The sequence below is a fragment of the Ooceraea biroi genome, chromosome 14 (genome assembly GCF_003672135.1).
Source record: "Ooceraea biroi isolate clonal line C1 chromosome 14, Obir_v5.4, whole genome shotgun sequence".
Classification (NCBI taxonomy): Eukaryota; Metazoa; Arthropoda; class Insecta; order Hymenoptera; family Formicidae; genus Ooceraea; species Ooceraea biroi.
Genome location: NC_039519.1, coordinates 623,108 through 767,286, shown reverse-complemented (window position 1 = coordinate 767,286; position 144,179 = coordinate 623,108).

Below are 144,179 nucleotides of genomic sequence, written 5' to 3'. Positions count from 1 at the left end.
AAATTTATGTTAATTGATAATTCATAACAGGAGAAAATTTAATGTTGCTGACCCTAAAGTTCGAGCTATATTAATTTATTTTAATTAATTTTATTTTATGCTAGGATAAGATATAGAATCGTCCTATCAATTTTCAAAAGCACATGCATAATACCTATTATAGTTTTGTTATAATCGTTGTTTTCATATGCGTAAAAAATATTTTCTGAAAAGTTCCAAAAAGGCCTCTAAAAACGTAATTAACTCACACATGTTTGATGTTTCTAAATTTTTGGTAAAAGTAGATAAATGTTGAATTTGCATGGGGCCCATTCAAATAGGGATAAAACTACTCTGAACAAGCGTTGCAATGAACAGCGCGTATTTGTGTGAACATATGTGATATTAATTAATTCGCGTAGCACGGGAGCGGGAAATGAAAATATAAAATTGGATAATTAAATTTTTTTAAAGTATTTGGCTCAAATATTAGATAAAACGTGCTCAGACGGGAGATTTCATTATAATTCGTATTAATAGGCAGGCATGGAGGATGTTATGTATGCCTCGAAGACGTATTTGGAATTGCATAAGATTCATAAATAGATCCAGGAGATTTTATTTAAGAAAATATGAGAATTATTAGATATACATGATTACAAGAGAGAGGGGGGGGGGGAGGGAAGAGATTAAATCTTTCTTAAACGTATGCTATATCTTCCTGTGCTCATTTAATTATTCAACTTTAGCAGATGTTCTAAATCAATTACGATTACAAGTATATCCATTTCGATAAACGCTTTTACTATAAAAATTTTCAAGTTAAAAATTAAAAAATGTAAGATTTTGAGCTCCTCAAAGTCATTCGTTGAATAAATTTAAAGCTCTAATTATTTAAAATTCAGTTGCATCTAAATTCAGTTATATGTCTACTATTACTTATCAATTAGTATCGATTAACAAATGAGTATCGATTAATAAATCTTACTTAGAACGGAAGAGAACCAATTTCAGTATAACCAGTACGTTAAGACTTTGCGAAGTATTGTACAGCCGCACACAAGCGCAAACGAATTGTGAAAGACATTGGTCGAAGGAGTCTCTCAGTTCCCGTTTCCAATCGTGTGCCGTCGGCAAGTTCGATTTCGACTCCGTGGGATCCACGATGCGTCGCACCGTGTGCGACATTCGCATCCTCGTAATCGTCCGTCCTCCGCCGCGGTTATTGCGTTCCCCCGTCGTTTCGCCCGGGATCCTTCAGCATCGGCGATCCCCCGGCTGCTCCTCTCTGCATCCTCTTCACCAGCATCAGCGGCGCGAGAGCCACCCTCTTCCATCCCGCTGCCTACCTTCGTCCCACCTCCTTTCTCTCGCGATTCCATTTCTGCGTTGTTGAACTATAACTCTCTCTAGGAAGGCAGTGGCAGCTATTACGCCGGCTCCTAAGCTATTACGGCATCTGGGAGCCTCGTTGGTGCCGCTCCGTAGACGGGGACCAGAGGTGGGCAAGAGAGGAGGAGAGCCGGAGAAAGAGAAAGAGGGAGAGAGAGAAAGAGAAAACCGAGGAGAGAGACGGGAGTCGGGTTAGGTGAAGTGATGTATTGAGATCCCATTGTATCCACGGAATCCCCTAAGATTGCCAAACGACGCCCTCTCCTACCACCCCCGCCACCTCTTCCCGTACCCGCTTGCATAATACGTCACCGTAGAAGGCGAATCTCCGACCTACCTCGACGCCAAGGAGGAAGGAGGCGTATATTTCTCCTCTGCATTCTTTTTTCTTGCTCGTTTTCCTTCCCTATTCTTTCCGTCTTTCTCTCTCTCTCTTTCTTCCTCGATGCTCCTCTCAGATTTCTTCGCGAATGCGTGAAGTATTTATGTGAAGAAAGAAAAAATGGCTGATGTAGAGTCGGGAAAAGTTCGCTTCTTCTTGCACGTTGAACTTGCCATTATCTTGTTTTACTTGCGACATATACAGGGTGTCCCGGATTTTAACCGACAAACTGCGGGAGCATATTCTACTAGTGGAAATAAGAAAAAATTCTTATATCGAGTTTGCTTAGAAATGCTTCATTACAAAGTTATAAACCAATATTGAAAAGAAATATGAGATAAGTAACAACGGATTTTTTCGCAAAAATAAAAATTATCTACGCAATGATTTAGTGACGCATTTCAAAATGTTGTCCTTGCACATCGATACAAGCTAGACACCGACGTAGTACAGAATTTGTTACAGTACGACGTTCCTGAAAATTTTGTTGCATCTCAGTGACTGAATTAGTAATTCGTTGCTTTAAATCTATCTGGTACTCTCCTGTTAGGAAATCTGCGTTGATACTCTCGTACGGCAGCTCGTGCATTTCCGTCACAGAATCCGTACACGAAATGAATATCGGTGTATTCCTCATTTGAAAACACTTTTGGCATTCTGATAGTAATTGCTAGTTGACACGACGATTGAAATCTAACAGCTACTGTTGTGAAAGTAACAATCATACTGAATCGTTTCACCATAGTGAACATGAATGCATGTGAATACACGTAACATAAACATCTTCGACCTTGCAAATTCTACACTATGTTCCGTTGTTACTTATCTCATATTTCTTTTCAATATTGGTTTATAATATTCATATTAATTAATCATTATGTATATATATACAGGGTGTCCCGGGTTTTAACCGACAAACTGCGGGAGCATATTCTACTAGTGGAAATAAGAAAAAATTCTTATATCGAGTTTGCTTAGAAATGCTTCATTACAAAGTTATAAACCAATATTGAAAAGAAATATGAGATAAGTAACAACGGATTTTTTCGCAAAAATAAAAATTATCTACGCAATGATTTAGTGACGCATTTCAAAATGTTGTCCTTGCACATCGATACAAGCTAGACACCGACGTAGTACAGAATTTGTTACGGTACGACATTCCTGAAAATTTTGTTGCATCTCGGTAACTGAATTAGTAATTCATTGCTTTAAATCTATCTGGTACTCTCCTGTTAGGAAATCTGCGTTGATACTCTCGTACGGCAGCTCGTGCATTTCCGTCACAGAATCCGTACACGAAATGAATATCGGTGTATTCCTCATTTGAAAACACTTTTGGCATTCTGATAGTAATTGCTAGTTGACACGACGATTGAAATCTAACAGCTACTGTTGTGAAAGTAACAATCATACTGAATCGTTTCACCATAGTGAACATGAATGCATGTGAATACACGTAACATAAACATCTTCGACCTTGCAAATTCTACACTATGTTCCGTTGTTACTTATCTCATATTTCTTTTCAATATTGGTTTATAATATTCATATTAATTAATCATTATGTATATATATACAGGGTGTCCCGGGTTTTAACCGACAAACTGCGGGAGCATATTCTACTAGTGGAAATAAGAAAAAATTCTTATATCGAGTTTGCTTAGAAATGCTTCATTACAAAGTTATAAACCAATATTGAAAAGAAATATGAGATAAGTAACAACGGATTTTTTCGCAAAAATAAAAATTATCTACGCAATGATTTAGTGACGCATTTCAAAATGTTGTCCTTGCACATCGATACAAGCTAGACACCGACGTAGTACAGAATTTGTTACAGTACGACGTTCCTGAAAATTTTGTTGCATCTCAGTGACTGAATTAGTAATTCGTTGCTTTAAATCTATCTGGTACTCTCCTGTTAGGAAATCTGCGTTGATACTCTCGTACGGCAGCTCGTGCATTTCCCTCACAGAATCCGTACACGAAATGAATATCGGTGTATTCCTCATTTGAAAACACTTTTGGCATTCTGATAGTAATTGCTAGTTGACACGACGATTGAAATCTAACAGCTACTGTTGTGAAAGTAACAATCATACTGAATCGTTTCAACATAGTGAACATGAATACACGTGAATACACGTAACATAAACATCTTCGACCTTGCAAATTCTACACTATGTTCCGTTGTTACTTATCTCATATTTCTTTTCAATATTGGTTTATAATATTCATATTAATTAATCATTATGTATATATATACAGGGTGTCCCGGGTTTTAACCGACAAACCGCGGGAGCATATTCTACTAGTGGAAATAAGACAAAATTCTTATATCGAGTTTGCTTAGAAATGCTTCATTACAAAGTTATAAACCAATATTGAAAAGAAATATGAGATAAGTAACAACGAATTTTTTCACAAAAATAAAAATTATCTACGCAATGATTTAGTGACGCATTTCAAAATGTTGTCCTTGCACATCGATACAAGCTAGACACCGACGTAGTACAGAATTTGTTACAGTACGACGTTCCTGAAAATTTTGTTGCATCTCAGTGACTGAATTAGTAATTCGTTGCTTTAAATCTTCAAGCGAGATTACTTCTGTACTGTAAACTTATTTTTTAAAGTTGCCCATAAATAAAAATCAAGAGGCGTTAAATCGGGCGATCTTGGAGGCCAGAAAACCGGTGCTCCTCGACCAATCCACCTATGAGCGTAATGTTCGTCTAACCAGTTTCTAACTTGTCTAGCATAGTGCGATGGACAACCGTCTAACTGTATCCAGCTGTTTTGGCAGAACTGCTTGGCGGACCAATAAGCCGGTCATGAAGCATACCCATCCAAACATTACATCGAAATTCGTGTTGAAAGTTTCTTTGTCCGGTAGTATGTGGATTATTATGAGCCCATACATGGCTATTATGAGAATTGAATATGCCTCGTCTTGTAAAGGTCGCTTCATCTGTCCATAATATCATTGATGAGAAAAGATTGTCCCTTTCTACTGCATTCACATACCAGTTACAAAATTCGACTCGTTTCTGATAATCGATTGGAAGTAATTCTTGTAGAGGTGTGTAATGATATGCGAATCTGTCATCAGCACGCAATGTTCTCCAAATAGTGTTTCGTGATATCTGCAGTTGAGCTGAAGCACGTCAAACACTGTGTAGGAGTATTATCAAAAAGATTTAAGATTCTTTCCGAGCGTCGTCGGTGTCTTAGAGCTGAACGAGCATCATCATATTCATTCATAGGTCGAAATGAACCCAAATTACGTAATTGCAAATGGGCACATAACATAAACATCTTGGACCTTGCAAATTCTACACTATGTTCCGTTGTTACTTATCTCATATTTCTTTTCAATATTGGTTTATAACTTTGTAATAAAACATTTCTAAGCAAACTCGATATAAGAATTTTTTCTTATTTCCACTAGTAGAATATGCTCCCGCAGTTTGTCGGTTAAAACCCGGGACACCCTGTATAATAACGAGGCGGCAAAGATTGGTTAAGCCGAGAAGATAATATCACAGACGGATTAAGCTCTTACGTTTCTCTGTACGTTTTAATAAACAATGTTAGAAGCAGAGCGAACGCGTTATCCGACGGTCTAATTGTAAGTGAATTCTTCGAATACCGCACGTCGCGAAAGATTAAATGCGAAACGAGTTGCCCTTCTCGTTCGTCAGAAACATTTCCACGCGTACCGCGATATCATTAACAAAATGAGTGTGACGTGTAACATCCAGGGTCTTTTTGTATTTTTTCCACTTCGTTTCACGGCGAGTCCGATAGTTTTTCTTGCCTCCTGTGTCCCTCTTCTCTATGCAATTAGAACTCCGTGGAATATTCATACGGAAATGGAGGGCGAAAAAACAACGTCGCTACGTCAAAATCATCGGCCTCTCTTCGCCGCCGTTTCCGCCGTCTCTTTTCCCTTCTCTTTCCCTCGTTGCCCCGGCCACTCTCCCAGTCTATTCGATGCCTTTAATAATACGGTGCTACCGCGGCCGCAGCCGCGTACAGTATTGAGAATGGCATAATATCGGAACGCCCTCTGATATTGCCAAGGTTCGCGGCGGTGGCGTCGGTGGATAAGAGGAAAGAGGGATGAACAGGGAGAGAGAGCCGAGAGATGAGACGCAAAGCGCGAGACCGACAGATGCCAAGCGGGAGAAATTCAAATTTTTGCGCGGATGCCTGACGGTTCAGCAGCGACGCCGTTCAATAACAACCTTTATTATTTTAACGACCTACGTCCGCGGCCTCCGCCACCTTTGTTCGGCGACCTCGTGCTGCGTGTGAGGCTGAGGAGAGCCACCTTCGCGAGCGCGGGATCGCGTGTCTTCCGATCGATGATGACGGTCACCAGTCTCCCCCGCGGGGTGATTACATTTCCGTGTTTTCTGATCGAATCGCGGCTGAATTTTTTGAGCCGCGAGAGAGAGCGGGTACCCAGTGTGCTGATATCCATTATATTATCGAATGCGCGCAAGATAAAATTAAGCGCTGCCGGTGATGAAGCAAAGAAGAATGACGGCTGCTTCTTTTTCATGTCAAATAGTTTTACTTTGTTTCGGTAATTTTTAATTCAAAATTTATGGAGATCTCTGCACGTTGAAGGGAGCTCTCAGCGTATCACTATCATTTTCTGGTTCTTTTTATAATATTGAAAGATTTCTATCTCTTTTTACATTAATTCTGAATACCGAAATGGAGAAATGAATTGCATAGATATATTATATTTTTTTATATTTTAAATGTAATGACCAGGTTGTATATTAACTATTGCTTTAGCTATAATTGTTTTTCAAAATTTTATCCACAGTTTTAGATATTTGAAAAATTTATAGTTATTGTCAATTAATTCCGGAAACCATGTAGGACACAATTTATGAATGATCAGGGCAGAAAAATATTTGAACGACGATTATTATGCAATGGTCAAATGCACATAGCAAGTGTCCACGGTATTTCCGACGCGCGTAGATCAATAAGACTCGCTCCTCGCGAACACTGGTAGCAGCTAACATTTCCTGACCTATGGTACTTGGCAATTTAGTTAAAAATAAAACGCTTCTTTCCTAGGGATCACTATGTTTCGAAAGTTTGCGTGACCAATTCTTTTTTTCGCGAAACTATGCACTTTTACCATCTATAACCGTCATATGTGCATTTCTGTAATATATTAGATATATTATTGTATAAGAACATGATACATTGTTTTTTGTAAAACTTAAAATTTAGTCCATTCATATAACACATGTTGATTAAGTACAATTGTTACTTACGTGTAACAGTTCCAGTCTCTTTGCACTCATTGTCTTTGTTAAGTAACATAGAAATACTTTTAATCACTTCTGTTAAGCGCGTTTAAGAGAATAGAATTGATTCGGCGTCATGATTTCGTGCGAAAAACTTTACCGCTCTACTATATGAATTGTGCAGATATATCTATGGAAACAAAGTAGTCGAATGCTCTCATAATTGCATATGTGGTCATCATTATTACATGATGATTACATGAGTATTCTTGCATCAAGTGCGCGAGGGAGTGAACGCGGCTTTTAATTGGCAAACGGCCAATCTGCTACTCGATGTACAAACGAATACAAATATATCGACGTCGCGGATGACCTGCAAATGCAATTTGCCCATCATTGTGACCACGACACGACACACGGAGGGCGTTCGGGTTTGTACGGGGGGTGAGATCGATATTTGGTAAATATTTGTGACGAATCGAAACAACGCTGATCGAAAGGTCCGAATGTGGAATATCCGCGTCAGAGGTGCGGATTTCATTGGAAGCGACCAAAATATCATGTCAAATCGATTGATTGCCGGGGAGTTTTAATTGACTCTGGCATCTGAATAGTTACACATGGTGATCCCGGATTCCGCAAAAACTCGGCGGCAGTATGCATAAGTAGCATATATTGTCGAAATTAACCATTTAATGAATCTGCGTTAATGCGATTTCGTAAACTACTCAAAAATATTTCTTTGCGATTTAGATGATATTATAATATTGAATTTTCTGCCAGCATTTCTTTGCCTATATCCGTCGAATTAGGTAGGTATTTAATTAAACACCGCAAACTTTATCAATATCATCGCGACAGTATGAACGAAAAGTTTCGCCATATTTTCACTGTGAAACCGGAAACAAAATAAAACTTGCGACAAAATTTTCCGGCAGGAATTTCTGCAGGGACATATTCCGGGGCATCGGGACCGAATGTTCGCTACGTGAAACGACTTCTGCAGGAAGTGCTTGGAAAATAGCATTTTCCGGATGTGATATTTCGCAATACACGCTTACGTAATAATTTATACCTTAAAATTCCTCAATAAAAACATATAAAATTAGTTTACATTTCGCTTCTAGAATATCAATAATGTACAGTAACTATTTTGCGATACCATTTATTGCGATATGTACTAATTAATATCTAATATATGTGAGAGATGTTAAATAAATTGTTCTTTCTAAAAATAAGTACAAAAACTTTCAAAGTGCTCGATAAATATCGCATTGTTCGACTTGCATCAGACTGATAAAAGCATGCGTGGGTATATTGACGTCACCAAAGCTCCATGAGAACACGCAATGTATTCAACGATGTTGATCACGATGTGATAGTCGTAGGCTATATAAAATATGGTTACGTACGTCATCGACTCTATAGACGTCTTGATATAGGCAAATGTCGAACGGTTTTATGACTTCTTCAACTCATCAATCGATTTCACAATTAGTTTGTATAATAATAAAATACTTAACATACTATGTAAAATATTGACGAAAGGTCTTTATTGTTTTGTCAAAAAGTATAATATTGAAGAGAATAATTGTCACGAATAAATAACACGTGATGAACTCTGCAACATTTTTTATATTTTATATAAAAAATAAATAATAAGAAAATAAAATTAGTTACTATTCATCTTTTATTACTGCGGAATTGTTATCCATCTTATCGATTCGTAATACAAACTATAGGAAGGACAGATATTGTTACTATGTATTGTAAATTTTACATGACGGATTAAGGCTCGTCGTAAAGGTCTTAAAGCCTTACGATAGAGTTGCTATGTATACAGCGATATCCGACAACACATCGAACAAACATGGCCGGTGGGAATTTATTTTCCTGCCGGATTGTGATACGGACTAAGGTTTAGCGAGATACGTGGATAAACAACTCTAACATATGTTCTGTGTCACTTGTCATGCGGTTTCGCGGGTAACCGACTGCGTCGGCTGATTGCAAAACCGGCAGCCATATGATTTTACATTTCTGCAGAATCACGGAATTATCATTTTATTACCACCTTCAGCGTCAATTTTTCCAGAATTCGTTTACTGAATCTTCGATTATTGCAAAATGCTGTAATTTGAAATCTCTATCTCACCGCTTTCTTATGCAGTGTCCATAAATCATATATATTTCATGCAAAACAGCGTTAACTCGAAAAAGAATGTTTGCGTTTTGTGACAAATACATAATACTTTACTTCCACGCGCTTGCATAAGCGGGAACAGTGAAAAATATGATGTATAATCAATCACATCTTCATGTTTTTATATAATTGCAAATCACTTTGCAGCCCAGGCTGCATCCATTCCACTGACTATCGTGTCGAGGAATATTGTGGATTGGTGGTGCGACGGTAGAACCTAGAGTTCTTCTGCAGGATATGAAGCCAGGCGGGCGAAAGCGCAACTCCTTGGAAAGTTCGCGCTCACGGAAGCGGCACGATAAAGCCGTCAATTTTCACCCTCAATACCGTTTGTCTCCGGGAACGAAAGAAAAGTGAGCGCAAGGGACGCAGGAGGGCCAAGAGAAAGAGAGAGGAGCTCGTCGGAAGGCGGGAGACATTTATTACGACTTTAACTGGACTTTGTGTTTATTCAGCGACTGTTGCTCTCGCTTACCACCGCTCCCGTCGGCCCTTCGAAGTTCCGCAACACCGAAGCCGAGTTCGGTGTACTCTCCACAGCCTCTCGCCGACGTGGAATTCCCGGCACGTAGAGTGACCGTCCGACTCCGTTGCTTCAACCAACCCCTGTCACGCGAGCCACCCTCCGCGAGAGAATCTTTCACTTTATACCCCGTGGACAGCGATCACGTTCCCTTCGATCCGTCCCATCCTAGCCCCGTGTCCTCCCTTCTGAATATCATTTCGTAGCCGTTCTACTTGCATCGCTCTTTGCTCGCGTCAGTGACTCTTTTCCATGCACAACTTCTTTGATTCGCCTCGAGTCGTGGTTCGAGGAGCGACCTGCGCGACTTCAATGTTGTACATTGTTCCGTAATTGTATCTATTGGGTTGGCCAAAAAGTAATTGCGTTTTTTTATATAAATAAAAGGCGAATTTTTCATGGGAAACAAAAACTTTATTAAACAATATATTGTCCATTTTGTTTGATTATCTTTTGCCATTTTCAGGCAACTTCATGATTCCGCGCTCAAAAACGTTCTTATCTTTTTCAGCAAAAAACAATTCCAACAACGATTTGATATCCTCATCAGCAGTCAAGGTTTTACCATTCAGGGCGTTTTGCAAAGAACGAAACGAATGGTAATCTGATGGTGCCAGGTCCGGCGAATATGGTGGATGTGGTAACATCATGGTAACACATCCCATCCAAGCTGCAACAATTTTTGACGAGTCACCAAACTTGTACGTGGTCTAGCGTTATCATGGTGAAACACAACACCTTTGCGATTCACCAATTCTCGACGTTTCTGTTTGATGGCAATCCAGTTGACGACAGTATACGTCTGAATTAATGGTTTGATTCCTTGCAAGCAGCTCGAAATACACGATACCTTTAAAGTCCCACCAGACTGACAGCATAATCTTTCTTTGGTGAATATCTGCTTTTCAAGTGCTTTCAGCAGGTTCATCACGCTTGCTCCACGATCTTTTTCGTTTGACGTTGTTGTAGACGATCGATTTTTCGTCGCCTGTTATCATACGTCTCAAAAATCGATCATTTTCCTTCTCGTTTCAAAAGAGAATCGCACATGTCAATACGCTTAGTGAGATGAATTTCTTTGAGCTCACGTGGTACCCAAATATCGAGCTTACTAATGTATCCAAGTCGTTTTAAATGGTTTCAACACTCGATTTCGATACGTTAAGATTCTCAGCAATCTCTCGTGTCGTTAAACGCCGATTCGAATCGATCAGTGCCTTTATTTTGTCATCATCAATTTCGATTGGCCTTCCTGAGCGTGGTGCATCTTTCACATTAAAATCTGCAGATCGAAATTTAGTAAACGAATTTTGACACTGCCGCAGTTTTAAAGCATCTTCGCCATATACATCAGATAACTTTTTATGAGCTTGCACGGCGTTTTTCCCTTTTCGGAAGTAATAAAACAAAATATGAGGAAAATGTTCTTTTTGATTTTCCATTTTGAAATGGACGGCAAACAAACAATTGTTAACGAAATCGTGTATTTTCTTTTTGTAAAACAAGCTTGAACTGTGAGTTGTTAACCTACATAATGAATTTGCGGTTTAGAATGAAGTTAGTTACATTTGAAGACATGTATGTCCATCTATTGGAAAAAACGCAATTACTTTTTGGCCAATCCAATAGATACAGAGAGAGAGAGAGAGAGAGAGAGAATAAATTTATGTACTGAATCATTTTATTCAAATGCACTTATTTTATAATCTTCTTGCACCACAGTTAAGCTTGCATAGAAGCGTGCATCGTCCTCAATCGAAGCAGCTATCAAGCTGCACTTTTCATGATGTTTAGATTAATAGGATTGAACGGGTGTTGTAATTCTCGATCTAGTAAATGCTGGCTTCCCTTACACGCGCAACAAAGTCGTCGCATTCTGTTTTCTTCGCGATACCAACGCCGAAGCGACGCGGAGAGCACATCGAGCGGAAGAAACGGGCGCAACTTCGGAAACTCCTCGTCCCGCGACGTCGAGGCACGCGGGAAGCAAAGTAAAGACAATCGCGTACAATTGGCACATGAAATTTAAAGAAGGGGTGGCTCTCGCTGTGCGGGTGGAAAGGCCGGCGGCTCACTCAATATACCCGCGGTGTTCGAGCCCTTATTCTTTTCTCGTCCTTCCGCCTCGCTGGAAATTTACATTTCCTCCCTGCTGCTGGAACTGTCTGTTTATCCCGCTTTCTTTTAAAGAGCTGCCTGGTGGCTATGCTCCCTCTCCCCTGCCGTCACCCCCGTGCTCCCATAAATTCCTCTCTCGCGCCACCGACCCCCTTCGGTACCATCCCTCGAAGAGCCCGCAGCACCTCATCTTGCGCTACACAGGGACAATCCTCCATTTACGGCGCAGATTACGCTTCGTTGGCCGATAATCGAAAATATGCCATCGAATAACGCCCCGGAATTATTTGTAGCCTTCTTCGACCGCCCCTTTCGCGATGAGAGACAATCGGTCTCGGAAGGAGGGTCGGAAGATCGCGAAGGGTCGAGCTAGTTGACAGGCCGGATTTTTTAAAAATATTTTTAGTCACGCGACGATTCAAATGAGAAGGAACTCTTGCCCCGCTTTTGTCTAGGAGATTACTGAGCTGCTATGACGTTAGTACGAACACCGTATTGTTACTTAATCTCGAAATTATTACAGAGATGAAGATACTTTAATGTAAGCGAGCATTGTTTTAATAAAATTCCGTGTGTGCTAAATTCTAGCTAGTTATTACACATTAAATTATAAAATTCATGCAGTAAGTGACTAAATATAAACGTTATTTACAATTGGGATAGTAAATTATTAATACAAGTCTTAATTTATTGATAGAGTCTCAAATGTGAAACAATACAGCTTGACGTCATCGCATAAAACTGCGCAAGTTCGCCATATCACCTCGCACGTATCATCGTACGAGCGGAAGTGGAAATTTATTTAAGCCAAACTTTATATTCGTCCCGCCTCATTGTACACATTATCATTTAATTCTCCTTTACGTTGCGTCGCGGTGCGCCCGACATCCGCGCACGTAAAGGGCTAGAATTCGTTTAATTCAAACTGCGGGTAATATATTTCCCTTATAAATATTACCGTCCCATTACGAAAAGCCGCTCGCGTTTCTCGCGCGCGCGGGCGGGCGGCCGCTTCGTTGCGCCCACTCCGGTGGTTTATTAAAACATCCAATTTCGTATATTACTCGCTGGCTCTTATCTCTCGCGACGGAAGCGCGCTTTCCGCGCGTGAAAGGCGGCGGCGGATCTCCTCTCCCGCGCTCCCGTATTCGTTGTGCCCTTTCGGAAAACGTCGCTCAATAAACGAGAGAGGGATCAGCATTCGCGGCGGGGCGTAATCCGCGCGGATCAGATGCCGAAATCAGCGGGTAATTGACGCAATTTCTCCCACTTTCCTCCCTCCTGTGTCGTTTTGCGATTCACCCTCGCAGGAATCTCGCGAGCCGTTAGACCGGAAGCTCGACGAAGACGCCGTCTTCGGGCGCGCGAAAAATAGAGATAAGAAATATAAGGGAAAGCGGGGGATGTCGTCGTTCAGAGAGACCACAATCCCTTTTTCTCGAGTCACAGAGCGCTCTCCGGGCGCTTCGGCCCGTAGCCGCGCGACTCTCAGAAGAAGCGAACCTTTAATAAAGAGCTTAAGCGAGCTAAATAGAAACATTTTTCCGTCGGCTTGGCTCCGCTCGCTTCCCGGCTCCTGGCTCCGTTGCAATGAAATGAGTCCCGGCTGCTCGTGCATAAGTAATCCGCAGACGAAGGTATCCCGACCTCCATCCAGTCGTGCCTCCCTCCGCTTTCTTCCAGGAAAGTTAGTACGATACCGACGTGTATCGTCTCGGCAGCTCTCTAAAAATCCTCCGTCCACGGGGTGACACGCACTGCTGGATTCGCTGACATTGTTTCGAAAGGAGCATTGTGCGAGAATGTGTGCCTTCCTATGTAACGTGGATTTCACGTAATCCCAGACCCGGAGCGTAATGTAACCGAGTAGCGATTGCAGTGACTACCAGAAAATTATTAAAAGGGAGTACAAAACAATGTCGGTATTTGGCATAGAAATTCCCGAATCGAATTTCCGAGTTTGTCAAAAAAAGAAAAAGACGGAAGGAAGTAGATTTTCAGTTTTCAGTTTTCGGAGAATTTCGGTTACATAAATTTTCAGATAAAATTTCTAGATATATAATTACAATGAAGAAATTCGAGCACCGCGAAATCCCAAACAATCCATGTATCTTTTTGAGCTCCGTTGCAAAAAAGGAGATCGGAGGAGGGTGCAGGACCGTTAATCACGCCGGCAAATTCTTCGCACCACATTTTTCATTGACGTTCCGCAGAACGGAGCCCGCGTGTCGGTGGTGCGCCAAGGAGGCAAAAGTGGCAAACGCCAACCGTTGGTTGGCGCTCGAAGCCGCCTGTCGAGGGAAGGATTCGGTAATTATTCGCCGTAGGCTTGAAAATTGCTGCCTAATCCTGGAATCGATAGTCTTGCCGTAGCACGTGAGAGCGTAAGGAATAGTCGCACCCTTCTTCGCTCGCCGCGGCGTTCCCTTTTTTTCCACGATGAGCGAGGGTGGAAGATAGAGGAAGACATTGCGCGGTATTATCGTATATAACGAGAATGCGATACTCTTAATGCCTACACTCTTCCATTCTTTATTCGTAAGCATGTTGGAGGAATTATTAATGGACTCATGAATTGCGTAACTCACAGTTGCGAATGTTAGCACAAGATTAATAATTAATTTTTTCCAATTTTACTTAAATAAAAGAATTTTTCAATTATATACATAACAGAGAGATATAATTATAGTAATAAATGCATAAAACGTAAATATGTACAAGGAGAAAAAGATTTGAAAATTTATAAAATAAAAACTTGAGCATAATAAAATCGGCTTAAGAAATTCGTTATTAATGAAAACTCCTAATTCCCTTTTTACGGAAATGTGTCTTTCCAGAACGTGGACAATGAAGGATCTTTATGTTAAATCGTAAGCTCCGACAACGAGAATTATACCAGCTTTCCTACATTAATCCCTTCAAAGAACCCTTTGACCTTAAACCCTCTTCCCAAGTAACGATGTATATAGAGCATATATCGCGGAAGAGTTAACGAAACATTTTTGAGAATCATCCGAGATCCTTGTACAAGGCTTATCCACTTTCGATTCTTCCATCTTTCGTTACGTCCGCAATGCTTCATTCAAAGCTACCCTCGCGTCGTTTCGAAGATATAGCGCAGACACCTCGCGAATATCCGTGCGTTATATGAATAATAGTCGGTAAGAAAACGAGGTGGTGTGAAAGGACGGAGGGGATGAAAATTTTAGGGTGTCGATAGATACGTACGCCTCAACGTATCCAATCATTCCCTTATTATGACATCGATATATTATTTTCGTAACGCGACACCTGGGGAGTTTCTGCCCCTGTACAACTTTCGTCTCCCTTTGCAGGTAAAGAGGATTCTTTAGATTTGCGAACGTTATCAATTTCGGGATGATCTCATCCTCTTTCTTTCTGATTAAAATTATATTGTAATATATCGATGCAACGTAGAGGAAAGTCCCCGATTATGAGATACCATATCGATTTTGCCGAATGTAAGGAAATCTATGGGCAGAATTTAAAAATGTAACACGTTATCTTGAAGAGAATTTAATAAGCTTTAGGTTGGTCAAATGAAAAATCTAATTAAATATTTCTTTTTTTGAAATTAAAAAAATTTGAAAAAAGAGCTTTACGCAGGATCGAGAAAGTGTGCTCCTAATATAAGATACCTCGAGAAATCGGTGTTAAAAGTGCAAAATACATCAGTATTGCAATTAAAAACTTTATTAGATAGTTTTATAAAAATACTTCACAGCCTTCGCCAAATCTTCACGATTCCACTGTCGACGCTTCCTCGTATCTCTAACCTCCATAGTCAGATTCTATAAAAATTAATATAAATTCGTATTAACTTTTCTTTAACCTTAAGTAGTATTTTCTTTCTTTTTATTACACTACATAATCTCATATTCGAGCAATAATTATCTCATATTAAGAGTACCCTGAATATCTCATTATACGAGCCACGCGCCTAGCGGTTCCGCGATCATGAAATCTAACCTCTACAATTAAGCAATTCAACAAATGCGTATTTCCTGTTACTACGATTCTACTCTATCATTGCATACTGAATTTATTGCCAACCATTTCTTTATTATGTAATAAACAAGGTTTAAAGACTACCTCAAGTTCCTTTGACATGTTCACAATTTCACAAACCTTTTCTTGCAAAGGCTAAACGCAATAACGAACAATGAATTTTTCACTAAATACATTTTACACCAAGAGTAATAAGTTTATGGTGGAATTAACAGATGGTGCTCACTAGTTTAGCAGACATTCTCAGACGTTACTGAGGACACGGAAAGTGGAGATAACAACGTGAGGCTGAAAGATTAAATATATGATGGAGGAAAGTCCCCGATTATGCGATACCATATCGATTTTGCCGAATGTAAGGAAATCTATAGGCAGAATTTTAAAATGTAATACGTTATCTTGAAGAGAATTTAATAAGCTTTAGGTTGGTCAAATGAAAAATCTAATTTAAATGTTATTTTTTCTGAAAATTAAAAAAATGTGAAAAAAGAGCTTTACGCAGGATCGAGAAAGTGTGCTCCTAATATAAGATACCTCGAGAAATCGGTGTTAAAAGTGCAAAATACATCAGTATTGCAATTAAAAAACTTTATTAGATAGTTTTATAAAAATACTGCTGCCACAGCCTTCGCCAAATCTTCACGATTCCACTGTCGACGCTTCCTCGTATCTCTAACCTCCATAGTCAGATTCTATAAAATTAATATAAATTCGTATTAACTTTTCTTTAACCTTAAGTAGTATTTTCTTTCTTTTTATTACACTACATAATCTTCATATTCGAGCAATAATTATCTCATATTAAGAGTACCCTGAATATCTCATTATACGAGCCACACGCCTAGCGGTTCCGCGATCATGAAATCTAACCTCTACAATTAAGCAATTCAACAAATTGCGTATTTTCCTGTTACTACGATTCTACTCTATCATTGCATACTGAATTTATTGCCAACCATTTCTTTATTATATAATAAACAAGGTTTAAAGACCTCAAGTTCCTTTGACATGTTCACAATTTCACAAACCTTTTCTTGCAAAGGCTAAACGCAATAACGAACAATGAATTTTTCACTAAATACATTTTACACCAAGAGTAATAAGTTCATGGTGGAACTAACAGATGGTGCTCACTAGTTTAGCAGAAACCCCATTATCTCATATTAGGAGCATATCTCATAATAGGGATTCTCCTCTATTGTTTAAGCGATTCGGTTATATTTATTTAAATGCAGCAAACTTTAGGTAGTCCAGACAAAAATGGAAGAATGTTGAGATTATCATAAAATAATTAACGACGTTAGCCTGAGAGCTATCACGCTGGAAGTGGCGAGTGCAAGTGGACGCTATCGAAGTATCTTCCACGTTAAGAACCCATCTATAAACGACTACACCGATCTCGACTCTACATCGCAGACGAACACCCCGACCTTACACTTACTTATCTCCCCCGCATCCACATACTACATTTAGTAGCGCCGATAAACGTCCGCGACGTCTGGCAAGTTCCGCATCAGGAATCCCCACCCGGAGCCTCTACTCTTCCCTGAAATTCTTCCTCGCCGTCACGCGTACACGTATCCACCCGACCTGTCGCGGTCGTACATAGGTACCCCGACGTGCACACATATATACCTCGAGACTGGATTAAATAGAGACGAAGGATCTACCACAGGCATTGTTGTGTGAAAATCAATTGGTTATTGGTAGATGGAAGATGGATATGAGATGTTTTCGTGTTTGTGCAGTATGGGGTAGTAGTGACGTGGTGTAGCTTGATTTAAGATATTGTGAATATTTATGGTAGAGTGCTGGGACTATTGATTTTAGATAAAGAGTTTGTGTTTTCAGTAGAACCACGGAGTGTAGAATATGTGTGTGTTTCGAATAGAGCAGAAGCCGGAGGGTCGAGCGAGCGAGATAGTGAGGAAAAGTAGATGGCGTGAATGGGGACACCCACGCTAGCTATCGACAAGGGGGCTAAGTGATAAGTTGGTCTACTCTTGTTCATGTCGAGCACATATTTTCCTCACAGTCGTCGTCGACTCGGCGCTTCTGCGTCCTTTATTCCGATAAAACGGCCAATATTTATGTGTTGCGATCGAAAATCGGGAAAGCGTTTCTGTTATTTACAATGAATAAGTGCGATACTCTACAAGAAATATTAAAAGATATGGAAATGTAAGTAAGTATATACAATATACTTGAGAAATAAGATTCGAGATAAGACATTTCCATATCTTTTGCACTTATTCATTGTAAATAACAGAAACACTTTCCCGATTTTCGATTGCAACACATAAATATTGGCCGTTTTGTGCAGATTCTACAAATTCTCTTAGAAGAATAGAATAAGATGTCTTTTAGATCTCACAATATTCTGAAATCAAGAATATTGTGAACTTGCTACAAATTTTTACCTAAATCCTTCTGAGAAAATGAATGAGACAGCACCAAGATTATTTGAATCTAGATTTTCGAATTTTCTATTCAAGATTAAAATATGCTTCTTTTCAATAATAAATATGATTGTCGCTATAGCGATTTTATTTTATGATAGATTAAAGAGTAATAGCATTAAGTCCAGAAATCTTTTCTGTGGGTGCACGTACGCATCCGCGCGAGTATGCGAGCCACATTTGCTGCTCGGCGCGGGCGAGTTCCATCGGTTGCATCAGCGAAGCGGATTGCAACCGCGTTCGTACGGTTTCGTCGCTTTTTGGCAGAGACACGTATATACTGACGTGTCTCTGGGAGAGTTGAGGCTTGTTGCATAAACGGTGCGTTAATGAGTGAATTTATGATTAATTGTGAACGTCACATGTCTTCTTCCCACGCGAGAATTCTTCGTTATCGATGTAGAGAGATAAAAATGTTGTTACGTATAATGCATGACAATACACCCTCAGAAAGGATTTCTGATAACAAGACGAAAAATATTCTTGACTAATTTAATCGTATTACAAGTATAAAAAATATAAAAATAAAACAATTTTTACTTTAAATCAGTAATTTCGATTCTTCTCTCTCGAATTAAATAAGATTGTCTTACTGTCTCGAGACAAGAGTAACATGTACAAATTTATGCTTATATATTCTCGTATGTAGAATAATTTGATATTAGCGCCACTTTATAGTAGGCTTTGTCCATGTCGACGCATCATTTTCTCACAGTCGCTCGTCGACTCGGCGCTTCTGCGTCCTTTATTCCGATAAAACGGCCAATATTTATGTGTTGCGATCGAAAATCGGGAAAGCGTTTCTGTTATTTACAATGAATAAGTGCGATACTCTACAAGAAATATTAAAAGATATGGAAATGTAAGTAAGTATATACAATATACTTGAGAAATAAGATTCGAGATAAGACATTTCCATATCTTTTGCACTTATTCATTGTAAATAACAGAAACACTTTCCCGATTTTCGACTGCAACACATAAATATTGGCCGTTTTGTGCAGATTCTACAAATTCTCTTAGAAGAATAGAATAAGATGTCTTTTAGATCTCACAATATTCTGAAATCAAGAATATTGTGAACTTGCTAGAAATTTGTATCTAAATCCTTCTGAGAAAATGAATGAGATAGCGCCAAGATTATTTAAATCTAGATTCTCGAATTTTCTATTCAAGATTAAAATATGCTTCTTTTCAATAATAAATATGATTGTCGCTATAGCGATCTTATTTTATGATAGATTAAAGAGTAATAGCATTAAGTCCAGAAATCGTTTCTGTAGGTGCGGGTTTGCGCGAAGCGTGCCGACGCTTCGACAAATTTAAATACCTACTATTTGCAATTGATGTTGCAATCGCGCAAATCTTATTCTTCCAGGCTTACTTACGCCTCGCTTAAGGGGCTACCAGCGATCGCGAGTTATCATCAAAGAGAGCATGCAGCCCTTCAAAGAGAACAGTTCGTTCTGATATCGCAATCGTGCGCATTTCTCAATAAACATAAACTAATAAATTAAAATAAATAAAAAGAACACGAGCTTCTCTCCCAGCAACGATTAGAACAACGGAAGATCTCGATGCCGAGCGGCGTTCATCCACCCGCGGCTCGCACATGCGAGGTGCATTAGCGTGTATTGTTTAAAGGGCCAAGTACGTGCGTACGCGAGTCGGTCATCCGGTATAAGAGAGGCGTGGTAAATATTAGGTACCGTCCTGCAGCAGCGTTAAGTGTATAAGGGTGAAATGGACGGATGGGGCGTCGGGGTGCAGAGGGAAAAGGGCGGGGGAAGGGATACCTTTCGTCCGTAGAACAGCTGAAGGTAGAGACGGAGGCGGCGACCAAATTGAATTTGGGTTCTGGCCTCTGTTTAGATTCCTCGTTGGTTGTTTAGTTTAGAGGAACAAAGAAAACATCTATGTGTTTATTCTAGCCGACGCTTCGCCCCCTCCCTCCCTCCCTCTCCCCTTTCGACTGTACCCCATCGTGCGGCTCCGTCGTGTCCTCTCTCTCTCTCTCTGGGGCGCGCGTGGATCCTACCCTCTCGTGGAGACTCTTTCTCTGTCCCTTTTTCTTCATTTACCTTCACCCCGTCGTTTCTTCCTCCGACCGGGGATTCCCTTCTGTCATACGTGTGCTCCCCTTTCTCCCTTTCTCTCTGTCTCTCTCTTCCTCTTCCACTCTTTCCAGTGGAGAACGATAACCCCTTCATCTCTTAAGCGTCTAACACGAGTGCCGCGGTGTTTTCGATTGCACATCGGCGGGCCTCCCTTCCTTCCCGTTATCGCGGCAATTTTGCTTACAAGCGTGCAAAATGATCTGGCTGGCATAATTAACTCTCATAATAAAGAAGCGGAAAAGAAGGATATTAAATAAACGGAAAATATTAAAAATAATAAGAAAAATTGATCTTATGTGTATAATTAATATATACAGTATGCAATAAAATAGGAATACACAGAGAAATCTTGCTAAAATTTCTTCAGAGATATATGTACTATGATAAGTTAGAAACTTGTATCTAAGGAGCTTTTTATCAAATTTACATAATCATCGTATTTTACGTACATAATCGTAAAAACCGTAAAACAATTAATTAGATTAATTGTTTGCATTTTATTATTAACAACCTTTTTCCCAGACTTGTTTGCACGGTATCGAGATTTTCAGAGAGCTCTTCAGCATTGCGCGTAGTTATATCGAAAAGGATTTCCAACTTGCTCGTGAGAAAGCGTCACCCAACCGACGCAATTTCCAAAATAAACGATGAACAGTGGCTGCGCAAATAATCATCGCGCGTGCTTTTAATTAAGTTTCACTGTCTGAGGCCGGGTGTTCTCGGGAAACTCTCAGTCCGAGACTCCTTTCTTCTAATCCGCGGTATGCAGAGACAGATACGTCTGTAACATGCGAAGGGAACCGTTGAAAAGAGATAGCTATCGATAAAGAGTTTCTGTTAACCAACAAGATTACCTACATGTACAGGTATAATAATTTATGAAGATTTAGTTATATTTTCTCATTACAGACATATAATCTAATTTAGCCTAAGTTTTAGAAATTTTAATTGCAAAATATATATATATATATAATATACATACATTTACTGTTAATAAAAAAGCTCTTGATAATAGGAAAAGTTAAGGTACCTAAAATGATAAATAATTATGGCAGTAGAATTATACAAAATTTGTTATAATGATATTATTTATAAAGACCCGATTAATCTTAGTTAAATCGATTAAATCCTAAAGTATTAATTTTCTAATTAAATTTTATTAAACGAAATCATATGACAACCAGCTTGAAAGCTAAGAATAAAATAAATTTTCCTATTATTATAAATTCATTACATTTTACTATTCAGGATATACGTATATATATAATCATAAAGTAAATGTACTATATGAGATTTTGTACAATAAACGCTCTTCTACAGATACCCATTTTAAAAATGAATGATTGCAATAATAATTAATTAATAATCACGAAAATATCGTAACAGTTAAATTTTAAGTGCTCGTTGTAGAACATTGAATAATCCAACTTTATCAAAATTATATTGAATTTAAGATGGAGTCTTTCTTACTGATGTATAAATCATCTCAATTTGATTAAAAAATAATGAAGCCTAGTTTTAATCAATAACAAGATATTTATTATTAGTAATAGCCTGAAATGGGTATAATTTTAAATGATATGATTATAAAAAACGCTCTATCATAAAAATTTATTTTCATTTCAGTTTTGCATCTAAGCAAGGAACTTTTTATCAAATTTACATAATCATCGTATTTTACATACATAATCGTAATTTTACTTACGAGAATAGAGAGATGTAGAATAGGATATTGACCTGCCAATCCCAATTTTAAGGACAAAAGTAAGCTTTTCCAGAAAGTAATCGAGGAACCAAATCTGAAGAACGTTATTACATATGAATGAAAGCGTCGGAAGTAAAGTATTCAAAGTAGAGCTTGGAAAGAAGCGGATACGTCGATTCTCATACCACTGACAACCAGAGACAAGACTGATAAGGAAGAACGATAGAACGCATGTGGCAATCGAGATAAAAATGAACAGATGGTGATATCAGGTACTAAGGCGGCACAGCACGTATTCTATTTGTCTATTTTTTTCGCTCTATTTCTGTCAGTTGCTTCTAATATACATCCCACTTAATTTAAAATAATACAACGTTGTTGGAGAAGTAGAATCAACACTTATATCTAGCACGTTACGTATATTTTTCTTATTTATACGCGTTAAGTAAAAAATATACTTACTTTGCAAAAAGTGAAATACAATATAAATACACGGAAAGTGGATCAGAGTGTTTTCTAGGCCACAATTATCAAGGACAAAAAAGTGGATAAGCTTTATTTGCTCGTGCGCAACTAAGCATCTTCATAAAATAATAAATAAAAAAGTAATTTACATTATCCGCAAGCCATTTTTGTTACTTTCCATAACATGACATGGTTTTTTAAAGTGTAAAAATATCTTAAGATATATTTACACAGACAGTAAGATATCTTCAAGGTACTTCGGATCTACGCATCCAACTGAATGTTTCGCTGTGTTTTTGCCGTAATTATGCGACGACGATCGTCAAGTCGATAATCGCGGAACGACGTGAGCCTCGCAAGATCATGAGCAACACAAGGAATCGGTTGTTTCAGGTGTGCTGAATGCACGCGGCATCCTCGCGAAGTGTTTGACATCTTGGCGAAAAACCGTCGTCGACAGTCGCCATGATTCCGCTATGTTGTTGCAATGCGATGGGAAATGTTTGGCCGCGATGCTGTCGCGAGTTGTTTCAGGTGGCGTATGGGGATCTTAGTTTTGTCAACTGACGTTAAGCTTGGTCATCCCAACTGTGGAAATTACGTCGATGTCGTCATCATCATCGTACGCAACTAAAATAATAATATTCCTTCGCTATGGTTGTGTATTCGATAATCCGAGCAGCTAGTGAGTCACTAACAAGATAACGCGTCGACAAATGCGTCGATTGTGATCGCTTGAAACGCAATAGACCAGCGAATTCATTTGGCTGATTTCCAGTTATCGAGAGAACGTGACTAATATCGGCAGCATCGAATACCAGAGAAGTATTTCGGCTTGTTGCCTGTTCATTGAAACATCCAGAGCAGGCAAACGGTGATACGAAAAGATTAGTTTGTGGAAAAATATCTCTAACATAACCAGAATCGCTAGTATAATAAAAATTAATTAGCGTTTGATAAGAAACAATCCAGATCTGGAAAGCGATTGTTTCAAAATACAGGGTGTCCCGGGTTTTAACCGACAAACTGCGGGAGCATATTCTACTAGTGGAAATAAGAAAAAATTCTTATATCGAGTTTGCTTAGAAATGCTTCATTACAAAGTTATAAACCAATATTGAAAAGAAATATGAGATAAGTAACAACGGATTTTTTCACAAAAATTAAAATTATCTACGCAATGATTTAGTGACGCATTTCAAAATGTTGTCCTTGCACATCGATACAAGCTAGACACCGACGTAGTACAGAATTTGTTACGGTACGACATTCCTGAAAATTTTGTTGCATCTCAGTAACTGAATTAGTAATTCGTTGCTTTAAATCTATCTGGTACTCTCCTGTTAGGAAATCTGCGTTGATACTCTCGTACGGCAGCTCGTGCATTTCCGTCACAGAATCCGTACACGAAATGAATATCGGTGTATTCCTCATTTGAAAACACTTTTGGCATTCTGATAGTAATTGCTAGTTGACACGACGATTGAAATCTAACAGCTACTGTTGTGAAAGTAACAATCATACTGAATCGTTTCAACATAGTGAACATGAATACATGTGAATACACGTAACATAAACATCTTCGACCTTGCAAATTCTACACTATGTTCCGTTGTTATTTATCTCATATTTCTTTTCAATATTGGTTTATAATATTCATATTAATTAATCATTATGTATATATATACAGGGTGTCCCGGGTTTTAACCGACAAACTGCGGGAGCATATTCTACTAGTGGAAATAAGAAAAAATTCTTATATCGAGTTTGCTTAGAAATGCTTCATTACAAAGTTATAAACCAATATTGAAAAGAAATATGAGATAAGTAACAACAGATTTTTTCACAAAAATATAAATTATCTACGCAATGATTTAGTGACGCATTTCAAAATGTTGTCCTTGCGCATCGATACAAGCTAGACACCGACGTAGTACAGAATTTGTTACGGTACGACATTCCTGAAAATTTGGTTGCATCTCAGTAACTGAATTAGTAATTCGTTGCTTTAAATCTTCAAGCGAGATTACTTCTGTACTGTAAACTTATTTTTTAAAGTTGCCCATAAATAAAAATCAAGAGGCGTTAAATCGGGCAATCTTGGAGGCCAGAAAACCGGTGCTCCTCGACCAATCCACCTATGAGCGTAATGTTCGTCTAACCAGTTTCTAACTTGTCTAGCATAGTGCGATGGACAACCGTCTAACTGTATCCAGCTGTTTTGGCGAAACTGCAGTGGCACATTTTCCATCAAAATTGGTACATGTGAATACACATAACATAAACATCTTCGACCTTGCAAATTCTACACTATGTTCCGTTGTTACTTATCTCATATTTCTTTTCAATATTGGTTTATAATATTCATATTAATTAATCATTATGTATATATATACAGGGTGTCCCGGGTTTTAACCGACAAACTGCGGGAGCATATTCTACTAGTGGAAATAAGAAAAAATTCTTATATCGAGTTTGCTTAGAAATGCTTCATTACAAAGTTATAAACCAATATTGAAAAGAAATATGAGACAAGTAACAACGGATTTTTTCACAAAAATAAAAATTATCTACGCAATGATTTAGTGACGCATTTCAAAATGTTGTCCTTGCACATCGATACAAGCTAGACACCGATGTAGTACAGAATTTGTTACGGTACGACATTCCTGAAAATTTGGTTGCATCTCAGTAACTGAATTAGTAATTCGTTGCTTTAAATCTATCTGGTACTCTCCTGTTAGGAAATCTGCGTTGATACTCTCGTACGGCAGCTCGTGCATTTCCGTCACAGAATCCGTACACGAAATGAATATCGGTGTATTCCTCATTTGAAAACACTTTTGGCATTCTGATAGTAATTGCTAGTTGACACGACGATTGAAATCTAACAGCTACTGTTGTGAAAGTAACAATCATACTGAATCGTTTCAACATAGTGAACATGAATACATGTGAATACACGTAACATAAACATCTTCGACCTTGCAAATTCTACACTATGTTCCGTTGTTATTTATCTCATATTTCTTTTCAATATTGGTTTATAATATTCATATTAATTAATCATTATGTATATATATACAGGGTGTCCCGGGTTTTAACCGACAAACTGCGGGAGCATATTCTACTAGTGGAAATAAGAAAAAATTCTTATATCGAGTTTGCTTAGAAATGCTTCATTACAAAGTTATAAACCAATATTGAAAAGAAATATGAGATAAGTAACAACGGATTTTTTCACAAAAATATAAATTATCTACGCAATGATTTAGTGACGCATTTCAAAATGTTGTCCTTGCGCATCGATACAAGCTAGACACCGACGTAGTACAGAATTTGTTACGGTACGACATTCCTGAAAATTTTGTTGCATCTCAGTAACTGAATTAGTAATTCGTTGCTTTAAATCTTCAAGCGAGATTACTTCTGTACTGTAAACTTATTTTTTAAAGTTGCCCATAAATAAAAATCAAGAGGCGTTAAATCGAGCGATCTTGGAGGCCAGAAAACCGGTGCTCCTCGACCAATCCACCTATGAGCGTAATGTTCGTCTAACCAGTTTCTAACTTGTCTAGCATAGTGCGATGGACAACCGTCTAACTGTATCCAGCTGTTTTGGCGAAACTGCAGTGGCACATTTTCCATCAAAATTGGTACATGTGAATACACATAACATAAACATCTTCGACCTTGCAAATTCTACACTATGTTCCGTTGTTACTTATCTCATATTTCTTTTCAATATTGGTTTATAATATTCATATTAATTAATCATTATGTATATATATACAGGGTGTCCCGGGTTTTAACCGACAAACTGCGGGAGCATATTCTACTAGTGGAAATAAGAAAAAATTCTTATATCGAGTTTGCTTAGAAATGCTTCATTACAAAGTTATAAACCAATATTGAAAAGAAATATGAGACAAGTAACAACGGATTTTTTCACAAAAATAAAAATTATCTACGCAATGATTTAGTGACGCATTTCAAAATGTTGTCCTTGCACATCGATACAAGCTAGACACCGATGTAGTACAGAATTTGTTACGGTACGACATTCCTGAAAATTTTGTTGCATCTCAGTAACTGAATTAGTAATTCGTTGCTTTAAATCTTCAAGCGAGATTACTTCTGTACTGTAAACTTATTTTTTAAAGTTGCCCATAAATAAAAATCAAGAGGCGTTAAATCGGGCGATCTTGGAGGCCAGAAAACCGGTGCTCCTCGACCAATCCACCTATGAGCGTAATGTTCGTCTAACCAGTTTCTAACTTGTCTAGCATAGTGCAATGGACAACCGTCTAACTGTATCCAGCTGTTTTGGCGAAGATTTAAGATTCTTTCCGAGCGTCGTCGGTGTCTTAGAGCTGAACGAACATCATCATATTCATTCATAGGTCGAAATGAACCCAAATTACGTAATTGCAAATGGGTATTACTAAACACAGAACTATCTGGTACTCTCCTGTTAGGAAATCTACGTTGATACTCTCGTACGGCAGCTCGTGCATTTCCGTCACAGAATCCGTACACGAAATGAATATCAGTGTATCCCTCATTTGAAAACACTTTTGGCATTCTGATAGTAATTGCTAGTTGACACGACGATTGAAATCTAACAGCTACTGTTGTGAAAGTAACAATCATACTGAATCGTTTCAACATAGTGAACACGAATACATGTGAATACACGTAACGTAAACATCTTCGACCTTGCAAATTCTACACTATGTTCCGTCGTTACTTATCTCATATTTCTTTTCAATATTGGTTTATAACTTTGTAACAAAGCATTTCTAAGCAAACTCGATATAAGAATTTTGTCTTATTTCCACTAGTAGAATATGCTCCCGCAGTTTGTCGGTTAAAACCCGGGACATCCTGTATAAGCGCTTTGTATCGTGCTGAGTGAAATAATCTGATGGTAACGTGATGCATCTTGGTATATCATTGAACAGTAGAAGGATGTTCGACAAGTTTCACTCAGGTATCACTCAACGGCAGGAACCGAGCGTGTGAATAATAGAGGGTAATCGCCCTTGCCAGTCTCCGTCGACCTTCGCTTTCTCCGAGGTGAGCGAAGTGGGAGACTGGAAGAGGGTGGGATTTCTAGATTGGATTTAAGTACACAGCCGTGAGGTTTCGACCGGTTAATAATGCAGATAAAACCGAGACTTGGAAGACTACACGAGACGTCGCAGTACGCCACGCCAATCCCGAGTTTCTGACTTCTGTCTTGCCGTCGACTTCCGGTCTCATTGTTACCATCGAGCATCGAACGATATCTTGAATTACTAGAAATCATCATTGCAACATTAAGAAAAATATTTTATTTTACAGCGCACAATAGCCGAATGCGTTTTAATTCTACTTCGGATTCTCTTTAGCGAATTGTTAGTTGTTGACTGAAAGAATTATCTTTCTAGGTGTCTATCAAGGTTCTACTTGCCTATATATAATTTTAATTAAATAGAATAGAACTCTTAATTAAGATTAATTAGAAATGTCATGTTATCTACAATATTATTATATTTTTATTGCATAATTAAGATAAAAATGTTTATTTACGGAATGCTTAAATTAAATATTTCACTTTGTGTCTCTGTGCGTTTTATCTTTCTAGTTATTACGACATTTATTTGTGTACGTATACCAATATAAATTTTCTTACTCATAACTCGTTTTTCCGAATTTGTCTAATAGTTATGTCTATAACCATATCAGTCACAACTAATGTAACAAAGTTCTTAATAAGTATTTATTAATTTATTACTTAACAATCGCGATATTATGCTGCGCATGTTTTCCTGCATTAATCAACCATTAGTCTATCATTTAATCGTTATTATATACACATAAAACCAGAGCAAACATATAATATGAAACGTTAATAACTACTTCCATTATCGATAACGACTTGTTACTTTGTAGAGAAACGAAGACATAATCATGATTTCTGTGGACATGGACTCCTGTGAATACGTTTCACAATAAAAGTTTGCTACGAGACAGCACAAAAAGAAATGGATATGATTGATTGATTTATCTATGTCTTGAACATCATCTTCTAAATAATTTACTAAATTCTGAACATTTACATCATCAGAATTTTTTACATAAAAAAATAATAAATTTTTATTATAAAATTGCTCAACACGTTTATTATTATTATACAACTACTGTCTAATTGTAACTTTTTTATTCCAACAAATCGTTAAAAGAATGTTAAAAGTTTTATCAATCATCTCTCTTATTGATAGGCAAATGTTATTAATCGCTTTCGTCAAATTGATTCACGTTCACGTAGTACATACTTCAGTAAAGTATGCTAGGAGGGGGCGAAACAATTCCCACTTCGAGAGCTCCCAGTAGCACCCGACGCAAACGAGCCTAATCAGGCCAGAAGCAAACCAGATCGCTACTCTCCGAAAGGAACTTTCATTCCCGACGATGCAATGCCCCTTCCCCTCTCGGAAAGAAGAATAAAGGCCACCCAAATCCACCCGTTTCGGTAATTTATTAAAATCCTCGTCGCTCACGTCGTACCGCGGAGTTCTACGTCGTGCACGAGAGCTACGGAGTGCCCCGATCCGAGACCTTTTATGCCCCGGCCAGCTGGCTCAGCACGACAAAAATTCTTTCAATTACAGAAAAGCGAGCGCTCCTTAACTCCGCCGGCATCGATATTCATAGCGAAGCGTGTTACGCAAAAGTTACGGCCTCGTCGAGAGAGAAAGAGAGCGAGAGAGGAGAGGATGCGAGCCGCTTACAGGCGACGGTGTAGGGCAGACGTAAGGGAGGCGGCAAAGAAATGGCACGAGGGAAAGAAGAATTGCTGGGCGAGGGGGGTGCCAAGCTGCCTGATTGGGAAGGACAGCCTATCCGCAATTTGCGATCCATAAAGCTGAGGTGGGAGGTGAGAACTCGCTTGTCTTCCATCGATGCTCGCTTCTTCTTCTTCTTTCATCGCCATCATCCTTTTTTAATCCCCGCTATAGGCGTCCGCCCTTCCTTGTTCGTTCAGCCGTCCTTCGCGCTCGTCTTTGCAACCCCTTTTTGCATTTCAAGGAACGCCGATACTCTCCCGCTGCTGAGGAGATCCTTTGGATTCTCCGGGCGTTTGGATATTAACCGGAGATAAACGGAGTGAGGAATCTAATGAAATATCGACGTCATTCACGGTGAAAGTTTGTTTAATCTTGAAATACCGTCCACGCGCGCGCGCGAAGTTGCTGAATGCACGGGCGAGCGACGTAGTAATTAGTATTCTCGGAATAATATTCGGAGAATTTTTATTATTCGGTGAGAGGCGAAGCTCTTTGCAACACGCCGCAAGATAATGTCGATCGCAAATGCCACACTGCTCTCATAATTCACTTTTTTGTGACATTAGAGAAGCGGGAGTATCATTATGCAATAGGAGAACTCGCTTAAAGCAACCGTAACGATCCGAATAATTTCTTTAATGCGCACATGTTACATTATTGCTAGATAAATAGCTGAAATTATCCCAATAGTGAGTAGTAACGCTCATCAGTGAGTAAATTGACAGCGAGTAAAAATAATAAGCGATGGGAAAGCGACATCATGTGGCCGTCACGAGCGGGCTAGAAAATTCTGGACACGCATGCATAAACGTACTGTATTGTACGCTGTGCGAAGGAGAATATTACATTAGTGTGCCTGATATGTACATACGTGTACACACGCGTACCAGAATTACACGTGCGACATCGTACATCTGCTCGTCCGTTGCTTATGTAAACGGAGATTCGCTTATCGCAGGCTAACACATACATAGAACGATATTTTGGGAGTATTCTATGTACGGGGTGTCCCATGGGAAGTCGCTGAAACTAATCGGCTGTCATTTTTAAACGTATGCAGTTATTAAAAAAACATAAATTGCGTCGGAAAGAGGAAAGTCTGCAGTTTTTAATGGGTATAAATAAAATTTAGCAAACTGTTTGTATATCAGTTTATTTTATTAATGAAAAATATGCTAATAATCAAGTAAGCTAATGATAAATATTTTCAAGTGTGCACCATCTGAATTTGTACAAAAATCAATTCTTTTACGAAAACTTGTGAAAACTTTTTCTAACATGTCGTCTTTAATGTTGCTGACGACCTTTTTAATAGCTACTACTAAATCTGACACTGTTTCTGGATTTCCGGCATAACAATGGTCCTTAACGTATCCCCAAAGAAAGAAGTCACATGGGTTTAAATCCGGCGAGTACGGTGGCCATTCTAGCCCCCCCTGGGCAAATTTGGGGTATCACAGACCGATGACTCGATTGCCATAAACTTTATGGATTGTTTCGAAGACCTCCTGGGTTCGATGTGGTGTCGCTCCATCCTGCATGAAATGAAATTCTCTGACCAGGCCTCTTTTTTTGCATGAGGGAAGAATTGTGTTTCGAGAAGCTGCTTGTAACTTTCACCAGTGACTGTTGATTCGAAGAATTGCAGATAAATTCCTTTTACCGAGATCGCAGCCCATGCTGTTATTTTTTGTCGATGTAAAGGTTTAGCCAGGGAAACGTTGGGATTTTCCGACCCCCAAAATCTATAATTTTGTTTATTAACATAACCATTTAGCCAGAAATGTGCTTCGTCCGTGTAAATTATCAATTTTGCATCAAGTTCTCCATCTTCAAACATTCCATTTATCGTCTTGCAGAATTCCACACGTTTCGTCATAGCGCGTTTGGTTAGCAATTGATGCGATGTTATTTTATAGGGATGCATTTTCAGGAAATGTTTTAAAATCCTGTGTAACGTTGTTTTGGATATTTCAAGAGCTTGAGCAGCTTTCCGAATGGAAGAATTTGGATTCTCTTCAAAATACTTCTTAATATCTTCAATGTTTTCTTCTGCAGCTACAGACACAGAAGGACCTGGCAGATCATGTCTGCGGTCTTGGATAGTTCCATACTGCATAAAATTATCGATAATTCTGATAAAAATAACACAAAACATTATTTTAATGCAGATTTATTGCCAAAAAAAATGGAGTGACGTAACGCATACGTTTAAAGAAATAATAAATTCTAACCTTTTCAGCGTGTTTTCGCTCTTAACTTTATGTGTTCCGTATTTAGTACGAAACCCCCTGTAAGCATTGCTATAAACTTTTCCGTCGACAGATTACTCATTTTGACGCGCACGGACTTGCATCTACCACAACCAGAATAAAACTGCGGACACTCAGATGAACGACCGTTAACCGTAAGACCCTTTCTGAAGTCATGGAGGGGAGAACCAATCGTTTACTTTCAGCAACTTCCCATGGGACACCCGTACTTGTTTTATTACGTGAAGAACAACGCTCCGCGAACGGCATTATTTAAGGTCTGCCGATTGGGAAAATGGTGCTGCCAATTGAACAATATTCCTATTTTCATGTGGATTTATCCATATTATTTATTTATGCTTGAATATGTAAAACAGTCTTGATAAATGCTCGATGGCGTTTGATGTGTGTACGCGTGCGTGGAAGTTTTTCCACCTCTTCCGAGCCATTTCGCTTTTATTCTAGACGTGGAGGATGGAGGCGTCGATTGAATCGAGCATCAAGGAACTTCGCGATCTTACGACTTTATGAAGTTCCCTTGATCGTTTCGGGATCGAGTTTTGGGCAAGCATTGACTTTGCTGACCGTCCTACCGATTCCACCGCTATTTTCTCGCTTCCATTGTGTCACACTTGAAACGATCTTGATGGACCTCCGTCTAACTCTCGCTGACTTTCCGAGTAGTGAGTTAATGCCGACAATTGTCCCGTTGAGTCAATTATTTGCAATCTCTATGCGGAACTTCAAGGCGATTCCGTAGTTAACTTATTAGCCTAACGGAAAGTTAAGCACAAGTTAAAATTCCATGCTGCCCCGAGCGAGACCGATTGCGTCAATGTATAACCGGGAAAACTAAATATCATTTTCATCATTTAGCATTTGTATCTTTTACTATTTAATGGAGCTTGGTAAAGTACATCTATAATGTATAAATATCGTGGCAAGATCAATTGTAATTAAATAAGCATCATTATGGCAGGAAGCTAGCTACATCATTTATTCCACATGCTATTCAAGCTTACTATACAGGGTGTCCCGGGTTTTAACCGACAAACTGCGGGAGCATATTCTACTAGTGGAAATAAGAAAAAATTCTTATATCGAGTTTGCTTAGGAATGCTTTATTACAAAGTTATAAACCAATATTGATTTCAATCGTCGTGTGAACTAGCAATTACTATCAGAATGCCAAAAGTGTTTTCAAATGAGGAATACACCGATATTCATTTCGTGTACGGATTCTGTGACGGAAATGCACGAGCTGCCGTACGAGAGTATCAACGTAGATTTCCTAACAGGAGAGTACCAGATAGATTTAAAGCAACGAATTACTAATTCAGTTACTGAGATGCAACAAAATTTTCAGGAATGTCGTACCGTAACAAATTCTGTACTACGTCGGTGTCTAGCTTGTATCGATGCGCAAGGACAACATTTTGAAATGCGTCACTAAATCATTGCGTAGATAATTTATATTTTTGTGAAAAAATCCGTTGTTACTTATCTCATATTTCTTTTCAATATTGGTTTATAACTTTGTAATAAAGAATTTCTAAGCAAACTCGATATAAGAACTTTTTCTTATTTCCACTAGTAGAATATGCTCCCGCAGTTTGTCGGTTAAAACCCGGGACACCCTGTATATATATACATAATGATTAATTAATATGAATATTATAAACCAATATTGAAAAGAAATATGAGATAAGTAACAACGGAACATAGTGTAGAATTTGGAAGGTCGAAGATGTTTATGTTATGTGTATTCACATGTACCAGTTTTGATGGAAAATGTGCCACTGCAGTTTCGCCAAAACAGCTGGATACAGTTAGACGGTTGTCCATCGCACTATGCTAGACAAGTTAGAAACTGGTTAGACGAACATTACGCTCATAGGTGGATTGGTCGAGGAGCACCGGTTTTCTGGCCTCCAAGATCGCCCGATTTAACGCCTCTTGATTTTTATTTATGGGCAACTTTAAAAAATAAGTTTACAGTACAGAAGTAATCTCGCTTGAAGATTTAAAGCAACGAATTACTAATTCAGTTACTGAGATGCAACAAAATTTTCAGGAATGTCGTACCGTAACAAATTCTGTACTACGTCGGTGTCTAGCTTGTATCGATGCGCAAGGACAACATTTTGAAATGCGTCACTAAATCATTGCGTAGATAATTTTTATTTTTGTGAAAAAATCCGTTGTTACTTATCTCATATTTCTTTTCAATATTGGTTTATAACTTTGTAATAAAGAATTTCTAAGCAAACTCGATATAAGAACTTTTTCTTATTTCCACTAGTAGAATATGCTCCCGCAGTTTGTCGGTTAAAACCCGGGACACCCTGTATATATATACATAATGATTAATTAATATGAATATTATAAACCAATATTGAAAAGAAATATGAGATAAGTAACAACGGAACATAGTGTAGAATTTGGAAGGTCGAAGATGTTTATGTTATGTGTATTCACATGTACCAGTTTTGATGGAAAATGTGCCACTGCAGTTTCGCCAAAACAGCTGGATACAGTTAGACGGTTGTCCATCGCACTATGCTAGACAAGTTAGAAACTGGTTAGACGAACATTACGCTCATAGGTGGATTGGTCGAGGAGCACCGGTTTTCTGGCCTCCAAGATCGCCCGATTTAACGCCTCTTGATTTTTATTTATGGGCAACTTTAAAAAATAAGTTTACAGTACAGAAGTAATCTCGCTTGAAGATTTAAAGCAACGAATTACTAATTCAGTTACTGAGATGCAACAAAATTTTCAGGAATGTCGTACCGTAACAAATTCTGTACTACGTCGGTGTCTAGCTTGTATCGATGCGCAAGGACAACATTTTGAAATGCGTCACTAAATCATTGCGTAGATAATTTATATTTTTGTGAAAAAATCCGTTGTTACTTATCTCATATTTCTTTTCAATATTGGTTTATAACTTTGTAATAAAGTATTTCTAAGCAAACTCGATATAAGAACTTTTTCTTATTTCCACTAGTAGAATATGCTCCCGCAGTTTGTCGGTTAAAACCCGGGACACCCTGTATATATCATATAATTATTAGATACGGTGAATAACAGATGAATTTTAATATAAAATACATTTGAGTTTCAAACTTTTGTTCGCCAATACTCTAACACGTCCATATGATACAATGGGCGCAAATAATTAGAAATGAGAAACAATCAAGGAAATGAAACACGAGAATAAAAACGGAAATTCTCGTGCGAGGAGGAATCTTACATATTCTACTCGAATAACACGCTTATTCAGTACAACTGGAAATGGACGTGCGGTACATAAGATATTCGCACAGTGTCTAATGGTACTCCGGCGAAGCTGTTCCGGGTACGAGCAGTCGGAAGGCAAGTTTGCGTGGTCGTGCCGGCCGCGATCGAAGTACCGGCGTTGCCTGACACTGTTTATAATTTAAGGGGTTCTTGAGAGTCGAGAGGCGGCTGTACAAGAGGGTTTGAGTGACGCGGGCGGTAGCCTAAGACGTCGTGAGAGGGACGATGTCGTTCCGCTGCGGTTATGGGTGTAAGGATCGGTAGGCAGGGAAAGACGTGGAGCAGCACGAAGTCGAAGTGTCGAGGTGTCTACGTGCTTAGCCACACGGGGCTCTGATACCTTCGTGACTTCGTTACGGGAAGACGTAATCGCGGTGACACATTTACACGCTGCTGCAGTTGGGAAATTGTTGCGCAAGCTTGCCGCGGCAAGTTAGGTGATATTAAAAACGGAGATATTTTACTTTCCGCTTTGTTTGCGCGAGAGTCTTAAATGTGGGATGCGGTACTTTTAATTATGACATTATTAAAAAGGCATTCATCCGTTTTAGTTTCTGACAGTTTCTGTCTTCGATCTTCTTCAAATAAAGTTCGGACTCGAACGTAGTTTATACATCTAACGAGTGGTCTATATATCTAACGAGAATAGCTTTGTACGGATAAATTATTATACGAGATAAATATAGTCTCGTATTAGAGAAATGTATTATTATCGACGTTTAAGTATCGCGATACACATATGCACACAGATGATATGTGCAGCGTAAAGTTAAGCTTATTCAGCGATTTGTTTCAGGATTAGAGTCGCGTTTCGAAATGAAGGCAACCGAAAGGGCATCATAAAAATATCGATTACAGTACAGAGTACATTAGCAATACATATTAAATAATTGGGTTTACATCGACACGGTATCTCTCAAAAATTCAGAATCTCCCAACAACGATGATACCCTTTCGATTTGACCTGGACGTAATAAAATGTCGCGACCTGTATTCATTTTGATATATCTCAGCTAAACTCGGCAGGATTAATACGGTACATGCATTTTAATATTAGCCCGATAGTCGATCCTTTGGATGGGGAAACACGATTTTGCTCCTTGGGTCATCGGGAATAGGGAAACCGAAAATAAAACTCGATAAACGGTTTCGTGTTACGCGGGTCTCTTGGTATTAAACCTGCTTATCCACATTTATAATTAATTATCTCGACTAATGTCGGACGCGTATAAGAGATTCGCTTCTTATGTGTGTGTGTGTGTGTGTGCTGTTCAAGATATAAAAATATGGGCAGAAGATTTCAAAAGATATGAATTGGAGCAGTTCGAAAAAATCGTTCAAAGATGAGCGATCGCGTTACGAAGATTAATATTTCTGAAACACTATCTATAATAAAAATGATGAGTCATTGCGTTTTCACTAAACATTCGGTTTGGTTTTATTCGATTCAGCTAATAATCGAAGATGGAAAAGGTTGTTTCATATGCGTTCGGGTAGTCATCTAGAACACATATACATAGATATACGTCGTGAACCATATTACACCTTCGCGGAAACGAGGCCGTGGAAAAAGGCCGCTTTAAGGGCCATAAAACATTTGTTTCCAACGCCACCACTTGCCGGAGTATATTGCGTTCAGCCGCGAGCGCAGGATTTTGAATTGAATTTGAAATCAGGGGGCCCGATTTTATGGCAGCCGGGTGTCAAATGTCGAAGTGTCGCGCCCGGTGCCGGCTTATCGTCGGAAAACGCCGGGATCCCGGGACGAAAGCTCCGAAAGGGCGTTATCGGTTTGCTCCTTCGTCCTTAGGTTGCGATACAGGATGCGGAAAAGATCGTTCAATTCCGTTTTCGATTTGGACTCCGTGTGAAGGAGCATAGCAGGGTACGAGAGGGCGCGGAAGTCACTGTTTCGCTTTATTAGCTCCACTCCTCCTCGATGATCACTCGAAACGATCGAGTTATACCTATAGACTCAGAGATTTGCGACTGTCTTCCTCCAACTTGTTGCGAATATATTTCTTGCGAGAAATTGCTCTTGCTATTGTTAGCAACATTCATTTACTACGGTCTTAAATTTTATTTATTTCTAAGATTTCGTGTTTAATATGGAGACATAAATCATACAGTTGTAGCAATGTAATTACATAGCTATAGGTGTTTGCAAATTTAATTTGCGTTGATATCAATTTCATGTCTAGCATTAATAATATACGGTACCATTGCAAAATATATAAAATAAGTTATATATAAAAAAGATTTCTAAACGATGTCCTTAGGTTTCGTGTAAGAGCAATGGCCATAAATAATGAGACAAACAATGTCAGGTTGCGAGAAACTATCACAATAGCGAATGTTTCTTCTGGCATTTTTCGCGATAATGCGCATCGCGTATTACACGTAGACAGCAATGTTGCTAAGAAAAAGTGATACCACAATGCCACAATTGTGATGTGGATTAACGTCTCGAACTTTATCGCGTATAAACAGTTGCGTTGCAGTTATATTTAGCGATGTTACATGGATCAATGTTATCATATCGCATTACCGTTTGATAAAAGCATGTTTCATTGTTTGATTTAGCACAAATTCATCCTAATCGTGTTATAATCGATTAATTCACGTAACTTGTGCTATCAATAATTTTATTTCGCCGAAAGCGAGTTTGAATGTTTCCAGATTATATCTTTTTCAAGGAAAGCATCTCAATATTACTTTATAATTATATTGTTATAACAATAACGAGAGACTAGACTTGACTAAACCAACTGTTGCAGGTATCCTCGTATAATTTCATTTCACCGTAGATTTATAATAATTATCGACAATAGTTTGCATCGCGTGACACCTCCCATTTTATGCAAAAATTAATAAACAGTGTAGACAAATAGGAAACAAATTTATGGTGTAATGATTCGATTTCGCGCGATTTCATCACGCGACGTCATGTTGATTTTAGATTAGGAGGATTCGATCATCCTGGCTGGCTCCATGTCCGAGGTGCGTCAGAGAGGCGATAAAAAATAAATACTGCATGCGGTAATAAATCGAGGTTGTTCCCAGAGATTAATTCCTTACCTGATCGTTGTCTTGTTGATCTTGGCCGTAAGTGGGAGTATCACCATTAGGGGTGGTGGCGGCGGAGGGTCGCTGTGACGTTGACAAGTTGATCGCGCCGTCTCCGTCTGTGTCATGATCCATTATGCCATCGTCCTGAAATCACGATCATCGTTACGTCAGTACCCTCGTGTGCATCGAACTGGATTATAAATGGCGCGCGCACTTTTGGAAGGCATTGACATTAGTGCTTCTACCGTTAGGACTTAATTAAAAAATTGCTCCCATTTAAATTATATATTATAATTATTAACATAGAGAGAGCTTATTATATCCTTGTTACATCGAATAAAAATTAATATAATATTCATTTAAATAAATTCCAAAAAGTTACGATTAAAATAAAATGTACATTATAATATCGCAATAGCAATAAATGTTTTAATTAGAGAGTAGTTTATTAAATATGAGCAGATTACATTATGCTGTCATACGAACATATTTATTAAAAAAAAAGAAATATTTATGTATAATTTATAGAAGGATTTATTTTGAATCTCGTTATGAGTGAGAAGCGCAATAACCGTGACGAGATCTCGAAACATCCGACATTGCTCTCGCACAAGCCACGATTTTAGATCGAATTCTGACGCACGTGATACCCACCCACTCCCGACGCAAGAGAAACAATATTTCGCGGTTGCGGAAAGCTAATAATATATACTTTCTCGGAAATGCGTAAAACCATGTAAATTCATGCTAAGATTCTGCTTTTCATCATAAGCGATGTGTAGTACACAATACCTTCGAGAGCTTGTAAATATTTCGGACCTACGCGTAACGCTTTAGCCACGTGTAAATAATTAGCGAATGCCGATCACATGCGTAACACATGCACAAAATTTGCGAATTGTGTGCACGCTTATTGGAAATCTAAGAATATACGTAACGCTATTCAACACAGATTTAAACGGGAAGCAGATTTGCATTGAAAAGTACACGAAATGGAAACGTCTTACTTACAAATTAGTGTACCGCACATTAATAATCGAAGAAAAATTAGTCACGCGGTATTTTTCGATACACCTCGCCGTCGGATTAAATCAGCGAGGCATCAATTTCCACAGAAAGGAATAATTATGCGACGTGTAGCCCGTTAATTAAACATCAGCCGATGATTTCGAATTCTGTAGATAGAAGAGGTGCGTTCGCAGGACCTAGTAAAAAATACATGATCAAGCGTCGCATAATTAACGTCTATTCACATCGTTAATTATTCGCGACATTGACGACTAATATTACGTCACGCCTGAAGTTGCCTAAGGCGATCGCTTAATTAATACTTAATTAATGTGCGCGCGTCGCGAATATCCGATTAAAATTCCTTACGTCGGGTGAGAAATCTGCTTCGATCCGCCGGCGGACGTGTCGTAGTCCATGAGAATTTAACGATACACTTCCCGGTCAGAGAGGGAGAGAGAGAGAGAGAAGAGAAGTTCACCGTTCCTACGTCACGACGAGAGACACTGCCGCGGAACTTCGCGTGGCGGGCGGCACTTCCGGTTTCGTGAGGGCGACGATGGCGACGCGTCCGCGTGCACTCGCGTCTACACCGTTCGCCGTAAACATCCGGTATGCGCCACGCGGAAGTCCTACGCACCGACGGCGGAAGTCGCGCGTCTTCCGAGCGTCTTCTCACGAGAGGCACCGAATTTGCACGTCGCTCGCACGCTGCACCCGGAGATCAAGCGGCACTTTTTGAATCCAGCTTCCGCGGGAACCGACTCACTCGCGACAGGGCCGCGGGAAGGGAGGGTGCGGGAGGGCGGAGGGAAAGTTGCGAACGCACCCTCGGCAAATGGAGCTCTATGGCAGCGACGATGAGGAGGAAAAAGAAGAAAGGAGGGGAAGGGGAAGAGAGGCGAGCGCGGCAGATTCGCGGAGAAGACGAAAGGCCAATGTTGGCGCGCGCCGACCGAGTAGAGCGAGGACTAAACACTAAAAGCGGCACGGGCATACCGAGCAGCCCGACCGGCGGGGCTGTTGCTTATTGTGTAAATATAAACAAATATAGTTGAAACCAACCAACAGGCCTGCTTTCAGCCCCCCCCTCCCCCACCCTGCCCGGTCGCCACAGTCCTCCGCTCAATGTGTGTACCCTGCCTTCTTCTCCTCTGCGTCCCCGTCCCACCCTTCCTCCACACACCAATACTCCCTCGACCCCTCTACGCGGCAACTCCAAAGACTTTCTCCCCTCGTCCCGCGTAGACACCCACCCTTTGCTGCGTCCCTGACCCCACTGCCGCCAGGCAAGCCGCTACATCATACGCGGCACATCGTTGCTGACTTGCCTTACCATATGTTCCGTCTCTTCTCGTCTCTTTCTCTCTCTCTCTGTGTATTTTTCTCTTTTTCTCTCTATCTTTCCTCTCTCTTTCCCGCTCTCTCTTTCTCCTCCTTTTTCCCTCTCTCTATCCCGCGCATCACACATCGCCGACTCGTCACACACTGTCGCCGAAGCCGGTGGGTTGCGTGCCAGCGGCATCCCGAGAGTCTTCGGTGTTCCTCTTTTTTTCCGTGGGACGCCTCCGCGGATCGTAGAGGAAGGAAGCGGCCGAGAGAAGTGCGGTTGTTTCGGGTACTCTTGGCGTGCGTGTGTGGAAGTAGCCGCAAAATTATTCGAGACCAGTTTACGTGCCAGTCTCACTGCCAATCGATCGGAAACAGTTTGCGCGAGGAGCAATGTAGGAGGATCTTTTGCGACTTTTGGGACGCAGATGTCGACCAATTTGTGTACTGCAGTTTCGATACTATCTTGTAGAAAAATATTAAAGAAAAGGAAAGAGCAGCATTGGAATTGTTGTTGAAGAAATTTCAAGAAACCAGACAAAAGTGTACATTCAAATTCCGTTTTTGGTGCGCAGTAGACAGGTATTAATGATTTTTTGGAGGAATTAAAGAATATATTATATATGAAACACATTTAAAGAAGTATTGCTCTTTTTGCAAGTTTGTTGCATTATTACAGTAGTTTCATGTATTTCGCCAAACACTACTCATTTATCTATCAAAACTCTCGTGTTTCAGCTGCTGGACGGATAAAACGTTTACAAATATTCTCTAATATCCTAAAAAATAGTTTAAAGCCACATAAATCCGCCCCATAATAAATTCCTGTTAAACAGAAATGAAATCTCTCTCTGCAGAATCCTACATCATCAGTTACTCGTTCGGGACAAATATATCTATTTCTACTTCGCGATATTTGTGTATTCCTCTTATGATGATATTTATCTACGTTATTAAGGATATAATCTGCGCAGTAAATTGTACAAGCCACATTTCGCGTGGTGACAGCTCTAGCGATATCATCTAAGACATAATAACGACGACGCATTTATGCAGCATTGAATAATAATCTCTTAATGCACGTCACGATAAGCACACCTCATGACTTCACTCCGCATTTCGCGAAAAGAAGCAAAGTGGACGGTACAGGTATGGAAATTCTGTTCTTTGGTTAGTTAAGCATATATACGCGCGCGAGAGGTGCGGTACACACGAGCGATAAATACGCGTGTACACACGTGTTGCCTGACGCAACCTAAACCCGAACCACCGGCTCGAGTTTGTACAGGCGAGCCGGAAATGGGGGACAAAATGTTCCCCGAAACGACGTGTCCTTAAATATTCCTTTCACTCGTGTCTCAGCTCCTCGACAATTACACGATGCAGAGCGATATGCACCCTCCCCGCTCTGGGAGACAAAAACACGTTCTTGGATCTCGATCGAATTATTAGACCACGCGTTTCCGCTTCGAGCGATTCTACGAGTATTATTACGGTTGCGGTCTAGTTGATTTTACATTAATGCTTCAGAACGCCGTCTATCCTTTTTCTTCCTGCGAATAAAAAGAAAGCATTTTGAAGTATTTGGCCTATATTGCATGTATACCCGAGTCGAAATTTTAGTTCTACATTGAACCTTGAATTCTTCATTTGAGGCGTTATTCAGCGTCTATTTAACTGCTACTTTCACGCTAAAATATGTCCGAAATTTCCTTTTTTGCCGCTAGAGCGTCAAAGCAGGTTACGATCAAGATTATAGCCGAATGTTGCAGGGTCAAAATAGCATCTTAACCTCTGTTTATAGGAGTTTGAGTTTCAGTGTAAGAGTTCTAGGTTCTATTTTCCTAAAAGTAGGTTCGTACGACTGCTAAAAGCATTAAAGTAGGCGCAAAATTTCGGACATATTTTAGTGTGAAAGTAGTAGCTAAATAGACGCTGAATAACGCCTCGAATTCTTCGTTTGAGGCGTTATTCAGCGTCTATTTAGCTGCTACTTTCACGCTAAAATATGTCCAAAATTTCCTTTTTTGCCGCTAGAGCGTCAAAGCAGGTTACGATCGAGATTATAGCCGAATGTTGCAGGGTCAAAATAGCATCTTAACCTCTGTTTATAGGAGTTTGAGTTTCAGTGTAAGAGTTCTAGGTTCTATTTTCCTAAAAGTAGGTTCGTACGACTGCTAAAAGCATTAAAGTAGGCGCAAAATTTCGGACATATTTTAGTGTTAAAGTAGTAGCTAAATAGACGCTGAATAACGCCTCAAATGAAGAATTCGAGGCGTTATTCAGCGTCTATTTAACTGCTACTTTCACGCTAAAATATGTCCGAAATTTCCTTTTTTGCCGCTAGAGCGTCAAAGCAGGTTACGATCAAGATTATAGCCGAATGTTGCAGGGTCAAAATAGCATCTTAACCTCTGTTTATAGGAGTTTGAGTTTCAATGTAAGAGTTCTAGGTTCTATTTTCCTAAAAGTAGGTTCGTACGACTGCTAAAAGCATTAAAGTAGGCGAAAAATTTCGGACATATTTTAGTGTTAAAGTAGTAGCTAAATAGACGCTGAATAACGCCTCAAATGAAGAATTCGAGGCATTATTCAGCGTCTATTTAGCTGCTACTTTCACGCTAAAATATGTCCAAAATTTCCTTTTTTGCCGCTAAAGCGTCAAAGCAGGTTACGATCAAGATTATAGCCGAATGTTGCAGGGTCAAAATAGCATCTTAACCTCTGTTTATAGGAGTTTGAGTTTCAATGTAAGAGTTCTAGGTTCTATTTTCCTAAAAATAGGTTCGTACGACTGCTAAAAGCATTAAAGTAGGCGAAAAATTTCGGACATATTTTAGTGTGAAAGTAGTAGCTAAATAGACGCTGAATAACGCCTCAAATGAAGAATTCGAGGCATTATTCAGCGTCTATTTAGCTGCTACTTTCACGCTAAAATATGTCCAAAATTTCCTTTTTTGCCGCTAAAGCGTCAAAGCAGGTTACGATCAAGATTATAGCCGAATGTTGCAGGGTCAAAATAGCATCTTAACCTCTGTTTATAGGAGTTTGAGTTTCAGTGTAAGAGTTCTAGGTTCTATTTTCCTAAAAGTAGGTTCGTACGACTGCTAAAAGCATTAAAGTAGGCGAAAAATTTCGGACATATTTTAGTGTGAAAGTAGTAGCTAAATAGACGCTGAATAACGCCTCAAATGAAGAATTCGAGGCATTATTCAGCGTCTATTTAGCTGCTACTTTCACGCTAAAATATGTCCAAAATTTCCTTTTTTGCCGCTAAAGCGTCAAAGCAGGTTACGATCAAGATTATAGCCGAATGTTGCAGGGTCAAAATAGCATCTTAACCTCTGTTTATAGGAGTTTGAGTTTCAGTGTAAGAGTTCTAGGTTCTATTTTCCTAAAAGTAGGTTCGTACGACTGCTAAAAGCATTAAAGTAGGCGCAAAATTTCGGACATATTTTAGTGTGAAAGTAGTAGCTAAATAGACGCTGAATAACGCCTCGAATTCTTCGTTTGAGGCGTTATTCAGCGTCTATTTAGCTACTACTTTCACGCTAAAATATGTCCGAAATTTCCTTTTTTGCCGCTAGAGCGTCAAAGCAGGTTACGATCAAGATTATAGCCGAATGTTGCAGGGTCAAAATAGCATCTTACCATCTGTTTGTAGGAGTTTGAGTTTCAATGTAAGAGTTCTAGGTTCTATTTTCCTAAAAGTAGGTTCGTACGACTGCTAAAAGCATTAAAGTAGGCGCAAAATTTCGACTCGGGTATCGCAGGAGACTGATCTCTTTGGAACTTAACTGCAATGACTTATTCTGAGTTAACGATGCGAATGAAAATGTTTACCGAAATTTCGATTGCGGGTAGAAGATTGACGCAACTGGTTTAGGTAGTTTGCGGTTCCCATGGTTTGCTCTTGAGATAGAAAAATATGTATACCCAAACCGCTGAAAATTTTTGACAATTAAATCCGGCATCACAAGGCGCTCTTTATTCGGCTCATCAATACCTCGCTGAACATTTTAACGGAAACCTATTTCACGGAGCACTTGAATAAATAACATAAAGCTGAAGTCGAAGTCGAGTCGGGACGACCAGTCTGAGTGAACTCCCGCGAAAATCCGGCGCTTGCCGTAATGCGAAATTTCCACCGCATTTCCCGCCGCAGCGTGCTTCGTGCCTTCGACTGGCACATTCTGCGCGTGTGGTTTTAGAGAGAGACCGCGGAATATAAAAATAAATTCTGCGAAATGTCAGGTGGGCGGTTAACCGCGCAAACGAACATAGCCGGGAATTACACGCCTCGGTACATAAAGTTCTTATTAAGCGGGCTGTACAAGGGTGAGCTTAACGAAAACGTTGCACAACCGCGCCTTTTTTCCGCGGGCAGGCCTCTCCTCGGAGCATCCGCGGAAGTTTGCGATGCGACTTTACCGACCGGATCATCAGGAGCATTCCAAGTAAATTCATGGCTTTAGTCATCCATTGTCGAGGATCTAGGTGCCCATGACGGTACCGCGAGGGGGAGAACCAAGTCCCATCGTCGGTCCTATGACAACAAAACTGAAGGCAAAAATAGGCGCAGCCGGCTCAGCCAACATATATGTACGTGTCGTATGTACTAAATATGTATTTATTAAGTAAACAAAACGGTTGGTCCGGGTTCCCGGGGTACGCCTCGTTTCCTATTTCAATGTGGGTAATGCGCCCGGGAATTTTAGGGGTCTGCTTGCGCCACTGTTCATAGGCGTGGCCGCGGATCGTGTTTCAAACGCGCTCCAAGTGTGAATATGTGCTTCTTGAGCTAAAAAATTGCATACGTGGTTAGTTTATTAGAACGTATGGAACGAATTGCAAGGAACCGTACGGAAAAGCTGATGAAGCGGTTTTAATTGTGACCATGAATCTTATTATAGTGACCGTAATCTCAATATTATATACATTATCCGAGTTTCTTTTTTAAACACTGGTTAATTAAAATAATCTAATAATGACAAAATCTTATTACATTTTAATAGAAATATATTGCGCAGAGAAAGGAAGAGGGAGGGAGAGTGAGTCTGCTTAACTGGCCGCAGCTGTACACGCATCACGTAAATTGCTAATTTGTGTTTCATCCAGCACAACAAATGAAACGAGACTAAACGGAGAATAATGTTACAACTCGTTATCGGGCATCGTAAAGCAGCGTAGAGACACACGAATGGCGGCAGGTAGGGATAATCGATTCACCAATTCAGCCATAAAGGAGGATAATCGTCGAGAGTCGAAGCAAGAAGAGATAACGAGAGCCCATATATCCCCATCAAACCGGAAAGGGCGACAAGGTAAACGCGCGTCTTCCCACGTGCGTACAGCCGTTTGAAGTTCTCCCGACACACATGACCGCGCGCACACACGTACGTACGTACGCACACGCGTCCACCGAGGGTCCGGTTCGCCCCTACTAAATAATAAACGAGAGGATTTACCCCCGTCAGGTTCGCGCGACGGTACATAAAAATACTTGAATCTGAGAAATTAGCGAGGTAACGGGCTGTCGTCCATTGTGGGTGGCAGGAGGGAGAGAAACAAGGGCGCGAAGTGAGTTGGAGGAGGAGAGACGGTGAAAGAGGAGACGCTGAAAAAGAGGGAAACGTGGAAGGGATCGGCCGGCGGAGGCGTTTCGGTCTCCGTGCGGAGTGGCCAGGAAAAAAGGGTACCTAAAAGGGTTGAATTAATGTCGCGATAAATATATGATTTAAGGTGGAAACGTTTGCAACTCCGGCTAATTTTTTATCTCAGAACCGCGGCGGTGCGCTCACCGTGGTGAGGGTTTTTACCCTAGAAAAGCGAGCGCGAAACGATCTATCCCGACTGAGCGCATGAGAGGGGGAGGACGGAACGAAGGGGTCGAGGAGGAGGAAGAAGAGGACGGCTGGGAGGGACTCGAATCCACCGCTTATTTCTTTTTTCGGGTAATTTACTGCCGGCGAGAATTTGAGCGGACGCGCGCTTTTTAATAGTTCGCGCCACTCGAAGGACCGACTGCCCTTTTCCCCTCGTTCCGTCGCGCCGTCACCCTCCTACGCCAGACTCCTACCCCTACGTGCGGACTCGTATCAGTCTTTCTGCCCGTGTCTTGTCCCTCGTTCCCGTATCGGAAGGACAACGAGGAAGCATCGTTCGCGGCGATTACGATGAAAATTACGAGACTATAAAGCGAGCATCTACGACGCACTTTATGTCGCCCAACTCGGTGTGGCGAATTTTACTACAGATTACTCATCGCTTTTTTTTAAGCATCGTTTAAGGGGGGAGCCTGCTTTAGAACGCTGAAAATAAGGTATGTTTTACGAATTGTTTTTGGAGAAACTATACAGCGGATCATTATAAAACTTTGATGCATTTATTAGTACATGTTTAAAGATCAAAAAAATTATTTTTTGATTTGAATATATCGCTTGTAGAGGTCGTCCTGGAGAAATCTTAGTGCAGCCGCGTCGCCGGCATTGCAAATTGCTGAGCATTCTCCTGCCTCCAAATTTCGTCTAAACTGAAAAATTGAAATACGTTCTCGTTATTTATGAATTCCCATCGTCGATGAACCAAAGAGAGAAGAAAAAAGTTGAAAGTGCCAAAATGGTGGAGCTTAGAACACAAAAGTACGATTTTTAGGCAAAGTTTTTGAACTTTTTCATGCAAAAATAATTGTTTAACTTAATGTTTTTATGAATATTAAAGGTTCATCGACGATGGGAATTCATAAATAACGAGAAAATATTTCAATTTTTCAGTTTGGATGAAATTTGGAGGCAGGAGAATGCTCACCAATTTACAATGCCGGCTGCACTAAGATGCCTCCAGGACGACCTCTACAGGCGATATATTCAAATCAAAAAATAATTTTTTTATCTTTAAACATGTACTAATAAATGCATCAAAGTTTTATAATGATCCGCTGTATAGTTTCTCCAAAACAATTCGTAAAATTATACCTTATTTTCAACGTTCTAAAGCAGGCTCCCCCCTTAACTCCGAGGATGGTGGTGCGTCTATGAGGCGCGAGCGCGAAGTCAATCAGCGCCCGAAACGATCGTTTTACGTGCTCGTACTGCGCTCGCCACGATTTCGTCGCGCGTATGTACACGGGAACTTGCTCGTAATGCAGTCAAACGGACGCCAAGAAGTGCGTAACAATCGCTCGGCAGACAATAAAAGTCATACGTATGAGTCACTTTTCATTCAGGAAGAGAGTTGCGTGTTTCTTATCTACTTAGGCGTCAATGAATTCTAAACGAGTGAATTTTCATTGTACTTTACTTGTTTTCCACTGGGAATAATCAATATTTGTATCGTACGTGGAAATCATAGTTCTCCACTCTATACAATTTATGCTAATTGTAGCATTTAGAATGTCATAAAATAATTACTATTTTCGAAATTCATAGAGAAATTTACGTAAAGAAATTTTATATTCTGAATATGACTTGAACAAAAAAATAGTAAAATTAATTTTTCTAAATAAGAAAATAAAATTAGTTAAGAACAACTTACAATTAACAAGTTTAGAAGATGAATATTACATTTCTTTACGTAAATTTATACTAACATCAATTTGCGATACATTTTACACATAAAATCTTAAAAATTGATTTTGAAATTTACGTTTTCGCAAAGTTCTCAAGGTATACCTTTTTCCAAGTGTAAATCTGTTCACGGAATTTTCTCGTGCTGCGAAAATCCTAAAACAAGAAGATTTCCTCAGCGCCGTCGTAAATAAATAGGAAACACCTGCGGGTTCAGGCAACGCATGCGTCGTCACGTCCGTTTAACGTTCACGCGGAAATATTTATCGCAATACTGTAGCACGATAAACATCGTCGTATACATTCTGTTTACCTTAACGCCACGTTACGGACGATAGCCAACCAAACATTTACATCTGTCTCGTATCGACGCGACACGATAAACAACGTTTCCTCGAATTCGAGGAGGAAAACGGCCACCGTCAGCGCTCAACGAAAGGAGTGGAGTTCTGTCACGAAAAGCGCAACATCCAACGTCCATCCCGCGCGTGTAACCGGAGCGGTCACCTCATACATACCTCCCTTAGACTGGAATATCCCGGCGGGACCGCAAACACGCGCTTCCCCAATTATCCACGTGGTCTGACGCTGGGTGGTCGGACGCTAAGCGTCGTTACCCACGCCGAATCTCGCGTGTATCAACGACATACGTGACACCGATACGTGTCTGCGAGCGATCGTGGGGAAAGGCAGAAGTTATCTGTACTTCCCGCAGCACCGTGAGAATAAAAGAAGTAAGGGTAAATCTACCGATTAGCGAACCCACCTCCTATCACCTTGTCCTTGACATATATTATAGAGGTCACCCTCCTGAGTGACCTTCAAAAGGTTTTAGCCGTCGGTCGTTGTTTACTAAAAAGTTATTAACAAAAGAAGTTTAATCATTTTGCACGAACTTTCAGCCGTCCACAACAAGCAAAAGGTTATATTTTCCGAAACTGGAGCCCCGGACACATACGCTCGGTTTCAGCCCGCTTCGCGGGAGGGCGGGGGGCGGGGGCTTCGCCCCCCGCCCCCCGCCAGAACCAGTGTAACAAATTTTACCGTACAGATTTTGATCACCCGTACACGGCATGGATTCCGGCGGGGGGGCGAAGCCCCTGCCCCCCGCCCTCCCGCGAAGCGGGCTGAAAACAAGCCGTCCGAGGCTCCAGTTTCGGAAAATATAACCTAACCAGGTTAGGTTAGGTTAGTTTAAGTTAGGTTAAAGCAGATAATACTTTGTATTTAACTGTTTATGCTTTTGGTTAAAGTGAAGAATACTTTGTACTTGTATTAAAAGAAGCTATTCTATATATTAACGATTCACTGCTTTAAATAACTTTCCTTCCTTCGTTCATATACATATTCGTCTTTTATATCTTTCAATATTCAAAATAACTACTATATTTGCAAAATTTCTTTTGTTAATAACTTATTCATAAACAACGATCGACGACTAAAACCTAGTGCGGGTTATTCGGGAAGGTGACCTTTGTAATATATGTCAATATTATGTTCTTGGTTCGCGTAGACAGCTGAAAATTCGTGCAAAATCATTAAACTTCTTTTGTTAATAACTTTTTAGTAAACAACGGCCGACGGTTAAAACTTGCACAATGTTACTTAGAAGGGTGACCTCTATAATATATGTCAAGGACAAGGTGATAGGAGGTGGGTTCGCTAGTCGGTGGATTTACCGAAGTAAGAGAAAATAGCAGGGGGAAAGAAACGCAATGAAAGTAGTACAACCAGGAAGTGGCGGATATAAATCAGAGAAGTGTCGGGCACGAAGAAGGCACGCAGGTAACACGGAAACTTTGAAGGAAAACGGGTAATCAAGAAAATAGCAGCGGGAGCGGGTTTACACCATAAAAAGAATACAAGAAATAAAAAGGAAAATGAGCGATGTGGGGTGATAGTGATGAAGGGAGGAGGACGAGGAAGAATGCAGATAAAGAGACGATAGGCAAGTGTAGACGGAACAGTAACATGGTACAGGTCAGTCGGAGATCATCTGAGAGTAACGGGGGAGCGAGGGAAAGGGTGTCTGAAGCGAGAAGCAGAAACATGGGGGTGAGCAGCTACCCTCCAGGAAGCGAGAGAAGCGGCGACCGCTTAGGTTTCCGCAGCGTCGACGCTTTTTGGATTAACCGCTCGGACATTAGAATACGGAATTGATATATTATGGTCGTGGAGCGTCGTTGGCGGACCGTTTCCTCGGCCACCCTCCTACTGCCGCCCCGTCTTTAGCCACGGAACCGCAGGAGACAGGCGGATCCGTGAAAGAAGGACGGCGGATGGTCCGGTTACACGTACTCTTTAGGCATGACTGCTCGCCGCTCGCATCTTTCATCGCATTATCTCGCCCTCGTAAAACATTCCTTTATAGGTTGCCGAAATGTCTAGAAGGGGGTGAGTAGGCTGACCACTGTACTGTGTCGCTGCGATGTCTTCGTCTCGGGCAATGTCGTTGTTCGGTCACGAATTGTGAATTTACTTCTTTATGAGAATAAATTCAATTCTTCAAAGTACGGAATAAGTTCGCGCACAAAAGAATTATTAATATAATACTTAAAAATAAATAATTTAATCTGCGAGTGAAACCTACCTTGAAATATGAAAATATAGTATTAAAACTTGAACGATGCAATTTGTACAGGAATAAAACAGATAAATACAGTTATACAATTTATTACATTTACTCTCAAGTAGAATAAATATTAGTAAATTACATGCATTATTATCCTTGCAAGTGTTTTCTTAAATTTTCTAAGAGCACTAATAATGTTTCATTATTGACAGCATCAGACATCTGCACTACATCATGCAGTGATGACATCATTAATACTCGAGTTCTAGAAGAGTCCGAAGAATACTATCCAAAGTGTCAAAATTAGCTGACACGTCACCTAGCATTTATTTAGTTAAACGTGGCTCAAAAATAATTTTCCAGTCGTATGCACAACATGCCAAAATATTACATTTGATAACGTAACATTAATATTTTTTAAACTAAATTGTTGCTTGTCCTCCTTAATTCTGTACGATATGCGTTCTTAAGAAACACCGAGCATAAATACACGGTATGGAGATCACTAGTATCGCGGTTTTTTTCCTATTTGATTTATCGCCCTAGCGATTAAGGAGACGGTCTGGAAGCCACCGTTCAGTTGGAGCGAGCGTCGATCGGCTCTCCCGAGTTGGGTTCGATCGGCTAATGGCCCCTGGTAGACATTAACATTGACGGGGAAGTCGACAGACGTTTATGTGAGCGTGGCGTTAATTCGGCTTTAAGGCCTCCCAGCCGCCCCCCTCTATATCCGTGCCGGTGGTTCTCTTGTTAGCATACTTATCATCCGTTCGTGGAATTAAGAGAGCCAGCGAGGTGTTTCTCGGGGTGGCGGTGGTGCGACGGCATGAAGAAGCGACGCGCGCGAGGGTAGAGAAAGACGTTAGGGGATGACTGTCGTACGGGAAGAAGAGGAGGGTGGAGCGGACTGTTGATAATATCAGCCCGAGCAGGATAGGACGGGTATTGGCTGGCGGACTATTGTCGGAGTAATGTTGATTGGATTCAAGACCGAAGGCATTAATCTGCCTTCTTTTATTATGGTACCGGGAGAGGGACGTTTTCTGGTTGTCTCTGACTGTCTTTCTTCTGCGAAGATTGTGTCGCCTGCTCCGCTAGATATCCACTTGCACGAAATACGAAGGCTTCCTCTGTTTCAACGTCCTCGCGTTTCCATGGGTTCCTTACGACGGATCCTGTGCCCATATCTGCAGTCGCCATCGATCCGAGGCACCCCGATTGGGGCTTAAAATATGAAGTGTATCTCGACGGCTTTAAAACCTCATTCGCGCTGGCGATCGCCCAAAATTCGCCGCTCAATTCATCGGATATTGCCTTCGCTCAGGGAGCGAACTTTGCTGCATTTTTAATTTCTATAAATATCTAATTGTTTTGGGGATAAAATTTGAATCGCTAGTTGTTTGAACAATTTATAGTCAATCTATTTTCGGCAAAGATTTGATAAGGCATTATTGCCGCTTAAACTCTCCAATTAGATCTCAACGGTAGCACCACAGATTGAGAATGATTTATCAGCGGTACAGTTGTATCGCGAAAAAACCCAACGAACAATAGCCGGCGCCGCTATCTCGCAGCTTCGGGCTTTTCGCTTTAGAAAAGAAGGAGATCCAGATGGATGATCGTAAGTGGTGGACAGTGTCCGATAAGGGCAGCCGTCGGAACGGAACGAGGCGAGGGAGGTCCGCGGCGGTTGCCGGTCCTGAAGAATGGACCTCTTTGTTTAGCCGTTTATGGTGGAAGAGATTTAGCCGGATTGCCGTCAACCGATAGCCACCGAGGGTGAACAGGCAAGGGGGTGAAGACTGGAATCCGTGGAAACTCGCACCAATACCCGAGCGCGCTTGACTCTTCCCGTCTTCCCTGCTTTTTACCAGCTTCTCGTCCTTTTTGCCGGCTCCTTTTTCCCGCGGGGCACTGGCAACACCTTCCGAGGAGATTCCGCACGCTTACGAGCGACCCCTCACAATGGCCGGGCATTAGCTGACAACAGAGGTGTGGACACCGGATAGCCCTAACGCCCTTAACACCCGCTCTCGCCTACCCTGCATGATTGGCCGGTCAGCCAGCCGGGCGAAACGTTTCGCATTTATAGCCAGCCGGCGGATCGCCGGGATCTAAATAAAATCTTGGCCCGCGCAGATAAGAACAGCGAGATTCGCCGAGGAGCAAATCCTCCTTCGCCAGTTGCCTGGAACGAAACGCCGAACGATGTACTCTGGCGATCCGTTGATCGTGCGTGGATCAAAATAAACCTATTGCTAAGATGGGCAGCGTAAATGTTATCCAACAGAGAATTAATCAGACGAGAAATATCGCTTTCAGACAAGACGCAGGTTTTGCTATTTAGAAGTTTGATCATGGAAACAAAGACTGAACAATAATATAATAACTACTAATATATTTTCGTCAAACTTGTATTCCCTTGATTCGACTGCGATAATTAAATAAATATATTATTGAAAAGTTAAACTATGAAAGAAATTATAATATAATAAAAAATTGTTAAATATATGTTATATACGTACATATTGTAAGTGAAATTGTAAATATATATCTATTAAAGACAAGTTCCTAAGAAAAAATCTTGAAAAGGGTATAGTATTAGTTTAAATAATCGTAAAATCGATCTTTACATTCTACAGACATCCGCGATTAAGTGGTTGATACGACCAGATACAGTTATGCAATAATGAGCTAATGTAGGTAATAGGATTATGTCGAAATCTCCTGTAATTGGCCGCTGAAAAGGTGAGCTCGGTTTTGCTAATCACCCACTAAAAGGTAACTTTGGACGCTTTATAGTTAAGCTTAAGAGGTTTACTGGGCTTTACACGCATACGGAGACTTTACGATTGTTTCCTTTTTCGGGATCATAAGATGCAAAGGCTGGTGATTATCATTTTAACGCAATAGGATTAGTTATACAATTTGCATATGCGCGGGAAAGATTTTTCCCGTGTATCTTGTATGTAAGTGATGCAATCGCATTATCTAAAAAGTTAAAAACCTAATAAAATGAATAACATTAAACTTGCTTTCGGTCTATTTTTTATAAAATTGCAATCATGATATTTATAACGCAGTTATCTTAGAATCTGACAGAACTTATACTTTTAAATAAATATTCTTTCATAGTGGATAATGTAAATGTACACTATATATACTATATGAGGAAGCAAATATTATAATATCTTACGTCATGACACGTTCGATAATACGCATATCGCGGAAATACCCTCATTCTGCCGAACATCCAAGGATCGAGGGCAAGGATAAAGCTGCCAGTCGAGTAAAACTCCATAAATCACTGCGGAAGCGGAGGAAACCCGAAGGAAACTGACACGCGTGGATCGCGCAACTGTGCGAACGTGCGTGTGCTACCGTCGAAGATATACACGTCCATATATGTACGAGGCGGATCCTTATTTACTCTAAAAGGTAAAGGGAAAAACCGACCACTTCCTCCCCTTCCCCCTCCCCCTCTCTCCGCTCCTCTTCCTCGGTCTGTCCATACCTAGACGGCCACTCGCGGAGCCTGACCGTTCTCACAGTAAATATATCGAAGTGAATTGCAACTTCGTCCCTAATCCAACCTGGATGCCCCATGCTCGAGGCTTGATCCATGGCACCGCAGTAAATTCGCGCTGAATTTATAAGGACCGCTCCGCCGTCTTCGGCGGAATATCGTTCTCAGCTCGTAAATAGATGATGTCCTGCCCCTGATCTAACAATTTTTGTTGTACACTGTTACCGTAAAATAAACCCGATAAGAAGATTCTAATTTATTTCTAACATGCGAATGCAACGAGTTTAGAATAATTTACACAAATTATCACGTTGACACGTTATCGGGACTAGCTGTAGGACATTATCAAATGCGATGCAGTGGGAGATGTCTAGAAATAATCCTGCGACCCTCTCTACAACCGATGTTAGAGATTCAAATTATGGCCGATTCTTTTACGCGGAAATATATTTACACGTCGAAACACACGTCGCTTTGGACGGCATGCAATTCTGAAGAGAGTTCCACTCCGGCAAGAATAATTCACCGCTCCTGAGACGAGACGCGATGAGGACGAACTTGCTTCAACCTCCGCCTTTTAGCCCGCGAGTTTCGAGGGTGCTCAGCCGTGTAGTGTCAATGAATAAAAATTTGCGGTGAGGGTGGCGTTTGATGCCGATTTTAGAGCTTACCCTCCGCCTCCCCCGCTCTCTCGTCCCCAGCGCGGCGGGAACATTACTTTATACTGCGGCACCAGGACCCCGCGAGTGTCATGGCCCACAATCAAGGGTGCCGGTGGAGAGGGTAGCCCGCGCACTTATTTTCGCCTGACTGCCCGCAGCCCCCTGAAGCCACCCCCTGAAGCCACCCCCTTGGCGAGCTTGGAATAAGACGGTTTTGCCTGGAGATCATTACGCCACGCCTTAAGTCGAGCTAATATGTCCTCCCTCGCCACGCCACCCCCGAATTCACCCTCCATCCGCTACCGTGCTCGTATATATCCCTCGAAGAAGCGGGCGTCGCGAACCAGAAGCCGCCGCCGCCGCCGTCGCCGTCGCCGTTGCGACATAGACAATTTAATGCCGTTTTATAAATTATACATCGCCTGCAAGCTCGCGAGACGAGCCGATTACCGGGGTAGATCCTTCGTCCTCTATTTAATCCAGTCTCGAGGTATATATGTGTGCACGTCGGGGTACCTATGTACGACCGCGACAGGTCGGGTGGATACGTGTACGCGTGACGGCGAGGAAGAATTTCAGGGAAGAGTAGAGGCTCCGGGTGGGGATTCCTGATGCGGAACTTGCCAGACGTCGCGGACGTTTATCGGCGCTACTAAATGTAGTATGTGGATGCGGGGGAGATAAGTAAGTGTAAGGTCGGGGTGTTCGTCTGCGATGTAGAGTCGAGATCGGTGTAGTCGTTTATAGATGGGTTCTTAACGTGGAAGATACTTCGATAGCGTCCACTTGCACTCGCCACTTCCAGCGTGATAGCTCTCAGGCTAACGTCGTTAATTATTTTATGATAATCTCAACATTCTTCCATTTTTGTCTGGACTACCTAAAGTTTGCTGCATTTAAATAAATATAACCGAATCGCTTAAACAATAGAGGAGAATCCCCTATTATGAGATATGCTCCTAATATGAGATAATGGGGTTTCCGCTAAACTAGTGAGCACCGTCTGTTAGTTCCACCATGAGCTTATTACTCTTGGTGTAAAATGTATTTAGCGAAAAATTCATTGTTCGTTATTGCGTTTAGCCTTTGCAAGAAAAGGTTTGTGAAATTGTGAACATGTCAAAGGAACTTGAGGTTAGTCTTTAAACCTTGTTTATTATATAATAAAGAAATGGTTGGCAATAAATTCAGTATGCAATGATAGAGTAGAATCGTAGTAACAGGAAATACGCAATTTGTTGAATTGCTTAATTGTAGAGGTTAGATTTCATGATCGCGGAACCGCTGGGCGCGTGGCTCGTATAATGAGACATTCAGGGTACTCTTAATATGAGATCATTATTGCTCGAATATGAGGATTATGTAGTGTAATAAAAAGAAAGAAAATACTACTTAAGGTTAAAGAAAAGTTAATACGAATTTATATTAATTTTTATAGAATCTGACTATGGAGGTTAGAGATACGAGGAAGCGTCGACAGTGGAATCGTGAAGATTTGGCGAAGGCTGTGGAAGTATTTTTATAAAACTATCTAATAAAGTTTTTGAATTGCAATACTGATGTATTTTGCACTTTTAACACCGATTTCTCGAGGTATCTTATATTAGGAGCACACTTTCTCGATCCTGCGTAAAGCTCTTTTTTCAAATTTTTTTAATTTTCAAAAAAAGAAATATTTAAATTAGATTTTTCATTTGACCAACCTAAAGCTTATTAAATTCTCTTCAAGATAACGTGTTACATTTTAAAATTCTGCCTATAGATTTCCTTACATTCGGCAAAATCGATATGGTATCGCATAATCGGGGACTTTCCTCCATCATATATTTAATCTTTCAGCCTCACGTTGTTATCTCCACTTTCCGTGTCCTCAGTAACGTCTGAGAATGTCTGCTAAACTAGTGAGCACCATCTGTTAATTCCACCATGAGCTTATTACTCTTGGTGTAAAATGTATTTAGCGAAAAATTCATTGTTCGTTATTGCGTTTAGCCTTTGCAAGAAAAGGTTTGTGAAATTGTGAACATGTCAAAGGAACTTGAGGTTAGTCTTTAAACCTTGTTTATTATATAATAAAGAAATGGTTGGCAATAAATTCAGTATGCAATGATAGAGTAGAATCGTAGTAACAGGAAATACGCAATTTGTTGAATTGCTTAATTGTAGAGGTTAGATTTCATGATCGCGGAACCGCTGGGCGCGTGGCTCGTATAATGAGACATTCAGGGTACTCTTAATATGAGATCATTATTGCTCGAATATGAGGATTATGTAGTGTAATAAAAAGAAAGAAAATACTACTTAAGGTTAAAGAAAAGTTAATACGAATTTATATTAATTTTTATAGAATCTGACTATGGAGGTTAGAGATACGAGGAAGCGTCGACAGTGGAATCGTGAAGATTTGGCGAAGGTTGTGAAAGTATTTTTATAAAACTATCTAATAAAGTTTTTGAATTGCAATACTGATGTATTTTGCACTTTTAACACCGATTTCTCGAGGTATCTTATATTAGGAGCACACTTTCTCGATCCTGCGTAAAGCTCTTTTTTCAAATTTTTTTAATTTTCAAAAAAAGAAATATTTAAATTAGATTTTTCATTTGACCAACCTAAAGCTTATTAAATTCTCTTCAAGATAACGTGTTACATTTTTAAATTCTGCCCATAGATTTCCTTACATTCGGCAAAATCGATATGGTATCTCATAATCGGGGACTTTCCTCTACGTTGCATCGATATATTACAAATATAATTTTAATCAGAAAGAAAGAGGATGAGATCATCCCGAAATTGATAACGTTCGCAAATCTAAAGAATCCTCTTTACCTGCAAAGGGAGACGAAAGTTGTACAGGGGCAGAAACTCCCCAGGTGTCGCGTTACGAAAATAATATATCGATGTCATAATAAGGGAATGATTGGATACGTTGAGGCGTACGTATCTATCGACACCCTAAAATTTTCATCCCCTCCGTCCTTTCACACCACCTCGTTTTCTTACCGACTATTATTCATATAACGCACGGATATTCGCGAGGTGTCTGCGCTATATCTTCGAAACGACGCGAGGGTAGCTTTGAATGAAGCATTGCGGACGTAACGAAAGATGGAAGAATCGAAAGTGGATAAGCCTTGTACAAGGATCTCGGATGATTCTCAAAAATGTTTCGTTAACTCTTCCGCGATATATGCTCTATATACATCGTTACTTGGGAAGAGGGTTTAAGGTCAAAGGGTTCTTTGAAGGGATTAATGTAGGAAAGCTGGTATAATTCTCGTTGTCGGAGCTTACGATTTAACATAAAGATCCTTCATTGTCCACGTTCTGGAAAGACACATTTCCGTAAAAAGGGAATTAGGAGTTTTCATTAATAACGAATTTCTTAAGCCGATTTTATTATGCTCAAGTTTTTATTTTATAAATTTTCAAATCTTTTTCTCCTTGTACATATTTACGTTTTATGCATTTATTACTATAATTATATCTCTCTGTTATGTATATAATTGAAAAATTCTTTTATTTAAGTAAAATTGGAAAAAATTAATTATTAATCTTGTGCTAACATTCGCAACTGTGAGTTACGCAATTCATGAGTCCATTAATAATTCCTCCAACATGCTTACGAATAAAGAATGGAAGAGTGTAGGCATTAAGAGTATCGCATTCTCGTTATATACGATAATACCGCGCAATGTCTTCCTCTATCTTCCACCCTCGCTCATCGTGGAAAAAAAGGGAACGCCGCGGCGAGCGAAGAAGGGTGCGACTATTCCTTACGCTCTCACGTGCTACGGCAAGACTATCGATTCCAGGATTAGGCAGCAATTTTTCAAGCCTACGGCGAATAATTACCGAATCCTTCCCTCGACAGGCGGCTTCGAGCGCCAACCAACGGTTGGCGTTTGCCACTTTTGCCTCCTTGGCGCACCACCGACACGCGGGCTCCGTTCTGCGGAACGTCAATGAAAAATGTGGTGCGAAGAATTTGCCGGCGTGATTAACGGTCCTGCACCCCTCCTCCGATCTCCTTTTTTGCAACGGAGCTCAAAAAGATACATGGATTGTTTGGGATTTCGCGGTGCTCGAATTTCTTCATTGTAATTATATATCTAGAAATTTTATCTGAAAATTTATGTAACCGAAATTCTCCGAAAACTGAAAACTGAAAATCTACTTCCTTCCGTCTTTTTCTTTTTTTGACAAACTCGGAAATTCGATTCGGGAATTTCTATGCCAAATACCGACATTGTTTTGTACTCCCTTTTAATAATTTTCTGGTAGTCACTGCAATCGCTACTCGGTTACATTACGCTCCGGGTCTGGGATTACGTGAAATCCACGTTACATAGGAAGGCACACATTCTCGCACAATGCTCCTTTCGAAACAATGTCAGCGAATCCAGCAGTGCGTGTCACCCCGTGGACGGAGGATTTTTAGAGAGCTGCCGAGACGATACACGTCGGTATCGTACTAACTTTCCTGGAAGAAAGCGGAGGGAGGCACGACTGGATGGAGGTCGGGATACCTTCGTCTGCGGATTACTTATGCACGAGCAGCCGGGACTCATTTCATTGCAACGGAGCCAGGAGCCGGGAAGCGAGCGGAGCCAAGCCGACGGAAAAATGTTTCTATTTAGCTCGCTTAAGCTCTTTATTAAAGGTTCGCTTCTTCTGAGAGTCGCGCGGCTACGGGCCGAAGCGCCCGGAGAGCGCTCTGTGACTCGAGAAAAAGGGATTGTGGTCTCTCTTAACGACGACATCCCCCGCTTTCCCTTATATTTCTTATCTCTATTTTTCGCGCGCCCGAAGACGGCGTCTTCGTCGAGCTTCCGGTCTAACGGCTCGCGAGATTCCTGCGAGGGTGAATCGCAAAACGACACAGGAGGGAGGAAAGTGGGAGAAATTGCGTCAATTACCCGCTGATTTCGGCATCTGATCCGCGCGGATTACGCCCCGCCGCGAATGCTGATCCCTCTCTCGTTTATTGAGCGACGTTTTCCGAAAGGGCACAACGAATACGGGAGCGCGGGAGAGGAGATCCGCCGCCGCCTTTCACGCGCGGAAAGCGCGCTTCCGTCGCGAGAGATAAGAGCCAGCGAGTAATATACGAAATTGGATGTTTTAATAAACCACCGGAGTGGGCGCAACGAAGCGGCCGCCCGCCCGCGCGCGCGAGAAACGCGAGCGGCTTTTCGTAATGGGACGGTAATATTTATAAGGGAAATATATTACCCGCAGTTTGAATTAAACGAATTCTAGCCCTTTACGTGCGCGGATGTCGGGCGCACCGCGACGCAACGTAAAGGAGAATTAAATGATAATGTGTACAATGAGGCGGGACGAATATAAAGTTTGGCTTAAATAAATTTCCACTTCCGCTCGTACGATGATACGTGCGAGGTGATATGGCGAACTTGCGCAGTTTTATGCGATGACGTCAAGCTGTATTGTTTCACATTTGAGACTCTATCAATAAATTAAGACTTGTATTAATAATTTACTATCCCAATTGTAAATAACGTTTATATTTAGTCACTTACTGCATGAATTTTATAATTTAATGTGTAATAACTAGCTAGAATTTAGCACACACGGAATTTTATTAAAACAATGCTCGCTTACATTAAAGTATCTTCATCTCTGTAATAATTTCGAGATTAAGTAACAATACGGTGTTCGTACTAACGTCATAGCAGCTCAGTAATCTCCCAGACAAAAGCGGGGCAAGAGTTCCTTCTCATTTGAATCGTCGCGTGACTAAAAATATTTTTAAAAAATCCGGCCTGTCAACTAGCTCGACCCTTCGCGATCTTCCGACCCTCCTTCCGAGACCGATTGTCTCTCATCGCGAAAGGGGCGGTCGAAGAAGGCTACAAATAATTCCGGGGCGTTATTCGATGGCATATTTTCGATTATCGGCCAACGAAGCGTAATCTGCGCCGTAAATGGAGGATTGTCCCTGTGTAGCGCAAGATGAGGTGCTGCGGGCTCTTCGAGGGATGGTACCGAAGGGGGTCGGTGGCGCGAGAGAGGAATTTATGGGAGCACGGGGGTGACGGCAGGGGAGAGGGAGCATAGCCACCAGGCAGCTCTTTAAAAGAAAGCGGGATAAACAGACAGTTCCAGCAGCAGGGAGGAAATGTAAATTTCCAGCGAGGCGGAAGGACGAGAAAAGAATAAGGGCTCGAACACCGCGGGTATATTGAGTGAGCCGCCGGCCTTTCCACCCGCACAGCGAGAGCCACCCCTTCTTTAAATTTCATGTGCCAATTGTACGCGATTGTCTTTACTTTGCTTCCCGCGTGCCTCGACGTCGCGGGACGAGGAGTTTCCGAAGTTGCGCCCGTTTCTTCCGCTCGATGTGCTCTCCGCGTCGCTTCGGCGTTGGTATCGCGAAGAAAACAGAATGCGACGACTTTGTTGCGCGTGTAAGGGAAGCCAGCATTTACTAGATCGAGAATTACAACACCCGTTCAATCCTATTAATCTAAACATCATGAAAAGTGCAGCTTGATAGCTGCTTCGATTGAGGACGATGCACGCTTCTATGCAAGCTTAACTGTGGTGCAAGAAGATTATAAAATAAGTGCATTTGAATAAAATGATTCAGTACATAAATTTATTCTCTCTCTCTCTCTCTCTCTCTCTCTGTATCTATTGGATTGGCCAAAAAGTAATTGCGTTTTTTCCAATAGATGGACATACATGTCTTCAAATGTAACTAACTTCATTCTAAACCGCAAATTCATTATGTAGGTTAACAACTCACAGTTCAAGCTTGTTTTACAAAAAGAAAGTACACGATTTCGTTAACAATTGTTTGTTTGCCGTCCATTTCAAAATGGAAAATCAAAAAGAACATTTTCGTCATATTTTCTTTTATTACTTCCGAAAAGGGAAAAACGCTGTGCAAGCTCATAAAAAGTTATCTGATGTATATGGCGAGGATGCTTTAAAGCTGCGGCAGTGTCAAAATTGGTTTACTAAATTTCGATCTGGAGATTTTAATGTGAAAGATGCACCACGCTCAGGAAGGCCAATCGAAATTGATGATGACAAAATAAAGGCACTGATCGATTCGAATCGGCGTTTAACGACACGAGAGATTGCTGAGAATCTTAACGTATCGAAATCGAGTGTTGAAACCATTTAAAACGACTTGGATACATTAGTAAGCTCGATATTTGGGTACCACGTGAGCTCAAAGAAATTCATCTCACTAAGCGTATTGACATGTGCGATTCTCTTTTGAAACGAGAAGGAAAATGATAGATTTTTGAGACGTATGATAACAGGCGACGAAAAATCGATCGTCTACAACAACGTCAAACGAAAAAGATCGTGGAGCAAGCGTGATGAACCTGCTGAAAGCACTTGAAAAGCAGATATTCACCAAAGAAAGATTATGCTGTCAGTCTGGTGGGACTGTGTATTTTGAGCTGCTTGCAAGGAATCAAACCATTAATTCAGACGTATACTGTCGTCAACTAGATTACCATCAAACAGAAACGTCGAGAATTGGTGAATCGCAAAGGTGTTGTGTTTCACCATGATAACGCTAGACCACGTACAAGTTTGGTGACTCGTCAAAAATTGTTGCAGCTTGGATGGGATGTGTTACCATGATGTTACCACATCCACCATATTCGCCAGACCTGGCACCATCAGATTACCATTCGTTTCGTTCTTTGCAAAACGCCTTGAATGGTAAAACCTTGACTGCTGATGAGGATATCAAATCGTTGTTGGAATTGTTTTTTGCTGAAAAAGATAAGAACTTTTTGAGCGCGGAATCATGAAGTTGCCTGAAAATGGCAAAAGATAATCAAGCAAAATGGACAATATATTGTTTAATAAAGTTTTTGTTTCCCATGAAAAATTCGCCTTTTATTTATATAAAAAAAAACGCAATTACTTTTTGGCCAACCCAATATATGGCGAAGATGCTTTAAACTGCGGCAGTGTCAAAATTGGTTTATTAAATTTCGATCTGGAGATTTTAATGTGAAAGATGCACCACGCTCAGGAAGGCCAATCGAAATTGATGATGACAAAATAAAGGCACTGATCGATTCGAATCGGCGTTTAACGACACGAGAGATTGCTGAGAATCTTAACGTATCGAAATCGAGTGTTGAAACCATTTAAAACGACTTGGATACATTAGTAAGCTCGATATTTGGGTACCACGTGAGCTCAAAGAAATTCATCTCACTAAGCGTATTGACATGTGCGATTCTCTTTTGAAACGAGAAGGAAAATGATCGATTTTTGAGACGTATGATAACAGGCGACGAAAAATCGATCGTCTACAACAACGTCAAACGAAAAAGATCGTGGAGCAAGCGTGATGAACCTGCTGAAAGCACTTGAAAAGCAGATATTCACCAAAGAAAGATTATGCTGTCAGTCTGGTGGGACTGTGTATTTTGAGCTGCTTGCAAGGAATCAAACCATTAATTCAGACGTATACTGTCGTCAACTGGATTGCCATCAAACAGAAACGTCGAGAATTGGTGAATCGCAAAGGTGTTGTGTTTCACCATGATAACGCTAGACCACGTACAAGTTTGGTGACTCGTCAAAAATTGTTGCAGCTTGGATGGGATGTGTTACCATGATGTTACCACATCCACCATATTCGCCAGACCTGGCACCATCAGATTACCATTCGTTTCGTTCTTTGCAAAACGCCTTGAATGGTAAAACCTTGACTGCTGATGAGGATATCAAATCGTTGTTGGAATTGTTTTTTGCTGAAAAAGATAAGAACTTTTTGAGCGCGGAATCATGAAGTTGCCTGAAAATGGCAAAAGATAATCAAGCAAAATGGACAATATATTGTTTAATAAAGTTTTTGTTTCCCATGAAAAATTCGCCTTTTATTTATATAAAAAAAAACGCAATTACTTTTTGGCCAACCCAATATATGGCGAGGATGCTTTAAAGCTGCGGCAGTGTCAAAATTGGTTTACTAAATTTCGATCTGGAGATTTTAATGTGAAAGATGCACCACGCTCAGGAAGGCCAATCGAAATTGATGATGACAAAATAAAGGCACTGATCGATTCGAATCGGCGTTTAACGACACGAGAGATTGCTGAGAATCTTAACGTATCGAAATCGAGTGTTGAAACCATTTAAAACGACTTGGATACATTAGTAAGCTCGATATTTGGGTACCACGTGAGCTCAAAGAAATTCATCTCACTAAGCGTATTGACATGTGCGATTCTCTTTTGAAACGAGAAGGAAAATGATCGATTTTTGAGACGTATGATAACAGGCGACGAAAAATCGATCGTCTACAACAACGTCAAACGAAAAAGATCGTGGAGCAAGCGTGATGAACCTGCTGAAAGCACTTGAAAAGCAGATATTCACCAAAGAAAGATTATGCTGTCAGTCTGGTGGGACTGTGTATTTTGAGCTGCTTGCAAGGAATCAAACCATTAATTCAGACGTATACTGTCGTCAACTGGATTGCCATCAAACAGAAACGTCGAGAATTGGTGAATCGCAAAGGTGTTGTGTTTCACCATGATAACGCTAGACCACGTACAAGTTTGGTGACTCGTCAAAAATTGTTGCAGCTTGGATGGGATGTGTTACCATGATGTTACCACATCCACCATATTCGCCGGACCTGGCACCATCAGATTACCATTCGTTTCGTTCTTTGCAAAACGCCTTGAATGGTAAAACCTTGACTGCTGATGAGGATATCAAATCGTTGTTGGAATTGTTTTTTGCTGAAAAAGATAAGAACGTTTTTGAGCGCGGAATCATGAAGTTGCCTGAAAATGGCAAAAGATAATCAAACAAAATGGACAATATATTGTTTAATAAAGTTTTTGTTTCCCATGAAAAATTCGCCTTTTATTTATATAAAAAAACGCAATTACTTTTTGGCCAACCCAATAGATACAATTACGGAACAATGTACAACATTGAAGTCGCGCAGGTCGCTCCTCGAACCACGACTCGAGGCGAATCAAAGAAGTTGTGCATGGAAAAGAGTCACTGACGCGAGCAAAGAGCGATGCAAGTAGAACGGCTACGAAATGATATTCAGAAGGGAGGACACGGGGCTAGGATGGGACGGATCGAAGGGAACGTGATCGCTGTCCACGGGGTATAAAGTGAAAGATTCTCTCGCGGAGGGTGGCTCGCGTGACAGGGGTTGGTTGAAGCAACGGAGTCGGACGGTCACTCTACGTGCCGGGAATTCCACGTCGGCGAGAGGCTGTGGAGAGTACACCGAACTCGGCTTCGGTGTTGCGGAACTTCGAAGGGCCGACGGGAGCGGTGGTAAGCGAGAGCAACAGTCGCTGAATAAACACAAAGTCCAGTTAAAGTCGTAATAAATGTCTCCCGCCTTCCGACGAGCTCCTCTCTCTTTCTCTTGGCCCTCCTGCGTCCCTTGCGCTCACTTTTCTTTCGTTCCCGGAGACAAACGGTATTGAGGGTGAAAATTGACGGCTTTATCGTGCCGCTTCCGTGAGCGCGAACTTTCCAAGGAGTTGCGCTTTCGCCCGCCTGGCTTCATATCCTGCAGAAGAACTCTAGGTTCTACCGTCGCACCACCAATCCACAATATTCCTCGACACGATAGTCAGTGGAATGGATGCAGCCTGGGCTGCAAAGTGATTTGCAATTATATAAAAACATGAAGATGTGATTGATTATACATCATATTTTTCACTGTTCCCGCTTATGCAAGCGCGTGGAAGTAAAGTATTATGTATTTGTCACAAAACGCAAACATTCTTTTTCGAGTTAACGCTGTTTTGCATGAAATATATATGATTTATGGACACTGCATAAGAAAGCGGTGAGATAGAGATTTCAAATTACAGCATTTTGCAATAATCGAAGATTCAGTAAACGAATTCTGGAAAAATTGACGCTGAAGGTGGTAATAAAATGATAATTCCGTGATTCTGCAGAAATGTAAAATCATATGGCTGCCGGTTTTGCAATCAGCCGACGCAGTCGGTTACCCGCGAAACCGCATGACAAGTGACACAGAACATATGTTAGAGTTGTTTATCCACGTATCTCGCTAAACCTTAGTCCGTATCACAATCCGGCAGGAAAATAAATTCCCACCGGCCATGTTTGTTCGATGTGTTGTCGGATATCGCTGTATACATAGCAACTCTATCGTAAGGATTTAAGACCTTTACGACGAGCCTTAATCCGTCATGTAAAATTTACAATACATAGTAACAATATCTGTCCTTCCTATAGTTTGTATTACGAATCGATAAGATGGATAACAATTCCGCAGTAATAAAAGATGAATAGTAACTAATTTTATTTTCTTATTATTTATTTTTTATATAAAATATAAAAAATGTTGCAGAGTTCATCACGTGTTATTTATTCGTGACAATTATTCTCTTCAATATTATACTTTTTGACAAAACAATAAAGACCTTTCGTCAATATTTTACATAGTATGTTAAGTATTTTATTATTATACAAACTAATTGTGAAATCGATTGATGAGTTGAAGAAGTCATAAAACCGTTCGACATTTGCCTATATCAAGACGTCTATAGAGTCGATGACGTACGTAACCATATTTTATATAGCCTACGACTATCACATCGTGATCAACATCGTTGAATACATTGCGTGTTCTCATGGAGCTTTGGTGACGTCAATATACCCACGCATGCTTTTATCAGTCTGATGCAAGTCGAACAATGCGATATTTATCGAGCACTTTGAAAGTTTTTGTACTTATTTTTAGAAAGAACAATTTATTTAACATCTCTCACATATATTAGATATTAATTAGTACATATCGCAATAAATGGTATCGCAAAATAGTTACTGTACATTATTGATATTCTAGAAGCGAAATGTAAACTAATTTTATATGTTTTTATTGAGGAATTTTAAGGTATAAATTATTACGTAAGCGTGTATTGCGAAATATCACATCCGGAAAATGCTATTTTCCAAGCACTTCCTGCAGAAGTCGTTTCACGTAGCGAACATTCGGTCCCGATGCCCCGGAATATGTCCCTGCAGAAATTCCTGCCGGAAAATTTTGTCGCAAGTTTTATTTTGTTTCCGGTTTCACAGTGAAAATATGGCGAAACTTTTCGTTCATACTGTCGCGATGATATTGATAAAGTTTGCGGTGTTTAATTAAATACCTACCTAATTCGACGGATATAGGCAAAGAAATGCTGGCAGAAAATTCAATATTATAATATCATCTAAATCGCAAAGAAATATTTTTGAGTAGTTTACGAAATCGCATTAACGCAGATTCATTAAATGGTTAATTTCGACAATATATGCTACTTATGCATACTGCCGCCGAGTTTTTGCGGAATCCGGGATCACCATGTGTAACTATTCAGATGCCAGAGTCAATTAAAACTCCCCGGCAATCAATCGATTTGACATGATATTTTGGTCGCTTCCAATGAAATCCGCACCTCTGACGCGGATATTCCACATTCGGACCTTTCGATCAGCGTTGTTTCGATTCGTCACAAATATTTACCAAATATCGATCTCACCCCCCGTACAAACCCGAACGCCCTCCGTGTGTCGTGTCGTGGTCACAATGATGGGCAAATTGCATTTGCAGGTCATCCGCGACGTCGATATATTTGTATTCGTTTGTACATCGAGTAGCAGATTGGCCGTTTGCCAATTAAAAGCCGCGTTCACTCCCTCGCGCACTTGATGCAAGAATACTCATGTAATCATCATGTAATAATGATGACCACATATGCAATTATGAGAGCATTCGACTACTTTGTTTCCATAGATATATCTGCACAATTCATATAGTAGAGCGGTAAAGTTTTTCGCACGAAATCATGACGCCGAATCAATTCTATTCTCTTAAACGCGCTTAACAGAAGTGATTAAAAGTATTTCTATGTTACTTAACAAAGACAATGAGTGCAAAGAGACTGGAACTGTTACACGTAAGTAACAATTGTACTTAATCAACATGTGTTATATGAATGGACTAAATTTTAAGTTTTACAAAAAACAATGTATCATGTTCTTATACAATAATATATCTAATATATTACAGAAATGCACATATGACGGTTATAGATGGTAAAAGTGCATAGTTTCGCGAAAAAAAGAATTGGTCACGCAAACTTTCGAAACATAGTGATCCCTAGGAAAGAAGCGTTTTATTTTTAACTAAATTGCCAAGTACCATAGGTCAGGAAATGTTAGCTGCTACCAGTGTTCGCGAGGAGCGAGTCTTATTGATCTACGCGCGTCGGAAATACCGTGGACACTTGCTATGTGCATTTGACCATTGCATAATAATCGTCGTTCAAATATTTTTCTGCCCTGATCATTCATAAATTGTGTCCTACATGGTTTCCGGAATTAATTGACAATAACTATAAATTTTTCAAATATCTAAAACTGTGGATAAAATTTTGAAAAACAATTATAGCTAAAGCAATAGTTAATATACAACCTGGTCATTACATTTAAAATATAAAAAAATATAATATATCTATGCAATTCATTTCTCCATTTCGGTATTCAGAATTAATGTAAAAAGAGATAGAAATCTTTCAATATTATAAAAAGAACCAGAAAATGATAGTGATACGCTGAGAGCTCCCTTCAACGTGCAGAGATCTCCATAAATTTTGAATTAAAAATTACCGAAACAAAGTAAAACTATTTGACATGAAAAAGAAGCAGCCGTCATTCTTCTTTGCTTCATCACCGGCAGCGCTTAATTTTATCTTGCGCGCATTCGATAATATAATGGATATCAGCACACTGGGTACCCGCTCTCTCTCGCGGCTCAAAAAATTCAGCCGCGATTCGATCAGAAAACACGGAAATGTAATCACCCCGCGGGGGAGACTGGTGACCGTCATCATCGATCGGAAGACACGCGATCCCGCGCTCGCGAAGGTGGCTCTCCTCAGCCTCACACGCAGCACGAGGTCGCCGAACAAAGGTGGCGGAGGCCGCGGACGTAGGTCGTTAAAATAATAAAGGTTGTTATTGAACGGCGTCGCTGCTGAACCGTCAGGCATCCGCGCAAAAATTTGAATTTCTCCCGCTTGGCATCTGTCGGTCTCGCGCTTTGCGTCTCATCTCTCGGCTCTCTCTCCCTGTTCATCCCTCTTTCCTCTTATCCACCGACGCCACCGCCGCGAACCTTGGCAATATCAGAGGGCGTTCCGATATTATGCCATTCTCAATACTGTACGCGGCTGCGGCCGCGGTAGCACCGTATTATTAAAGGCATCGAATAGACTGGGAGAGTGGCCGGGGCAACGAGGGAAAGAGAAGGGAAAAGAGACGGCGGAAACGGCGGCGAAGAGAGGCCGATGATTTTGACGTAGCGACGTTGTTTTTTCGCCCTCCATTTCCGTATGAATATTCCACGGAGTTCTAATTGCATAGAGAAGAGGGACACAGGAGGCAAGAAAAACTATCGGACTCGCCGTGAAACGAAGTGGAAAAAATACAAAAAGACCCTGGATGTTACACGTCACACTCATTTTGTTAATGATATCGCGGTACGCGTGGAAATGTTTCTGACGAACGAGAAGGGCAACTCGTTTCGCATTTAATCTTTCGCGACGTGCGGTATTCGAAGAATTCACTTACAATTAGACCGTCGGATAACGCGTTCGCTCTGCTTCTAACATTGTTTATTAAAACGTACAGAGAAACGTAAGAGCTTAATCCGTCTGTGATATTATCTTCTCGGCTTAACCAATCTTTGCCGCCTCGTTATTATACAGGGTGTCCCGGGTTTTAACCGACAAACTGCGGGAGCATATTCTACTAGTGGAAATAAGAAAAAATTCTTATATCGAGTTTGCTTAGAAATGCTTTATTACAAAGTTATAAACCAATATTGAAAAGAAATATGAGATAAGTAACAACGGAACATAGTGTAGAATTTGCAAGGTCGAAGATGTTTATGTTACGTGTATTCACATGCATTCATGTTCACTATGGTGAAACGATTCAGTATGATTGTTACTTTCACAACAGTAGCTGTTAGATTTCAATCGTCGTGTCAACTAGCAATTACTATCAGAATGCCAAAAGTGTTTTCAAATGAGGAATACACCGATATTCATTTCGTGTACGGATTCTGTGACGGAAATGCACGAGCTGCCGTACGAGAGTATCAACGCAGATTTCCTAACAGGAGAGTACCAGATAGATTTAAAGCAACGAATTACTAATTCAGTCACTGAGATGCAACAAAATTTTCAGGAACGTCGTACTGTAACAAATTCTGTACTACGTCGGTGTCTAGCTTGTATCGATGTGCAAGGACAACATTTTGAAATGCGTCACTAAATCATTGCGTAGATAATTTTTATTTTTGTGAAAAAATCCGTTGTTACTTATCTCATATTTCTTTTCAATATTGGTTTATAACTTTGTAATGAAGCATTTCTAAGCAAACTCGATATAAGAATTTTTTCTTATTTCCACTAGTAGAATATGCTCCCGCAGTTTGTCGATTAAAACCCGGGACACCCTGTATATATATACATAATGATTAATTAATATGAATATTATAAACCAATATTGAAAAGAAATATGAGATAAGTAACAACGGAACATAGTGTAGAATTTGCAAGGTCGAAGATGTTTATGTTACGTGTATTCACATGCATTCATGTTCACTATGGTGAAACGATTCAGTATGATTGTTACTTTCACAACAGTAGCTGTTAGATTTCAATCGTCGTGTCAACTAGCAATTACTATCAGAATGCCAAAAGTGTTTTCAAATGAGGAATACACCGATATTCATTTCGTGTACGGATTCTGTGACGGAAATGCACGAGCTGCCGTACGAGAGTATCAACGCAGATTTCCTAACAGGAGAGTACCAGATAGATTTAAAGCAACGAATTACTAATTCAGTCACTGAGATGCAACAAAATTTTCAGGAACGTCGTACTGTAACAAATTCTGTACTACGTCGGTGTCTAGCTTGTATCGATGTGCAAGGACAACATTTTGAAATGCGTCACTAAATCATTGCGTAGATAATTTTTATTTTTGTGAAAAAATCCGTTGTTACTTATCTCATATTTCTTTTCAATATTGGTTTATAACTTTGTAATGAAGCATTTCTAAGCAAACTCGATATAAGAATTTTTTCTTATTTCCACTAGTAGAATATGCTCCCGCAGTTTGTCGGTTAAAACCCGGGACACCCTGTATATATATACATAATGATTAATTAATATGAATATTATAAACCAATATTGAAAAGAAATATGAGATAAGTAACAACGGAACATAGTGTAGAATTTGCAAGGTCGAAGATGTTTATGTTACGTGTATTCACATGCATTCATGTTCACTATGGTGAAACGATTCAGTATGATTGTTACTTTCACAACAGTAGCTGTTAGATTTCAATCGTCGTGTCAACTAGCAATTACTATCAGAATGCCAAAAGTGTTTTCAAATGAGGAATACACCGATATTCATTTCGTGTACGGATTCTGTGAGGGAAATGCACGAGCTGCCGTACGAGAGTATCAACGCAGATTTCCTAACAGGAGAGTACCAGATAGATTTAAAGCAATGAATTACTAATTCAGTTACCGAGATGCAACAAAATTTTCAGGAATGTCGTACCGTAACAAATTCTGTACTACGTCGGTGTCTAGCTTGTATCGATGTGCAAGGACAACATTTTGAAATGCGTCACTAAATCATTGCGTAGATAATTTTTATTTTTGCGAAAAAATCCGTTGTTACTTATCTCATATTTCTTTTCAATATTGGTTTATAACTTTGTAATGAAGCATTTCTAAGCAAACTCGATATAAGAATTTTTTCTTATTTCCACTAGTAGAATATGCTCCCGCAGTTTGTCGGTTAAAATCCGGGACACCCTGTATATGTCGCAAGTAAAACAAGATAATGGCAAGTTCAACGTGCAAGAAGAAGCGAACTTTTCCCGACTCTACATCAGCCATTTTTTCTTTCTTCACATAAATACTTCACGCATTCGCGAAGAAATCTGAGAGGAGCATCGAGGAAGAAAGAGAGAGAGAGAAAGACGGAAAGAATAGGGAAGGAAAACGAGCAAGAAAAAAGAATGCAGAGGAGAAATATACGCCTCCTTCCTCCTTGGCGTCGAGGTAGGTCGGAGATTCGCCTTCTACGGTGACGTATTATGCAAGCGGGTACGGGAAGAGGTGGCGGGGGTGGTAGGAGAGGGCGTCGTTTGGCAATCTTAGGGGATTCCGTGGATACAATGGGATCTCAATACATCACTTCACCTAACCCGACTCCCGTCTCTCTCCTCGGTTTTCTCTTTCTCTCTCTCCCTCTTTCTCTTTCTCCGGCTCTCCTCCTCTCTTGCCCACCTCTGGTCCCCGTCTACGGAGCGGCACCAACGAGGCTCCCAGATGCCGTAATAGCTTAGGAGCCGGCGTAATAGCTGCCACTGCCTTCCTAGAGAGAGTTATAGTTCAACAACGCAGAAATGGAATCGCGAGAGAAAGGAGGTGGGACGAAGGTAGGCAGCGGGATGGAAGAGGGTGGCTCTCGCGCCGCTGATGCTGGTGAAGAGGATGCAGAGAGGAGCAGCCGGGGGATCGCCGATGCTGAAGGATCCCGGGCGAAACGACGGGGGAACGCAATAACCGCGGCGGAGGACGGACGATTACGAGGATGCGAATGTCGCACACGGTGCGACGCATCGTGGATCCCACGGAGTCGAAATCGAACTTGCCGACGGCACACGATTGGAAACGGGAACTGAGAGACTCCTTCGACCAATGTCTTTCACAATTCGTTTGCGCTTGTGTGCGGCTGTACAATACTTCGCAAAGTCTTAACGTACTGGTTATACTGAAATTGGTTCTCTTCCGTTCTAAGTAAGATTTATTAATCGATACTCATTTGTTAATCGATACTAATTGATAAGTAATAGTAGACATATAACTGAATTTAGATGCAACTGAATTTTAAATAATTAGAGCTTTAAATTTATTCAACGAATGACTTTGAGGAGCTCAAAATCTTACATTTTTTAATTTTTAACTTGAAAATTTTTATAGTAAAAGCGTTTATCGAAATGGATATACTTGTAATCGTAATTGATTTAGAACATCTGCTAAAGTTGAATAATTAAATGAGCACAGGAAGATATAGCATACGTTTAAGAAAGATTTAATCTCTTCCCTCCCCCCCCCTCTCTCTTGTAATCATGTATATCTAATAATTCTCATATTTTCTTAAATAAAATCTCCTGGATCTATTTATGAATCTTATGCAATTCCAAATACGTCTTCGAGGCATACATAACATCCTCCATGCCTGCCTATTAATACGAATTATAATGAAATCTCCCGTCTGAGCACGTTTTATCTAATATTTGAGCCAAATACTTTAAAAAAATTTAATTATCCAATTTTATATTTTCATTTCCCGCTCCCGTGCTACGCGAATTAATTAATATCACATATGTTCACACAAATACGCGCTGTTCATTGCAACGCTTGTTCAGAGTAGTTTTATCCCTATTTGAATGGGCCCCATGCAAATTCAACATTTATCTACTTTTACCAAAAATTTAGAAACATCAAACATGTGTGAGTTAATTACGTTTTTAGAGGCCTTTTTGGAACTTTTCAGAAAATATTTTTTACGCATATGAAAACAACGATTATAACAAAACTATAATAGGTATTATGCATGTGCTTTTGAAAATTGATAGGACGATTCTATATCTTATCCTAGCATAAAATAAAATTAATTAAAATAAATTAATATAGCTCGAACTTTAGGGTCAGCAACATTAAATTTTCTCCTGTTATGAATTATCAATTAACATAAATTTATTATGTTTTTATTGTATCATATTACATACAGTATTTATAGAAAACCAAAATTTTTTACGATTTTGCAAACTGATTAAACTGACAGGCGCTCATACTTGACTGCGCGTTGCATTTTTGCATTATGTTTGATTTGCATAATTTTCTAACGCTAATCATACAATGATCATACCTTACCTTATCAATCCCCCCAAAAAGAAAATTCCAACAGATTAAGAATCCACTGAGAAGAACAAATTTACGCCTGTGGGATAGCAGCGCGAGCAACATGGGGCCCAAGAATTCGGGTACTCCAATCGGTCGTGCCCGAACCCTTTCTCGAGAAAAACAATTTATCGACTACCACCCATCAAATAGGTACAGCCCAATCCTGCCGCTGCACTTTCCAGAAGAGAAAATCACGATCACGTCTGCGACTTCCCTCATTTCTGTTTACCGTGCACCGAGGCGGGTGCGCTACGTGATGGCGAATACTGTCATCCCGCATTCCAGTCGCGAGCATCGGGAAAGACAGAAAGAATCCCAGTGCGCCGCCCGTCCCGCCCGGTCCATCCCCCGATTCCTTTCACCCCCTCGCGTCCCGGCGCGCGTAGAAGGTGCATATTCAGGAGAGAAGCCTGTAGAAGCTCCGGGACGTTGACACCAGAAGCTGGATTCTGAATGTGGGGGTGGCGGTGGTAGGTCGGACGCGACCCGTCCGTTAACACAGTACCCCCGCTAGGGGTAGTGGGTGGCACGGAATAAGACAGGAGCGTGGAGGAAGCGAGATCCCGGTGGCACGGTGGTGCGAGAGGACGAGAAAGGAGTAAAGAGAGAGAGAGAGACGATTCGATCTAGGTATAGTGAGACGTTCGAGCAGGACAGACGCGTCGCCTCCACCAGACTGGACAAGGAAGACACGCTAATACACCGACACCGTCCTCGTCCTCGTCCTCATCCTCGTCGTCGTCGTCGTCGTCGTCGTCGCTGTCGACATCGTGCGGTCGCGGACCAGCGTCGGTCCCGTAGAAAAGGCGTGGCGACGTCGCGTTCGCGCACCTTTGCACCTGGTGCGCCGGGGAAGACACGCCTCCGTGGAATTCCTCTCGCCGGTCCGCCTACACGCCCGTTCTCGCATCCCTCTCTACCTCCTCCTTCGCCGGCGCGTATCATCGGGTGCGCGCTTCTCTCCAACTTTCCCATCCGTGCATTCCTCACTCTCCCTCCTTCCTACGGTCCGTGACGCCTAGAAGGAGATCAAGGATCTCTATTCTCTCCACCGACAGCTCCGTATCTCTCCCTCCTTCTCCTCTTCTGACCTCCACTGCCGGCGTACTCTCGCCGGCAGCAGGGAGGACGAGCCGCACCGCCACAACCACCACCACCTCCACCACCCGCCGTCCTTCGCCGCCGCCGCCACCACCACTGGCCGTCACCACCACCGCCAGCGTACCCTCCTGGCCCGGTATCCTGGGTGAATCGCCACGCTCGCGCGTTGCACACGTATGCAGCATGCACATATGCGCCCAGCGCACGCATGCTCGCCGACCTCGTCGGCGTCTAGCATGAGCGTGTCTAGCCTCGCCGAGGAAGCGCACACACATCAAAGTGCGCGCGCGCAGTGTCCTCTCTCTCTTCTAGCCATCCGCCCACTCGATATCTGCCGGTGTCCCGGCCACGTGATACCCCTCCGGCTTCCCTCCCCCGTCGGGTATAGGTTTTCGAGGGTGGAAGGACGAGAGGAGGTGGTGGAGGAGGCGGTAGAAGGCGGAAAAAGACGGGGCAAGAGTCTTCGGCGAAGTGCGATTACCACAGACTCGCGGAATCCTTCGGCTTTTCTTCCCCTCCGGCGCCTCCTTCGTCCCGCGTCGCACCTCCTTCTTCTTTTTTTCACTTCCTTCCGATGCGAGGCTGCCGTCGGGATGTTCCTACGTGCACGTCTCATACCGAGGAACGAAAGACGTGGGTATTGATCAGAGCCCACCACGGCTGCGGAAGTAGCCGGCATTATTTCATGGAGGACCCGGATGCTAACCCCGTACACGTTCAGTGTTTAACACGGCGTTTCGCTCACTTTTGTTAATTAGATGACTAACAGGAAGTTTCCGATTTATGATGCTGACGATTTTTGTAATATTGAAAAATTCATGGCATGTAGAAACATTGATTATCAAGCGGTTCTATACATGCTACCAATGCTAAGCCGTGTTACACAAATCATGAAATGGACCTTGGCGTTTTCGCTCGGTAGAGAGTTCTAGTAGTCACTATTTGAAAAATAAGTATCCATTTATTCTTACTAGTTACCTTTGTCTTAAATATTTTACGGTTAATTGGTGAATATATATCGAAATAAGGATGGTAAATGTTTTATATCTAGTAAATCTGTAAAGTGATTACCTGTTCTTCTATTTTTTGGGTAGTTAATGACATTAAATATTATTCTGAAATATAATTGACACATTTTTCATTTTGCGCCAGTTTTCGAGAATATATACGACAAAAAGGAATGATAAATCTATCGAAATTTTCCAGAAACTTCAACTTCATCCAAGATCTGAGATACAATCGTTAACTCTTTCGTTCTCAAACTCTAACTATACGAGACACAGAAGTTTTTATTTATAAAATAAGAGGACAAGGCTAGTCCTTTGACTCCGTTCAGAAGTAAATCCGAAATAAGGGGGAATGGATGGGATAAAAGTTTATGTCCATGGAGTTGTAAGGGCGGTAAAAGACAAGGTGAGGAAAAGAAGGTGGCACAAGCCACCTCAAGGCAGACTCGCGGTGTATATCGGATCAGGATTGGCTGTCCACACTCAGATTTCTCCGGCCATCAATTCCAACTTTTACGCCGCTTGGTGAGTCAAAAATGAGGGGATTCGATTGAAGAAGGACGGAAAACGCAGCACGAGAGTGGTCTGAAATCGTGAAAGAGTTGCGTGGAAGTTGGTGGACGAATGGTGGACAAGGGGACATAAAAGATATACGATGGTGATGGAAGGAGCAAGACGTCATGCTTCTGCTCGCGCCTCGGATCCCCGACGTCCCTTATCCTCGAGACTTGACACCCGTAACGAGCACCGTCGAGCGAAAATCACGATATGCCGCGTAAAAATGAAACGGAATACTTGCCGGACGCCAAGACGTCACGTGAACCGTTTCCTTTTAACAGCGCCCATATATCTGCAGGAATAAAGTGGACACGTGACATTGATGTCAACGCACGCTCCTGCAGTTTCTATGAGTAACTCCGAAAATAATTCCTTACGTTCTCGCGCATCTGGATGAATGCATTCATTCTCTTATCGTGTAGGTGTGTTACAACACAGCTGTATTGATTGCATATTCCTTTCCAGATTACGCCACGCTAAGATATGTGAAATAAAACTATGATCAAGCATTCCGTTAAATACAATTATGTGCATTATTTGCATAAATTCGTTTACATTATTGCTCTTGCGTGCGTCAAATTTTGAATGTATAATAATGTCCCGAGTCGAAATTTTAGTTCTACATTGAACCTTGAATTCTTCATTTGAGGCGTTATTCAGCGTCTATTTAGCTACTACTTTCACGCTAAAATATGTCCGAAATTTCCTTTTTTGCCGCTAGAGCGTCAAAGCAGGTTTCGATCAAGATTATAGCCGAATGTAGCAGGGTCAAAATAGCATCTTAACATCTGTTTGTAGGAGTTTGAGTTTCAATGTAAGAGTTCTAGGTTCTATTTTCCTAAAAGTAGGTTCGTACGACTGCTAAAAGCATTAAAGTAGGCGCAAAATTTCGGACATATTTTAGTGTTAAAGTAGTAGCTAAATAGACGCTGAATAACGCCTCAAATGAAGAATTCGAGGCGTTATTCAGCGTCTATTTACCTACTACTTTCACGCTAAAATATGTCCGAAATTTCCTTTTTTGCCGCTAGAGCGTCAAAGCAGGTTTCGATCAAGATTATAGCCGAATGTTGCAGGGTCAAAATAGCATCTTAACCTCTGTTTGTAGGAGTTTGAGTTTCAATGTAAGAGTTCTAGGTTCTATTTTCCTAAAAGTAGGTTCGTACGACTGCTAAAAGCATTAAAGTAGGCGCAAAATTTCGGACATATTTTAGTGTTAAAGTAGTAGCTAAATAGACGCTGAATAACGCCTCAAATGAAGAATTCGAGGCGTTATTCAGCGTCTATTTAGCTACTACTTTCACACTAAAATATGTCCGAAATTTCCTTTTTTGCCGCTAGAGCGTCAAAGCAGGTTTCGATCAAGATTATAGCCGAATGTTGCAGGGTCAAAATAGCATCTTAACCTCTGTTTGTAGGAGTTTGAGTTTCAATGTAAGAGTTCTAGGTTCTATTTTCCTAAAAGTAGGTTCGTACGACTGCTAAAAGCATTAAAGTAGGCGCAAAATTTCGGACATATTTTAGTGTTAAAGTAGTAGCTAAATAGACGCTGAATAACGCCTCAAATGAAGAATTCGAGGCGTTATTCAGCGTCTATTTACCTACTACTTTCACACTAAAATATGTCCGAAATTTCCTTTTTTGCCGCTAGAGCGTCAAAGCAGGTTTCGATCAAGATTATAGCCGAATGTTGCAGGGTCAAAATAGCATCTTAACATCTGTTTGTAGGAGTTTGAGTTTCAATGTAAGAGTTCTAGGTTCTATTTTCCTAAAAGTAGGTTCGTACGACTGCTAAAAGCATTAAAGTAGGCGCAAAATTTCGGACATATTTTAGTGTTAAAGTAGTAGCTAAATAGACGCTGAATAACGCCTCAAATGAAGAATTCGAGGCGTTATTCAGCGTCTATTTACCTACTACTTTAACACTAAAATATGTCCGAAATTTCCTTTTTTGCCGCTAGAGCGTCAAAGCAGGTTTCGATCAAGATTATAGCCGAATGTTGCAGGGTCAAAATAGCATCTTAACATCTGTTTGTAGGAGTTTGAGTTTCAATGTAAGAGTTCTAGGTTCTATTTTCCTAAAAGTAGGTTCGTACGACTGCTAAAAGCATTAAAGTAGGCGCAAAATTTCGGACATATTTTAGTGTTAAAGTAGTAGCTAAATAGACGCTGAATAACGCCTCAAATGAAGAATTCGAGGCGTTATTCAGCGTCTATTTACCTACTACTTTCACACTAAAATATGTCCGAAATTTCCTTTTTTGCCGCTAGAGCGTCAAAGCAGGTTTCGATCAAGATTATAGCCGAATGTTGCAGGGTCAAAATAGCATCTTAACATCTGTTTGTAGGAGTTTGAGTTTCAATGTAAGAGTTCTAGGTTCTATTTTCCTAAAAGTAGGTTCGTACGACTGCTAAAAGCATTAAAGTAGGCGCAAAATTTCGGACATATTTTAGTGTTAAAGTAGTAGCTAAATAGACGCTGAATAACGCCTCAAATGAAGAATTCGAGGCGTTATTCAGCGTCTATTTACCTACTACTTTAACACTAAAATATGTCCGAAATTTCCTTTTTTGCCGCTAGAACGTCAAAGCAGGTTATCTTTTTCAGCAAAAAACAATTCCAAGAACGATTTGATATCCTCATCAGCAGTCAAGGTTTTACCATTCAAGGCGTTTTGCAAAGAACGAAACGAATGGTAATCTGATGGTGCCAGGTCTGGCGAATATGGTGGATGTGGTAACATCATGGTAACACATCCCATCCAAGCTGCAACAATTTTTGACGAGTCACCAAACTTGTACGTGGTCTAGCGTTATCATGGTGAAACACAACACCTTTGCGATTCACCAATTCTCGACGTTTCTGTTTGATGGCAATCCAGTTGACGACAGTATACGTCTGAATTAATGGTTTGATTCCTTGCAAGCAGCTCGAAATACACGATACCTTTAAAGTCCCACCAGACTGACAGCATAATCTTTCTTTGGTGAATATCTGCTTTTCAAGTGCTTTGAGCAGGTTCATCACGCTTGCTCCACGATCTTTTTCGTTTGACGTTGTTGTAGACGATCCATTTTTCGTCGCCTGTTATCATCCGTTTCAAAAATGGATCATTTTCCTCACGTTTCAAAAGAGAATCGCACATGTCAATACGCTTAGTGAGATGAATTTCTTTGAGCTCACGTGGTACCCAAATATCGAGCTTACTAATGTATCCAAGTCGTTTTAAATGGTTTCAACACTCGATTTCGATACGTTAAGATTCTCAGCAATCTCTCGTGTCGTTAAACGCCGATTGGAATCGATCAGTGCCTTTATTTTGTCATCATCAATTTCGATTGGCCTTCCTGAGCGTGGTGCATCTTTCACATTAAAATCTGCAGATCGAAATTTAGTAAACGAATTTTGACACTGCCGCAGTTTTAAAGCATCTTCGCCATATACATGACATAACTTTTTATGAGCTTGCACAGCGTTTTTCCCTTTTCGGAAGTAATAAAACAAAATATGAGGAAAATGTTCTTTTTGATTTTCCATTTTGAAATGGACGGCAAACAAACAATTGTTAACGAAATCGTGTACTTTCTTTTTGTAAAACAAGCTTGAACTGTGAGTTGTTAACCTACATAATGAATTTGCGGTTTAGAATGAAGTTAGTTACATTTGAAGACATGTATGTCCATCTATTGGAAAAAAACGCAATTACTTTTTGGCCAACCCAATATGATCAAGCATTTCGTTAAATACAATTATGTGCATTATTTGCATAAAGTCGTTTACATTATTGCTCTTGCGTGCGTCAAATTTTGAATGTATAACAATGTGACACAAAATATGACGTCAGTCACTCAATAAAATAACACTCATATGTATAGATATAATCAATGTCCTCGAAGAAACGAGCCCGGACGCACACGCGCGTTGGTAGGATCGTATTTTATGGCGCATCGTAATTCAAATATCGCAGTGTATAAAATTCAAATCGCCCGTCGTAAAGCAAAAAGTCGTTTCAAGTCGAATAAGGGCGATGCATTAGCGGCCGGACCTGCGTCAGACTGCACTTAATGCACAGTAAAACGGTAAATATTCCTTCATTGTGCTTCTTTGCGCTGGAGAAGTCCAAGTATCGTTAAAAAAATATCAAGTTCTGTGTGTAAGATCTTGCCTATCGAATTGCGATCGCAAACAACCGAGCGAGGCATTAAGACGCTGTTTGCGATGTCGATTAAAATTGAGTCAACTGGAAAGCGCCATTATTGCATCGGTGCCATTCACCAAACGTTTCAGTCGTAATTCGCAATTGATTTATTGTGTTATTATCTAAAATCTATGTTAGGAATAAGAAACGTTATACGCTTTTCACTTATTACTTGACAAACTGTAACTGTAAAGCAATAATGAATTACGAAATATTATAGATCTATTCAGTTCAGCGTTAGAATATTTACGAAAATGTAAAGTGCTGGAGAATTTTCAGAGAGAATATGTTTCTCTCACAATTTTCCAACAATTAATATCTTGGTAATCAATTCTGAGAATAATGAATCTTTAAAAATCTCTACTTTAAGTTCAATAAAAGAAAGAATGAAAATTTTGCCTTTGATTCGTAGACACCGCATATTCCATTCTTACGTATTTTATATTTTATAATATTTTTCATTTAGCGTTCATTGAATCGGCGAACATATCGTATCTCGTAATTCAAAGTATTGTGCAATCCACTTTGCATGCAATCAGCAATAAAAGCGCTCTATTATTAGGAACACACGCATACGCACAAAGCCCAAGACTCCTGACATGCAATTTCGTCGCATTAAAATGTCATAACGTTACTACACACTCGCGACGAATCAGCGGCGCATTCGCGCATGGCGCGCGCTGGCGAGCGCGTGTGGTCGAAGCCACGTTAAATTAATGCTCTGCGATTCCGCGCGCACGCAATCATATTTAAAAAACTCGTGTTTCCATCCCCCGTGTTCACCGCTCGTCCCCCTGTATCCAAGACCGAGCGGCGCCGAGCGGAGCGTGCTCGAGCAGTGAAATCTCGCGCACGCTGGCAATTATTTGCGCAGCTCCTTACCCGCGGCGTGGGTTCATTAAGACACTAATTACCGGCGTGCATGCGTGTGCACGTAAGCTTCTTGCTGGGTATACTACGACGAGGTACAACAACGCGGGGTTGGCTCGCTCAACCCTGCGCGAATTTCTCCGCGACGTTACACCCTTCCTGCTCGCGCATATGTAGCGAGCTCCGGCACGCTCCAGACATCTATTTACAAGGTTGCACGTCTCGGTTACGTTGTTAGACCTAACTTGGCTCCAACTCGCCTGCCGGTTGCCTTAGGTTAGTCCGGGGGTGGGAGGGAGGCACCCGCAAAACCAAACCCTACAGGCACTGTACAACATTTCGCTGCGGCTGAAAGCTCTTCTGGGACGCATTATTCACGTGCTGCCGGTGCGCGTGTTTTTACCCGGATCGAGTCGATGATGTGCAAGTTAACAACGTTTGCTGCTGGAGGAAGCTGACGGGAGAATAAATCTCGGAGGGAGAGGAGGATTTTCGGCGATAAAACTATTCCGAATTGCGTCGCAAACAATATTTGGGCCTGATCGAATACCAAAATATTAACAAAGATAGCTGTAGGGTTATAAATAAAAAATATAATAAATGAACAATAAACTACTTAAAATGCATCACGTAATGTGTGAATATTGACTGTCGATTGATCAACACTTTATCCTCCAACGACACGCAGCACGCGGCGTGGAAACTGTTGCAGCAGCCACGTGGTGTATCGCGGGAGAGGCTGCGTTTCCCACGGGCGGGGAGTGACAGGGGTGTATACGGTCGGCCGATCAGTAGGTAGAGGGGTTGTTTAGAGCGAGCGAAAGAGAGGAAGACAGACGGAGAAAGGGGAGAGGTGGAGAAACAGCGAGGAGGGGTGAAAAGCACGTGGCGCAGGCGACGCGCGCCTCTCTGCCACGGGTGGCTGTATATCTATCGGGCTTTCCACCCCCAGCATCCCCCCCACTTGTTGTGCTTTACCGTGTTGTGTTGCTATGTTGCCTTGTGTATCGAGAAAGTTCAACGCCGGCTAGACGATGTTTCCCATCCGTCGAATTTACCGGCGTCGGATTCAACAGGCTTCCCCCGGCAAGTGTCTTCAGGAAGGGACGAGAAACATGTTCTTTCTTCAAGTAATTAAAGTTTAAAAATAGTGCGAATTTTCGGGTGGAAAATACTTTGACAATAAAAATGGCTCTTCCTCGAAAACTTGTGACAGAAACATGAATTTGGCACAGCACAATTTTTCGGTGTTTAATGGAAATTCTTGAAATAATGGACAATTTTATGAGTTGTATTGCGCAAACAGGCGTTGGTTTCAATCTCATCGGCCAACGGTAAAATAAATCATTGTTACTAAAGAATTCAATAATGATTTTTAATTAATGCCATAAATTAATTTTTTGTGAATTGAGTACTCTTGATATTTTAATATTGATAATTACAAGTTTATTATGTGAAAAAAGTAGCAAGCTACTGAATTCTTGAAGGGGATGTATGATTATTGAATGCCCCTCTTTACTGGAGTGCACCATGGAATATTAAGGATAGCAGCCCTAAAGGGAATATTCTGAACGCATGAGGAAGTATTTAGCATCAAATTGTTCAAGAATTGCAATCGTTTTTATCAGAATTTGTTCTCTAATTAATATTTCCAATTTTAATATTATACCATTCACTGTCCGCTTAGTTTATTTTCAAACTTTCAGTTTTTTTAAATCTTTTTCATCAAGTACAAGAACTTACTTTAGTCTAGCGCTTGTGTTTCTAATTCTTCTCTTCTCTACCAAAACATCTTGAAATAAATTTTCTGAGTCGCTTCTGATCGCACGCCCTCAAGAATTATATTCCCTTTTAACATCCAAGCAATTTCTTTCCCGGGCAGTCGCAAACGTTTAATTGGCTCAATGGAGAAGTAGGTGGCTACATTAATTGCAACGGATTGCCACGAGCTGGTCAGGTGGATGCCTAATCATGGGGATTGTACGGTGGTAGGTCGGTCCGACGCGGCGGAAAAGGCGCCTCGCATTGAATGCTAAACAAAAGCTAATTTATATCCGGAGGTCGAGACTTTGCTGGAGATCGGGAGATGAATGGCTGCTCTCGTTGCATACCAAGTAGCATGCCGGGTCCTTCAGGACCGCGGAGTTAAAGATCTTAGGGGATGTTCCCCGTGGGGTAGTCGCTTGTATCTTCAAATATCACGTACGAAACGACGAACTGGGTCTTAGGAACTCGTCAAAAGTCGCTCAATCGCCGCTTGATTTCTATTCAGACGCGTTTTACCGAGGCTCTGCCGTCGTGAACGATTCTCACCCTACAATATCTAACGATTAACCCTTTGCAGACGTTTTCTTTCAGGAAAATAATCTGCGAATGATAATATTTAAGAAGCTTAAGACATACATACGTTGCAAACAACGTATTTTAAATCGCTTGAAGAAAAATATTTTGTCAATTTAATCATTTGACATGTAAATAAGGTAATTCGTTAATTTTTCGAGTTTTATGCAAAGAGGAAGTTTGAGGTAGAACATAGGACGCAATTTCAAATAATGTATTTACTTACAGAGAGGTGCAATTAACAATACCGAAAACGTAATCTGCACTGTTATTATTCCTAAGTCGTATTTCGGCACGCAGGACGAGAAGAGCAAACCAGATACTCCAGTCTTTATCGATTTGTCGAAGGAAAAAATTTCCGGGCACGTATCACCACAGTGACGAGCGGGATTCGCATCGCGGACTTCCGAATCTAGGTAGTTTAATCTATCATTGCGACGGCGAGACGAGAAGCCGGGGTAACTAGCACGGAATAATTAATAAATGCAAGGTGCATTAGTATGCGTTGCGGGGGATGAATTCGTGCAGAAGTCGGATGAGCGCGAGACAAGAGAAAGAGAGAGAAAGAAAGAGAGAAACCAATAGAGACAGAGAGAAAGACGAAGAGAGAGAGAGAGAGGAAGAGAGAGCCGGAAAGTATAAAATAATAAAGAGAAAATTACGTAATGTGAGCATCAGATGAGAATTAGAGGACAATGAAGACGGGGTAAACCTCCCGTCGTCTAAAGGGGGTTACGCTCGCCAGGGGTTGGCGCGGGGCGGAAAATCGGAGGTCGAGAACCAGACGTCTTAATGTCTGCATCGTCGGGAGCTCGCGCGTCCCTCGCGCATAACTATCTCTACGACCCTTATATCTTTCCGATAAGAACCTTAAGTCCCGGGGATAAATTCGACTCGTTCTGAAGCTTTGGTATCCGAAATTCCGGCGTGTTAGTCTGGCACAGTTCGATGTATCTAATTACTTGCGAACGTCTGAAGAATGGGATTGAAATTTTTATCGTTCAACATAACGCGTCACGTATACGTACTTTGCAATTTCCGCTTTTAATATTAGGGGTGTGATTTAGTTTTGAGGGTTTTTTTGCTCAAAAACGCATGTATTTAAATATGATAATGAATGAATACCTTAATCCAAATATTTTCCTTCGTTTTCTATAACTTTTTCCCATCTTTCTGGCAAGAGATGGATTCCACCACGATAAAATCACTCTTCTTTTCAGTTGGTCCATTCGTCGACGAATTTTCGCACTTCTTCCAAATTATCAAAGTGTGTATCCTCTAAAGCGTGTTGCATCGACCGGAACAAATAATAATCGCATGGAGAATACGCGGGGTGCGGTAAGACTTCCCATTCGAGCTCTAATAGTGTTTCTTTCACTGATAACGCAACGTGAGGTCGAGCGTTGTCACGAAGAATCACTTTCCGTCGTTTACTCGCAATTGGTGGTCGGTTTTGGTCCAATGCTCGCTTCAACTTGTACAATTGGTGTCGATAACGATCAGCCGTGACAGTCTCGTGCGGATTTAACAGCTCACAGTACACTATCCCACCAAATACAGAGCATTACTTTTGAACCGTGAATATTGCGTCTCGGAGTGGATGTTGATGGTTCGCCTGGATCCACCCATGATTTTCTGCGTTTCGGATTATCAAAATAGATCCACTTTTCATCCCCAGTAACAATCCGAGACAAAAGACTCTTCTTTTTTTGCCTGGCGATCAACGAAATGCAAATGTTCAAATGGCACTTTCCTATAATTCATGTCGAACCCATTTCCCTTCTTTCTGAATTTTTCCCATTTCATGTAAATGTTTCGTAACTGTTGTACGATCAACATTTAATGCTCTGGCAAGTTCTGAAGTGGATCGTGTTGGATTTGCGTGCAATAATGCTTGGAAATCTGCATTTTCAAGCTTTCTTGGTTGTCCCGAGCGTTCTTTGTCCTTCACATCAGTATCACCACTCTTAAAGCGTCTAAACCAGTATTCACACGTCTTAATTGATGGGGCAGAATCACCATAAGTTTCCACAAGAATTCTATAACCGTCAGCCGCAGTTTTCTTTTGATTAAAAAACAAAAGCAACGCATGTCGAAAATGCTGTTTCGGAAGTTGCATTTTTACGATGACATAAACACGACTGTTATTGCATCTATTGCTACAATGCTACTAAATGTCATGGACAATGTCAACACTGTAAGAAACAACAGTTATCGGAAACAGCTATTGGAACAAACTGACACTACAGCCATTTGTTGCAAAACCCTCAAAACTAAATCACACTCCTAATACTTTTTCGAGAAAAGTAAACGTTTATCATCCGAATGCACGCGCGAGATGAGATATAAATAACAAAATCTCTGCAAGAGCATCACACGGCGGTTGCGTTTAAAATTAATAGGTAAATTGATTTTGTTGCTAATAATAGTAGGTAAATGATTTAAAGCTACAAATAGACTGTATATGTGATTAAAATGATAAATTCTTGTAATATTTCTTTCAACACTTACAATTAGAGAAGTTTCCCATGGTAAAACGAACGCTAAGTGTATTAGCATGCGACACATTTTGTTAATTTACAAAACAATAATGCAGAATATACAGCGGCTTCAATTATACCATTTTTATACGGTTTTTATTTCCACGGTAACGTTAAAAATCATTATCACGTCAATCGCGACCCTTTCATCGAGGACCGCTAAAATGTCGCGAGACTTATCGAAATGGAATACGATGTCGGCGCGGGTGCTAATCGAGGATTCTAATTAGTAGTCAGCCGGCGCAGCCCCGACGCGACTTTGTAAATGGTAACAATGTTATGTAATTAGGTAAAAAGTTCTGTAATCAAGAAGTAGATCTTCTGCCGAGCCGGCCGCCATACCATCGCGCTCTCGTCTGATCCTCCCACCCTCATTCGTATTAAAATAGTCTCGCTAGGAAAGCGTGCGTTGTGCTCTGCATATCTTAAAACCCAGGGGCCGCCGCGGGGACGCTCTAAGAGCCAGCCCCGTTCTGATTTTTGCCGCGATTCATATTACCACAGGCGTGGCTGAGATTATGAGAGCAGCACGAGAGAATCAACGCGTTCCTCCGCCTTAAATTTCAGCTATATTGGGACACTCGAGGTGCTCGTTCGGCACTGTAAACTCAAGATCTCGCGCGCGGGCGTACGTTCCTCGCGTCGGTTATGCGAATCTGCGAGAGACAAAATATCATGAGCGTAAAATTCCTTAACTATTAAGCGTGGTCCTTATAATTCCGTAATTTAGCAGTGCCTTCTATTGCCTTCTTGCAGTATTCGAGTTAGGTATATTGGAGCCATTTGTCTTTCGCTTCCACAATTAAAAGCAGAGCGATTCGCAAGGAAATCACACTCGAATACTCGATTCTATATATTTCGATTATCTCGATCGATTCGATTACCTCGTCATATTCGTACATGCGTGATGGTTTTAGCAAACTTAAATAAGAATGATTTTATTAATTAGGTATCCATAGAGATATTGAATAAAAGTAAAATAAAATATTTTATATTAATTTATTAATTAAGAAACAAAATTTAAAAAATTAACAGTACGAGCTCACGCTCGAAATTAGTTGACCGATCAAACAAGAAATGTTAAGCAGACGAGACCGACGCGAGCGAACCGGTGGAAATGATACGTAAATCGCTGCTTCCGGAGATGCTGACAAATGCACACGTGGATGCAAGAAGCAATCGTGCTGCATCGCAATCGCTGTCACGATAGATGCACGCGATAGCGCAATTCACGTACATGATCACGCACACATGCCATGTCGCGCGTAAAAGGAGCTACGACACGGTCACTTAAGCATACGCGCATATGCGCGTATGAGATCATCGGTCGCGTACGCTCATGGAAACGCTGACGTCAGTGGTTTCGGTCAGTGCTTTTGTTACTGGCGAACGATCGCGCTCGATACGATGGTATCAGGCAGGCAAACGCCGAGTACGCACGTGTTCGTCTGACAATCTGTACATATCTAGCCAGTTTTAGTTAAACAAAGTGTGTCATCCATTAAAGTACCATCATTATGGCAGAGCACAGATTATCCGAGGCTCAAGAGTTGTTTTTCATGCGTCTCATCAATATCTGATTATTTTATTATGGTCAACCTCCTGCTTTACAATAACGAATGACACTTGCCTCAGAGATTACACGCAAAACCTGAAAAACTGAGAAACCAGGATGACGGACGATCCAAACATAAAGAACTGGCCAGATTCGGCGAGGCGTGCGCTCGTTAAGGCTCTCAGCGGACAAGAAATGAAGGCGCTGCGGGGGGATGCGAGCTAACCCGACACGGCGGGATTAAATAAAAATAAAACGCGGGATAATAACGTTAGCGAAGGAGTCGAGAACTCAAGACAAATAGCCGAGGGAAAACAAAGCGTATTATAAATACCGGGTGACAGGACGAGTGCGGGAGAGCGAGCGTGAACGTAAGAGGGTGGTCGACCATGGTCGGCCGAAGGGTGCAGGCTCGAGGAGGGAATGACGATATAGTAGCCGACGACTCCTGGGAGAAAACGCTCGAGAAAGCAACGACCCCGCCAGCATTTTTGCTACCTGCCGACACAATGAGCCGCCCCGGATTTCTTTCCCCCGTTCTACCCTTCCGCCTTTCTCTCATCCTCCACGGACTCGCGCGAGGGTTCCTATCCGCTGGAATTATAAATTTGACACATCCGCCCCTGCGAATTACGGCCAATAATCTCGAAATCGCATCACGATTGAAATGTGCAGCCGATCGATGCGAGAAATATAAATCCGAGATTGTTCCTTCCGAAGCTATTTGTGTATTACGCCAAATATACAGGGTGTCCCGGGTTTTAACCGACAAACTGCGGGAGCATATTCTACTAGTGGAAATAAGAAAAAATTCTTATATCGAGGTTGCTTAGAAATGCTTTGTTACAAAGTTATAAACCAATATTGAAAAGAAATATGAGATAAGTAACAACGGATTTTTTCACAAAAATAAAAATTATCTACGCAATGATTTAGTGACGCATTTCAAAATGTTGTCCTTGCACATCGATACAAGCTAGACACCGACGTAGTACAGAATTTGTTGCAGTACGGACATTCCTGAAAATTTGGTTGCATCTCAGTAACTGAATTAGTAATTCGTTGCTTTAAATCTTCAAGCGAGATTACTTCTGTACTGTAAACTTATTTTTTAAAGTTGCCCATAAATAAAAAACAAGAGGCGTTAAATCGGGCGATCTTGGAGGCCAGAAAACCGGTGCTCCTCGACCAATCCACCTATGAGCGTAATGTTCGTCTAACCAGTTTCTAACTTGTCTAGCATAGTGCGATGGACAACCGTCTAACTGTATCCAGCTGTTTTGGCGAAGATTTAAGATTCTTTCCGAGCGTCGTCGGTGTCTTAGAGCTGAACGAACATCATCATATTCATTCATAGGTCGAAATGAACCCAAATTACGTAATTGCAAATGGGTATTACTAAACACAGAACTATCTGGTACTCTCCTGTTAGGAAATCTACGTTGATACTCTCGTACGGCAGCTCGTGCATTTCCGTCACAGAATCCGTACACGAAATGAATATCGGTGTATTCCTCGTTTGAAAACACTTTTGGCATTCTGATAGTAATTGCTAGTTGACACGACGATTGAAATCTAACAGCTACTGTTGTGAAAGTAACAATCATACTGAATCGTTTCAACATAGTGAACATGAATACATGTGAATACACGTAACATACACATCTTCGACCTTCCAAATTCTACACTATGTTCCGTTGTTACTTATCTCATATTTCTTTTCAATATTGGTTTATAATATTCATATTAATTAATCATTATGTATATATATACAGGGTGTCCCGGGTTTTAACCGACAAACTGCGGGAGCATATTCTACTAGTGGAAATAAGAAAAAATTCTTATATCGAGGTTGCTTAGAAATGCTTTGTTACAAAGTTATAAACCAATATTGAAAAGAAATATGAGATAAGTAACAACGGATTTTTTCACAAAAATAAAAATTATCTACGCAATGATTTAGTGACGCATTTCAAAATGTTGTCCTTGCACATCGATACAAGCTAGACACCGACGTAGTACAGAATTTGTTACAGTACGACGTTCCTGAAAATTTTGTTGCATCTCAGTAACTGAATTAGTAATTCGTTGCTTTAAATCTATCTGGTACTCTCCTGTTAGGAAATCTACGTTGATACTCTCGTACGGCAGCTCATGCATTTCCGTCACAGAATCCGTACACGAAATGAATATCGGTGTATTCCTCGTTTGAAAACACTTTTGGCATTCTGATAGTAATTGCTAGTTGACACGACGATTGAAATCTAACAGCTACTGTTGTGAAAGTAACAATCATACTGAATCGTTTCAACATAGTGAACATGAATACATGTGAATACACGTAACATACACATCTTCGACCTTCCAAATTCTACACTATGTTCCGTTGTTACTTATCTCATATTTCTTTTCAATATTGGTTTATAATATTCATATTAATTAATCATTATGTATATATATACAGGGTGTCCCGGGTTTTAACCGACAAACTGCGGGAGCATATTCTACTAGTGGAAATAAGAAAAAATTCTTATATCGAGGTTGCTTAGAAATGCTTTGTTACAAAGTTATAAACCAATATTGAAAAGAAATATGAGATAAGTAACAACGGATTTTTTCACAAAAATAAAAATTATCTACGCAATGATTTAGTGACGCATTTCAAAATGTTGTCCTTGCACATCGATACAAGCTAGACACCGACGTAGTACAGAATTTGTTACAGTACGACGTTCCTGAAAATTTTGTTGCATCTCAGTGACTGAATTAGTAATTCGTTGCTTTAAATCTATCTGGTACTCTCCTGTTAGGAAATCTGCGTTGATACTCTCGTACGGCAGCTCGTGCATTTCCGTCACAGAATCCGTACACGAAATGAATATCGGTGTATTCCTCGTTTGAAAACACTTTTGGCATTCTGATAGTAATTGCTAGTTGACACGACGATTGAAATCTAACAGCTACTGTTGTGAAAGTAACAATCATACTGAATCGTTTCAACATAGTGAACATGAATACATGTGAATACACGTAACATACACATCTTCGACCTTCCAAATTCTACACTATGTTCCGTTGTTACTTATCTCATATTTCTTTTCAATATTGGTTTATAATATTCATATTAATTAATCATTATGTATATATATACAGGGTGTCCCGGGTTTTAACCGACAAACTGCGGGAGCATATTCTACTAGTGGAAATAAGAAAAAATTCTTATATCGAGTTTGCTTAGAAATGCTTCATTACAAAGTTATAAACCAATATTGAAAAGAAATATGAGATAAGTAACAACGGATTTTTTCACAAAAATAAAAATTATCTACGCAATGATTTAGTGACGCATTTCAAAATGTTGTCCTTGCACATCGATACAAGCTAGACACCGACGTAGTACAGAATTTGTTACAGTACGACGTTCCTGAAAATTTTGTTGCATCTCAGTAACTGAATTAGTAATTCGTTGCTTTAAATCTATCTGGTACTCTCCTGTTAGGAAATCTACGTTGATACTCTCGTACGGCAGCTCGTGCATTTCCGTCACAGAATCCGTACACGAAATGAATATCGGTGTATCCCTCGTTTGAAAACACTTTTGGCATTCTAAGCAAACTCGATATAAGAATTTTTTCTTATTTCCACTAGTAGAATATGCTCCCGCAGTTTGTCGGTTAAAACCCGGGACACCCTGTATAAGCTACGAGTTGTGGTTGTGATTTGAGTTTTTATTGCTCAAAACGGCTCTGTGAATATTTCACGAGATTTAATATAGCTTACGGGATAAATCGGACATGTAACGGAAGAGTGAAAACACTTACACTAGGACGACCGTGGCCGCGCGGATTCAGCTGCCAGGGAACTGTCGATGGTTGAAAATGCTCCTTTCCCCACGAACCGTTGTCAAACGGATTTTCACCAATGTGTCCCTGAAACAAATCAGTAGAACGATCATTAAGATGTAATTGCATAATGATATTCACGATATATAAAGATTATTGTACGTGTTATTGCACACATGATAGAAATGTTAAAAATATGAATAAATAAATCTCTCGTAATAATGTAATGAAAAATAAAATAAATAACAATAATAAAAAATTTTAATTATTAATAGAATGCTCAGAAGTACAAACGTATGCGTTTATTAATACTAGTACAAATGAGAATTTAATTATATTACAATAGTTTCAATAAAATTATAAAAAAGGAGCGTAATAAAAGATAATTAATTCATTAATTCCTCAAACATGCATATTGATTACAACTGCATGAAATCCATCTTCTTAATGAAAAACAATAACTCAACGAGTTGAGTTTACCTCTTTTCAAGTGAACTCTGTAAAGGGTTCCATTAACGACAAACAGCAGAAACTTTCGCCGAGCTTCACGCGAGGTGGACGTGCGGAATTATTTGCGTGATTGCGCGCGGCTCGCAAGCGCGGATTTTTATTCTCGCGCCTCGATAAACAAGAAAAGTTGTACGGCGAGGCAGGTCGAGGGGCATCGATCTTCGAGGCTCTCGAGTTTGAAAGTTTTTTCGGCGCTTTTCCGCACGCCGCGTCTCGCCGCTCGCTGGCGAGCTTATTTTTGTAATATATTCCGCGAGAGCTGCGCGGCGTCCCCCTTTCTCGACTTTGCACCCCATATAAGCCTTATTTTTCTTTTAACTTTATTTCTAACCCAGAATCTTCCGACGGCAAGGTGGCACGCACATAAATCACCGGGTATAATGAGAACACTTCGTCTTCGGGTGCTTCGCCCTCTCGGTCGCAGACGCATCTCTTACGGACCGGCTATTATATTATTCGTTGCTTCACACCGCGCGAGACGAGAAATCGCGCGGCCAGCCCGCCATTATATTAATATTAATTTTCCTCGCGAGGTGACACCGGCATTTCGTGTGTTGTCCGGGGAATAAAGAGCGCTCGTCGATTTAAAAACGACCTCAAAGATCCGTAACGGAAGGATACACGAGCGAACGTAATTTAAATATGATATTTTACTAAACGTCACACAATGGAGTATTTTATGTGCTATTGATACTGGCGATATTTTATGTTCCGTATTTCATGATGTAAAGTTTTATTTACATTGCCGTTATTTTAAATCGCGTTTTTCGCCGTAAAAAACGAGACATCGTGTGTTGCTAGATTTATTAAAACATGTATGTGGGCCACGCTTTGGTGCAGTCGTTCTCAACTCTTTTTTTATTGACAGCGCAGATATATTTTTCATAATGCTGCGCGAACTCGTGAGTGTGTAATAATTAATCGATTAATTAGGTAATTATATATAAATATAAATAATTATATAAGTATAATATCTTTTAAACATTATAAATCATAAAAGTTTGTTTACCATATCATCGTTAACCTGAAAGAAAGATAGTATTCCGTTAAAATAATATAAATAAAAGAATGCGCTATAAAAAGTTGATTATATCCAAAGTCTGCGAATGCTGGCCAAAATGTAATGATGCAGTCGTAATGATCTACAGCAATCAGCATGAAATATGACCGAGATCCTAAATTACTTTGGCACGGTATAATTGGCCAAATTTTCGTTCATACGCGGCTGAGAATTACGCAAATCCCACCGATGCATTTATAATATCCGCATGAGTCGAAACGTGGACGGTCAAAGGGGAGATACAATCAGCTCCTTGATTCCTTAAATATCTTATCGTTTGGATTAGTTCCGAATGACACTCGCGAGGAGGTCACTCTTGCAGACCGAACTCGCTGAAAGAGCGAAACGACAACGAGCGAATGTACGAATCCCCAATTGCTCGTTAGGTTAGGTTAGGATGCGCGAAGGTGCGCGAAGATGCGCGAAGATGCGCGAAGGTGCGCGAAGATGCGCGAAGGTGCGCGAAGATGCGCGAAGGTGCGCGAAGATGCGCGAAGGTGCGCGAAGGTGCGCGAAGGTGCGCGAAGGTGCGCGAAGGTGCGGGCCTCGCAATTTTTGTAAGGACGCGCGATGAATTACCGTACGAAGTCGGTATCGAGGGTGTAATTACAAAATGTACGAACTCCGTTTGTTTCCTCGCGTGACGCGCGGAGGGTGGCAGGGTGATGCGTAACGATCGCGTCGCGCGCGGTCGATGAAACGTACTTGCCCAGTGACTGTCTTTCCATTCCTCTCTCCCTTTCCCACCGCCCTTAGTCCTTCTTAGTCCTTTCTCCACCCATTTCTCTGAAAAGCCCCGCGCGTAGCGGGCAGAAATAAACAGCCGCGCTGGAAAACGCTGAACCGGAGAGCATATATAAATACGTGGCCGACTATTGAGGCACTATTGTGTGCCGCACATTTGCATGAGCCGGCCGCGTTCTCAGCGCGCAGCTGGACATACACGCGACAAAAGAAAACACGCGATGCGCGCCGCCGTCCTCCACCCTGCTTGTCGTCGCGCCGTAGAATCCTCGTAGAATGTTGTATGTCAAGTATTGTATCACGTTGGAAATAAACAACCGGATCTTTAACCGAAGATTCAACGTCCCGCTCTCGATACGTTCATTGTCGAATCGCGTCGCGCGTGCGGACGACAACGCGCGGAATTGACGGCGATTTTAATTAACTTCTCTGTGCGCTCGTCGTGTCCGAGCAAGATTGGCGCGGTTGATGCGCGACGTCTTTTATTTATATATAATTATTACGGCAAGACTGGACAATACCGACGTAGCGAGGGAATACGGATTCATTTTCTTTGCGGCACAACTGTATCGTGAAAATGTACTTTTACTGGCTGGAATTAATATCTAGTGAAAGAGACGATAAATTATCTCGATTGAGATAGTGCATTTTAAAGATAGTAATAATAATGAATGTGCTGAAACAGAAGCTGAGAACTGATGCGCTGTAATGCAATATTATCAAAGATTAGTAAGCGAAAAATTGATCTAAAGATACCATTTCATGAATCTTCAATCTCGTCCATCGCAACGGTGCATCGGTTAATTTGATCGTTTGTGATGGATTAAAATAAACATTGACATACTACTCTTTCAAGAACTAGTCATCCGAACATGCATGTGTGACGCATGTTTTCGAAATTTATCAGCGTGTCCGATAACGCGCATCACGTTCCATAAACGTTCATCGATATTAAATAATTCGAAAATAATACCAGGAAGAATGCATTGTGCTGTCACAATAAAAATCCATATAAAACTGAATATTACTAGCGTTTTTTATCTGATAAATACCTAAGATACATAAAATGACAAAATGTGTGCAAAAGCCGCGTGGAAAAAAATCGAAGAGGATTTATATCCCACGTGATACAGCCGCGTTTCGATTTAATTAATCAAACGATTCGATCCCGGGGAAAGAGGAGTGACAGGGCTGTTTTCGCGGCAATCTAATAACATTTCCGACATAAATTACGCGGTTACGATCGCAGCCGCGTGCCTCTGGTTGGTACTCGTAGCTCCGCATTAAGCGGAGCTCTAACCGCGACCTAATTCGAAGATAAGATAAGTCGTTAAGTGCACGGCGGCGCGGCAGCCCCTCGCGATACTACCCGGTGTTTTATTGCCGCGGCGGCTCACCCCCTCGGCCTCCTTCGGGGCACGGTGAGATTTATTGTAAAATTCGATAGATATTGCCAATTACAACCCCCGCGGCGCTACCCCGGCGCGGCGGCGGTTCGCGCTATCGACAGAGACGGGAGCAGGCACCTTCCGGTCGCGCCTCGAGAATTTTAAATGCGTTTTATGTACAGAGACGACGCTACGGTACGTTGCATAAATCCATCCCCCTGAAAATATGATTACGATCACACCCTCGTACCGCGTGTGCGAGGTAAAGAGGGAGGACGGGAGGGACAACCCGCCATCGCTCCTGTACACCCCGCGGACACCCTCGGAGACACGGCGCGGCGATAAAACGTTTCATTTCGTCCCGGGTGTCTCACGAGGAGGTCGAATAATCTCGTCAATTATTATTTTTACTACTGCCTTCTACATGCTAATTTTTCGCGCGTTCAGCACGTCTCCGGGGTCATCGGCCGAGCGACGAAATTCTCGTCTGAAACGGCGTTCTCGAATGATGAATGTGCAATTTGTCCGATGATCCGTTCATATCAATGTCGTTCAAAATAATCATGCGATTCAAATCTAATTTGTGTGTGATTATTCGCGCAATTACCGCAATGTAAATCCAAATTTTCGCAAAATAGTATAAACGATGCACGATTCACCTGGGATTAATTTACATCGATAGGCGCCTAGCTTGTTTACTTGTTTAAATCTCTTTATTTCCTACCATAAAATATACAGGGTGTCCCAGAATTGTGTATGAAGCTCTCGTGAGCGGGTAGAACGCATCGAACTGAGAAGAAAAGTCCTTTGCCGTTTTGAAATTTTCGCAATAGTTAACGAGTTATTAATTATTAAAAATCGCTATATTAGTCCGGCCTACCGCCGAATGCAAGCGCGCGGCGAGATGCGACCGCCTAGAGATCGAGGTTGCTAGGCGAGCGGAGAATTGTTTATTACAAGTCGCTCTTGCTACATAGCATAAGCTACAAGACTGTATAATGAGAAGTAAAGAGATCCATTAAAAAAAAAGTTAACCTTCACATAAACCTTGACAGGTGCACCCAAGGTCAAATCAGTGGCAGCATCTTATGTCCCCCTTGAAGTCATAAAAATTTTGTAAGAAACATTTTTCGATACAAGATTTGGTTTATGTGTATACTTAAATTATAAAACAGTATACTTTGGAACGCTGTAACTCACTGAAAAATGGTCCAATTTCAAAAAACAAAAAACCGTTGTATTCGTCTCATTATCAGCTACAACTTTCACTTAGAGAGAAAAATCGACTTCCATTTTAAAAAATGGCCGCCATGATGAAATCTCGAAAGTGGCGCCATCTACAATTAAATTGAGAATATCACCATCTTGCCCCCTCGAAGCCATATAACTTTTGTCTGAAGCATTTTTCTCTGAAACGACGACGTATCGAAATATTTTACTGACAAATATAAAATGGGACACCCTGTATATGTAATAATATATTATGTAATACTTAATATTTTAATATTTTTAATATAATTATATAATAATATGGAATTATGCATTATGAACGATATAATCTTTCCTTGCACTGAATAAAATTGACGTCGCGTTTGTTCCATTGACGAGCCAACGCACGATGGTGTACACAGAAGACTCCAGCCAGCGAGAAGCGTTTGTGTCATCGACGATTTTTATTCGTCAGCCGTTACTCGCGTAACGCCGGTAAATAGTCGCGCTCGCGCTTTCGCGCCGGAGCGCGAGCGAGTTACGACCGCGGGGCCTCTAAAAATAAATACGTTGTTTATTCACAAGTAAACCGGATGCCGTTGTTTGCTTTGGAGCAACTTGTTTTGTTAAGTTTTGCCGAGCGAGAACGCGTCGCGGAAGCCCGCCTCCGCGCGCGCGGAAGACAGAACGCGCGAGCGCGCGATATGAAGATGGGACGAGAAGAAAAGAGCGGAGCACGCCGCGCCGGAGTCATGCCGGTCCCGATTCCTCCGTGCTTTTTCCGGTCTGTTTTGCCTCCCCCCGCTCGGGAAGCTCCTCAGCTGTACACTGAGGATTCCAACACCAATAACCGGTGCCGACATACTACGACGTGTACATCACGTGAAGACGCGACGAACAGCTGACGCTGTAATCGCGATCCTCGCAGCGATAGCTGGATTGCGTCAGGCCACTCGCAAGTTGCATTACGATGAGTCATCAGTCAAAAATAAGATTAATGCTAACATCTCCGTCCAGAGGTAGTAAGATGCATCGCTTTACTTGTCGCGCGTCATTTCTGCGAATTTTTTGCGAATATGTCTGAGATAATAATAGTTACTCGGTTGATCTTAATAATTTTAATTTTACTTTTTGTTCTTTGAGATTGTGCATGTGCAATCAGAATATGTAGTTATACGGGCAAGCAGAATTTTTAAAACGCTAAATAAATAAATAATACTAGAAATAAAATATGCATATTTTTATTTTCACAAATTTTTATAAATTTTACGCTTCTTAAGTTTTACGAGGAGGCTGCGAAAGTAAAAAAGGCGCCTGATTAAATGCATCAAGAAAAGCCATGATTGATAAAGACTAATGAAAAACTTTCATTACAATGTAATCCGACAGACGCAAAAGCAAACTCAAAAATTGGATTCGAGGTGACAGGAACGAGTCGATTCCCACGCGTCGCGAATACGTTGGTTCCCATGGGGGGTACAATAATGTTAAAGTTACACTGCCTCGAGTTGAGACAAAGCAACATTGTGCGGCCCTCTTCGCTCGTGCAATTCCTATAACGCGCACTGCAATACGCAAGATATTCTTAGCATCCACTTCGCAGGCATAAAGTTGCGATATGTGTGGATTCCCCGTATTTGCGTTTACTTTCTAGAGCGGCGCTGTGCATAATGCAAACAACGTATAATATATCCGCACCGAAGATAGAACGCTCGTGGCATATTCAGGCTATTATCTCAACGGCGACTGTTGAATTACTTCATCGCACCTTAGAATCGCATTTTCTTCATTTAAATTATTGAAAGACGGCTCGATATACCGCCCCCAGAATGATATGATTCCTGCGAACGCAGCGCGTAAATATTTCACAAATAATAATATTGCCTTCGTGGAAAAAACAACCGCCTTTATCGAATCGATACAATCGATATAAAATATCGTATCGCTGGCAGGTATCTTTTCATTATCTCCCATCGTTCTGTGCCTCGCGATAAGATAGGAAAAATTTTCAACACTGTGGCACCACTCTTGCACGTGAAAAATGTGAAGAAGCGGAATTATTTCTAGTCGATATAAAACTCGAGAAATTACCTGGGTATATAAAAATTTACAAATTTGTTTACTTTGCTAGCTTAGCTGCCATTAGCGAAACGTAGCACTGCAAACACTGTATGCGCGACCATATTTATATTCGAAAAATCTTCTCCAAATAACGAGAGACATCTTCACGGTACCGCGGTGCGAGACGAACTTTAACACTGTCCATTGTAATCACGAGACCGACGTGGTCTTTCGCGCGGAGTCAACCCGGATAACTACACGTGTCCAGTGTACATAGCGTAAAATCCGGCAAATGCAATTATGAATCTTGCGGGAGGCTCTCGAGGAGGAGGACTCGACTCGCGCGGTGGGAAACCACCAGCGTCAACGCTGGAAGGACGAGAAAAGAGGGAAAGGAGCGAGGACGAGGGCGAGGACCGGCGCGAAAGTTGCACCGAAGAGGAAGAAAGGAACCGCCGGGGAAGCCGTGGGCGCAACCGTGGGCGTGCTGCCTCTCGGCTAATTACAAAACGCAATTTAAGCGAGCATCGCGGAAACGCGTTAAGTAATATCGTTTCGCCGCGCAAGAGAGAGCGGCAAAAGCGCGGACACCCGGTACAGATTTGCAAATTAATGCTCTTTAATAAACAGCGTCCTCCAACCCCTCCAGCGGACTTTCGCCCGCTCCTCCACCGGGCGCTTTTTCCGTTTTCTTTTTATTATTTACCTCGCGTAACAAGGAGGGACAAAAGAGAGGAAAGTCCGGCCAGGGAGCACCTTCGCCCTTACCTCGTGATATGTGAATACGTTTAATGCGGATTACGTCTCCCTCTATCGTGTACGTACAAAGCGAACGGGGTGATACAAAACGACGTCCATGGTCACAAGCGTAGATAAGCTTCGCAGGTACTTTGCGCGGTGATATCATCAAGTTTAACGGAAGCGAGAGTCGACTTGGATGATGACTGATGTTCTAGATCCCTAGTCCAACCTTAAAGTCGACTCTGCGTTAATGATCATCATTTTTTTCTTTTTTTCCATACATATAGCGGTGCACACCAGAGAAGTGAAAAATTGATTTTTATGCATAATTTTTTATTAGGAGTGTGATTTAGTTTTGAGGGTTTTGCAACAGATGGCTGTAGGTCAGTTTGTTCCAATAGCTGTTTCCGATAACTGTTGTTCCTTACAGTGCTGACATTATCCATGGCATTTAGTAGCATTGTAGCAATAGATGCAATAACAGTCGTGTTTATATCATCGTAAAAATGGCACTTCCGAAACAGCATTTTCGACATGCGTTGCTTTTGTTTCTTAATCAAAAGAACACTGCGGCTGACGGTTATAGAATTCTTGTGGAAACTTATGGTGATTCTGCCCCATCAATTAAGACGTGTGAATACTGGTTTAGACGCTTCAAAAGTGGTGATACTGATGTGAAGGACAAAGAACGCTCGGGACAACCAAGAAAGCTTGAAAATGCAGATTTGCAAGCATTATTACACGAAAATCCAACACGATCCACTTCAGAACTTGCCAGAGCATTAAATGTTGATCGTACAACGGTTACGAAACATTTACATGAAATGGGAAAAATTCAGAAAGAAGGGAAATGGGTTCGACATGAATTATCGGAAAGTGCCATTGCGAACCGGTTGAACATTTGCATTTCGTTGATCGCCAGGCAAAAAAAGAAGAGTCTTTTGTCTCGGATTGTTACTGGGGATGAAAAGTGCATCTATTTTGATAATCCGAAACGCAGAAAATCATGGGTGGATCCAGGCGAACCATCAACATCCACTCCGAGGCGCAATATTCACGGTTCAAACGTAATGCTCTGTATTTGGTGGGATAGTGTACTATGAGCTGTTAAATCCGCAGGAGACTGTCACGGCTGATCGTTATCGACACCAATTGTACAAGTTGAAGCAAGCATTAGACCAAGAACGACCACCAATTGCGAGTAAACGACGGAAAGTGATTCTTCTTCGTGACAACGCTCGACCTCACGTTGCGTTCAGTGAAAGAAACACTATTAGAGCTTGAACGGGAAGTCTTACCGCACCTCGTGTATTCTCCGAACATTGCTCCATGCGATTATTATTTGTTCCGGTGGATGCAACACGCTTTAGAGGATACACACTTTGATAATTTGGAAGAAGTGCTAAAATTCGTCGACGAATGGACCAACTGAAAAGAAGAGTCATGTTATCGTGGTGGAATCCATCTCATGCCAGAGCATTAAATGTTGATCGTAAAACAGTTACGAAACATTTACATGAAATGGGAAAAATTCAGAAGGAAGGGAAATGGGTTCGACATGAATTATCGGAAAGTGCCATTGCGAACCGGTTGAACATTTGCATTTCGTTGATCGCCAGGCAAAAAAAGAAGAGTCTTTTGTCTCGGATTGTTACTGGGGATGAAAAGTGGATCTATTTTGATAATCCGAAACGCAGAAAATCATGGGTGGATCCTGGCGAACCATCAACATCCACTCCGAGGCGCAATAATCACGGTTCAAAAGTAATGCTCTGTATTTGGTGGGATAGTGTACTATGAGCTGTTAAATCCGCACGAGACTGTCACGGCTGATCGTTATCGACACCAATTGCACAAGTTGAAGCAAGCATTGGACCAAAAACGACCACCAATTGCGAGTAAACGACGGAAAGTGATTCTTCTTCGTGACAACGCTCGACCTCACGTTGCGTTCAGTGAAAGAAACACTGTTAGAGCTTGAACGGGAAGTCTTACCGCACCCCGCGTATTCTCCGGACATTGCTCCATGCGATTATTATTTGTTCCGGTGGATGCAACACGCTTTAGAGGATACACACTTTCATAATTTGGAAGAAGTGCGAAAATTCGTCGACGAATGGATCAACTGAAAAGAGTGATTTTATCGTGGTGGAATCCATCTCTTGCCAGAGCATTAAATGTTGATCGTACAACAGTTACGAAACATTTACATGAAATGGGAAAAATTCAGAAGGAAGGGAAATGGGTTCGACATGAATTATCGGAAAGTGCCATTGCGAACCGGTTGAACATTTGCATTTCGTTGATCGCCAGGCAAAAAAAGAAGTCTTTTGTCTCGGATTGTTACTGGGGATGAAAAGTGCATCTATTTTGATAATCCGAAACGCAGAAAATCATGGGTGAATCCAGGCGAACCATCAACATCCACTCCGAGGCGCAATATTCACGGTTCAAAAGTAATGCTCTGTATTTGGTGGGATAGTGTACTATGAGCTGTTAAATCCGCACGAGACTGTCATGGCTGATCGTTATCGACACCAATTGTACAAGTTGAAGCAAGCATTGGACCAAGAACGACCACCAATTGTGAGTAAACGACGGAAAGTGATTCTTCTTCGTGACAACGCTCGACCTCACGTTGCGTTCAGTGAAAGAAACACTATTAGAGCTCGAATGGGAAGTCTTACCGCACCCCGCGTACTCTCCGGACATTGCTCCGTGCGATTATTATTTGTTCCGGTGGATGCAACACGCTTTAGATGATACACACTTTGATAATTTGGAAGAAGTGCGAAAATTCGTCGACGAATGGACCAACTGAAAAGAAGAGTCATGTTATCGTGGTGGAATCCATCTCATGCCAGAGCATTAAATGTTGATCGTACAACAGTTACGAAACATTTACATGAAATGGGAAAAATTCAGAAGGAAGGGAAATGGGTTCGACATGAATTATCGGAAAGTGCCATTGCGAACCGGTTGAACATTTGCATTTCGTTGATCGCCAGGCAAAAAAAGAAGAGTCTTGTCTCGGATTGTTACTGGGGATGAAAAGTGCATCTATTTTGATAATCCGAAACGCAGAAAATCATGGGTGAATCCAGGCGAACCATCAACATCCACTCCGAGACGCAATATTCACGGTTCAAACGTAATGCTCTGTATTTGGTGGGATAGTGTACTATGAGCTGTTAAATCCGCACGAGACTGTCACGGCTGATCGTTATCGACACCAATTGCACAAGTTGAAGCAAGCATTGGACCAAAAACGACCACCAATTGCGAGTAAACGACGGAAAGTGATTCTTCTTCGTGACAACGCTCGACCTCACGTTGCGTTCAGTGAAAGAAACACTATTAGAGCTCGAATGGGAAGTCTTACCGCACCCCGCGTGCTCTCCGGACATTGCTCCATGCGATTATTATTTGTTCCGGTGGATGCAACACGCTTTAGATGATACACACTTTGATAATTTGAAAGAAGTGCGAAAATTCGTCGACGAATGGATCAACTGAAAAGAGTGATTTTATCGTGGTGGAATCCATCTCTTGCCAGAGCATTAAATGTTGATCGTACAACAGTTACGAAACATTTACATGAAATGGGAAAAATTCAGAAGGAAGGGAAATGGGTTCGACATGAATTATCGGAAAGTGCCATTGCGAACCGGTTGAACATTTGCATTTCGTTGATCGCCAGGCAAAAGGAAGAGTCTTTTGTCTCGGATTGTTACTGGGGATGAAAAGTGGATCTATTTTGATAATCCGAAACGCAGAAAATCATGGGTGGATCCAGGCGAACCATCAACATCCACTCCGAGGCGCAATATTCACGGTTCAAAAGTAATGCTCTGTATTTGGTGGGATAGTGTACTATGAGCTGTTAAATCCGCACGAGACTGTCACGGCTGATCGTTATCGACACCAATTGTACAAGTTGAAGCAAGCATTGGACCAAGAACGACCACCAATTGGAGTAAACGACGGAAAGTGATTCTTCTTCGTGACAACGCTCGACCTCACGTTGCGTTCAGTGAAAGAAACACTATTAGAGCTCGAATGGGAAGTCTTACCGCACCCTGCGTACTCTCCATGCGATTATTATTTGTTCCGGTGGATGCAACACGCTTTAGAGGATACACACTTTGATAATTTGGAAGAAGTGCGAAAATTCGTCGACGAATGGACCAACTCAAAAGAAGAGTCATGTTATCGTGGTGGAATCCATCTCATGCCAGAAAGATGGGAAGAAGTTATAGAAAACGAAGGAAAATATTTGGATTAAGGTATTCATTCGTTATCATATTTAAATACATGCGTTTTTGAGCAAAAAAACCCTCAAAACCAAATCACACCCCTAATAGACTCAAATTTGTGGAGGGAATATATAAGTATGAATAAAACCTATTGTTTTATTCAAAATGCTGCTGCAATTCTGGTTGACGACCACTGAGTTAGTCACCTGACTACATACGGCGTACCTGAAAAACGAGGTGCGTCCACATGCCGTTGCGTGTATTCAAACAACGCTGCATATGTTTCAACTTGTAGCAATCAGCATTTAAATTAAGATGCGATAAACCAGTCCGCTCAGTAACGAACTAGAATCGCCCAGTTTGCTTTAATTTATGAAACAGGTTGCGGATTCATACATCGATATCAAGTCGAGCGTATGAAATATGTTTCTTGCATTCAGCGCTTTTAATCCCTCTGAATGCGTTGTTTAACTAAGAAGTTTTGGGTGCTTAATGCGAATAATTAGAATACGACCGTCGGTGTCAGGCACATTAAATTAAAAAACAATTCACGTGGTTTTCACTTCCAATTCATCGAAATAATTTAATTGCAGGAGTAATCTGGATTTTAAAAAATCGATTATTTTATGAAACTGCCGTTTTCCCTGTCACATGGATATGGCGAGGCAGTAGGATTTTGCGGGCGTATGTAAACCTACTTTCCTCTTATCGATGTTTGCGCACCGTTTAAGGCGCGATGCCAAATTAATAATTGCGTTAGATTACCGTTGGAAGTTTCGATCGGGAGAAAAGAGGAAACGCTCGCGCGAGGTAGTACAATTTGCTGATTGGTGTCCTTACCATTAGCCGGCTTAAAATTATTTGTGATCGTTGGTGCGTTCGTTTGCTGACAAACACTTTTTCCCAATTTCGACGGGCGTTGTCGTCATCGTGGCACACTTGTTCAAACAGAGAGTTGGCGCGCATAAATAAACATCACGGCGTAAATAACATTAACACGTGCGCCCTACGCGTGGGTGTCGAATTTCCGAAGTCAGATCGATACGCATGAGCCGGGCAAACGGCGATATCGTTACGCGTATCTACGCCTCTTTTGCCTCCCACACAGTGAAAAAATAAACCCAACCTCTTTAACAATTGTCCGGAAAAATTTAAAAAAATATATGAATGCGAAATTTATAAATATTTCAAATATATTTCTCAAACGTCCATGTTGGTGTGGATGAATAAAAATTCGAAAATCGTATACAAATGAGAGTTGATAAATTTCTGACTGCAAAGCAAAAGTAGAGTAGTGCTTTTTAAATTATTATTCAATATATGTTGCTGATTATCTCTTTATCCTCATGTAAATTATTAAAAATCTTTAATTTCCATGATCTAATTGTTCATGTTTTACGAGATTTTATCTATTCTTAATGATGTATTTACAATATTTGAAACAAACATGCCCTTTTTAAATGATAGGTTCCCATTTGAAGAATTAATTATTGTTAAGAAATTAATAATTACCCCGTCAGGTAATCAATAAAAGTATTTCGTTGCATCGCAATTAATGTCTTCCTTTCTGAATTTATTACATTTATTATAATAAATTAATGAATTATAAAAATACAACAAAAAGCATCGTGTGTCGGAAACCGTGAAGCTATATCATACGAAATGCTCAACGTGATTTCGAGCGAAAAAGTGGTCGTGCGAAAAAGATGCATCGTGATTCTGACCCGGCACTCATTCTCGGAAACTGTGAACCTGACTGAGCGCTCGCGAGGGCAACAGCATCTCTCAAGGCCACTCAACGTAAACGATGAGAGGATCTAGTGATCCGACCAGCTCAATCTAATTATCTGCTTAATCTATGCGACAAAATTTTCTGTCACATTTCATTTGATTCTCGTTTGATGGCAAAATTTCAGTAATTATTTCATACAATCGCCTTTTTATGAATATCAAAGTTATAAAAATATATAAAATGTACCAAGATAATTTCTTTCCAACTCGAATATTGTGTAGCGCATTAAGAACAATATTTGATATAAAAGGTTTATAGTTAATATTAACTATATGAATAATATGTTACTCGAATCGAGATTTTAAAGGCATTCTGTCTTTCTCATGTGTCATCGTTCTCCATTAGCAGAGGTTCTTTCCTGCCCCAGACCCACCTCTTTATTCAAGCATATCCGCTGTCTGCCTCCGACCTGCGCGCGTTATATAGCGCCGGCTTGCAATTAGCTAAAATCGATCGCGCGAAAGTGCACGATGGTGCCGGCCATATAGGCTTCCTCCTCTGTGTGTTTCTGGCGACGTACGTGCCGGTTCTTTTTTTTACACCGCACCTTTCGCGCCTTTCATTATAATAACGTGCAATTGCCGGCTCTTTCTGACGTTGTTTATGCTGCGTTATTCCCTGGCCCTTGCGACCGCGTTTTATAATTGCGACCGCTTTAATGGTTATTTGTGCACGATAAACGAGCTCCTGCGTGTGCGCTCCAAGATTCAGAAATGTAGGACTATGCAACGGTCAACATTCACCTTGAGAAAATGGAACTTCCGAGGCGCCAACGTGACAATCGATATCTCAATACGCTCCGTCGTACGTATTTCTTCAAATGTTCGGTTAATCATGAAAGTTTCATCATCAGTGGAGGTGTTTGTGCAGAATTTCACAACGTTTTTCCACATCCGTGGGCATACGCGGCGCGGCACAGCGAAACAATACGATAAATAAACATCAAAAAATACACGGAAATATTATTCAGCAGCTCCGCTACATTTAATAAAATCCCGCCGCCGCCACCCCCGAACGTCTGTAGCGCGAGTATCAGCGCTATCTCTAATCCCTCGTACCCAGTCTTTCCTTCAATCTCGAAGTTCTATCCGCCCACCCCCTCGCGCCTCTTACCCCGCGAGACTCGTCCAACTAACCATCCGCCCTTCCGCCGTCCCCGCGAGGCAGAAAATCTGAGAGCGAGATAATTACGGTTGGAAGCGCGGATATTATTTAACCAACATTTCGCTGCGCAGACTGAGGGAGTGGATGAGCAAAAGGGTGGTCCGGGGAGGGGGGCTGGATCGGAGAAGCTCGGGGGTGTTCTTACACGAGCGGCCCAATCAAATATAACAGCGGTCGGTACAACACTGGCTAATATCGCGGCGCGCTGAAAATTCCTTCCGTGTTTTCAAATCTTCCCTGCCTGCTCCCCCTTCCAGCCTCCTCCCTCTCTTTTTTCCAAAGAAAAACACCCGATTGCGGCGGCGTTCCTCGTGGCGGCGCGTGCTCAAACATTTTACTTCCGCCGGAAGAAATATTAACTGGGACTTACGATCCACGACTGTTCCCGGTGCGCGCGTTCCGATTGGCAGACGCGAATATTTCGGAAACTGTCTGATTTCACGGAGAATAGATCGAGAGAATGCGAATCACCGTTGCCACAATCGATCGATCGATTGGTTGATCGCGCGACTGAAAATCAGATTTTCATTCCTTGCCCGTTTCTTTCTGTTTGTCTTGAAACTCGAAAAACTGGGAAAGTGCGTTGGCGCGGGAGGATGACGACTGCTTTTCGGTATCTTGATATTCATGCCGCTTTTGCTACCGACACGAAAGAGCCGAGCCAATTTTACGCGGGCATCCCGCCGTTTGCAACATACAAGAAAGAGTCGAACAATAAGTCGAAACACAGACCGAAGAAGCGGCATTCATTTTATGAATAATTCATCGATCGTGGAAGGTATTAGCGCGCGGCACGAGCCGAACAGTAACATGTAAATGAAGCGATAAATTTTGCATGGACAGGTTGTGAAGTTCCCCCGTAACCCCAATTTGGCACAGTTTCGTTATCTTCCGCTCTTTCTCTTTTTCTCTCCCTGCGCGTGGGTCGTTAGTGTTTGCCGTACTGTATCCGCGCTCGTAACTTCGAACCACTTAAACGCACGCATGTATGGTACATTTAAATAAATAGATTTTCCACGCCTGCCATGCGCGATGCGGAATATAAAGAGCGCTTGTTACGTCAGAACAATTTACGAATCTCTCGATGGGGGGGGATTAAATGAAAGAAAAATAGGTTTTTTATGTTTGTGTAAAAAGAATTACGAGAATTTAATTTTTGTTTGTAAGATTGGAGTTTTAATTATATTGTGAATAAAGTTGTGGTTGGGAATATTATTGACTGAGGTTTAGATAATTTATTTATGTTAGCAGGTAGGTTAATTAAATTTATGAGAGTAATTAATAGTAAATTATATTGTGTGTTGTAGGTTATTTTTAATAAATTTAGTGCCAGCAATTGCGGTTATACTAAAGAATAAATTTAATTTGAATGATTGGTAAAGTTTATGTTATATAAGTAAGTCTTAAAAAGGGTAGTTATTATAAAGTAAACTTTATGGTGAAATATTAAATTTTTATATAATATTTTATTGCCGGGTGTGCACGTTTGTCGTAAATGAACGAGTAATCGCAACTTGCAAATTGCGCTCGGAAGCATCGCCGCTTCTGCGATCGCGCCGTTTTCCACGGCGTTTTATTCCGGCGAGGAACCATAACGGCTTATCCGCCAGGAAGATCGAGCTACGTAAACCCCATCAAAATCCGACAGACCTCTTCCAACGCCGCCGCCGCCAAACCCTTTTCCGAGGCAGCGACTAAGAGAGGAAAAGAGGGGTAGAGGGTAATGGTGGCGCGTTGCGGTTTTCAGCCTTTACGACCGAATTACGACTTTTCAACTATTTTTACGAGAGTTGTTTCAATTATTTCACCAATTTGCAATTAAGAGTACCGCGCACCACCCCCACGGGAGCCCACGCCGTCGACGATAGGGGTCGCAAAGGGTTGGCGCCTCTCTCGAGCTTTATGGGGCTGATAATTTCATGATTAGCCAATTAAAGGAAAAAATTAAATAGCGTGGTCGGAGCAGAGTCGATTGCGGGACAGGTCTCGTCCGTTAATACGGAAACGGGAAGATTTGTAAGAGATTATTGTTTTCACGACGTTGTCGATTAATTAAACGAAAAAGTTACGAGGCGCATTTATTTCGGCAGATTTTATCGAGTTACATAAAACATTCTTCTCTCTTGAATCTCTCGTGTATCAACCATACAACAGAAATACCGTGAAATGGAAAACTGACCCGATTTTACAACTGCAGCACACAGTTATAATTTCTTTAGTCACTTCTTTACGAGCAGCACTCGTAGTATTACATCTATAACGCGCAGTAGTAATGTACTTATATAATTAAATAATTATGCATTACTTATTATATAAAATATACGCAGGAGGCAACACGCCACGGAATCAGCGGTTCAACGGGGACTAGTTTCTGCATTGCATCAAAACGTGATATTGCCTCGCAACGAAGTTCCCGACGTTCTAGTAAGGCGCTGTGCTAGAACGGCAATACAAAATTATTATTAACTCCATTACGCCGCGCAACGTCGACGCACGCATCGGCCGCGCGCGAGTAGACCTCTCACGCGAAGGAGACCTGAAACTTTTTCGAGCTCAGTATTCGGTCACGCCGTGCTCCTTAATGACAACGGGGGAACAAGACAATTTGTAGCTTCCTGTCTTCGCTCGGCGGCGGTAGCACTTTTAAAGCCGCGCCGGAGCTGGGTCGAGGAGGTCAGTATTTGTTCGTTGCCGGCGTGGCCGATGGTAGCGGGGTTGTTGGCATCGCGGCTTGAGGGGTTCGCCGGAGGGTGGTTTGCAAGGGGGGGAGAGCACAGCCCGAAGGAGCTGGTGGCGCGGAATAACGGTAAGTCTAGTGTTTATTTGATGGCCAGTAATCACGCTATTTTGTCATCAACGGTGGGCCTCCTTCCGCGATGTATACCGACGTAGGGGGTTGGTTCCGTACTTATACTCGGCCCTAACTCACCCTCGCCGCCCGGCCACCCACGGCCCACTCGAGAAGGAGGAACTAATTCGAAGCACCGTTGCCGCGCAGGTCGAGGTGCATCTTACTTCCGGTATAATTCTAAAAGGCAGCGAGGCGTAGCACGCGCGAGCAGCTCGAGCACGTACGCAGGGTGCAAGCGGCAGTCGCAACGGGAGGGATGTCTGATTCCTGATGCCATTGCTCTTCCGACCTGACCGGCGTCATACGCGTACACGCACACGTGTACGTGTCGGAACGACGTCACGCCAATTTAATCTGCGACGGTGCGAAATTGTGAAAGTTCCCGAAAGACTTTCAAGCATTTGACAGTTTATAACACTATTACGTTAGCATCTGCATGAAGAATGGGAGGGAGATAATACACCCCTTTCTGACATATTAAGGGGGGAGCCTGCTTTAGAACGTTGAAAATAAGGTATAATTTTACGAATTTTTTTTGGAGAAACTATACAGCGGATCATTATAAAACTTTGATGCATTTATTAGTACATGTTTAAAGATAAAAAAAATTATTTTTTTATTTGAATATATCGCCTGTAGAGGTCGTCCTGGAGGCATTGTAAATTGGTGAGCATTCTCCTGCCTCCAAATTTCAACCAAACTGAAAAATTTAAATATTTTCTTGTTATTTATGAATTCCCATCGTCGATGAACCTTTAATATTCATAAAAACATTAAGTTAAACAATTACTTTTGCATGAAAAAGTTCAAAAACTTTGCCTAAAAATCGTACTTTTGTGTTCTAAGCTCCACCATTTTGGCACTTTTCAAATTTTTTCTTCTCTCTTTGGTTCATCGACGATGGGCATTCATAAATAACGAGAATATATTTCAATTTTTCAGTTTAGACGAAATTTGGAGGCAGGAGAATGCTCACCAATTTGCAATGCCGGCGACGCGGCTGCACTAAGATTTCTCCAGGACGACCTCTACAAGCGATATATTCAAATCAAAAAATAATTTTTTTTATCTTTAAACATGTACTAATAAACGCATAAAAGTTTTATAATGATCCGCTGTATAGTTTTTTCAAAAACAATTCGTAAAATATACCTTATTTTCAGCGTTCTAAAGCAGGCTCCCCCCTTAAAGGAAAATTGCATTTACAGAGTCTATCGTATGCGCGCGTGCATAATTAGAAATGAATACAAAATGAAAGAGGTACGAAAAACAAAAAGCATGCTTCGTTAAAGGACAATGAAGTGTGACACATTCTATATGTATCTTTAGATTTCATAAATAAGGAAACTAACAAAGGAATCCAAGGAAAACTCTGTTTCTTTGAAATGCGACGTTTTATTAGGAGTGTGATTTAGTTTTGAGGATTTTGCAACAGAGGGTTTTGTTCCAATAGCTGTTTCCGATAACTGTTGTTTCTTACAGTGTTGACATTGTCCATGACATTTAGTAGCATTGTAGCAATAGATGCAACAACAGTCGTGTTTATATCATCGTAAAAATGCAACTTCCGAAACAGCATTTTCGACATGCGTTGCTTTTGTTTCTTAATCAAAAGAAAACTGCGGCTGACGGTTATAGAATTCTTGTGGAAACTTATGGTGATTCTGCCCCATCAATTAAGACGTGTGAATACTGGTTTAGACGCTTTAAAAGTGGTGATACTGATGTGAAGGACAAAGAACGCTCGGGACAACCAAGAAAGCTTGAAAATGCAGATTTGCAAGCATTATTGCACGAAATCCAACACGATCCACTTCAGAACTTGCCAGAGCATTAAATGTTGATCGTACAACAGTTACGAAACATTTACATGAAATGGGAAAAATTCAGAAGGAAGGGAAATGGGTTCGACATGAATTATCGGAAAGTGCCATTGCGAACCGGTTGAACATTTGCATTTCGTTGATCGCCAGGCAAAAAAAGAAGAGTCTTTTGTCTCGGATTGTTACTGGGGATGAAAAGTGCATCTATTTTGATAATCCGAAACGCAGAAAATCATGGGTGGATCCAGGCGAACCATCAACATCCACTCCGAGACGCAATATTCACGGTTCAAAAGTAATGCTCTGTATTTGGTGGGATAGTGTACTATGAGCTGTTAAATCCGCACGAGACTGTCACGGCTGATCGTTATCGACACCAATTGTACAAGTTGAAGCGAGCATTGGACCAAAACCGACCACCAATTGCGAGTAAACGACGGAAAGTGATTCTTCTTCGTGACAACGCTCGACCTCACGTTGCGTTCAGTGAAAGAAACACTTAGAGCTCGAATGGGAAGTCTTACCGCACCCCGCGTACTCTCCGGACATTGCTCCGTGCGATTATTATTTGTTCCGGTCGATGCAACACGCTTTAGAGGATACACACTTTGATAATTTGGAAGAAGTGCGAAAATTCGTCGACGAATGGACCAACTGAAAAGAAGAGTGATTTTATCGTGGTGGAATCCATCTCTTGCCAGAGCATTAAATGTTGATCGTACAACAGTTACGAAACATTTACATGAAATGGGAAAAATTCAGAAGGAAGGGAAATGGGTTCGACATGAATTATCGGAAAGTGCCATTGCGAACCATTCCGTTGATCGCCAGGCAAAAAAAGAAGAGTCTTTTGTCTCGGATTGTTACTGGGGATGAAAAGTGGATCTATTTTGATAATCCGAAACGCAGAAAATCAAGGGTGGATCCAGACGAACCATCAACATCCACTCCGAGACGCAATATTCACGGTTCAAACGTAATGCTCTGTATTTGGTGGGATAGTGTACTATGAGCTGTTAAATCCGCACGAGACTGTCACGGCTGATCGTTATCGACACCAATTGTACAAGTTGAAGCAAGCATTGGACCAAGAACGACCACCAATTGCGAGTAAACGACGGAAAGCGATTCTTCTTCGTGACAAGGCTCGACCTCACGTTGCGTTCAGTGAAAGAAACACTATTAGAGCTCGAATGGGAAGTCTTACCGCACCCCGCGTACTCTCCATGCGATTATTATTTGTTCCGGTGGATGCAACACGCTTTAGAGGATACACACTTTGATAATTTGGAAGAAGTGCGAAAATTCGTCGACGAATGGACCAACTGAAAAGAAGAGTGATTTTATCGTGGTGGAATCCATCTCTTGCCAGAGCATTAAATGTTGATCGTACAACAGTTACGAAACATTTACATGAAATGGGAAAAATTCAGAAGGAAGGGAAATGGGTTCGACATGAATTATCGGAAAGTGCCATTGCGAACCATTTCGTTGATCGCCAGGCAAAAAAAGAAGAGTCTTTTGTCTCGGATTGTTACTGGGGATGAAAAGTGCATCTATTTTGATAATCCGAAACGCAGAAAATCAAGGGTGGATCCAGACGAACCATCAACATCCACTCCGAGACGCAATATTCACGGTTCAAACGTAATGCTCTGTATTTGGTGGGATAGTGTACTATGAGCAGTTAAATCCGCACGAGACTGTCACGGCTGATCGTTATCGACACCAATTGTACAAGTTGAAGCAAGCATTGGACCAAGAACGACCACCAATTGCGAGTAAACGACGGAAAGTGATTCTTCGTGACAAGGCTCGACCTCACGTTGCGTTCAGTGAAAGAAACGCTATTAGAGCTCGAATGGGAAGTCTTACCGCACCCCGCGTATTCTCCATGCGATTATTATTTGTTCCGGTGGATGCAACACGCTTTAGAGGATACACACTTTGATAATTTGGAAGAAGTGCGAAAATTCGTCGACGAATGGACCAACTGAAAAGAAGAGTGATTTTATCGTGGTGGAATCCATCTCTTGCCAGAAAGATGGGAAAAAGTTATAGAAAACGAAGGAAAATATTTGGATTAAGGTATTCATTCATTATCATATTTAAATACATGCGTTTTTGAGCAAAGAAACCCTCAAAACTAAATCACACCCCTAATAATTAATGTTACATATATAGTGTAAGTCTTGCGTTACGAGGCGCGTAAGCAATCGAATCGATTATCACACAGCAAGAATAATGGCACGCGTAATGTTGTTTGCAACGAGTCGCTCCTTCAACGCGTATAATCTTTGCAAGTTTCTGCGGTCCGCAAAAACCGATACTGCGCTGCGGCTGGATGTGTACAGCGTGTAATAACGGTGCAACACGCCTGTGAATCATCGGTAAACGGCGCACCCACCTCCATACATTTGCGTCCTGTGTTTTTGTTGTGTCTTTTATGCACACGATACCAGTGGCAAGCATGGCGTTTATTGCATTTCTAATGCGCGCGAGGTATCGCGAGGTATTGCTTCCGGCGACAAGGTGAGCGCTCTCAGAATAATGCTGACACGCGATTTACATGTGAAGGCGGTTAACAATTATCCGCTGTCTGATAACAATAAAATATATGGGCCACTCTACGATCGTGCGTCGGAATTGCATTAACGATATTACCTGCAACTTTGCAATCTGGATTTTTGCGCTGCGGTTGGATTCTGCCGGCGGTGAAATGTCGTGACGAAATGCCGCTTTGACGGCACGTAGAATGTAACGCAGCATTTTTTGTCATAGGGAGAAGTTAGCAAGAGCCAATGTTGCGTTGATAATACTTCAAATGCCAAACAGCGCGCTTGGCAAAACGATTTGCACGTAACAAAGCCGTTTATTACTCGCATGGACACGGAGAACGGGATGTTTCTCTCAGAAGAAAAAATAGTAGACAGAGAAAGAAGGAGAGGGAGAGAGCTAACTAACATTGTCTGGATTATGTAAGATACAGGAAGATCTGCCTTCAGTAAGTACACAGTGCGCTTTGAAAAAATTGTTGCACGTAATATTGTCACGAAACGTGAAGAAACTGATGAATGGCTAATGTTACTCTCGATGACTCTAATGATATTCATTGCATAATGATATTCAGGCACACAATTTCGCTTGATTAATTCGTCGAGGCATCACCAGCGGGATTAATATACTATTTTTTGATAAATCTTCTCTAAAGCGCTGCGCTTCATCGGAACATGCAAATAAACCCGTCGCGCGTAGGCGTTGCGTTGGGACGCGAATTCCAGATCCGACGCGCGTTTATCGCCTGCGGTGTCGTCAACTCGCTAAGCGGACCGGTCACGGCAATTTGAGAGAGACAGAAAGAGAGAGAGGAGAGAAATGGGAGAGAGAGAGGGGGGGGGGTCAGTTTGTCAGGAAGTGCACGACTCTACGTCGTATCGCGACCGCTTGGCCTAATGGAGCTCTACGTGTAACAGCTCGTTGAAAGCTTAACACACATAAGCGAATAATCCCCGTGTCCCGACGGTTTCTCGATGGAACGCCTCGATTAGCTACCCTCGCCGATTAGAATACCGCAAATCCGTTGATAGCTACTCTGCAATCACCCCAGCTCGTTTCCCGATTGCTCTCGATACTCGATTCTGCATTCGGCGCTGTGATACAAACAACAATATTCGTGAGATATTTTTATTCGTGTTTTTTCGTTACCAAAATACTGTACGTATTTTGACAGATATGTCAATCCGCAGTCCGCAGAGAGAGAGAGAGAAAGAGAGAGAGAGAGAGAAAGAGGTATGAAGTACGAAATGTACCTAACAAAAATATTATATTATAAAATTATATATTATAAAAATCAGAGTACTAGGTATAATACATAACAAATTGTCCCGAATTATTTTAACAGCGAATAAAACTTGAAATTAAAAAAAAGCGGATATACTTAGCTTGGATATACTCGGGATTTGAAAATAATGTTACGTTCCGACTGTCCGTGATTATAACTGCAGGTATGTTTAGATACGAGGATACGAGGATACTTCCCGAGGATCGCGAAGCTAATTGTTTTCGGAGGCGAGGGAAAGAAATCCCGTCGACTCTTCTCGTGATCGAATTACTGTCGGGTCTGAAAGCTCAAAAACATCCTCTCCGGTTGAATTTAATTGATCGAGCAACTCTAAATATCCGTCGGAGCAGATTTCGCAATTGTAAAACGGCGCGTACCCAGCAAGGTCTCTATCGCAAATTACGCACGTAGGAACGTGCCGTCTCAACCCCACTATTAAATCGTGTTTTGATAACAAAGTATTGGGTCATTAAGTATGAAACTTTACAAATAGAACATAAACTTTTGCATTTTTTGGCACATGGACATGATTTATCTTCAATCGAAGTATGCGCCCATGTTATCTACACACTTCTGCCATTTTAGTAGTAGTTGGTCTATGCCTCTACTATAGAAGCCAGGAGTACGGGAATCGATGAAGTCGCGGAAGGCTGTTTCGACTGCCTGTTGAGAATTGAAGAATTTTCCCACCAACAAGTTGTCCAAATTCCGGAAGAAGTGATAGTCGGTAGGTGATAGATCTGGTGAACATGGTGGATGACGGAGAGTTTCCAATTCCAACTCCTGTAGCTTTGCCACGGTCAGTCGTGCAGTGTGTGGTCGAGCATTATCATGCAACAGCATTGGCATTGACCGATTGACCAATTTCGGTTGTTTAATAGCAAGTTGTTGCATCATTTCGTCCAGTTGCTTGCAATATACTTCAGCCGTTATCGATGTACCAGGTTTCATAAAGTTGTAGTAGATAACACCTGACCTGGACCACCAAACAGTCGTATTAAATTCCGTCTATATGATCATTTGCATTCAGGAAAATAATAATATAAAATTTCCTACATTATAAAATCGCTATATATATACAGGGTGGCCCATTTTAATTTATACAGTCGATTTTTTAAAAAACTAAAAGAGATACGAAAAAATGTTTCAGACAGACATGTCACGATTTCGAGGGGGACATAAGATGATACTATTGGTTTGACCTTGAATAGTCGTTTGAAGGTCACGCGAAGATCACCTTCAATTTCTTAAATTGAAACCCCAACTTTTTATTGCAGATTCTTATTCTCCATCGAAAAGTAAGTAACTTTTGTCTAAAACATTTTTCCGAAAAATGTCATCTTATGTCCTTAAAATGTCCTCAAAACTCATCTTGAAGATCATTTTAAGGACATAAGATGACATTTTTCGGAAAAATGTTTCAGACAAAAGTTACTTACTTTTCGATGGAGAATAAGAATCTGCAATAAAAAGTTGGGGTTTCAATTTAAGAAATTGAAGGTGATCTTCGCGTGACCTTCAAACGACTATTCAAGGTCAAACCAATGGTATCATCTTATGTCCCCCTCGAAATCGTGACATGTCTGTCTGAAACATTTTTTCATATCTCTTTTAGTTTTTTAAAAAATCGACTGTATAAATTAAAATGGGCCACCCTGTATATATATATATAATATGATATTATATATATTTTTTAAGGTTTAGAACGTGCTAGAAGGTTCTAGAAAGATGCTGGTATGCGCGGATGTTTACACTATTTTATTGCCGGGCTCGCGATAACGCTCGCTACGGCTAGCAGGCTTGCCTGCCGGAGCCTTCGAAGATCGTTCGGGAACCTTCCACCCGATGAAGGGTTACTGACGTAACAATAAAAGTAATTAAACACGTAGTTGCTTCGCACACGTGCTCCAAGCGATCTGCTTCGTGGTAGAAAAATTGATTATACGACAATAAATCCGGAGCGTTTCGTGTAATCGAGGGGCAGGTAAAATCTAGGCTGGTATAAATTCCTCGACCGTCTGCTACGACAGCGTCACGGGGAACTTTCGCAAAAAGAAACTGCCGACGATTCTTCAACCCCTTCCCGGGAGAGGGGTCGTCGGCCACGCTAATCGAACTCTTCCTCAAAATAATAGCGGCCCCCGCCACCCATTCCCCTCGCGTATAACGCGGATCTCGCGAGTAGTGCCTAGCCCCGGTCCTGACTGCCTCATTACCCGCTTTTAATGAAACTCTTTTCTCCGGGCGGGCTCGGGCTAAGCGCCATTGCCAAACCTCGTTTAGGCGATACGGATCAGCGTGCCTGCGAGCTCCTACCGGCGAAGACTATAAAGCCTCACCGTACCGACGGCTCCGTTTCCATGGACGAGTTCCGGCGTCGAAGTTTCGCGCAAGTTTGCCGAGCCGAGGCGAACGTTTCTCTTTCCGCGGCGCGCCAACAGAGACGGGCAGGGGAGGTTCGGTCAGGGAAAGGAAGGTGGTTCAAGGTGGAAAACCGGTTCCGATGGGGGATGACTGGAAGAGAGGAATCGAACGCGCCTGACACGACGCTCGAGTGCACCGGTCGCACCCCAACCCCTTTCGGACCGATCCCTCAGCCCGTCCCGACAGTGCTCGGCTCTCACCTACCGAAACCCTCACGAAAGGGGTGTGCTGTGAGAGCTTTGAGCCAAGTTTCGGCAATTATGATCCACGCTATGCTCACGGCTCGCCGCAACGCTCCGTGAACGATGCTCGCAATTGCACTTGTACGCACCGTAAAGACGCGTCGCGCGCTGCGTGAGTGAGAGGAGAGAACTCTTGTGCGTGGATCAGAAGAGCCAGTTTGATCGCACGGTCAGTTTATCCTCTACGCGTCAGATGAATGATGTAAGACGCGGCTATGTGCTCGTTGAATTATAATGCTGACGACACGACCAGAATAAGAACATTTATTTTGTTTATCTTTTTACTTGATTGTCGAATATTTTCTGAAATAAATCAGTAATGTGAAATTTCGGTAAATATTATTAGGTTTACATAGCACATCGTATTCACGATTATTCTTAATTTGATAGTGAAACATTGTTTAAACATTGACCAAAGACGTTAATAATAACTCAACAAATAGGTATTATTTATTTCGCTATTTATACGTTTTTAATAGATGGCAATTGTATTCGCGTAACCGTTTTAACATGTGGGTTTGCGATGTCAAGTAAGAGAGCATTCGTGCCATCCCTTTAAGTCTAGCCGGCTTCTTCTTCAATAACTCATTCCACGTCTTGCTTGCCAACCTCGGAAGGTGCACGGGATATGCTAGAAGACAACTCCACCCCGCGCTGTCCACTGTCTAGGGGGTGTCCCCCTCGAGTAACCGAAACCACAGTGCAATGAAACCGGCGAGTCGGACAGGGTTTGAACGGTGGAGAGAGAGAGCGGCGGCAGGTCACCCCCACAGTAACCAAAATTTATATACAAAGTATCTTTGCTGACCAGTTGCCGTTGGCGAATAAGTAAAACAGTAAACCGGGCCTCATGGTGGAGGATACTGAGAAGGAGAGCGGGATCGGGGAGAGGGATGGAGTGGCTGCGGTTTCACCTCGTAAATTTGTCCCTAGGAATGTGTGGCATTTTTCTCGACCCTCCTTACACACCCCCACGCGGCCATTCTTTCGCCGTCCTTGCGACGTTTTGAGGCGCGGAAGCGATCATCCCTCTTTAAGGATATATTCCGTTAACGCGGGAAATTCTTTGATGCGACGGCATGATAAGCTGCCCGATAAGCCCTGTGTGTGTTTACAAATAAATTAACAAAAATTGTATCTTTTTAAAAACTTTAATGAGTGAAAATCATATGTTTTACAAAGATTATTATTTTAAAATTATTAATTTGCTTCTTACATGTCTTATGTCTTGTATTATAATATATTTTATACGTACATTCGAATGTATAATATAGAAAGTTGTATAAAAATAATATCCGAATTGCCATAATTTAAGCTTCAGTTATTATATATAAAATCTTCAGATTCTTCAGTATAGGCTTATGTAAAATAATAAATCATAAATTTTTAAAGATAACAGTCTATTCATAGATAATATCTGTAATAATCTAAAGTTCTTAAAGCATTTTATGTTGCATTTGCAAGAACATATAATTATACATTTACAAAGGTGCAAATATTGCATCGCATCCTGCCTTAAGGGGGGAGCCTGCTTTAGAACGTTGAAAATAAGGTATAATTTTACGAATTTTTTTGGAGAACCTATACAGCGGATCATTATAAAACTTTGATGCATTTATTATTAGTACATGTTTAAAGATAACAAAAATTATTTTTTTATTTGAATATATCGCCTGTAGAGGTCGCCTGGAGGCATTGTAAATTGGTGAGCATTCTCCTGCCTCCAAATTTCATCCAAACTGAAAAATTGAAATATTTTCTCGTTATTTATGAATTCCCATCGTCGATAAACCTTTAATATTCATAAAAACATTAAGTTAAACAATTATTTTTGCATGAAAAAGTTCAAAAACTTTGCCTAAAAATCGTACTTTTGTGTTCTAAGCTCCACCATTTTGGCACTTTTCAACTTTTTTCTTCTCTCTTTGGTTCATCGACGATGGGAATTCATAAATAACGAGAACGTATTTCAATTTTTCAGTTTAGACGAAATTTGGAGGCAGGAGAATGCTCACCAATTTGCAATGCCGGCGACGCGGCTGCACTAAGATTTCTCCAGGACGACCTCTACAAGCGATATATTCAAATCAAAAATAATTTTTTTTATCTTCAAACATGTACTAATAAATGCATAAAACTTTGATGCATTTATTAGTACATGTTTAAAGATAACAAAAATTATTTTTTATTTGAATATATCGCCTGTAGAGGTCGTCCTGGAGGCATCTTAGTGCAGCCGGCATTGTAAATTGGTGAGCATTCTCCTGCCTCCAAATTTCATCCAAACTGAAAGATTGAAATATTTTCTCGTTATTTATGAATTCCCATCGTCGATGAACCTTTAATATTCATAAAAACATTAAGTTAAACAATTATTGTTGCATGAAAAAGTTCAAAACCTTTGCCTAAAAATCGTACTTTTGTGTTCTAAGCTCCACCATTTTGGCACTTTTCAACTTTTTTCTTCTCTTTGGTTCATCGACGATGGGAATTCATAAATAACGAGAACGTATTTCAATTTTTCAGTTTAGACGAAATTTGGAGGCAGGAGAATGCTCACCAATTTGCAATGCCGGCGACGCGGCTGCACTAAGATTTCTCCAGGACGACCTCTACAAGCGATATATTCAAATCAAAAAATAATTTTTTTTACCTTCCAACATGTACTAATAAATGCATCAAAGTTTTATAATGACCCGCTGTATAGTTTCTCCAAAAACAATTCGTAAAATATACCTTATTTTCAGCGTTCTAAAGCAGGCTCCCCCCTTAACTAGCAAGACATACTAACCAAATCAGAAATAATCTTACGGTAAAATATCAAGTCGCAGCAAAGTTTCTCGCTGCAGTTCGCTTCCTGGTTGCGCGCGGCGTAACGTGACGCTATATCGCTCGCGTTATTTTATTTATCGGATCCTCGCGTTGCCGGAGCGCGTTTATTTTACGCACGCAGCGTATATACGAGATCGCGCGATATCAGACACTCGCGTTCGCGCCTCTTATATTAGCAGCGCGGTTTCTGCCGTAAGTTATCGGTACGACGTAGGCGCGCGGTATGGAAATGAGCGTACATTGTGCGATACAGGCGGCATCCCGATATGTCCATCGCGTTTAGCCGAATTACACGGTAAATTTTGCACGCTATCGAATGGCCGCGTTCCATCTTCCAGCAGGTTCACGTATGCTGCAGACGCGCGCGCGCACGGCCGGGGCGCGGATCACGGACTATAAAACATAACGTAGGGGTTGCATCGGATCAGATTTAATACTAGAAATGGGAGGGTGTGGCGGACGAGCTCGAGGGCTAGAAACGGGCTCAAGCATATCGTGTGCACAGTTATTTCGGCTCGTACACTCTTCCTCAAGAATGCCGTCCGTTCCAAATCAAATCAAGTCGTTCCGAGTCGATTGAGGGATAATTATAAAATAATTAATGGCGCTGTGCTGTAACTGTATTATCTATATTTATACGTGCATATCGATATGTGATAAAGTATAAAATGTCGATTATTGAGGAGCAACTGCTCGTCCGAAGGAAACTGCGAGTTCTCATGCTTAATCTCGTTGTAAATTGTACTTGTAAAAAATAAGGTTGTCTATATAAAGTACGCGTTTGCGAATAAACTTCGTGATCAAGTACGTGTGCATTTTTGACGGCGAGTGTACATGCTTACGTATACCACGGCGGATGGTTTGTCAGTACATGTAAACGTTTGGTATACCTCAGTTGCACGCGCACGGCCAATGCCATCTGCTAAACGCAATAAACACGGAATCTTGCAATTCGCCGCTCGACGCTAACACGCTGCGCTCTTCCGTGAAGCTGCAGTGGTTTCTGTTACGTATTAAATAAACATTACTTAGTTATAATCGATCAAGCTTGCCTCGAAGCCAGGTCCGTGACGCGAGCTGTTCCTTCCACTGCCTGATTGCTAATCGCGTTTCCAATTCATCGACTCGCGGCGCGGTATCGCGCGCGTAATGAACGTCAAATCACGAGCGATGAAAGACTGATGCAGGAAGAAAAACACGAAATTTCGTGTACTCCTCTCCAGACAATAGTTCTATTGGGTCGTCCGGAAAGTTCGTGCCGATTTTTAATAGATGGCGTTGGAGCATGTCTGAATATATCAATGTTATTGAAAACATACGATTCATATACATATGCTTAAAGGTGACATTTCAACGCATCTTTAGGAAAAAAGTTGTTTCAGATAAATTGATTCGTGTCAGTTTTGTACTCTTTTGAAGATGGAAGAAACCAAAGAACATTTTAGACACTTGATGCTTTTCTTTTACCGGAAAGGCAAAAATGCCTCACAAGCAACAAATTCGATATGTTCTGTTTACGGAGAAGGCGCTTTAGCTGAAAGAACCGTACGTAAGTGGTTCGCTAAGTTTAGAGCTGGTGATTTTAACCTTAAAGACCAAGAACGCTCGGGCAGACCCTCTACTACTGATGATGACCAACTCAAGACACTGATCGAGAATAGCCCGCGCTACACGACACGTGAATTAGCAGAGATACTGAAAATATCGAAAACCACTGTCCACGATCATGTAGTGAAGCTTGGTTACGTAAGTCGCTATGATGTATGGGTTCCGCATAATTTGGCCGAAAAAATTTAATGGATCGAATTTCCATCTGCGACTCGCTGTACAAGCGCAACGAAAACGTACCATTTTTGAAGCAATTAGTGACGGGTGACGAAAAATGGATCATTTACAACAATGTAGAACGAAAAAGATCCTGGGGTAAGCGAAATGTACCAGCATTAATCACTCCGAAAGCCGGCCTTCGTCCAAACAAAGTCATGCTCTGTGTCTGGTGGGATTGGAAAGGAATCCTATATTATGAGCTCCTACCACACAACCAAACGATAAATGCAGATAAGTACTGCTCGCAACTGGACGAATTAAAGACAGCGATTCAGGAAAAACGTCCAGAATTAGCTAATAGGAAGGGCGTCGTGTTCCATCAGGACAATGCCAGACCTCATGTTTCTTTGACTACCCGACAAAAATTGTTGGAGTTTGGCTGGGATGTGCCACCTCACCCACCGTATTCACCAGACATTGCACCTTCAGACTTTCACTTATTTAGGTCTTTGCAAAATTCTCTTAGCGGCAAGAACTTCGACTCTTTGATCGACATAAAAAACCACCTTGAGGAGTTTTTCGCCGAGAAACCTAAGAAGTTCTGGGAGAATGGAATCTTCCAGTTGCGTGAAAGATGGACAAAGGTTGTGAAACAAAACGGTGCATACATAAGTCAATAAATATTTATCGACATAAAAAAATGTTGCCTTTGAATTTTCCTTCAAAATCGGCACGAACTTTCCGGACGACCCAATATTTTGCATTGTGCGCCGACGTTGAAACGATAGCTTGCCATTACATCAGATCGCAAGAGCTAAGGGCAAGTCGTGCATTTTAATGTGCAAGTTTCTCATTAAAAATTGCCAGATACATTGATGCCGCGAAACATATGCAGTGTGAGAGTTTAAGACGCCGTGGCGTTTGATGTAAGCGATAAAAAGAATTCGAACGCCGCCGATATAATAACAAACGATACCGGCCAGCGCGGCATAGCTTTGCTCGAATATCAGACGAGCCGCCGAATCGGCGACGGATTGTAATTCCGCCGTTTTTATAAAGAAACCGGGCGTATTAGGCAGTCTCTCTTCGACCGAGCTACGATTCACACCGTATGAAATACAGTATCTTTATATCCCAAAACCTTGGCCACTCAATTATCCTACAGCAGTCACAGATGCGTAATTTATTGCGATAGTTGCAATAATGAGTAATCAACGGCTCATTGATGGATGCGGCCGACATCAAAGTTTATTTCCGGTAATGCTTGCTGCTGCCATGAGAAGCACATCCGCAGCGACGGCGCCGGCAGTAGATGTGTGTCGTTAGTATTTAGTGTTTAGTTAACATCGGGGATGGAGAAGCCGCCAGTGTTTGTAATTGGTACAGTTTAGGAGCGACGAAAGCGATTGTGTACCTCACAGATTTTGGCCCGGCCCTGCGGGGGTGCGGTCGCGTAACTTTTGTCTGCAGGGCGAAGGTGTCGCGACTACGGTCGCGAGTCATTTTCAAATCCCCATGGGGAACGGCATGCCAGATGGCGCGGGTACGTATCGCGGTCGTTACTACAATTAGATATTCGTCCCGGTCTGATCTCCAAATAATAACACCACCCATGCCGAAGGTCTTAGCCGGCGCAGGTTCCGTCTTCCTTGGCGATATTTACACCTCGAGTGCTCGGTTTACTCGTTTACCTGCGCTCCGCGAATTCTGTCCTGTCGGTTTTTCGAGATTCTCGAGATTTCAGGGATACGTGTTGTTACATCGATTCAGCTAAAACCCGTAAGAGATACAGATTTAATCTCCATTCGTGAAGCTTTAATTACATGCAACGTGAAATGGTCGATTAATTAATAATTATTATCAGATTTGATATTAACGAGTGTGATTGATCGAAGTCCTGATACACGAATCGAGAAAAGAGTTTGAAAAAGGAGCGAGATACGTAGGAATTTGCTGTGCGTCGGTTAAGACTACTAAATTCTAGTCTACTTGTATGCGATGCAGATATAAAAATAATGAGAACAATTGTTTGGCTTGGACGGTCGCATTTTTAAAAGCGATGCTCTCGCGCATTATTATCGCGAATGAATGAAGCGGCAGAGTTTTTATATCCGTGACTTAGTATTCAGGAACGCGTATACCCACTTATTTGGAGATCAGGAGCTCCCTCGAGCGAGACGACTTTAGACCGGGTACTCTTTCGCCGACAACACCCCGTATATTTCATTTTTAAACAACAAAAAAATGCTAATGCACCGCCGCGCCCGTTATCGGCTCGGCTCTGTATATGAAATAATAAATAATCGGGTAAGCCCCGACGCCATTATTTTTACGTCGACTTTACTTCGGAGATACACATTTTCCCCGGGTTATACTTTCTGCGTCGCCCGTTTCGTTATATACGTACAGTACGTGACGTTGACTACAGTGCCGGAATTTTACTGCCAGATAACTTGTCATAATTCGCAAAACAGCTATTACGCGTACCCGAAAATGTTTTAAGCAAATGCCAATGGGTGGGTGAAAAGCCTGCTTACTACTTGTACTTATTTACCGAATAAAATATCCCGGTTGCTAAAATATTTAATTTTTCGTTAAAAAATTACCGTTACCACTTATTAAACTTTTATAAATATTCACAGAGTAACAACAAATCGCGGACTAAGAGCGAGTCTTTTTATTGGATACGAATGTAACAATACGATAAATTAATATTATTAATATTGAACGAAAATGTAATTAATCCTTTTGATGAGATTCTAAATAAGCACTGTGTGTTTTTGTATTGATTATATTAATAAAAATAACATATAACATTTCTAATATATAATACATTCGAAAATTATTAATAATTCTATTTATTCGCGTATTCGACACTTGATACAGTATATCTTTTAGCTTGGTAAGCCTCACAACAGGTATTTTCGAGAAAATAATTCATATGCAGATTAGCTTGAATAGATTGTATAAAACACGCCACGCTTCCTCATGAATTCTGCGAGAATATGATAAACACACGAGATCTTTGACCGGTAACTGTTTCATGCACTTTTGAAAATGTAGAATAATAATACCGTAGCAGAAGTTGTGCATAATTCTCGGTATCATACTTGATGCACCGCCAGCTATTCTGACGCGGAATCCTAAGAACGTTGTCAGGCCGCAAATAGTAAATAGCTGCCGCATTAATCCCACATTCGAATGGAAAATTTATAACTTGCTGTCTGCTATGCCAGATTCATCTGCTTTATATTTAACGATCTTAATGAACTCTTTAGCATGAAACGCTACACTCCTACGGTATTATTTATTTAATCGCATTACAACAATAGAAACCATTTTTCTGGAAAGATTAATAATTAAACATTTCTGTCAGATTTTTTGATGCAAATGAAGTAGGTGCTGTTTACTTAAATGCATCAATTGGATACGTACGTGGCAATTTTACTTTTATAATCAATGTTCATAACACTTGGTAATGCAAAGGCAATACCATGTATATCGAGTTGAAATAAAGTTGTGATTAAAAAGATTAAAAACATGCAAATATATAAAAGTCGGCCAACTGCTAAAAGTTATGCGTTTGGCGCATATATAATGTAACAGTACGATGCTCGAATGTAAAGAAGATTCACGAAAATTTGACGCTGTTTGAAGAGGCTTGGTGGACGATGTCGAATATTACTCGTGCGAGAAAAGGTCGCGGTCGAATCAGCGTCAATCAGAACGCCTTGACACCCGCGTTGCAAACCCGATTCGAAATTCAATTGAATGAATTTTTGCCGGGATGCCAAGTTTGCGAGGCTCTGAATTTCACCTATGACAGCGAGAGTTGCGACTAGCATTGCATTCATTTCCGCCAATTTAACATTCTATTTCGATCTTTATTTATTCTGTAACTGCCTCTATGCTGCTGGCTTTTGATGTATTGATCAATTTGCACGTGGAACTTTTTTATCGGATTTATTGACACCAAAATTTGCTTCGGTGTTAAATCATGTGCGTGCAGTCGGATTAAGCAATATCATTTTTATGTACGAATATGACTGTCGCGCGCGCCTCAATCTGATTTGCGTTATAATGGGTTGTTCAATTCGTGTATGTTTCGCGATACGAGCGAGACATTTCCGAGCAATTGTTTTTCAATATTTTCTTTGCATTATGCTCCAGCATGATTCTAACTACTCCATTTGCAACGACTATTTATTTGATCTTGATTAGAAAAATGTCTTTAATCGATAAATATGTGAAATGCCACAATTTGTTGTTTGAGACACTTATTGTATGTTATACAGATATTTGCGTTACATACGGATATTTTTAAACCTGTTAAAAGTTATTCAACAAATTAAAAGAGGAACTGGGTAGCATTAATTGAATGTGTCTGGATTACAAACGCCTTCGAAGTTGTTATGATTGCATCAACGCTGTCGCTGTTATGCACATTTGCATAATTTTCAGGAGAAATGATTTGCGCTATATAGAACGCCGGGTCCTTCCGGGTTTTACATCGAGATTGAGAAGCGGCCGTGCGAAAGAATCAGGCAAATCACGGGGACCCTTCTCACCGAAGGGACGCTCGATCAAACAGAAATACCCCTAAATAAAGAAGGTTATCGGACTATAAACTTGACGCGGATCGATAGTCGCGGCGTGCATACTCTCTGACTTTTATCCTGAAGTTTTTATTGTTTAAATAAATCACCCATCGGAAGCTGAACGTGGGATTACGCGGAGATATTAATGGTGGCGTATGTGTATTCATATTTATTTACGCAATTATCCATCGGCCGACGCGAAAAAAATATAATTGGCCGTGCTTTACGGCTCAAAATACGGATTGCCTGACGCCAAAACATATTTATATCACGAAGCGACTTTTCATCAACAACATTTGATAAATCGACGCGCGAGTCCGAGCGATTGTCTGAATCCGATTTTTGTCATTTTGTAGTCAGGCACATGGAAAATATTCCAATATTCCAATCTCGGGAGTGAGTGTGGCACACAGTTGCCTTCTTTGTTGAATTTAGTATTATATTTTCTTATAAATCATGCATCTTTCAAAACTAATACCATCATAATAATGAAATAAAAAGCAAATAATAAAATAAGTTAACGGGATATTTTCAATTTCCATTAATATATATAATACTTTTACATTGCGCCGTAAAAATTTTAATAAAAAATCACACTTTTATTTTTATGCATACGTTATTTTTAAATACCTACGTATTTATATAAGTTACAATAAAACATGGAAAAAATAAATTATTAAAATACAAAAAGATGTGCAAATAATTATTTAACATTGTCTCTAGCATGGTCTATATGTCGTTACGCTTATAACGACATTTTATGTATTATTCTACACATTTCGTTCAAGAATGAAAATAAACCATACGCAAAAGACTTCATTGTGCATTCGAAGATGGTGCCGGGTGAAACATCATATTTAATTTTTATTGCATCAGTTTTATGCATTGGTCTACGTCTCCGGCAGCGGTTTGGGTCCAAAAGGGGTGGAGGCCACTATAGATACATAGCGAGGACTGTAAACGCAGGGGGTGTATGTAAATATAGCGTGATACATTGGATACTCGCTTATAAACACCCCATTTTTATTCGGGTAGCGTTTCGCCACCCGACCGAGCCGCCCTTTCCAACTACCCCGCGCTCCTTAGCTGCTGGCCCACCAACACGAAGAGGCGACAGCGCCAACCTATTATTTTTGCGTTTTTATACGACATCACGCGCGACAGCATCTTCTACATCGCAGCGAATATATCGTCAAGATTGCGTGAAGGCAATGCTTGTGGAACGAGCAAATTCTCTAACACTTGTTTAATGTAATTTCTTAAACAATAGTTTGCATAGACGGGAATATATATTTTATTTCAAATATTAAAAATATATTATTAAAAATAAATAAAATCTCGTAAAACACGAAATAAAAAAAAGAACATCTGTATTATTTTCAATTTGTTAGATTCGATGCCTCTGGTTTATTTTTATATTCAGTTATTCTAAGTTATTCAAGGTATTCTAAAAACTTGGTCGAATTAATTTCAAACAATGCTAACGCAGCGGCGAACATGCTCTGCTAATGGAGAACGATGACACATGAGAAAGACAGAATGCTTTAAAATCTCGATTCGAGTAACATATTATTCATATAGTTAATATTAACTATAAACCTTTTATATCAAATATTGTTCTTAATGCGCTACACAATATTCGAGTTGGAAAGAAATTATCTTGGTACATTTTATATATTTTCATAACTTCTGATATGTCATAAGAAATAGGCGATTGTATGAAATAATTACTGAAATTTTGCCATCAAACGAGAATCAAATGAAATGTGACAGAAAATTTTGTCGCATAGATTAAGCAGATAATTAGATTGAGCTGGTCGGATCACTAGATCCTCTCATCGTTTACGTTGAGTGGCCTTGAGAGATGCTGTTGCCCTCGCGAGCGCTCAGTCAGGTTCACAGTTTCCGAGAATGAGTGCCGGGTCAGAATCACGATGCATCTTTTTCGCACCGACCACTTTTTCGCTCGAAATCACGTTGAGCATTTCGTATGATATAGCTTCACGGTTTCCGACACACGATGCTTTTTGTTGTATTTTTTATAATTCATTAATTTATTATAATAAATGTAATAAATTCAGAAAGGAAGACATTAATTGCGATGCAACGAAATACTTTTATTGATTACCTGACGGGTAATTATTAATTTCTTAACAATAATTAATTCTTTCAAATGGGAAACCTATCATTTAAAAAGGGCATGTTTGTTTCAAATATTGTAAATACATCATTAAGAATAGATAAAATCTCGTAAAACATGAACAAATTAAGATCATGGAAATTAAAGATTTTTAATAATTTACATGAGGATAAAGAGATAATCAGCACATTATATTGAATAATAATTTAAAAAGCACTACTCTACTTTTGCTTTGCAGTCAGAAATTTATCAACTCTCATTTGTATACGATTTTTCGAATTTTTATTCATCCACACCAACATGGACGTTTGAGAAATATATTTGAAATATTTATAAATTTCGCATTCATATATTTTTTAAATTTTTCCGGACAATTGTTAAAGAGGTTGGGTTTATTTTTTCACTGTGTGGGAGGCAAAAGAGGCGTAGATACGCGTAACGATATCGCCGTTTGCCCGGCTCATGCGTATCGATCTGACTTCGGAAATTCGACACCCACGCGTAGGGCGCACGTGTTAATGTTATTTACGCCGTGATGTTATTTATGCGCGCCAACTCTCTGTTTGAACAAGTGTGCCACGATGACGACAACGCCCGTCGAAATTGGGAAAAAGTGTTTGTCAGCAAACGAACGCACCAACGATCACAAATAATTTTAAGCCGGCTAATGGTAAGGACACCAATCAGCAAATTGTACTACCTCCGCGCGAGCGTTTCCTCTTTTCTCCCGATCGAAACTTCCAACGGTAATCTAACGCAATTATTAATTTGGCATCGCGCCTTAAACGGTGCGCAAACATCGATAAGAGGAAAGTAGGTTTACATACGCCCGCAAAATCCTACTGCCTCGCCATATCCATGTGACAGGGAAAACGGCAGTTTCATAAAATAATCGATTTTTTTAAATCCAGATTACTCCTGCAATTAAATTATTTCGATGAATTGGAAGTGAAAACCACGTGAATTGTTTTTTAATTTAATGTGCCTGACACCGACGGTCGTATTCTAATTATTCGCATTAAGTACCCAAAACTTCTTAGTTAAACAACGCATTCAGAGGGATTAAAAGCGCTGAATGCAAGAAACATATTTCATACGCTCGACTTGATATCGATGTATGAATCCGCAACCTGTTTCATAAATTAAAGCAAACTGGGCGATTCTAGTTCGTTACTGAGCGGACTGGTTTATCGCATCTTAATTTAAATGCTGATTGCTACAAGTTGAAACATATGCAGCGTTGTTTGAATACACGCAACGGCATGTGGACGCACCTCGTTTTTCAGGTACGCCGTATGTAGTCAGGTGACTAACTCAGTGGTCGTCAACCAGAATTGCAGCAGCATTTTGAATAAAACAATAGGTTTTATTCATACTTATATATTCCCTCCACAAATTTGAGTCTATTAGGGGTGTGATTTGGTTTTGAGGGTTTTTTTGCTCAAAAACGCATGTATTTAAATATGATAACGAATGAATACCTTAATCCAAATATTTTCCTTCGTTTTCTATAACTTCTTCCCATCTTTCTGGCATGAGATGGATTCCACCACGATAACATGACTCTTCTTTTGAGTTGGTCCATTCGTCGACGAATTTTCGCACTTCTTCCAAATTATCAAAGTGTGTATCCTCTAAAGCGTGTTGCATCCACCGGAACAAATAATAATCGCATGGAGCAATGTCCGGAGAGCACGCGGGGTGCGCTAAGACTTCCCGTTCAAGCTCTAATAGTGTTTCTTTCACTGAATGCAACGTGAGGTCGAGCGTTGTCACGAAGAAGAATCACTTTCCGTCGTTTACTCACAATTGGTGGTCGTTCTTGGTCTAATGCTTGCTTCAACTTGTACAATTGGTGTCGATAACGATCAGCCGTGACAGTCTCGTGCGGATTTAACAGCTCATAGTACACTATCCCACCAAATACAGAGCATTACTTTTGAACCGTGATTATTGCGCCTCGGAGTGGATGTTGATGGTTCGCCAGGATCCACCCATGATTTTCTGCGTTTCGGATTATCAAAATAGATCCACTTTTCATCCCCAGTAACAATCCGAGACAAAAGACTTCTTTTTTTGCCTGGCGATCAACGAAATGCAAATGTTCAACCGGTTCGCAATGGCACTTTCCGATAATTCATGTCGAACCCATTTCCCTTCCTTCTGAATTTTTCCCATTTCATGTAAATGTTTCGTAACTGTTGTACGATCAACATTTAATGCTCTGGCAAGAGATGGATTCCACCACGATAAAATGACTCTTCTTTTCAGTTGGTCCATTCGTCGACGAATTTTCGCACTTCTTCCAAATTATCAAAGTGTGTATCCTCTAAAGCGTGTTGCATCCACCGGAACAAATAATAATCGCACGGAGCAATGTCCGGAGAGTACGCGGGGTGCGGTAAGACTTCCCATTCGAGCTCTAATAGTGTTTCTTTCACTGAACGCAACGTGAGGTCGAGCGTTGTCACGAAGAAGAATCACTTTCCGTCGTTTACTCGCAATTGGTGGTCGTTCTTGGTCCAATGCTTGCTTCAACTTGTACAATTGGTGTCGATAACGATCAGCCGTGACAGTCTCGTGCGGATTTAACAGCTCATAGTACACTATCCCACCAAATACAGAGCATTACTTTTGAACCGTGAATATTGCGCCTCGGAGTGGATGTTGATGGTTCGCCTGGATCCACCCATGATTTTCTGCGTTTCGGATTATCAAAATAGATGCACTTTTCATCCCCAGTAACAATCCGAGACAAAAGACTCTTCTTTTTTTGCCTGGCGATCAACGAAATGCAAATGTTCAACCGGTTCGCAATGGCACTTTCCGATAATTCATGTCGAACCCATTTCCCTTCCTTCTGAATTTTTCCCATTTCATGTAAATGTTTCGTAACTGTTGTACGATCAACATTTAATGCTCTGGCAAGAGATGGATTCCACCACGATAAAATCACTCTTTTCAGTTGATCCATTCGTCGACGAATTTTCGCACTTCTTCCAAATTATGAAAGTGTGTATCCTCTAAAGCGTGTTGCATCGACCGGAACAAATAATAATCGCATGGAGCAATGTCCGGAGAGCACGCGGGGTGCGGTAAGACTTCCCATTCGAGCTCTAATAGTGTTTCTTTCACTGAACGCAACGTGAGGTCGAGCGTTGTCACGAAGAAGAATCACTTTCCGTCGTTTACTCGCAATTGGTGGTCGTTCTTGGTCCAATGCTTGCTTCAACTTGTGCAATTGGTGTCGATAACGATCAGCCGTGACAGTCTCGTGCGGATTTAACAGCTCATAGTACACTATCCCACCAAATACAGAGCATTACTTTTGAACCGTGAATATTGCGCCTCGGAGTGGATGTTGATGGTTCGCCTGGATCCACCCATGATTTTCTGCGTTTCGGATTATCAAAATAGATCCACTTTTCATCCCCAGTAACAATCCGAGACAAAAGACTCTTCCTTTTGCCTGGCGATCAACGAAATGCAAATGTTCAACCGGTTCGCAATGGCACTTTCCGATAATTCATGTCGAACCCATTTCCCTTCCTTCTGAATTTTTCCCATTTCATGTAAATGTTTCGTAACTGTTGTACGATCAACATTTAATGCTCTGGCAAGAGATGGATTCCACCACGATAAAATCACTCTTCTTTTCAGTTGGTCCATTCGTCGACGAATTTTCGCACTTCTTCCAAATTATCAAAGTGTGTATCCTCTAAAGCGTGTTGCATCCACCGGAACAAATAATAATCGCATGGAGCAATGTCGGAGAATACACGGGTGCGGTAAGACTTCCCTTCAGCTCTAATAGTGTTTCTTTCACTGAACGCAACGTGAGGTCGAGCGTTGTCACGAAGAAGAATCACTTTCCGTCGTTTACTCGCAATTGGTGGTCGTTTTTGGTCCAATGCTTGCTTCAACTTGTGCAATTGGTGTCGATAACGATCAGCCGTGACAGTCTCGTGCGGATTTAACAGCTCATAGTACACTATCCCACCAATTACAGAGCATTACTTTTGAACCGTGAATATTGCGCCTCGGAGTGGATGTTGATGGTTCGCCTGGATCCACCCATGATTTTCTGCGTTTCGGATTATCAAAATAGATCCACTTTTCATCCCCAGTAACAATCCGAGACAAAAGACTCTTCCTTTTTGCCTGGCGATCAAACGAAATGCAAATGTTCAACCGGTTCGCAATGGCACTTTCCGATAATTCATGTCGAACCCATTTCCCTTCCTTCTGAATTGTTCCCATTTCATGTAAATGTTTGGTAACTGTTGTACGATCAACATTTAATGCTCTGGCAAGTTCTGAAGTGGATCGTGTTGGATTGTCGTGCAATAATGCTTGCAAATCTGCATTTTCAAGCTTTCTTGGTTGTCCCGAGCGTTCTTTGTCCTTCACATCAGTATCACCACTCTTAAAGCGTCTAAACCAGTATTCACACGTCTTAATTGATGGGGCAGAATCACCATAAGTTTCCACAAGAATTCTATAACCGTCACCGCAGTTTCTTTTGATTAAAAACAAAAGCAACGCATGTCGAAAATGCTGTTCGGAAGTGCCATTTTTACGATGATATAAACACGACTGTTATTGCATCTATTGCTATAATGCTACTAAATGTCATGGATAATGTCAAGCACTGTAAGAACAACAGTTATCGGAAACAGCTATTGGAACAAACTGACACTACAGCCATCTGTTGCAAAACCCTCAAAACTAAATCGCACTCCTAATAAAAAATTATGCATAAAAATCAATTTTTCACTTCTCTGGTGTGCACCGCTATATGTATGGAAAAAAAGAAAAAATGATGATCATAACGCAGAGTCGACTTTAAGGTTGGACTAGGGATCTAGAACATCAGTCATCATCCAAGTCGAAGAGATACTTATTCATTGTAAATAACAGAAACGCTTTCCCGATTTTCGATCGCAACACATAAATATTGGCCGTTTTATCGGAATAAAGGACGCAGAAGCGCCGAGTCGACGAGCGACTGTGAGAAAATGATGCGTCGACATGGACAAAGCCTACTATAAAGTGGCGCTAATATCAAATTATTCTACATAGAAGAATATATAAGCATAAATTTGTACATGTTACTCTTGTCTCGAGACAGTAAGACAATTTTATTTAATTCGAGGGAGAAGAATCGAAATTACTGATTTAAATTAAAAATTGTTTTATTTTCATATTTTTTATACTTGTAATACGATTAAATTAATCAAGAATATTTTTCGTCTTGTTATCAGAAATCCTTTCTGAGGGTGTACTTATTTCACATGTAATAAATATTTATGGAAAACCACGTGTGTAGTAAATACGTATACATAAATTGAAACAAACAATATCGGTTTACAAAAGCAAAAGATAAAAATTCTCTCTCTATATTTTTCCATACAATACGCTTTTATTTTTTGTTTCAAGTTACAAAGTGTGTATACTAATTCAATGGTATTAGTAAAGTATGTCTCTCACAAATGAAGCGAATAAATTCTTGAAAATGTCTCATCAGACGTACCGATCATACATATCTGTTTGTAATAGCGTCATTTATGTCAATGTGAGGATAATAGGAGTCTATTGATCTAGACGATATAATTATGATTCATGCAAGGTAGATCTAATGTTTTCACAGCAATTACTGTGAGAAAACGTGTCGCATTAAGCCTTCGGCATTTGAATCTTCAAAAAGGACGATTCTCGCAACATAATATCTTTAGAAAATATTGTTGAACATCGTTAATTACTAATAAATATATAAATGATTTTCCTAATTTATTAATTTAAAATAGCAAAATTTTCTTTGTGTGTGTATGTATGTGTTACATGACTTACATTTGTATAAAAATCAAACTTAACTTTTTAATCGGAAATTAAGATTTACAATAGAATTACACCAGCGATCTCTTTCATATCTTTTTAGCTCTTATGTGTCAGCATACGATGTCAAGTCTAACACAATGATAGCGCATTTGAAAAGCCCGGCAAGTGAAATATATTTAAACACGATGCTCTGATCGATGTAAATCGCGCAGTTTAAATCATCATTAATACGCTTAATCGGGTATTCTGCGAAGCGCAATGCAATGTTTGTTTTTGCCGCGAGATCAAATTGTAATTGTTCGCATCGACAGGAATGAAAATTATAACGAACAAGGTGAATCGCGGATCTGACCGGCTAGCAACAATTCTCGGCACACGGGCACTCGAAATCATTATGTCATATCTACTTCATTTGTCCAACCCGGTTGCGTGTATCCGCTCGCGTATACACGGTTGGTGTGCACGCATTTACGTTGCTAACCCATTTTCTGCGACGCGTATGATACCTTTCCGTTCCGAATTTTTCACTTTTCATTTTTTGGCCCGATGCTAAACATTGGAAAGCAGCGTAAACAATTCTGTATAATGCAAGTTGCGCGTGGCATCTCGTTAAAAAAGCGAAATTCGCAGGAGTCAATTATGCACGTTTATTACGCGTTGACGGATCTCTCGATGGAATCTTCGTCATGCTATCGATTACATGTAGCGCTGAAGATATCGCGTTTTCTCCGGGAATGACGATACTCGCAATTCGATTCGCGAAAAGTCCAAGCGGTCGCACAAATTTCGGCGCGCGTTCCACCAGTCGATAGAGTTATGCGTAACAGAATTGAATTTACCAAGCACAGAACATATAATGTGATACCAACGGACAACGGGTCTGATAATTAGCAAATATGCAATACCTATGATTAGAGTAATAGTTTCGCAAATAGAATATTTTCATTTGACAGGTATGTGTTCTCTGTGACGTTTACGACGAGCTCGGTAGGCAACAAAGAGCTTGGTTTGCAAAATGAGGATCGAAAATCAAAGCCCACTTAATAATGCGCTGATGAAATCATTCGCGCTCGTATGGCTGGGCATCGAAAATGTCAGACGCTGAGAGGTATCGTCCGTAATATATTTTTGATTAAGTAGCCGGAATAACGGCAATAAATAATAAAACGATGCACTTGTTTACGGGAAACCGCAATTGAATCAACGCGAGTGCGTCTGTGCGCGCCTACGCGTGAAATCACGAAAAATCAAACGCGCGCCGAATGCTTTCGCGAATGTAACAATACCGATAATATGGCGCAATAAGTGAGATTAACAATTATGCTTTGCTATGAGGAAGAGATCAGAAATAATTTCTCGCTTAAAAAAGGAAAGCGCATGATATCCTCCAGATAAAATTAACACAAGTTTTTTTCGTAGTAGAGCGCAGAAAAAGTTACGCGATAATATTGTTAATTAATTTTTATAGAAGCGTAATTAATTTCCGTTCAGAGATTTCATTACATTATTAAAATTTTATTTAAGTAATCCTTTTTCATTGTAATTTTTCATTCACGCAAGCGCTTTTACTTAAGATATTTATAACCATGAGTAGGTATATCTGAACGCATGGAAAGGTAAAATTCTAATAATAATATAATAATATAAATTTTATATATCATATACACATATGTGAAAATCTCGATTAATCGCAATAAAATAACGATTAATTAATTCACTGATTTATGAGTTCTATGACAAGTCCACACGCATGATGAGTTGCACATTTGCACAAGCGAATCAATGAGATGCAAGAATGATGCACAAAATTGCTCTTCCTTAACAGAAAAGAACACGCAGCCTCGACCCGCGCGATTCGCGGGAGGGATAGCGGACGAATTCGGCGACAGTATATCCCGATATACCCCGGAGACGTTTCCTCGCCCGTTCCAATCGCGTGAGAAGAGAGGGTTGAATAGGCACAGGGGAGGGACATGCGACCGCGTCGCAAAGGACCCGAATCTCAGTCCCTCGATTCCCGACGCCTTCCTGAAATAATCCTCGCGACCCGATGCGTCGGGCGGCGGTTACGCAAGCGTGTACGTGCCGCCAAGGGGTGAGCAGGGGTGTGTGAGACTTACGTATGACAAATTCAACGCGCGCTTCTTCCCGCCGCCGCCTTCCTTCCGCGCTGACACTTATGGCCCAGGGCCACACCCGGCATTATTATTTTCATTCCTTCCCGCATGTCTGTCCGTCCGTCCGTCCGTCCGTCCGCTCCGTTCTTCCTTTCCGCGTTTGTCTCCTCTGTCTGTCTCTGCGCACCTCACCACCTTCTCCCATACCGCGGAAATCTCTTTTCGGCTGCTTTCGAGGGCTCTCCCTGAAGAGAGCCTCTTCCGTCTCCTGTCCCCCCTTTCTCCCTCTTCGCCCTTCCACGTATGCGAGACGGGGCTCTTAGTTTTTTGCGCGCGACACGTGACTGAAAGTCCTCGGGGCCGCCTTTGTTACCGGGATGTTACCCCCCCCCCCCTCTTACGTCGCATCCTGCGGGATTCTTGTCAACGGGCTTTGCGAGGGTGGAAAGTGGAGCACCTACATCGTAATTATGCGCGGAGACGTGCACCACGTGTCCGTCCCGCGTGACATGACGATACATTGAGAAACTTGATCGCTGCGAGTAAGAGACTATCATAATTAAATGATTGTCGAAGTGACGATACAAATGTCTGGATTTACAGTTAGAATATATTACATTTGTTTATGGGAAATATCGATTGAGAAGTATCGAACTATTATTAAGAAGGAAATTACGATATATTCGTATATTTAGTATTTAGAGCGTTTCCAGTTTGTTTAGAAATAATCTCTCTCATTAAAAGCTTTCGACTCTATATTTAACAGCGCGCCAATTATATCGTTGCCCAATTAGCAAATCAGATTATTGCCATTTGAAATTTAAAATCCAATTTGATCATAATTATCCGACTGCATTTCACACCATGGCAATATAAATATCCTGCTGAAAGGAAGAAAATGGTCGCGTTTTGAACGTACGGTACCTTACGGTCTTAAATCATATTACCCGTGTGCCCTTTCTACCCCCTTCTCGCGTTATCTCCTGCGGGCTCGTCCTTGTTCTTATTTTATTTGTTTCGCTTATCCACCGCCGTTCTTGAGGCTCGCCGAGATTTCGCGGCAATTTACTTTATGCGCGTTACGTCGTTTTCCGCCCTTTCGCTTCCGCCCACCGTGGCGTACCTACCCCAGTCGTCTCTTCCGAAGACTCACCCTCACGGTGTTCTTATGGAGCTCGACAGCGTCCGACGCACACGTGCACCGCCACACACACACAACATGCGTGTACTTGTAAAACCGTACAACGACGTGTTCGTTTCCATCGTCGAGGCGGCCCCGAGTATTCTCTTCTGCACTTATTTCGGGTTAATTCACCCCTCAAGACCGCTTATACGCCTCCTACCACCGTCTGCCGAACAGGTTAGCTTTTTTTCTCACGTGCCGTGAAGCAGTTCTCGTTAAGCGGTTAAGGGTGAACTCGGTAAAGAGGGGCTGTAAATTCATTGACTGGCGAAAATACCCCTCGGAATTCCCAGAAGCGTCTTCCGAGCAATTCCGGTACTGGGCTTACTCGGGATCACGCCTAAATCGCTTAAAGGTGAGATCAGGATCTCGGGTCCATGATATGTTTGACCAACAGTTGCAGTTGCAGATACATTCACTAACAGTTTGTATGCGCAATTATATGGAATTTCAGCTTAGTTTTAAGAGAACGCAATCTTTTAACGACATATGTGCATAGACTGCAATAATGTTGTCATAAAATATAACACTTCGACAAGTTCTTTTAGAAATGTTTGTCATTCTATATCGAATTTTATTTTAGAAACGCACTCATATATTTGATTTTTAATAAACATGGAGGAGAACCCCTATTATGAGATATGCTCCTAATATGAGATAATGGGGTTTCTGTTAAACTAGTGAGCACCATTTGTTAGTTCCACCATGAACTTATTACTCTTGGTGTAAAATGTATTTAGTGAAAAATTCATTGTTCGTTATTGCGTTTAGCTTTTGCAAGAAAAGGTTTGTGAAATTGTGAACATGTCAAAGGAACTTGAGGTAAGTCTTTAAACCTTGTTTATTACATAATAAAGAAATGGTTGGCAATAAATTCAGTATGCAAAGATAGAGTAGAATCGTAGTAACAGGAAAATACGCGATTTGTTGAATTGCTTAATTGTAGAAGTTAGATTTCCTGATCGCGGAACCGCTGGGCGCGTGGCTCGTATAATGAGACATTCAGGGTACTCTTAATATGAGATCATTGTTGCTCGAATATGAAGATTATGTAGTGTAATAAAAAGAAAGAAAATACTACTTAAGGTTAAAGAAAAGTTAATACGAATTTATATTACGAATTTTTGTGTATTTAATTTTTATAGAATCTGACTATGGAGGTTAGAGGAACGAGGAAGCGTCGACAGTGGAATCGTGAAGATTTGGCGAAGGCTGTGGCAGCAGTATTTTTATAAAACTATCTAATAAAGTTTTTTACTTGCAATACTGATGTATTTTGCACTTTTAACACCGATTTCTCGAGGTACCTTATATTAGGAGCACACTTTCTCGATCCTGCGTATTTTTTTAATTTTCAGAAAAAATAACATTTAAATTAGATTTTTCATTTGACCAACCTAAAGCTTATTAAATTCTCTTCAAGATAACGTATTACATTTTAAAATTCTGCCTATAGATTTCCTTACATTCGGCAAAATCGATATGGTATCTCATAATCGGGGACTTTCCTCTATATATTTTTAGATACAAGATATATTAAATAAGAAATTTTAATAATGATATAAAATATATTAGCAATTTAAAAAATATCCGACAAATCTTATCGCAAACTATATTTTTCACGATGGCAATTATCGCAGCATGATGCGAACCGCAAATTATCCCAACACAATCCCAGCCTTCTGGAAGAAAGAGAGCATCACCTGCGCCGAGATTCGTTCATCTTCGGAGTATGAAAATATTTTCGCTGAGTGGTAAACACGGGTGAACGTAACGTAGCATCCTCGCTTTGCAAAAATAACATGCGCCAGCGATGGAAATTCGTCCAGAAAAGCGCGCTCGGACGCGCTGGCGAGTGATCGACGCGACGTCGAGGATCACTCCCTCTCGAAATACGACCGCGTATATAATTATCAAACAAAATCTACAACCCCCGAAGAGAGAGAATCGAGGGTCGCGGCCGGGCATTACAAACGCATTTACATTTGGTACTTGACAAGAGCCAACAAAGGGGCCGGCTGCCGGAATGTTCACCGTAAATAAGCATTACGATATAATTTTCTGTCACAACAATGGCTGCCGGTGTTACAAAAGGTTTAGCCACGAGGCCACCGTCGGGTACCACCGCGGACAATGAGAACGGCCGCGTTACGCCGTAAATTGATTTGCGAAAGCGTTCCTGAAAAAGCCCTCCGCGGAGAGAGTCGCCGACGCCGTACGTGCCGGTAGGTCGGTGGGCATGGCGCGGGGGTGGCGCGAGCTTTCGAGCTTATACCGCAAAAATTACGTCGCGGCGGGATTGTATTTATGTTACATAATTACGCCACGCGCGGATCGGCCGGATAGAGACCGCGGTGTGCGGCGACTGGGGGCGCGAACGACGGCGAGCGCGCGCCAGGGGGTGGAAAAAAGCGGCTGGCGAGGAAAAGTTTTTCGGCGGACTGGCTGGCCGAGCGAGCGAACGCTATCCGGCTAATGAATAGAAATAATTCTCGCGCAATTGTGCTTTTCGGTAGTTTTCAATTAACAGTCGCCCCTGTCGCGCCGCGCTGCGCCGAACCGAGCCAAGCAACTTCAGAACGCGCGTGGGAGCGCAGGACACGCCGAATGGCGCGACACTGGTTTAAGTTCCTATATCGCGCGAACGGCTCGTAATTATACAATAATTTTCTGTCAGGCGGGTTAAAGCGCGTGCGTGGAGATCTTTTTCTTTTTTCTCCTCTCTCTCTATCTCTGCGCTTGAATTCTTTGCTCTCTTTTTAGGGATGCAACGAAAATGTGTACTCCATAATAAAAAAACACGGTAAATCTACCGATTAGCGAACCCACCTCCTATCACCTTGTCCTTGACATATATTATAGAGGTCACCCTCCTGAGTGACCTTCAAAAGGTTTTAGCCGTCGGTCGTTGTTTACTAAAAAGTTATTAACAAAAGAAGTTTAATGATTTTGCACGAACTTTCAGCCGTCCACACAAGCAAAAGGTTATATTTTTCGAAACTGGAGCCCCGGACACATACGCTCGGTTTCAGCCCGCTTCGCGGGAGGGCGGGGGGCAGGGGCTTCGCCCCCCGCCCCCCGCCAGAACCAGTGTAACAGATTTTACCGTACAGATTTTGATCACCTGGTACACGGCACGGATTCCGGCGGGGGGGGCGCCGCCCCCCCCCCCGCCTCCCGCGAAGCGGGCTGAAAACGAGCCGTCCGAGGCTCCAGTTTCGGAAAATATAACCTAACCAGGTTAGGTTAGGTTAGTTTAGGTTAGGTTAAAGCAGATAATACTTTGTATTTAACTGTTTATGCTTTTGGTTAAAGTGAAGAATACTTTGTACTTATATTAAAAGAAACTATTCTACATATTAACGATTCACTGCTTTAAATGACTTTCCTTCCTTCGTTCATATACATATTCGTCTTTTATATCTTTCAATATTCAAAATAACTACTATATTTGCAAAATTTCTTTTGTTAATAACTTATTCATAAACAACGATCGACGACTAAAACCTAGTGCGGGTTATTCGGGAAGGTGACCTTTGTAATATATGTCAATATTATGTTCTTGATTCGCGTAGACAGCTGAAAATTCGTGCAAAATCATTAAACTTCTTTTGTTAATACCTTTTTAGTAAACAACGACCGACGGTTAAAACTTGTACAATGTTACTCAGGAGGGTGACCTCTATAATATATGTCAAGGACAAGGTGATAGGAGGTGGGTTCGCTAATCGGTAGATTTACCAAAAACACGTAATAAAAAAACATAGTAATGATAAGAAAATTGTGTATCGCGTAATATTCGTAATGTCCGGATTTCAACTATATTCTTTAAGCGAGCACGAATCCGTATACATCTCACGGATATCAGAATCTCTTTGCGTCCGCCGCTACGCGAAATCCCGCAAAATAAATCGTACCTTTCGCCCAGTAATCCTCGGTAAAAATTGTCTTTCATCGGACCATTTTACAAGATTTCCTATCTGCTCGACTTTCTAGTCAAGAAAGACGAAATCAGGCGGACACGGGCGCGCTCGGACACGCACATCGCGACGGGGTTGAAAAGGGGATGCCCTCGTGATTCCCTGACTTGTTGGTCGGGATAGGCATAAGGTGGTAGGAGGATATGGACGAGGGGGCTCCCGTGGGATAAAGCGGGCTATCAGATGCGAAACCCGCCGCGTGGAAATGTAAAGGCGTCCTGACAAATCGGTTTCTATTACCGAGCAGCGATGGGTCCTCTTTTTATATATTGATGACATTATTTCGCGCGGCTACGTCCTGCGCATTCACTTGATGTCTTTCTCAACAGGGTGCGATAGATTAGCTTTCTCTTAATATTTTACGAGAAAAGGCTAAAGGAACGCAGCGCGCATGTTTCAATTTACCGCGCTTTACTGCTTTCAATTTAAATCATCTTTGTCACGAATTAATTAGTATAATCAGTTTTACTCGAGTTGTAACGCAATTTTTCCTGGTTTCTTAACGTCGGCATTATCTTTCACGTGATATGCGTATAACAATGTAAAATCTGCTTTTGATTTACAATTAAGATCGCTCGTTACTTTTATTGCAGTTAATAGAACGATTGACCACGGAATTCCCAGAGCGCATCTCTACCCTCTGACACAATATAATCGGCGCGTAATCATCCCATTGTTTGCCGAGAAATTAAACGGACAGTACATTCGCGTTGCTGGAGTGCTCGCGAACGATTGTCACAGCGTCCGATAATAGCATTTATTATTGCTATTCGCATTTTTGTTTAACCAGACGTTGATTATAGGCAGCCAGCTTATATCTTGATCGTTTGAATCGCTCCCGTGCAATCGATTACTCTCTGTTACCATCGAAATCAATTTTATTATCACTTCTAACATGTAGTCAATCATAAAGGATTTAGGAATTAAAACGTGAATTTTACTTAACTCACAAAATGCCACAAATAGCGAGAAATGTTAGAATAACACAAGCGAATCGTTGAGATAATAACAGATTATAAAAGATATATTTTTGTAATACATTTTTAATATATTTTTGAATTAATAAAATAAAAATCATGATATAAGCATTAAATCATTATTAAATATAAATATAAATAACATATTGATATACAGGGTGTCCCGGGTTTTAACCGACAAACTGCGGGAGCATATTCTACTAGTGGAAATAAGAAAAAATTCTTATATCGAGTTTGCTTAGAAATGCTTTATTACAAAGTTATAAACCAATATTGAAAAGAAATATCAGATAAGTAACAACGGATTTTTTCACAAAAATAAAAATTATCTACGCAATGATTTAGTGACGCATTCAAAATGTTGTCCTTGCACATCGATACAAGCTAGACATCGACGTAGTACAGAATTTGTTAAAGTACGACATTCCTGAAAATTTTGTTGCATCTCAGTAACTGAATTAGTAATTCGTTGCTTTAAATCTATCTGGTACTCTCCTGTTAGGAAATCTACGTTGATACTCTCGTACGGCAGCTCGTGCATTTCCGTCACAGAATCCGTACACGAAATGAATATCAAGTGTATTCCTCATTTGAAAACACTTTTGGCATTCTGATAGTAATTGCTAGTTGACACGACGATTGAAATCTAACAGCTACTGTTGTGAAAGTAACAATCATACTGAATCGTTTCAACATAGTGAACATGAATACATGTGAATACACGTAACATAAACATCTACACTATGTTCCGTTGTTACTTATCTGATATTTCTTTTGAATATTGGT